At 49.1% G+C, this 120,212-nt stretch overlaps 2 protein-coding genes across 8 annotated transcripts; one reads left to right on the top strand and one right to left on the bottom strand.

Moving 5' to 3' along the window:
• Positions 1-13,097: 13,097 nt before the first annotated feature.
• On the bottom strand, positions 13,098-46,165 carry STAM (signal transducing adaptor molecule). 3 transcript variants are annotated; one of them, XM_069959544.1, is made up of 14 exons: positions 45,957-46,165; positions 37,297-37,381; positions 35,584-35,659; positions 33,909-34,004; positions 33,323-33,469; positions 32,811-32,901; positions 31,974-32,160; positions 28,350-28,444; positions 25,754-25,842; positions 23,656-23,743; positions 21,486-21,540; positions 20,154-20,310; positions 19,916-20,055; positions 13,098-16,518 (listed from the first exon to the last, which is right to left on the bottom strand). In XM_069959544.1, the coding sequence occupies exons 1-14, from the start codon at positions 45,994-45,996 to the stop codon at positions 16,311-16,313; spliced, it is 1,554 nt and encodes a 517-aa protein (XP_069815645.1). In that variant the 5' UTR covers positions 45,997-46,165; the 3' UTR covers positions 13,098-16,310. The 3 variants fall into 3 exon arrangements, with proteins under 3 accessions (XP_069815645.1, XP_069815646.1, XP_069815647.1); XM_069959545.1 differs by having other exon boundaries at positions 45,961-46,164; XM_069959546.1 differs by having other exon boundaries at positions 16,435-16,518; positions 19,911-20,055.
• Positions 46,166-46,174: 9 nt separating this feature from the next.
• Positions 46,175-101,619, top strand: HACD1 (3-hydroxyacyl-CoA dehydratase 1). Of its 5 annotated transcripts, XM_069959549.1 has the most exons (9): positions 46,221-46,246; positions 52,170-52,269; positions 52,684-52,826; positions 79,443-79,560; positions 86,812-86,830; positions 87,405-87,493; positions 92,888-93,009; positions 95,865-96,043; positions 99,898-101,619. In XM_069959549.1, exons 4-9 carry the CDS (start codon positions 79,465-79,467, stop codon positions 99,978-99,980), a joined length of 588 nt encoding a protein of 195 aa, XP_069815650.1. In that variant the 5' UTR covers positions 46,221-46,246; positions 52,170-52,269; positions 52,684-52,826; positions 79,443-79,464; the 3' UTR covers positions 99,981-101,619. The 5 variants fall into 5 exon arrangements, with proteins under 5 accessions (XP_069815651.1, XP_069815650.1, XP_069815649.1 ...); XM_069959550.1 differs by lacking the exon at positions 52,170-52,269 and having other exon boundaries at positions 46,175-46,246; XM_069959548.1 differs by lacking the exons at positions 46,221-46,246; positions 52,170-52,269 and adding an exon at positions 49,751-49,947.
• The last annotated feature ends 18,593 nt before the right edge of the window (positions 101,620-120,212 follow it).

Raw genomic sequence — 120,212 nt, 5'->3', positions numbered from 1 at the left:
GGGGCGTGGCTTGATGCGCAGCAGGAGCAGTCGCATGGCGGAGGACTCTCGCATTGAACCTGTGAAACACTGATATCCTGCGACATACCAGTATATTCTGGCACCGGAGGCCATAAGGAAGACTTGGAAGACCAGATTCCGCCCGATCCAGAGACTGTACTGGGCTGGAGAGGCTCCGTGATTTTGCTCGAGAGAACTCCCAAGATGGCGCCGAGAGATCAGCGCGCCATGAGGAGACTGCACAGCAGCTGATCGCCTCGGAGCTGCCGCCATCCTCAAGCACGGAGGAGGACGCCAAACCCACTTTGAGGCAAGTGACTGAACAGGTACTGCAAGCCATTACCTCCTGCAAGATGGCCTTTACGGGCAAACTAGAGGAGGTAAAGATAGATGTCGGGCTGCTCCGCCAAGACATGCAGAACCTGAGAGGCCGTGTGACGCAGGTTGAAGACAGGGTGTCCACCCAAGAAGATACCACGGCACCGGTGATTAACACTGTCTCAGCCCTAGAATCACAGCTGGAGTTATGCAAACAGAAAAATGATGGAATAACGTCCGCATTATCGGATTACCAGAAAGAGCGAAAGGTCAGTCGCCCGCCATGTTTGTTGAGCGCTGTTTTAAAGAACTGTTCCCTACTGCAGCATTCTCCATGGCATTCACTGTAGAGAGAGCCCACAGGGTGCCGGCTCGCCCTCCTCCACCGGGCAGCCCGCCTAGACCATTATTGGCACGTATACTTAACTGCAAGGATGGAGACTTGATCCTGCGTCTTGCACGGAAGAAGGGAGACATAGCATTTGAAAATGGAGATGTGTCAGCCTCAGAGTTATGCCGGGCTAGAGTAGAAGGACCTTGTTCGGCGCTGAACGGTACTTAGTTCAAACAGGTATATTGAAGAGATGATTTATTGTCTCAGAAACAACGCGTTTTGAGGTTTAGTACCTCTTTATCAAGTTAAGAGACATATGTCTCTTTTAACTTGATAAAGAGGTACTACACCTCGAAACGCGTTGTTTCTGAGACAATAAATCATCTCTTCAATATACCTGTTTGAACCAAGTACCGTTCAGCGCCGAACAAGGTCCTTCTACTCTAGCCCGGCATAACTCTGAGGCTGTGACACATCTCCATTCTCTGGCATTGGGATCTCGTGGCTCAGGATCCTCGACAGCAAACTCTGGGACTGGCTGCTGCGGTTACTCCGTCTGTCTTCGTTGATAAGCGCTACTAGGTGTTGTACTCTTTGTACAACACAAAAAGGTGAGCATAACCATATGTGCTCCCCCTTCCCACCGAGTATTGATGTTATTACCCTATGGCGCCTCTCTCCTCCTCTTAGCCTGCTTCATAGCATTTGAAAATGTCAAGGTCTCTCTGTTTCCCGACTTCGTGGCCGATTTACAGAAGCAAAGAGCCACGTTTACAGGGGTAAAGGCTAGGCTGAGAGATTTGGGAGTGGCTTAGTCCATGGCATACCCAGCATGACTCCGCGTCGTGTATGGGGACTGTGCCATCTTTTTTTTACTAATCCTGCTGACGCCGAGGACTGGGTCTGCAGACAGCAATGGAGGACCCTGCCGAGGGAGTAAGGGACCCCCTCCATGTACCCTGCAAGGATGCGACCTGGTCTGCAGCAAAGGCTTCCCTCCGCGGATATATGTGTGAACTGCCCATCAGCACACCCAGATGCACCAGACTCCCTTGCCCATCCTGTACTGTCTTCCCCCTTCCCTTTCCCTCCCGTGTCTCCTCCATCCGACTCACCCCATGGCCACCATGAGAACCCTGCAGACTCATAGTTGTATCCTTCATAAGTAGAAATCACAGGCTCTACCCCGTTAACAGAGCCGCTCTTAATGTTCTTCTGATTGATGTTTGCACTGAGTTCCAGTGTGAAGTCATCAAGGTGCATGTCCGTTTTCACAACATTGTGTTCTGTTTCTTCATGTTCATGTTTTTTTTTTTCTTTGTTTTGTGTGCTGCCGCGCTGATGCCTCAAACCTTGGTCTTATCCTATATGTATATGCCTTGACACCATGGCTTACCCAGTAATTCTCTCATGGAATGTGAGGGGGATGGGTTCTCCTAAGAAAAGAACTCTAATATTTTCCCACATCAAACTATATAATCCAATGATAGTATGCCTACAGGAGACACACCTGATACCGGAACGTTATAAATTGCTGAATAAATCCTTGGTTCAATGGCAGGCCCATACATCACGCACCTCCTACTCTAGAGGTGTTTTGCTTCTGATACACCTATCACTTGCATGGGAACATGTCAACTCTTATATTTGTCCATACCTATATTGACAATATCCCCTATGTCCTACTAGCATTATACAGTCCCCCTTGGATGTAATACACCAAGCTGTAGTATTTGCTGCTGGCTACCTAAGTGCTAGATGCATTTACTTCGGGGACTTTAATATTGCACCAAACCCCAGTTTAGACAGACTCATGCAATCGCAACAACCTCAGGCCTCACAGGCTCTGGCTTCATGCTTTTCCTCCCTATCCCAACTGATGCAGGAAATAGGTTGGCTTGATGTTTCCAGAGGCCAGAACCCCCTCAGACAGCTGTTCTCTTGTTACTCGGTGGGACGAGGGACGCTCTCCAGAATTGATCTGGTCTACTGTAATCCTATAGCCTACCCCTTTATACAAGATGTTACATACCAGGTCTGAGCAATCTCCGACCACTCCCCGGTCATTATCCCATGCAATGCGACTCACTTCCCGCAGATGGAAAGTGCATCCATTTTGCCTCTAGGTGTTGGGAGCCAAGTTGACCGTGTAACGGATCAGTTGGGGGAGTTCCTGACTCCCCACCGAGATTCTAATGATGTCTTAAATGTATGGGATACTCTGAAATCTTTTCTCAGAGGGTGTCTTCGATCCTCCATATCTTATGTTAAAAGGAACACGACCCTTAGGGAGCGTGAACTGGCTCAGGAGTGCTCTGACCTGGAAGCAGCATACACCAGAGATCCTTCTGATGCCAATAGGAATAGATGGTTGATTAGGGGACGGGACTATATGCAACACCTAAATGAGAAAATGCATAGGAAAATGTTTTTCACCAAACAATTCTACTTTGAAAACGGTAACCAATCAAGCCAACTGTTGGCCCACTGAGTACACCAGAACACGTGCACCTCCTATACTGAAAATTAAATCGGAGATGGACATCATTTTATCCGACCCCACTCAAATAGCTGACAGATTTTCTGACTTCTATATGGATCTGTATTCCTCATGAGTGGACTATACTGACTAGCAGTTGGGCACATATCTAGATGGTATTACATTACCCACACTCTCTGAGGACGACAGAGAAATGTGAGATGCAGAGTTAACGGTAGAGGAAGTGTCGGAGGCGGATGGTCCTGGGAGACAGAGGACAGGCTTGGAATGTATGCTGCTGATCTAGTGCTCTTTATGACTTAGCCCCAGTATACTCTGCCCTGATATATTTCTCTGATAGATCTATACAGCCACTATTCCGGTGTCCGGATAAACTAGGACAAATCCATATTTTTGCCCTTTTTACAAAACCCTTGGCCTTCACATTTCTGCGGATTAAGGGCCGTAAATCACTTTAAGTATCTGGGGATCTACATATACAGAGATGCATCCCAAGATCTCCCGGGCAATGTTCTGCCCTTATTGCCCTACATACGGGACAAATTTTAAAACATGGAGTACCTTGCCGTTGAATGTTCCAGGGAGAATTAATCTCATTAAACTCATTATCCTACCAAAGTGTCTGTATATTCTGCAACACTCTGCCGTCCCAGTTCCCATGACGTTCTTCTATTCTATTTCAGCTATGCTGCCCTCCTTTATTTGGGGTTCTGCGAGGACCAAATTGAAACTCTTTACATTAGAGATCCAAGGATGACGCCGGGTATGCACTACCCGACTTTCATCTATACTCTCTGGAGGGGCAATTGAAACAGCTGAGGCCGTGGGTGATGGCTGACACCTTACCGAATAGTGAATATCACCTTGCCCATTACCTAGGATGGTCCACGCGCTGCCCTTTATTAGAACCATCATATGGCTCCCGATTCCTAAACTAGCTAGGCAAGTTTGGTCAGCAGCTAGACTCATACATGACTTTACCGACTATAATGTCTGACATACCACTATGGGGGAACTATGGACTAACTGCAGAGCTGGACATGGGATTTTGGCAGGGGTGTGGGGTGATGACTATTGGACATCTATTCTCCCAAAACGTGTTTAAGACATCCACCCAGATGCAGTCAGACTTTCAGGTACCAAGGGTATCTTTCTATAAGTACCTATAACTGCAACATGCCATCAATAGCCAATTCCCAAACCCTTGGAGGCTTATATCAGATTACCCCTTGATAGGGGTCATTAAATCTCAGGGTCCTAGAGGGCTAGTGTCCATCTTGTACACACATCTTTTTGCTGAAACCTACTGGAAGGCCCACATTCCCAACATGACGGACGATGATCGGAAAGAGGTAATGTAAAGCCAAAAATGACAAAAAAATGACCTGGAGTTTGCGCTCACCACCAAACAACGTAGTAGAAACCGATGTTCACATAAAACACGATTTATTCAGTCCAACAATAACGCGTTTCAGGGCTATGGTGCCCTTTCGTCAGATTCAGGACAATCTGAAACTGCACTTTACCACTTAATTTCTAATCAGCCAATCACATGGCGGCAACTCAGTGCATTTAGGCATGTAGACATGGTCAAGACAATCTCCTGCAGTTCAAACAGAGCATCAGTATGGGGAAGAAAGGTGATTTGAGGGCCTTTGAACGTGGCATGGTTGTTGGTGCCAGAAGGGCTGGTCTGAGTATTTCAGAAACTGCTGATCTACTGGGATTTTCACGCACAACCATCTCTAGGGTTTACAGAGAATGGTCCGAAAAAGAAAAAACATCCAGTGAGCGGCCGTTCTGTGGGCGGAAATGCCTTGTTGATGCCAGAGGTCAGAGGAGAATGGGCAGACTGGTTCCAGCTGATAGAAAGGCAACAGTGACTCAAATAGCCAACCGTTACAACCAAGGTAGGCAGAAGAGCATCTCTGAACGCACAGTACGGCCAACTTTGAGGCAGATGGGCTACAGCAGCAGAAGACCACACCGGGTGCCACTCCGCTCAGCTAAGAACAGGAAACTGATGCTACAATTTGCACAAGCTCATCGAAATTGGACAGTAGAAGATTGGAAAAACGTTGCCTGGTCTGATGAGTCTCGATTTCTGCTTGAACATGACAATGAGTTCACTGTACTCAAATGGCCTCCACAGTCACCAGATCTCAATCCAATAGAGCATCTTTGGGATGTGGTGGAACGGGAGATTCGCATCATGGATGTGCAGCCGACAAATCTGCGGCAACTGTGTGATGCCATCATGTCAATATGGACCAAAATCTTGAGGAAGCTTCCAGCACCTTGTTGTATCTATGCCACCAAGAATTGAGGCAGTTCTGAAGGCTAAAGGGGGTCCAACCCGTTACTAGCATGGTGTACCTAATAAAGTGGCCGATGAGTGTATATTAACGCACTAAGCAACAGACCGTGTCATTTCTCTTCCTGAATATTGTATGGTTTGTAATTCTTAAAGAATGCATGTGTAATAGCCCCTGCGCGGGCTTTAAATGCTATGACAAACATATTTGCAAAGATATGTTTATTTTCTCTGCACAATTTCACAATAAAACGAATTAAAAAAAAATATACATGGTCAGCAGGAGAGTCAGTGCAGTACCACGGATGAGATGAGGTATCATAGACAGGCGGACTCTGAGGCAGGTCAGGCAGAGTCTACAACGGGAAAGGCACGTGGTACAGAAGAAGGTCAGACAGAAAGCATAATCTGAAGAACAGGCGTGGGTCAGGATATATGGGAATACAGCAAACATACAGACCCATACAAGAAGCCAACAATGCTGGGCAGGTGAAGCTGGTGTGGCAGACGATAGGAGCAGGTGGAGACAAGCTGCCTCTATAAATCCAGAGCAGTCGGTCGTCTACGCACCTTAGTGGCCAGAGGTGGCACTGCAGCAGAAGGCAGAAGAAGACGCCGGAAGAAGTGAGCAGCCCCAGGACGAGCATGGAGTACAGCAGAGGAGCGGACAGAACGGCGCCACCGGTGAGTCTCGTTCTGCTGCGTTAATTACTCCCCATTCACGTCTTCTTCTCTTGGACCTGAGGCGGGTAAGAAGTTTCTTGAGAGTTTGGGTATAAATGTTCTCTTCAGATTCCCAAGATCTTTCTTCAGGTCTGTAATTCTTCTAGTCCACCAACAGGGGCGGATTAACTTTACCATAGGCCCCGGGCTGTTGACCAAGCTTGGGGCCCCACCACCCCACTGTAACTATGGCAGCACTAGCGCGGTGTTCATAGTACAGGATAGATAATGTCATAATGCCCTGATTTGTGCAAAATTTGCAGTAAAAAAATCTGCAATTTTTTGCAAATCATGGCAGAACTGTAGCTAGTAGACAATACACCACTGAAAGTATAAGTCTGTTTGGGTGGCCATGGGCCCCCCTGGAGCTCTGGGCCCCGGGCTACCGCCCGAAAAGGACCTATTATAATCCGCTACTGTCCACCAAGAAGTATCTCTTCCGTCGAAGTACCTTGCAATCCAGGATGTCTTTTACCTCGTACTCCGACTAGTGTCTGTGGAAATAGATGTGGATGGAGCGAAGTATTTGTTAAGAAGCTAAAATTATTATGTTAATTTGTTTTCCCTAAGACCCATTGGCATCACAACATATGGGGTAAATTCGCCCCTGCGAGCCCCTGGGACGAAGGAATATTTAATGAAAAAATAACAATTAAATTTTAATCCCCTCCTCCATGAGGTATAAATAGGCTCCACCTCCCCCTAGACCTCAGTCTAATTATAAAGAAACACAAAACACAGGGAGGGAGTCTTGTGATGCCAATGGGTCTTAGGGAAAACAAATTAACATAATAATTTTAGCATCCCTTACGTCCCATTGGCATCACAACATATGGGGAATTAGCAAGCATTATCCCCAATGGGCGGGTTATTTATTACGTCCGCATTAAGAACAGATCTTGCAAAGGTTGTTCTTGACAGTATCCAGCCTGAAATATCTCACAAAGGTAGTCAAAGACGACCAGGTAGCTGCCTGGCATATGTCCTCAAGTGGCACAGCGGCACGCTCTGCCCAAGTGGAGGCCACAGCTCTAGTAGAGTGAGCCCTGGTAAATTCTGGTGGATCCAGATCAGCAGAGGAGTAACATAAGGCAATGGAGTCACAGATCCATCTGGATATTGAAGGTTTTGCAAATAATCAATGTATTACAATACATATAAACCACTAGCCTGGCTAGAGTGATATCGGAAAGAGACACTAGGTGGCAGCAACACTTACTTTTAAGTATATAGAAGAGAGATCACAGCACTTTGCACTCAGATGTTTTCTATTAGATCCAAATGAGCCACAGAAAATCCTTCCAGAGGAAGACAGCCAGACCTAGAGGTAGCAACAGCTTACCTTCTGCCTTGAACACACAGCTAATCCGGCATGCAGAGAGCGCTCGCCGCTGCCGGCCTCCGAAAGTGACATGACGCCGACGCCGCAGTGCTGAGACGCACGCAGCGCCGATGCGTTCCACAGTCGAACGCGACTGGAAGAAAAGCCAGCGGCTCGGGTGACACGCAGAGTGCGTTCCAAGACGCACTAGGTAAGAAAAACTTAAAAGCTAAGACCTGCAGAAGCAAATATCAGGATACTACCTGGACACCAGCTCCAGCGGCATCCCAGCAATCATTACCTGGAGAGAAAACCTGAATGCAACAGGTAAACAAAGCATAAAAACGGAGGAGGGACAAAGTCCCCTAGGGCTAACAGCAACGAAGTAAAAAAAGACTGAGGTCTAGGGGGAGGTGGAGCCTATTTATACCTCATGGAGGAGGGGATTAAAATTTAATTGTTATTTTTTCATTAAATATTCCTTCGTCCCAGGGGCTCGCAGGGGCGAATTTACCCCATATGTTGTGATGCCAATGGGACGTAAGGGAATTGGGTTTGGGGAGAGACACATGGAAGGCATCCTAACACATTTGAGATTCGGAGAGAAGATGGAAGTTTCTTAAGGACCTCGAAGGGACCAGGGAATCAGAGAGCAAACCTATAAATGGTTATTCATTCAAATGTTCCTGGAAGGCAGCTGGAGAGGGCAGTGGAGGAAACCTTCACTTGACATCCACTTTCCTTTTAACATCGGCTATCACTTGCTTGAGGGAGGTCTCGGTCTGCTGCCAAAATTGTTGGAACCCCCTGAATGAAGAATTGGCGGCTGGAACCTTTGTGGACTGCAGGACTAAAAGCGGGAGACAAAGATGTTGCCCAAATAATGTAAAAAGGTGAAGCTCTAGAAAATTCCCTCGAATTAATGCTGTAACAGAAGAGAGGCTGCACCCTATCATCATGATGTGAAGAAACGAGATCACATGAGTAATTCTCGAAGGTCTGTTTCTCCAGTTTGACTTGCCCATTGCTCTGGTAACCAGAGGAGTAGCTCAGCTCAGTTGCTCTCCAGAACTGTACTCCGTGGTCAGAAGAAATGTGGGAAGACAGACCATGTAGGTAGAAGATACAAAAAGGTGGGCCAGATGGGTGGCAGATTGTAGTCCAGAAATAGAAACTAAGTGGGCCATCTTGGTAAAGCTGTCCATTTCAGCCCAGAGGCCTGGATAGTCTGTGAAAAAGTCCATGGTGATGTGCTGCCATAGAGATTCTGGGACTGGTAATGGCTGCAAGAGCCTGATGGGTTTGCCCCTAGGGACCTTGTTCCAGACACAGGCAGACACATAGTCCCGCACCACCTTGGCTGTGGTAAGCCACCAATAATTTTGGGTTACCAGTTTCTATGTCTTACAGACTCTAGAGTGACCGTCATGCTTGGAGCTGTGCCCCCAGACGAGGACCTGGCTATACTTGTCACATGGTACAGAAGTCCTCTAAGACAGGATATCTTTAATCAGAACTGAAGCCACCTTAACCAATGGACCAGGATCAACAATATACTGTTGTGCTCCTTCACCACTGTGGATCAGGGGAAGAAGCCAGAGGGCACCAGCTCTAATGTTCTTGTCAGCGGACCAAAAATGTTGCTTGAAGTTGAATCGGGCAAAGAAGAGCTCCCATCTGGCCAGGCAAGGGTTTAAGCGATGCGCAGTGTGCAGGTAAGTTAGGTTTTTGTGGTTGAAGTAAATGACCACAGGGTGTGGAGCCCCCTCCAGAGGTAACGACACTCTTCCAGGGCTCCCACAAACAGCTGGAGACATCAGGGTGATGCAGTACAGGTGCTGCCACAATATGCATCTTCAGCAATTTGCAAAGCCAGGCAACCCTTGGATGAAGCCTCTGGGGATGTGGCCAGTTCAGGACAGCAGATTGTTCCTGGAACCATCAGGAGCCCTGCATCCAAGACTATAAAGCCCACAAATGGTTGCCGGGATCTTCTTAAAGTCACATTTCTCGAGCTTGGTGTACAGTCTATTCCCCTGTAGCCGCTGCAAGACCTGACAGATATGTCTCTGATGCCAGGTGATATCCGGGGAGTAGAACAAGATGTCATCTAGGTATATCACCATGGGACTAAAATATTGCTGGGGCTTCTATCGCAGGTGCACTGTTACGGGTTTCAGCTGTAATTCTGATGCATCGGGGAATGCACTGTGGTGGGACCAGGGGGTGGTATGGCAACATATTGGGGTGATTTGGGGGTCTACATTGTGGTGGTTTTGTGCTGCCCTTATGTGGTGACTGGGGGGGAGGTCTGCAAGGTGTTGAATGCAGACCAGCAGGTGTTGTGGTACCACTGGGGCACTTGTCACATGGCTGGGGGTATGCTTGCTTCCTAGGATCCCAATACATGCCGAGAAAAGCTGAGGGGGTTGGTATGGAGCATAAAAGTAAAAAAGTTCTAAACATTTTGCTTGTCAGTGTATCATCACCAGAATCATCTAATAATAAGAGGAGTCTCAGCTGTTCTTACTCCATTGTGTATACGGGATGCCTAGGTTTCTGTACAGATTACGTCTCATTTGGAGTGTCCACGGTGTGGGGAGGAGGATGCTCATATTGTTCACTTGATGTGGAGCTGTAGGGAGTTGAAGAAGTTCTGGCGGGATGTTTGAGCTCTCAGTGGGAGGGTGTTCGGTGTTACTATCTCGCTTGATCCTCTAATGGGTTTTATGGGAGTGAAGACATCCGATAAGGAACCCTCGAGAGTAGAGCTGGCCATCTGTAGCATATCAAGCAAGGGAACTAATTGCAAGGCACTGGATTCAGGCTGTGGGGCCGACTACTGTTGAGTTGATGGCCAGGCTGAATGAGATTATTTGACTGAAGAAAGGGGTCTATGAGACACGTAAGACTTAGACAATATGGGGCCCTGGATAGATACCCCCGGGCTCCTATCTCGCTTGCTTCTCAGGTCTTCAATGGAGTCCGTTTTGCTATTGGTAAATCAGGGGGACAGAAGGATCAGAGGTAGTAGCTGGGGAGCGCGGGGTAGCAGGTGGTGGTGGACAGGAAAAATGTGAGGGAAATGCTTTGCTCCCTGGCGTATTCCACGATTTTGATACTTACCTTTCTGAGGAAATGATTCTTAATACAAAAACCAAGCAAACTTTGAATCTTGGACGTTGTTGGCTGCTTCTTCTTTTTCTAAATCAGGAGGTTATGTATGAGTGTATCCTCTATAAGCTGATGGTGTACCCTCCGCTTGTGGTACCAGCCAGGCAGGCCATTCTATATGGGGGTCAGGCTATTCTATATGGGGGGGCAGGCTGTTCTATATGGGGGGCAGGTTATTTTATATGGGGGGCAGGTTATTTTATATGGGCATATTACAAAGTGGGGGTGACTTTTTTTTATATAGGAATGTTACAAAGCAGGGGGGAGCTATTTCATAAAAGGTTATTACAAAGTGGGGGATGGGGGTTGATTGGGGATGTTACAAGGGGGGGCCTTTATATGGGGATGTTACATGGGGGGGACCTTTATATGGGGATCTTACAGGGGGGGAGGGCCTTTATATGGGGATGTTACATGGGGGGGGGGTTTATATGGGGATGTTACAGGGGGGGGCTTTATATGGGGATGTTACAGGGGGGAGGGCCTTTATATGGGGATGTTACATGAGGGGGGGGCTTTATATGGGGATGTTACGGGGGGGGGGGAGGGCCTTTATATGGGGATGTTACGGGGGGGGAGGGCCTTTATATGGGGATGTTACATGGGGGGGCTTTATATGGGGATGTTACAGGGGGGAGGGGCTTTATATGGGGATGTTACAGGGGGGAGGGCCTTTATATGGGGATGTTACATGGGGGGGGGCTTTATATAGGGATGTTACGGGGGGGGGAGGGCCTTTATATGGGGAAGTTACATGGGGGGGCTTTATATGGGGATGTTACAGGGGGGAGGGGCTTTATATGGGGATGTTACAGGGGGGGAGGGCCTTTATATGGGGATGTTACATGGGGGGGGCTTTATATGGGGATGTTACAGGGGGGGGCCTTTATATGGGGATATTACAGGGGGGACTACTATTTGGATGCAGAAACTGCTTATATGGGGGCACAGAGGGAGCAAGGTCACTGTGTAAAGCAATACTCTTGGGGAGTTTTTATATAGATGTGTGTGATACTGGAGTGAGGAACCTAAAATCTTTGTCTAGTAGATTGCAGAGAGGAGTTACGGCCGTAGAAGTCTTCATGACGGCCGAACAAGAACTTCAGCAAAAACAGCAAATGCAATCCATGCAGAGAAGACGCCTCCTGTGAGTAGGTGGATGTAATTGCACTATAATCACTATTTATAATCAGTATTTTTATTACCAGCTGAAGTGTCACAGTGACAGCCGCAGCCGGCCATGTATGTCAGTCAGAGGTGGAGTCATGGCTCGGCTCCGCCTCTGTGACACTTCCACTGGTAATGAAATGGAGAATTATAAAAGTTTACATTGGACTAAGGGTCCCTTATACTATATCTCCCCACACACCTTTCTACAGCTCTGTACTTGTACATAATTCATTGCAGATTTGATGCTGCTGAAATACATAAATACAAAAATATGCAGCATCAAATCCACAGTACATTATATTTTATCTTTATGCGTTGATGGTGGGGTTCACATATTTAAGTAAGTAATGAGGAACTTGGTCAATTACAGCAGAATTGGCTACAGCATGTATAGTACTCTGCTATCCATATTATATTGGAAGGATATGCTATGTGGGCTGCTGAGATCTGAGTGCCAGTCCGGCCCTGGTGGCCCCTCAAGCTGTGTGTGCCTCCTAATGATGGTTGGCAGGTGATCGGTATTAAGCGGTTATTCAGCCTTACACAACTGTCTATATTCTGTAGGGTTGGCTCGATTTAGACTGTGTGCCAAACAGCATTGCTGTATTCTGTCTTATAATAGATCCTGAGTGGAAGACCCCCTCCCCCCTTTATAATCTCTATATACCATAACAGACCTATAGACAGGGGCTGGTTTATGAGACAACCTCTTTAAATCTAAGTCCTCTAATGATGACTCTGTTGATCCTTCCCCAGTCCACACAGCAAAGCTAGTGAACTGCACCAGATAACTTCAGTGGGATCTGTTACTGAGTGTGCCAGTGTTCCGGCCTCCTCCCTCCCCCACCCCTCCGTCATTGAGTGATGTATGGGGCTCAGTGCTGGAGGCATGCAGTGCGGGGAGGAGTGCTGCACGTTCTGCTCGGCCACATCTCTAGGACATCTCTGCTCTCCACTTAGTCAGATGATCCGGTGACAGGAGACGCCCTCGGCTCTCAGCCGCGCAGGGTTTGTCTGGATTTATTTGTCCTTATAATATTTCGCCAACAATTTTTTGAGTTTTAATATTAGAATATGATTTTTTATGAAGAGAACGGCCGTGGAAATAATTATCAATTACTTCTGGCTGTTCTGCGTTGACTTCAATGCAGTTTTCAATGGAATAACGGCCACTGTCCGTACCTTGTGTGAACACAACCTTCTAGAAAATTATAGGACAACCAATGAAATAAATCAGAGGATGTTCGCTCTTTCAGATATTCTGGTTTATTTTAGAACATTTAAAAAAAAATACAGTTTCAAAAAGCAATTTGCAACATATAATACCGAACGGGGAACAAGATGGCGAAGGTGTGAGAGGTGGTCATGCGCTGCCCGTTACATCACCAGCTGTTATAATGGGAGATCGGCCATCCAATAGGGTATCATTACTTAGGATTGCTGGAGAGGCCGTTCTTTCCACCATATGTGGGACATTATGGTCGCCGTCATTTTATAACGTGAATCTACAATCCTTGAGCTGCAACGTCCTTCAGCGAGAGGAATGGTTCTTATAAGGAGCGGCACTGCTGTACATACTGCACGGCTAAAGGACATTACATAAGAGGAAAACCCTAAAAATACTCAGTCATACTCATCAGAAATATATAATAGCATAAAACTCCCTGCCCACCCCCCCTCTCCCATTATTCATCTGTGTGCATTGCAACTAAATGGAACCTGATTAAAGGGGTACACATGATTAAAAAGTTTTTTCCCAGTAATAACCCTTGGTCTATAGACAGTTTCTGGTATTGCACTTGTGTAGGGTTCACCTGTAATACCAGACCGAAGCATGCTGAAGCTGGAGACATCTTCACCTCTCGCCTAACAATGCCGATCGTCCTATATAGCGCTGTATTATGAAGGAGCGTACACAGAACAAGAGCAGCTGGATGCAGCCCATAACCATGGATTAGGAAAGTCTCAGGGTATGTTCCAGCACAATGCAGGCTTCAAGTCAATGGCTCCCTCACCCTTCCTATCCCCGCAGTGTCCTCTAGTCCATCCCAGCTCTGCTGCATCCATACATATCACTGTATGAGTCATGTGACCTCGGATCTCACACTCTTTTTTTATAGAAGCACTGCCAGGCTGAAACACACCCTCACCCTCCCTATCCCCACGGTGTCCTATATTCCATCCCAGCTCTGCTGCATCCATACATTTCACTGTATGAGTCATGTGACCTCGGATCTCACACACTCTCTTTATAGAAGCACTGCCAGGCTGTAACACACCCTCACCCTCCCTTTCCCCGCAGTGTCCTCTATTCCATCCCAGCTCTGCTGAGAGGCTGTAAGTATACAGATAGGGGCTGTATAATCATCAGCAGTAACTGTAATGGGAGCCTCTATCTCCTTCTCCCCCCGTGGAAAGCTTTCGTGGTACGGCTCATGCAGCTGTATCACACAGAAGGTTCTGTTGGCTAAGATGGTGAGCACAGACACACATGTATTTTCCAGGGGGGTCATTATGAGGTCACATGACCTAACCGAAAGAGATTCTAGACAGAAAGGAACAGCTAGATGAGGTAATAATGGCAGACATGTGGCAGTGTGCCTTCAAATGTTTCCATAGGTTGATGGACTCTTAAAATCCTGCAGTGAATCCATTACTTGTTATAGCTCTTCATGGAGTCGCGTTCCGTCACTTCTGTTCTATAGGACCATATTATAAGCCAGTGCTGTCCGCCATGTGTCATGTGATCTAGCATCGCATCCCGGTCTCCTTTATATACAGAAACAACGTGGTGGAACCGTAACATGACACCCACCAGAGCCCACCACCTTATACTGGGGGTCTCCACAGCCCACCACCTTATACTGGGGGTCTCCACAGCCCACCACCTTATACTGGGGGTCTCCAGACCCAACCACCTTATACTGGAGTCTGCTGGGGGTCTTTTCTCCCATCATCAGCCATACACATTACATGCTCATCCAGTTCAGGTTTGGCCTACACCTATGTAACGTGTATGGGGAGCTTGAAGAGATTGTCCAGACTTAAAGGAGTTTTCCAAGTTAATCTCCCCACCTATAATAGTGGAATATCTGAAATTCCTGCTGCAGAACAGGACTGATGTGAGTGCCGCCCCGCCTGCCACCATACTATACACAGAGCGCACCCGCCTGCTGACCCCGTACTATACACAGAGCACACCCGCCCGCCACTGTACTATACACAGAGTGTACCTGCCTGCCACAGAGTGCACCTGCCCGCCACCGTACTATACACAGAGCGCACCCACCTGCTGACCCTGTACTATACACAGAGTGTACCTGCCTGCCACAGAGCGCACCTGCCCGCCAATGTACTATACACAGAGCGTACCTACCTGCCACAGAGCGCACCCGCCCGTCACTGTACTATACACAGTGCACACCCGCCTGCCGCCACAGAGCGCACCCGCCCGCCACTGTACTATACACAGCGCACACCCGCCTGCCGCCACAGAGCGCACCCGCCCGCCAACGTACTATACACAGAGCACACCCGCCTGCCACCCTGCCACAGAGCACACCCGCCCGCCCACGTACTATTCACAGAGCACACACAGCAGGACGCTCAGCGAGGAGCTAGACATTTTAATAAAAAATAAATTACAAAGTCAGGCAGGGTTGTTCAACAGTAAAAAAAAAATTTACAAAATAAAAATTGGAAAACCCCTTTAAATAAACATGGCAGTTCACTTCACACAGCGCCTCTCCTGTCCTCAGGTTGGGTGCGGTATTCGGTTCTACCAAAGAGCATGATGACGGGGATGGGGGATGGGGGCTGTTTTAACAAGAAAGTAGCTGTGATTTCTCTAATCGTGGATAATCCCTTTAATAATATGTCACCTGGCTTATCGGAGGTCCTGAGCGGCAACAGAGAGAAGCTGGGGGCATCACTCATGGAGGCCGCCTTACTGATCACACAACTCTGCTAAAAATGGTTAAAAACAGGAAATAAAAACAAAAAGCAATAATATTAGAGGAGGATAATGCAACGATTCTCAGCATAACCGGCGGCTAATGGGTCCGCCGCGTCACCGAGCCCGGACCGGCGATACCAGATCCACAGAACCAGCCACTCAACGAGACAAAGAATCGGGAGGAAAAAGTCATCGCTAAGCGGATTCAGGATGTCGGTAATCCGATGTGTCAGTCGGGAGGTGATGAAGGGCGCGGTCCTAGGGGCTATCATCTATAAGACAATGCTGTTCTATACCGCCATTACGTGCCGCTATATGGTCACCATGAAGAAAACACCTCCACGTCACTATTCACCCATCACGGATAAGAGGCGTCTGCGAGATTCGCTCTCTGTAGTGTATTATACAAAGGGTTAAACCTAAACCTCGGCTTCCCCAATGGTCGGCTAATAGTGAAGGTATAAGGCAGGGAGTGGTGACATGACGCTGTTATAGAGGGGCTTAGAGCAGGGCCTTCTGGGAGTAGCTGTGTGCTTGGTCTTGGCTGGCGGGGGAGGGGGGCAGGGTGGTGGAGGGGGGCGGGTAGTTGGGGACTTGGGACATGTTGGTACCAGTCTGATAAATAGTGAGGTCTATGGCAGCCGCAGGGTTCGCTGTGTATCCTGCAGCCGGGCCGACATACGAGCTTCCTGCCGCCGATCCTGCCGGCCTGAAAGACAAAGGTGGAGATGGAGGTTACATCACGGCCGCGTCCAAGATGGAGACAACAAAGAAGGAAGAGAACAGAAGCTTCCAGAACCCCCATACCCCCCCGGGAGTCATCTAATAATAACACCATGATAATAGTAATAGTAAGAATAATTATAATAATATGTAATAATAATACTGATGGAGATAATAATAATAGTAGTAACAATAATGATATTAATATGTAATAGTAATAATACGGATGATAATAATAGTAACAATAATAATTATATGTAATAATACTGATGGTGATAATAGTAACAATAATAATAGTGATACTACTGATAGTAACAATAATATTAATAATACTGATGGTAACAATAATACTGATAGTATTATTATTGTTACCATCAGTATTATTATTGTTACCATCAGTATTATTATTGTTACCATCAGTATTATTATTATTATTATTATTATTATTACCATCAGTATTATTATTATTATTATTATTATTACCATCAGTATTATTATTATTATTACCATCAGTATTATTATTATTATTACCATCAGTATTATTATTATTATTATTATTACCATCAGTATTATTATTATTATTACCATCAGTATTATTATTATTATTATTATTATTACCATCAGTATTATTATTATTATTACCATCAGTATTATTATTATTATTACCATCAGTATTATTATTATTATTATTATTACCATCAGTATTATTATTATTATTACCATCAGTATTATTATTATTGTTACCATCAGTATTATTATTATTGTTACCATCAGTATTATTATTATTGTTACCATCAGTATTATTATTATTATTATTATTATTACCATCAGTATTATTATTATTATTACCATCAGTATTATTATTATTACCATCAGTATTATTATTATTATTATTATTATTACCATCAGTATTATTATTATTATTACCATCAGTATTATTATTATTATTACCATCAGTATTATTATTATTATTACCATCAGTATTATTATTATTATTACCATCAGTATTATTATTATTATTACCATCAGTATTATTATTATTATTACCATCAGTATTATTATTATTATTACCATCAGTATTATTATTATTATTACCATCAGTATTATTATTATTATTACCATCAGTATTATTATTATTATTATTATTATTACCATCAGTATTATTATTATTATTACCATCAGTATTATTAATAATACTAATACTGATGGTAACAATAATAATAATACTGATGGTAACAACAACAATAATGATAATAATACTGATGGTAACAATAATAATACTGATGTAACAATAATGATAATACTGATGGTAACAATAATAATACTGATGGTAACAATAATGATAATACTGATGGTAACAATGATAATAATAATAATACTGATGGTAACAATAATAATAATACTGATGGTAACAATGATAATAATACTGATGGTAACAATGATAATAATAATAATACTGATGGTAACAATAATAATAATACTGATGGTAACAATAATAATAATACTGATGGTAACAATACTGATGGTAACAATAATAATACTGATGGTAACAATAATAATACTGATGGTAACAATAATGATAATACTGATGGTAACAATAATAATACTGATGGTAACAATAATGATAATACTGATGGTAACAATGATAATAATAATAATACTGATGGTAACAATAATAATAGAGAGAATAATAACTAGAGAGGAGGGAATCTACAGTAGGAATGAATTCTTTTCGGGATTCTGATCATGGGGCTGCGGCTCTGATGTCCGTGCTGCTCTCCAGGTGCTGGGAGAAGACGGATCCAGTTTTTCAGCACCCGGAGAGCAGCACGGACATCAGAGCCGCAGCCCCATGAGCAGAATCCCGAAATAAATCATTTATTCCTACTGTAGATTCCCTCCTCTTTAGTTATTATTATTGTCAGTAATATTATTATTGTTACTATTACTACCATTATTATCACCATCAGTAGTATTATTCTCAGTATTATTATTATGATTGTTACTATTATCACCATCAGTATTATTACTACTACATATTATTATTGTTACTATCAGTAATATTATCATTATTATATAATAATATCACCATCAGTAGTAGTAGTATTATTATAATGATGATGATTGTTACTATTACTAGTATTATCACCATCAGCAGTATTATTACTACTACATATTATTATTATTGTTACCACCGTAATACCAAGTCATTGGTTCCTGATCATTATTGTAGTCGTCCATATACTCTATACTGATCCTAGTGAGCGATGTGTCCGTAGTCAGCTCATTTAAGAGAGACGTGTCCTGATCCGCAGCAAAGGTATATGTAGTTATATACACCCCCTATAGGGTATACACACCATGTGATAGTTATATACACCCCCTATAGGGTATACACACCATGTGATAGTTATATACACTCCCTATAGGGTATACACACCATGTGATAGTTATATACACCCCCTATAGGGTATACACACCATGTGATAGTTATATACACCCCCTATAGGGTATACACACCATGTGATAGTTATATACACCCCCTATAGGGTATACACACCATGTGATAGTTATATACACCCCCCTATAAGGTATACACACCATGTGATAGTTATATACACCCCCTATAGGGTATACACACCATGTGATAGTTATATACACCCCCTATAGGGTATACACACCATGTGATAGTTATATACACCCCCTATAGGGTATACACACCATGTGATAGTTATATACACTCCCTATAGGGTATACACACCATGTGATAGTTATATACACCCCCTATAGGGTATACACACCATGTGATAGTTATATACACCCCCTATAGGGTATACACACCATGTGATAGTTATATACACCCCCCTATAAGGTATACACACCATGTGATAGTTATATACACCCCCTATAGGGTATACACACCATGTGATAGTTATATACACCCCCTATAGGGTATACACACCATGTGATAGTTATATACACCCCCCTATAAGGTATACACACCATGTGATAGTTATATACACCCCCTATAGGGTATACACACCATGTGATAGTTATATACACCCCCTATAGGGTATACACACCATGTGATAGTTATATACACCCCCCCCTATAAGGTATACACACCATGTGATAGTTATATACACCCCCTATAGGGTATACACACCATGTGATAGTTATATACACCCCCTATAGGGTATACACACCATGTGATAGTTATATACACCCCCCTATAAGGTATACACACCATGTGATAGTTATATACACCCCCTATAGGGTATACACACCATGTGATAGTTATATACACCCCCTATAGGGTATAATCTCTGGCAGAGACTGATATAATTGATCACACTGTATATAGAGGAATCTATTCACGTTACTTATATGAAGCTTGCGGTGACTGGTTGGGGAGGTCGGAGGTTGTCGGCAGCTGTTCTGGAGGGACGGGGTAGGTGTGGACGGGGCCCATCGTATTCCCGCTGACTAGATAGGCCGCGTTCGGATGTTGTCCTTGATACGTCTACAAACGGAGAGGTGGAAACGGAAGGAAAGCATGAGATACTGCTGAGGGCTCCCGTCCTGAGGGATCAGCGGTATACACTATATACAGGACAGTACCGGCGGCTGTGGAGCGCCCCCCGCTGGCGGCAGGTAGTACTGCTGGTTCTGCAGCTTGGCGTACATTGAGTACATGGGGTCCTCGTTCATCAGCTTGGTGTATAAGGAGAGCGCCTCCATCACCTTCACATTCAACTCAGAGAGTTCTGAGTGTTTCCTGGAACGAACAGAGGGGAACAGAGCGGCTGTATATACTGCAGTGTGTTATGCGGCTGTATATACTGCAGTTATGTGGCTGTATATAGTGCAGTGTGTTATGCGGCTGTATATACGGAGCGACTGTATATACCGCAGTGTGTTATGCGGCTGTATATAGTGCAGTGTGTTATGCGGCTGTATATACCGAGCGGCTGTATATACCGCAGTGTGTTATGCAGCTGTATATATAGTGCAGTGTGTTATGCGGCTGTATATATAGTGCAGTGTGTTATGCGGCTGTATAGTGCAGTGTGTTATGCGGCTGTATATATAGTGCAGTGTGTTATGCGGCTGTATATTTACTGCTCTGTGTTATGCGGCTGTATACATAGTGCAGAGTGTTATGCAGCTGTATATATCGAGCGGCTGTATATACCGCAGTGTGTTATGTGGCTGTATATAGTGCAGTGTGTTATGCAGCTGTATATAGTGCAGTGTGTTATGCGGCTGTATATAGTGCAGTGTGTTATGCGGCTGTATATAGTGCAGTGTGTTATGCGGCTGTATATAGTGCAGTGTGTTATGTGGCTGTATATAGTGCAGTGTGATATACGGCTGTATATAGTGCAGTGTGTTATGCGGTTGTATATACTGCAGTGTGTTATGCGGCTGTATATACTGCAGTGTTATGCGGCTGTATATACTGCAGTGTGTTATGCGGCTGTATATATAGTGCAGTGTGTTATGTAAATGTATATACTGCAGTGTGTTATGCGGCTGTATATACTGAAGTGTGTTATGTAAATAAATATACTGCAGTGTGTTATGCGGCTGTATATACTGCAGTATGTTATGCGGCTGTATATACTGCAGTTATGTGGCTGTATATACTGCAGTGTGTTGTGTGGCTGTATATACTGCAGTCTGTTATGCGGCTGTAAAGTGCAGTGTGTTATGTGGCTGTATATAGTGCAGTGTGTTATGCGGTTGTATATAGTGGAGTGTGTTATGCGGCTGTATATAGTGCAGTGTGTTATGTGGTTGTATATAGTGCAGTGTGTTATGCGGCTGTATATATACTGCAGTGTGTTATGCGGCTGTATATATAGTGGTGTGTTATGCGGCTGTATATATAGTGCAGTGTGTTATGCGGCTGTATATACTGCAGTGTGTTATGCGGCTGTATATACCCACCTGTCAATGTCCTCCAGCTTCTCATCGATCATCGGCCCCATCTGGTGACAGGCAGCTGCCGGATGGACAAGACAAGTGATTTGTAACTTATAGACGCAGCTGATCCCGGGAGCGCGGCCATCACCACAGATACGCATTACAGCACCATTCCATCTACTGGGGAATACGGACATCCTGGGGGAGGGGCTTCCCTGCTTAAAGCGTAACTGTCATGTTTTTTTTTATTGCAGAAATCAGTAGTATAAGCGATTTTAAGAAACTCTGTAATAGGTTTCATCAGCCAAAAAAGCCTCCTTCTGTCCCCAAGAAGCAATCTCCCAGCCTCCCCCCCCCTGACTTCTTATCTGTGCATTATCAGGCAAACACGTCTTCATTACAGAGAAGCCAGTGAAGACGGGCTCTGCTCTCTCCATTGTAAGACTATGAAGGGGGGAGGGGCTGAGGGAGATGAGGGAGCAGGAAGAGGTGACATGAAGGTCAGCTGTTTGTAGACTCTCTGGGCACCTAAACTGCAGGATTCTGGGATCAGAAAGGTCAGTGCTTATCTATGAACTTACTGAGAGAAGATTGCAGGGTGTTGTGCTGTGCAGGACTGCTCCGTGCTCACTCACTCCTAACAGCCCCTCCCCTCTCCATAGCCACATAATGGAAACAGAAATCCTGCTTCTTCTGATGTGAGGGGGGAGGCTGGGAGATTGCTTTTTCACTACAGAAGGAAACTCTTTTAGTACATAAAACCTATTACAGAGTTTCTTAAAATCGCTTGTACTGTTGATATTTAATGACAGTTACACTTTAACCCCTTAACGACATCGGGCGTAAATTTACGCCCTGATGCCGGTAAGGGAGTTCAGAGCGGGGCCGCGCGGCGGCCCCGCTCTGAACCGCACCGGTCCCGGGTGCTGCGTGTAGCCCGGGACCGTAGGTATTAGCGGGCACGGTCCGATCGCCGTGCCCGCTAATACAGTAATCGGATGCAGCTGTCAAAGTTGACAGCTGCATCCGATTACCGGACGCAGCTTCATCCCTGGTGTCTAGTGGCGAGATCGCTCCTCCGGGATGTTATCCCGGAGGAGCGATCTCCGTGTGTGCTGCCGGCCGGGGACCGCTCCAAGATGGCGCTGTCCCCGGCTCGGCACTCGTTTACTTCCGGCTGCAGCAGCCTATCTCATGGATCTCTGCAGCATATCTATGCTGCAGAGATCTCAATGAGAGATCAAAGCACTTATACTAGAAGTCCCCCAGGGGGAATAACCCTAACCCCAGGGGGGAATAACCCTAACCCCAGGGAGGCTTCTAGTATAAGTGTAAAAGTTAAAAAAAAAATGTCATTAATAGTAAAAAGCCCCCTCCCCTAATAAAAGTCTGAATCACCCCCCTTTTCCCAGGTTATAAATAAAAGTAAATAAATAAATAAACATGTTTGCTATCGCCGTGTGCGTAATCGCCCGAACTATTAATTAATCACATTCCTGATCTCGCACGGTAAACGGCGTCAGCGCAAAAAAATCCCAAAGTGCAAAATTGAGCATTTTTGGTCGCATCAAATCCAGAAAAATTGTAATAAAAAGCGATCAAAAAGTCGTATATGCGCAATCAAGGTACCGATAGAAAGAACACATCATGGCGCAAAAAATGACACCTGGCACAGCCCCATAGACCAAAGGATAAAAGCGCTATAAGCCGGGAATGGAGCGGTTTTAAGTGACGTATATTTGTTGACAATGGTTTAAATTTTTTACAGGCCATCCGATACAATATCAGTTATACATGTTATATATCGTTGTAATCATAACGACTTGAGGAACATATATAACAAGTCAGTTTTACCCCAGGGCGAATGGCGTAAAAACACATTTCCCCCAAATAAAAGAAATGCGTTTTTTTTTTCAATTTCACCACACTTTGAATTTTTTTCTGGTTTCGCAGTGACTTTATGCAAAAATTCAGCCTGTAATTGCAAAGTACAATCAGTGACGCAAAAAATAAGGGCTCATGTGGGTCTCTAGGTGGAAAAATGCAAGTGCTATGTAAGGCCTTATATACACAAGGAGGAAAAACCGAAAACGTAAAAACGAAAATGGGCCATGTCCTTAAAGGGTTAAAGGGGTGATTAGAGAAAGCACAGCCCCTTCCTCCTGTGTGCGGTGCAATACCCCCCATCACTCACCTTCCAGATGGATCAGGTCAGCGGCGTCCGGTAACCCGTCCGTGGGATCAGCGCTCTGTAACATCTGCAGCAACTGATCCATTTTTTCCTGTAACATAAAACATAGGAATTATGGCAAATCTGCAAATCCAAAGAGGTCGGTATCCAAACCTGAGGCCCCTCCCTTCAGAGAGTAGTAGGGGGCGACATCACCTCTAATAAGGGGCATTTACTTACTGTACCTGTCCTTATAACGTCCACCATCTAACACCAGTACATGTGATATAAAGCACCTGAATATATAGGTATATAGCAGTCAGGAGACTGGGCCTGGATACAGTAAGTATAGCTGGTATATAGCAGTCAGGAGACTGGACCTGGATACAGTAAGTATAGCTGTTATATAGCAGTCAGGAGACTGGACCTGGATACAGTAAGTATAGCTCGTATAGAGCAGGAGACTGGGCCTGGATACAGTAAGTTTAGCTGTTATATAGCAGGAGACTGGACCTGGATACAGTAAGTATAGCTGTTATATAGCAGGAGACTGGACCTGGATACAGTAAGTACAGCTGTTATATAGCAGGAGACTGGACCTGGATACAGTAAGTATAGCTGTTATATAGCAGGAGACTGGACCTGGATACAGTAAGTATAGCTGTTATATAGCAGGAGACTGGACCTGGATACAGTAAGTTTAGCTGTTATATAGCAGGAGACTGGACCTGGATACAGTAAGTATAGCTGGTATATAGCAGTCAGGAGACTGGGCCTGGATACAGTAAGTATAGCTCGTATAGGGAAGGAGACTGGGCCTGGATACAGTAAGTATAGCTGGTATATAGCAGGAGACTGGACCTGGATACAGTAAGTATAGCTGTTATATAGCAGCCTTCAGGAGACTGGACCTGGATACAGTAAGTACAGCTGTTATATAGCAAGAGACTGGACCTGGATACAGTAAGTATAGCTGGTATACAGCAGAAGACTGGACCTGGATACAGTAAGTATAGCTGTTATATAGCTGCCTTCAGGAGACTGGACCTGGATACAGTAAGTACAGCTGTTATATAGGAGCCTTCAGGAGACTGGACCTGGATACAGTAAGTACAGCTGTTATATAGGAGCCTTCAGGAGACTGGACCTGGATACAGTAAGTATAGCTGGTATATAGCAGGAGACTGGACCTGGATACAGTTAGCATAGCTGGTATATAGCAGGAGACTGGACCTGGATACAGTAAGTATAGCTGGTATATAGCAGGAGACTGGACCTGGATACAGTAAGTATAGCTGCTATATAGCTGCCTTCAGGAGATTGGGCCTGAATACAGTAAGTATAGCTGGTATATAGCAGCCTTCAGGAGACTGGACTTGGATACAGTTAGTATAGCTGGTATATAGCAGGAGACTGGACCTGGATACAGTAAATATAGCTGGTATATAGCAGGAGACTGGACCTGGATACAGTAAGTATAGTTGTTATATAGCTGGCATATAGCAGGAGAATGGACCTGGATACAGTAAGTATAGCTGTTATATAGCTGCCTTCAGGAGACTGGACCTGGATACAGTAAGTATTGCTGTTGTATAGCAGGATAATGGACCTGGATACAGTAAGTATAGCTGTTATATAGCTGCCTTCAGGAGACTGGACCTGGATACAGTAAGTATAGCTGCCTTCAGGAGACTGGACCTGAATACAGTAAGTATAGCTGTTATATGGCTGCCTCCATGAGACTGGACTGGGATACAGTAAGTATAGCTGTTATATAGCAGCCTTCAGGAGACTGGACCTGGATACAGTAAGTATAGCTGGTATATAGCAGCCTTCAGGAGACTGGACCTGGATACAGTAAGTATAGCTGGTATATAGCTGCCTTCAGGAGACTGGACCTGGATACAGTAAGTATAGCTGGTATATAGCAGGAGACTGGACCTGGATACAGTTAGCATAGCTGGTATATAGCAGGAGACTGGACCTGGATACAGTAAGTACAGCTGGTATATAGCAGGAGACTGGACCTGGATACAGTAAGTACAGCTGTTATGCGCAGTATGTGCTGTGTAATGGTGTATGATGTATGTGCAGTGTCCTGGTGTATGATATATAATCTCACCTCATCAATATATACAGGTTCCGGCTCTGGTTCTATGGTCTCCACTTGGACTTCATCACTAAATTGCACCGTCTTCTTCTCTGTCTTCACTGTAAGATGTAAAGAAAGAAAATATCTTTATATCAGCTTCATATACTGCAATGTATATCCTATAGCAGATGAGGGATATATATATACTGCAATGTATATCCTATACCAGAACAGGGGTATATACTGCAATGTATATCCTATACCAGACCAGGGGTATATATATTGCAATGTATATCCTATAGCAGACCAGGGGTATATACTGTATACTGCAATGTATATCCTATACCAGACCAGGGGTATATATATTGCAATGTATATCCTATAGCAGACCAGGGGTATATACTGTATACTGCAATGTATATCCTATACCAGACCAGGGGTATATATATTGCAATGTATATCCTATAGCAGACCAGGGGTATATACTGTATACTGCAATGTATATCCTATACCAGACCAGGGGTATATATACTACAATGTATATCCTATAGCCGACGAGGGATATATATACTACAATGTATATCCTATAGCAGACGAGGGATATATATACTACAATGTATATCCTATACCGGACCAGGGGTATATATATTGCAATGTATATCCTATAGCAGACGAGGGATATATATACTACAATGTATATCCTATACCAGACCAGGTATACAGTATATATACTGCAATGTATATCCTATACAAGACTAGGGATATCAGATATCAAGGAGACCTGGGCAGATCACATGACTATACACCAATCAGATACTACTGCAGGTAGGAGAGCTGGGCAGATCACATGACTATACACCAATCAGATACTACTGCAGGTAGGAGAGCTGAGCAGATCACATGACTATACACCAATCAGATACTACTGCAGGTAGGAGAGCTGAGCAGATCACATGACTATACACCAATCAGATACTACTGCAGGGAGGAGAGCTGGGCAGATCACATGACTATACACCAATCAGATACTACTGCAGGTAGGAGAGCTGAGCAGATCACATGACTATACAAAAATCAGATATCATGGCAGGCAGGAGGGCTGGGCAGATCACATGACTATACACCAATCAGATATCATGGCAGGCAGGAGGGCTGGGCAGATCACATGACTATATACCAATCAGATATCATGGCAGGGAGGAGGGCTGAGCAGATCACATGACTATACAAAAATCAGATATCATGGCAGGCAGGAGGGCTGGGCAGATCACATGACTATATACCAATCAGATATCATGGCAGGCAGGAGGGCTGGGCAGATCACATGACTATACACCAATCAGATATCATGGCAGGCAGGAGGGCTGGGCAGATCACATGACTATACACCAATCAGATACTACTGCAGGTAGGAGAGCTGAGCAGATCACATGACTATACACCAATCAGATATCATGGCAGGCAGGAGGGCTGGGCAGATCACATGACTATATACCAATCAGATATCATGGCAGGCAGGAGAGCTGGGCAGATCACATGACTATACACCAATCAGATATCATGGCAGGGAGGAGAGCTGGGCAGATCACATGACTATACACCAATCAGATACTACTGCAGGTAGGAGGGCTGGGCAGATCACATGACTATACACCAATCAGATATCATGGCAGGGAGGAGAGCTGGGCAGATAACATGACTATACACCAATCAGATATCATGGCAGGCAGGAGGGCTGGGCAGATCACATGACTATATACCAATCAGATATCATGGCAGGCAGGAGGGCTGGGCAGATCACATGACTATACACCAATCAGATATCATGGCAGGGAGGAGGGCTGGGCAGATAACATGACTATACACCAATCAGATATCATGGCAGGCAGGAGAGCTGGGCAGGTCACATGACTATACACCAATCAGATATCATGGCAGGCAGGAGAGCTGGGCAGATCACATGACTATACACCAATCAGATACTACTGCAGGTAGGAGAGCTGGGCAGATCACATGACTATACACCAATCAGATATCATGGCAGGTAGGAGAGCTGGGCAGATCACATGACTATACACCAATCAGATACTACTGCAGGCAGGAGAGCTGGGCAGATCACATGACTATACACCAATCAGATACTACTGCAGCTAGGAGAGCTGGGCAGATCACATGACTATACACCAATCAGATATCATGTCAGGCAGGAGAGCTGGGCAGATCACATGACTATACACCAATCAGATACTACTGCAGGTAGGAGGGCTGGGCAGATCACATGACTATACACCAATCAGATATCATGGCAGGGAGGAGAGCTGGGCAGATAACATGACTATACACCAATCAGATATCATGGCAGGCAGGAGGGCTGGGCAGATCACATGACTATATACCAATCAGATATCATGGCAGGCAGGAGAGCTGGGCAGATCACATGACTATACACCAATCAGATACTACTGCAGGTAGGAGGGCTGGGCAGATCACATGACTATACACCAATCAGATATCATGGCAGGCAGGAGGGCTGGGCAGATCACATGACTATACACCAATCAGATACTACTGCAGGTAGGAGGGCTGGGCAGATCACATGACTATACACCAATCAGATACTACTTACTCATCTCCGGCTCCGCTGTCAGGTCAGCAGTCACAAAGTTTGAGGGGAATAATCCGACTCCTTCGCTCGTCTCTCCTTTCCACCAGTTTGGGTCACTGTAATAAACATGTACAAGGTAAATGTTTATAGAGACAAAGCAGAGGGTTTGACTGTCCAGGTCTATAAGCCATGTGACTGGCCGGAGCTCCATGCCATGTGACTGAGGATGAAGGATGTAACCTGCTGATATGTCCTATAGAGGGAGGGAAGCGGAGGATAAGCATGTCACCTGCTGATATGTCCTATAGAGGGGGGGCTGAGGATGAAGCATGTAACCTGCTGATATGTCCTATAGAGGGAGGGAAGCTGAGGATAAGCATGTATGTCCTATAGAGGGAGGGAAGCGGAGGATAAGCATGTCACCTGCTGATATGTCCTATAGAGGGGGGGCTGAGGATGAAGCATGTAACCTGCTGATATGTCCTATAGAGGGGGGGCTGAGGATGAAGCATGTAACCTGCTGATATGTCCTATAGAGGGGGTAGCTGAGGATGAAGCATGTAACCTGCTGATATGTCCTATAGAGGGGGGGGGAGCTGAGGATGAAGCATGTAACCTGCTGATATGTCCTTTGGAGAGGGGGGAGCTGAGGATGAAGCATGTAACCTACGGATATGTCCTATAGAGAGGGGGAGGGGAGCTGAGGATGAAGCATGTAACCTGCTGATATGTCCTATAGAGGGAGGGAAGCTGAGGATGAAGCATGTAACCTGCTGATATGTCCTATAGAGGGAGGGAAGCTGAGGATGAAGCATGTAACCTGCTGATATGTTCTATAGAGGGAGGGAAGCTGAGGATGAAGCATGTAACCTGCTGATATGTCCTATAGAGCACAGGGAGCTGAGGATGAAGCATGTAACCTGCTGATATGTCCTATAGAGGGGGGGGGGAGCTGAGGATGAAGCATGTAACCTGCTGATATGTCCTATAGAGCACGGGGAGCTGAGGATGAAGCATGTAACCTGCTGATATGTCCTATAGAGGGGGAGCTGAGGATGAAGCATGTAACCTGCTGATATCTCCTAAAGGGGGGGGGGAGCTGAGGATGAAGCATGTAACCTGCTGATATGTCCTATAGAGGGGGGAGCTGAGGATGAAGCATGTAACCTGCTGATATGTCCTATAGAGGGGGGGGGAGCTGAGGATGAAGCATGTAACCTGCTGATATGTCCTATAGAGGGGGGGAGCTGAGGATGAAGCATGTAACCTGCTGATATGTCCTATAGAAGGGGGGGGGATCTGAGGATGAAGCATGTAACCTGCTGATATGTCCTATAGAGCACAGGGAGCTGAGGATGAAGCATGTAACCTGCTGATATAACCTATAGAGGGGGGGGGGGCTGAGGATGAAGCATGTAACCTGCTGATATGTCCTATAGAAGGGGGGGGGGATCTGAGGATGAAGCATGTAACCTGCTGATATGTCCTATAGAGGGGGGAGGGGGAGCTGAGGATAAGGCATATAACCTGCTGATATGTCCTATAGAGGGGGGGGGGCTGAGGATGAAGCATGTAACCTGCTGATATGTCCTATAGAGGGGGGAGCTGAGGATGAAGCATGTAACCTGCTGATATGTCCTATAGAGGGGGGGGGGGAGCTGAAGATGAAGCATGTAACCTGCTGATATGTCCTATAGATGGGGGAGCTGAGGATGAAGAATGTAACCTGCTGATATGTCCTATAGAGGGGGGGAGCTGAGGATGAAGCATGTGACCTGCTGATATGTCCTATAGAGGAGGGAGCTGAGGATGAGGCATGTAACCTGCTGATAATTCCTATAGAGCACAGGGAGCTGAGGATGAAGCATGTAACCTGCTGATATGTCCTATAGAGGGGGGGAGCTGAGGATGAAGCATGTAACCTGCTGATATGTCCTATAGAGGGGGGGGAGGGGGGAGCTGAGGATGAGGCATGTAACCTGCTGATATGTCCTATGGGGGGGGGGAGCTGAGGATGAGGCATGTAACCTGCTGATATGTCCTATGGGGGGGGGGAGCTGAGGATGAGGCATGTAACCTGCTGATATGTCCTATGGGGGGGGAGCTGAGGATGAAGCATGTAACCTGCTGATATGTCCTATGGGGGGGGGAGCTGAGGATGAGGCATGTAACCTGCTGATATGTCCTATGGGGGGGGAGCTGAGGATGAAGCATGTAACCTGCTGATATGTCCTATGGGGGGGGGAGCTGAGGATGAGGCATGTAACCTGCTGATATGTCCTATAGAGGGGGGGGGCTGAGGATGAAGCATGTAACCTGCTGATATGTCCTATAGAGGGGGGGGGCTGAGGATGAAGCATGTAACCTGCTGATATGTCCTATAGAGCACGGAGAGCTGAGGATGAGGCATGTAACCTGCTGATATGTCCTATGGGGGGGGGAGCTGAGGATGAGGCATGTAACCTGCTGATATGTCCTATGGGGGGGGAGCTGAGGATGAAGCATGTAACCTGCTGATATGTCCTATGGGGGGGGGGAGCTGAGGATGAGGCATGTAACCTGCTGATATGTCCTATGGGGGGGGAGCTGAGGATGAGGCATGTAACCTGCTGATATGTCCTATGGGGGGGGGGAGCTGAGGATGAGGCATGTAACCTGCTGATATGTCCTATAGAGGGGGGGGGGGCTAAGGATGAGGCATGTAACCTGCTGATATGTCCTATGGGGGGGGGGGGGGCTGAGGATGAGGCATGTAACCTGCTGATATGTCCTAGGGGGGGGGGGCTGAGGATGAGGCATGTAACCTGCTGATATGTCCTATAGAGGGGGGGGGGCTGAGGATGAGGCATGTAACCTGCTGATATGTCCTATGGGGGGGGGAGCTGAGGATGAGGCATGTAACCTGCTGATATGTCCTATGGGGGGGGGAGCTGAGGATGAGGCATGTAACCTGCTGATATGTCCTATGGGGGGGGGGGGGAGCTGAGGATGAGGCATGTAACCTGCTGATATGTCCTATGGGGGGGGGAGCTGAGGATGAGGCATGTAACCTGCTGATATGTCCTATGGGGGGGAGCTGAGGATGAAGCATGTAACCTGCTGATATGTCCTATGGGGGGGGGGAGCTGAGGATGAGGCATGTAACCTGCTGATATGTCCTATGGGGGGGGGAGCTGAGGATGAGGCATGTAACCTGCTGATATGTCCTATAGAGGGGGGGGGGGTGAGGATGAGGCATGTAACCTGCTGATATGTCCTATGGGGGGGAGCTGAGGATGAAGCATGTAACCTGCTGATATGTCCTATGGGGGGGGGAGCTGAGGATGAGGCATGTAACCTGCTGATATGTCCTATGGGGGGGGGGAGCTGAGGATGAGGCATGTAACCTGCTGATATGTCCTATGGGGGGGGGAGCTGAGGATGAGGCATGTAACCTGCTGATATGTCCTATGGGGGGGGGAGCTGAGGATGAGGCATGTAACCTGCTGATATGTCCTATGGGGGGGGGAGCTGAGGATGAGGCATGTAACCTGCTGATATGTCCTATGGGGGGGGGAGCTGAGGATGAGGCATGTAACCTGCTGATATGTCCTATGGGGGGGGGAGCTGAGGATGAGGCATGTAACCTGCGCCCCCAGGACTCACCTGTCATCCAGGACTGTGACTATTTCTCCGGCTTTAAACGTCAGCTCATTGTCCTCAGCGGCTTCAAAGTCATAGATGGCCTGCACCTTCCGGCCCTCGGGCTTCTGGCTGGACAGGAAGCTTGTGCTGGGGTAGAGGCTGGACACTGCGCCCGGCTGCTTCTGTTCCTTTAGTGATAATTCAATTGCTGCAAAAGAAGAAGAGAAATACAATGAGAATGCCACAACCGCCGTGAGTGCCATCTCTGTCTAACTGAATGGCCCAGACATCCTACAGAAGATACGAAACGTGCGTTGGGGTTCCTTGCGTTTACATGATGGGTAAAGTGCAATAGGAGCATTTCTATATGGGATTGTTTAATAATTAGGAGTGGGTGATTGGCAGGATTATATATAAGAGATAGCAATACTTTATTACTTAAGATTACTTTGTTTCGTTGTCTGCATCTCTTAATAATATGTAACAGAGTCCGCCTGTCACATGGTAATGTATGAGCACAAGCACAGAGTCCGCCTGTCACATGGTAATGTATGAGCACAAGCACAGAGTCCGCCTGTCACATGGTAATGTATGAGCACAAGCACAGAGTCCGCCTGTCACATGGTAATGTATGAGCACAAGCACAGAGTCCGCCTGTCACATGGTAATGTATGAGCACAAGCACAGAGTCCGCCTGTCACATGGTAATGTATGAGCACAAGCACAGAGTCCGCCTGTCACATGGTAATGTATGAGCACAAGCACAGAGTCCGCCTGTCACATGGTAATGTATGAGCACAAGCACAGAGTCCGCCTGTCACATGGTAATGTATGAGCACAAGCACAGAGTCCACCTGCCTTTTGCGAGGTCTTCCTCCTCTTTCTTGGTAGCCACAGTCCCGGGGTCTTTAGTCACCAGGGCCGGGCTCGCTTTAGCTTGTTCTGCTGCCTAAAAAATAACATGACAATATGGATATATATGTGTGTAACAGTGTACAGCACACCAGTATGTCTGGGGCTTCCAACCCACAAATGCATCTCACATATAGAGGATTTCTATCTAACCGCAACAAATAGCCCAAGTCTCCGACAAAGTCCCAGGTACTCCGACAAAAATCTTTTTTCTTTCTAAATCAGCTGGTGTCAGAAAGTTTACTTCTGTGTAAAAATCTCTAGTCTCCCAGTACTTAGCTGCTGCATGTCCTGCAGGAAGTGGTGAATTCTCTCCAGTCTGACACAGTGCTCTCTGCTGCCACCTATGGGGAAATCCCCATAGAAAACCTATCCTGCTCTGGACAGTTCCTGACATGGACAGTGGTGGCAGCAGAGAGCACTCTCAGACTGGAGAAAATGTGAGTGGTATATTGTACCTGGGAGCCCACAGCAGGGAAGGTCACCCCCTGTTCCTTTAGATTCTTAATCATTGCCGATATCAGGCTCAGCTGCGGGTCGTTCTTGAACTCGTCGGCCCATTCTACCATCAGCGCCTTTAACTTCTCGCAGACCTTTGGGTGTCCCTGTAATAGGAAAATCAAGGTAAAAATAAAAGCGTCCATGTAAGAGAGTGGGCGATTAAAGGGGGGCTCCCACCTGAGAGACAGTAGGGTCAGGATATCAGTATACAGGTCCTATTACACTAAGCCATTATCAGCCTTACTTAGCGGATTCCCGACCCTTCCGGCCGATAATGTAATAGGACATGCACCATGTCGGCTGATCCTGGGCGTATAACTTGCTGAAGGACCGTGACCTGTGCAGAGGCGCCTGCTGGCCATCACTGTGTAATAGGTGTGTGGCAGCCCACCCCCGCTGACACCAATGGGCAGCCCCAGAACTCTTCCATATCATGTAGATGAGCAGCCATTGGTCTCACCCTCCATTATAAGGGCCTGGACTACAATGACTACAGTCCCCATCATGCCAGAGCTTTGCTGCAGGGAGGAGGAGGACACTCACCTTGTTTAGAACACTGCTGACCTCACTGGCAAAGTCTCTGGAGCAAACCTCCAGGTGGAAGATCTTACCACAGTTAGACACACAAGCTCCGAGCAGCTGCAAAACAAGGAGGACAAAATAATAGGAATAGTTCTATGTTATGTGGTTATCCTAACATCATCAACATCATCATCATCATCATCATCATATCTGCCCCATCCTCCCATCTGTAGCAGTGAGGGGCCTGAGATCAGCAGCTCCTATGCCCAATCTGTGCAGCTAATAGCCAGGGTTTCTGTATCTATAGCTCCACCCGCTCCCCCCCCCCCCCCCCCCCCCCGCAATCCCCACCCCCCAGCTGTATCCCACTGGCTGTAATATATTATATATATATATATATATATATATATAAAAACAGTGGTACCTTGGTTTAAGAGTAACTTGGATTAAGAGCGTTTTGGTGTAAGAGCTCCCTGTACTGGGTGGGAGGTGAGAGGGGGAGGGGCATGGTCTGCATAGCGGGGTCTACAGCCCCCCTACTCTGACCCAGGAAGTCTCCCTCACCTTTCAAATCATAGCAGATCCACTTCAGGCTGGGGCTTACATCAGGGGACAGGACTGTGGAGGTAATCTCTCCATAGCTGTAACCCTTCTCTCCCCGGACAGAGAGTGCTGCATGTATGTGCCCACATCTGCCCTGCTCATTCCTTCCTGCTCCCTGCAGTCTCTGTCAGCCCTTGTGTTTCCCATCCTCTCCATTACGGTACAGTAACTTATAATATCACATATCCAGCTGCTGTGTTATCAGGGTTATACAGTTACTATACATTATATACCACATGCTGCTATACTGTACAGTAACTTATATATCACATATCCAGCGGCTGTGTTATCAGGGTTATACAGATACTATACATTATACACCACATGCTGATTGCTATACTGTACAGTAACTTATATATCACATATCCAGCTGCTGCAGTGTTATCAGGGTTATACAGTTACTATACATTATATACCACATGCTGCTATACTGTACAGTAACTTATATATCACATATCCAGCTGCTGTGTTATCAGGGTTATACAGTTACTATACATTATACACCACATGCTGCTATACTGTACAGTAACTTATATATCACATATCCAGCTGCTGTGTTATCAGGGTTATACAGTTACTATACATTATACACCACATGCTGCTATACTGTACAGTAACTTATATATCACATATCCAGCTGCTGTGTTATCAGGGTTATACAGTTACTATACATTATATACCACATGCTGCTATACTGTACAGTAACTTATACTCCTAATCCAAGGCTCCACTGTGTATATGTATATATGAAAATAAAAACAGCAGAATGGAGTGCACTCACAGAAAAGTTGTTCGGAGTGCCAGCAGTGGAGACTGGAACCACGTCTCCTATATAATAGCGTTCAAGAATCTGCAGCACGTCCATACGGTGAAAAAAACTTGTAGTATTTATTTCAGTTCAAACCATCAGCCAGTGCAACGTTTCTGTCTCAGTCTTGAGAAAAGTCTCGTGTTGAGAAAGAAACGTTGCTGATGTTTTGAACTGAAATAAATACCACAAGTTTTTTTTACCGTATGGACGTGCTGCAGATTCTTGAACGCTATATATTATATATAATGGAGGAGGGTGAGCTGGTTGCTCCGGGACACTTACTGTAAGGGCCTGCATGGCCACGTGAGGGTCTTTATGATTTACTCTCTTCATAATGGAGCGCAGACAGTCCTTCGGCCTGAAAGACACAATGACGCCATGAAATAATAGGGAATTTTTCAGAATAACAATGGTCTCATCTACGTTTTCTTCCATTGTCCCAAGTCAACATAGAGATGGAAGTATCGGCTGTGGACGGACCTGAATGTCCCCCGATATGTTTCATCACAACCTAAAGAGAGCACAAAACCATCGCCGTATCTGAACTTAACACGACCCGGGGGCGCCATACACATGGGGGGGATCAGGAGGGGCGCCATACACATGGGGGGGGATCAGGAGGGGCGCCATACACATGGGGGGGGATCAGGAGGGGCGCCATACACATGGGGGGGGGGGGTCAGGAGGGGCGCCATACACATGGGGGGGGGATCAGGAGGGGCGCCATACACATGGGGGGGGGGATCAGGAGGGGCGCCATACACATGGGGGGGGATCAGGAGGGGTGCCATACACATGGGGGGGGATCAGGAGGGGCGCCATACACATGGGGGGGGAGATCAGGAGGGGCGCCATACACATGGGGGGGGGGGGGGGGGTCAGGAGGGGCGCCATACACATGGGGGGGGGGGGGGAATCAGGAGGGGCGCCAAACACACGGGGGGGGGATCAGGAGGGGCACCATACACACGGGGGGGATCAGGAGGGGCGCCATACACATGGGGGGGAGATCAGGAGGGGCGCCATACACATGGGGGGGGATCAGGAGGGGCGCCATACACATGGGGGGGGAGATCAGGAGGGGCGCCATACACATGGGGGGGGGGGGGGGGTCAGGAGGGGCGCCATACACAGGGGGGGGGGGGGGGAATCAGGAGGGGCGCCAAACACACGGGGGGGGGATCAGGAGGGGCACCATACACACGGGGGGGATCAGGAGGGGCGCCATACACATGGGGGGGAGATCAGGAGGGGCGCCATACACATGGGGGGAGGGATCAGGAGGGGCGCCAAACACACTGGGGGAATCAGGAGGGGCGCCATACACACGGGGGGGGGGGATCAGGAGGGGCGCCATACACACGGGGGGGATCAGGAGGGGCACCATACACACGGGGGGGGATCAGGAGGGGCGCCATACACACGGGGGGGGGGATCAGGAGGGGCGCCATACACATCGGGGGGGAATCAGGAGGGGCGCCATACACATGGGGGGGATCAGGAGGGGCGCCATACACACGGGGGGGGGGGCAGGAGGGGTGCCATACACATCGGGGGGAATCAGGAGGGGCGCCATACACACGGGGGGGATCAGGAGGGGCGCTATACACATGGGGGAATCAGGAGGGGCGCCATACACATCGGGGGGAATCAGGAGGGGCGCCATACACATCGGGGGGAATCAGGAGGGGCGCTATACACATGTGGGAGCCAGGAGGGGCGCCATACACATGGGGGGAATTAGGAGGGGCGTCATACACACACACAGGCCCTCCCCCCATACACACACACAGGCCCCCCCATACACACAAACACACACAGGCCCCCCACCATACACACACACAGCCCCCCCCACCATACACACAGCCCCCCCCCCACCATACACACACATAGCCCCCCCCACCACCACATACACACACACACACACACAGCCCCCCCCCCCCCCATACACACACACAGCCCCCCCCCCCACCATACACACATAAATACACTTACCCGGTACGGGACTGCCCGACTTTATCACACAGGTCGAGGATGAGCCCCCAGTCCTCCGCTGTGTTAAGTTCACTTGTTGCTTTCTCTGTCATGAAGGAGAAAAGTAACGTTACCGATTCCCTTAGTGACCCCTCAGGCTCTTTCCCTATCCCTATAGCCGGAGCCCCAACCACCCAGGTAACGTGTATCCTATGGCTGTCAGGAGGTAACATGTATGCTATGGCTGTCAGGAGGTAACATGTGTACGCTATGGCTGTCAGGAGGTAACATGTGTACGCTATGGCTGTCAGGTGGTTACGTGTGTACCCTATGGCTGTCAGGAGGTAACATGTGTATGCTATGGCTGTCAGGAGGTAACGTGTACGCTATGGCTGTCAGGAGGTAACATGTGTCTCCTATGGCTGTCAGGAGGTAACATGTGTACGCTATGGCTGTCAGGAGGTTACGTGTGTACCCTATGGCTGTCAGGAGGTAACATGTGTACGCTATGGCTGTCAGGAGGTAACATGTGTCTCCTATGGCTGTCAGGAGGTAACATGTCTATGCTATGGCTGTCAGGAGGTAACATGTGTGACCTATGGCTGTCAGGAGGTAACATGTGTATCCTATGGCTGTCAGGAGGTAACATGTGTGACCTATGGCTGTCAGGAGGTAACATGTGTATGCTATGGCTGTCAGGAGGTAACATGTGTACGCTATGGCTGTCAGGAGGTAACATGTGTACGCTATGGCTGTCAGGAGGTAACATGTGTACGCTATGGCTGTCAGGAGGTAACGTGTACGCTATGGCTGTCAGGAGGTAACGTGTGTACGCTATGGCTGTCAGGAGGTGACGTGTGTACGCTATGGCTGTCAGGAGGTAACATGTGTTACCTATGGCTGTCAGGAGGTAACATGTGTACGCTATGGCTGTCAGGAGGTAACATGTGTATGCTATGGCTGTCAGGAGGTAACGTGTGTATGCTATGGCTGTCAGGAGGTAACATGTGTCTCCTATGGCTGTCAGGAGGTAACATGTGTACGCTATGGCTGTCAGGAGGTAACATGTGTCTCCTATGGCTGTCAGGAGGTGACATGTGTACGCTATGGCTGTCAGGAGGTAACATGTGTACGCTATGGCTGTCAGGAGGTAACATGTGTGACCTATGGCTGTCAGGAGGTAACGTGTACGCTATGGCTGTCAGGAGGTAACATGTGTACCCTATGGCTGTCAGGAGGTGACATGTGTATGCTATGGCTGTCAGGAGGTAACATGTGTGACCTATGGCTGTCAGGAGGTAACATGTGTATCCTATGGCTGTCAGGAGGTAACAGGCTAGAGGGAGGGAGGGAGGGGGACAGGCTAGAGGGAGGGAGGGGGACAGGCTAGACGGAGGGAGGGAGGGGGACAGGCTAGAGGGAGGGAGAGAGGGAGGGAGAGAGGGAGGGAGGGGGACAGGCTAGAGGGAGGGAGGGAGGGGGACAGGCTAGAGGGAGGGAGGGAGGGGGACAGGCTAGAGGGAGGGAGGGAGGGGACAGGCTAGAGGGAGGGAGGGGACAGGCTAGAGGGAGGGAGGGGAGGGGGACAGGCTAGAGGGAGGGAGGGAGGGGACAGGCTAGAGGGAGGGAGGGAGGGGACAGGCTAGAGGGAGGGAGGGAGGGAGGGGACAGGCGGTGGGGCGGGAGGGGACAGGCGGGAGGGAAGGGGACAGGCTTAGAGGGAGGGAGGGAGGGGACAGGCTAGAGGGAGGGAGGGAGGGGACAGGCTAGAGGGAGGGAGGGAGGGAGGGAGGGGACAGGCGAGAGGGAGGGAGGGAGGGAGGGGAGGGGGACAGGCTAGAGGGAGGGGAGGGAGGGAGGGAGGGGACAGGCTAGAGGGAGGGAGGGAGGGAGGGAGGGGACTAGGCTAGAGGGAGGGAGGGAGGGAGGGAGGGGACAGGCTAGAGGGAGGGAGGGAGGGAGGGAGGGGACAGGCTAGAGGGAGGGAGGGAGGGAGGGGACAGGCTAGAGGGAGGGAGGGAGGGGACAGGCTAGAGGGAGGGAGGGAGGGAGGGAGGGGACAGGCTAGAGGGAGGGAGGGAGGGAGGGAGGGAGGGGACAGGCTAGAGGGAGGGAGGGAGGGAGGGGACAGGCTAGAGGGAGGGAGGGAGGGAGGGGACAGGCTAGAGGGAGGGAGGGAGGGAGGGAGGGGACAGGCTAGAGGGAGGGAGGGAGGGGACAGGCTAGAGGGAGGGAGGGGACAGGCTAGAGGGAGGGAGGGGACAGGCTAGAGGGAGGGAGGGGGACAGGCTAGAGGGAGGGAGGGAGGGGGGACAGGCTAGCTAGAGGGAGGGAGGGATGGGGACAGGCTAGAGGGAGGGAGGGAAGGGGACAGGCTAGAGGGAGGGAGGGAGGGAGGGGACAGGCTAGAGGGAGGGAGGGAGGGGACAGGCTAGAGGGAGGGAGGGAGGGAGGGGACAGGCTAGAGGGAGGGAGGGAGGGAGGGGACAGGCTAGAGGGAGGGAGGGAGGGAGGGGACAGGCTAGAGGGAGGGGACAGGCTAGAGGGAGGGAGGGAGGGGACAGGCTAGAGGGAGGGAGGGGACAGGCTAGAGGGAGGGAGGGGACAGGCTAGAGGGAGGGAGGGAGGGAGGGGACAGGCTAGAGGGAGGGAGGGAGGGAGGGGACAGGCTAGAGGGAGGGAGGGAGGGAGGGGACAGGCTAGAGGGAGGGAGGGAGGGAGGGAGGGGACAGGCTAGAGGGAGGGAGGGAGGGAGGGAGGGGACAGGCTAGAGGGAGGGAGGGAGGGAGGGAGGGGACAGGCTAGAGGGAGGGAGGGAGGGAGGGGACAGGCTAGAGGGAGGGAGGGAGGGAGGGGACAGGCTAGAGGGAGGGAGGGAGGGAGGGAGGGGACAGGCTAGAGGGAGGGAGGGAGGGAGGGAGGGGACAGGCTAGAGGGAGGGAGGGGACAGGCTAGAGGGAGGGAGGGAGGGAGGGGACAGGCTAGAGGGAGGGAGGGGACAGGCTAGAGGGAGGGAGGGAGGGGACAGGCTAGAGGGAGGGAGGGGACAGGCTAGAGGGAGGGAGGGAGGGGACAGGCTAGAGGGAGGGAGGGAGGGAGGGGACAGGCTAGAGGGAGGGAGGGAGGGGACAGGCTAGAGGGAGGGAGGGAGGGGACAGGCTAGAGGGAGGGAGGGAGGGAGGGGACAGGCTAGAGGGAGGGAGGGAGGGGACAGGCTAGAGGGAGGGAGGGAGGGAGGGGACAGGCTAGAGGGAGGGAGGGGACAGGCTAGAGGGAGGGAGGGAGGGAGGGGACAGGCTAGAGGGAGGGAGGGAGGGAGGGGACAGGCTAGAGGGAGGGAGGGAGGGGACAGGCTAGAGGGAGGGAGGGAGGGGACAGGCTAGAGGGAGGGAGGGAGGGGACAGGCTAGAGGGAGGGAGGGAGGGGACAGGCTAGAGGGAGGGAGGGAGGGGACAGGCTAGAGGGAGGGAGGGAGGGAGGGGACAGGCTAGAGGGAGGGAGGGAGGGAGGGGACAGGCTAGAGGGAGGGAGGGAGGGAGGGGACAGGCTAGAGGGAGGGAGGGAGGGAGGGGACAGGCTAGAGGGAGGGAGGGGACAGGCTAGAGGGAGGGAGGGAGGGGACAGGCTAGAGGGAGGGAGGGAGGGGACAGGCTAGAGGGAGGGAGGGAGGGAGGGGACAGGCTAGAGGGAGGGAGGGAGGGAGAGAGGGAACAGGCTAGAGGGAGGGAGGGAGGGGACAGGCTAGAGGGAGGGAGGGAGGGAGGGAGGGGACAGGCTAGAGGGAGGGAGGGAGGGGACAGGCTAGAGGGAGGGAGGGAGGGGACAGGCTAGAGGGAGGGAGGGAGGGGACAGGCTAGAGGGAGGGAGGGAGGGGACAGGCTAGAGGGAGGGAGGGAGGGGACAGGCTAGAGGGAGGGAGGAGGGAGGGGACAGGCTAGAGGGAGGGAGGGAGGGGACAGGCTAGAGGGAGGGAGGGAGGGGACAGGCTAGAGGGAGGGAGGAAGGGGACAGGCTAGAGGGAGGGAGGGAGGGAGGGGACAGGCTAGAGGGAGGGAGGGAGGGAGGGAGGGGACAGGCTAGAGGGAGGGAGGGGACAGGCTAGAGGGAGGGAGGGAGGGAGGGGACAGGCTAGAGGGAGGGAGGGAGGGAGGGGACAGGCTAGAGGGAGGGAGGGAGGGGACAGGCTGGAGGGAGGGAGGGAGGGAGGGGACAGGCTAGAGGGAGGGAGGGAGGGAGGGGACAGGCTAGAGGGAGGGAGGGAGGGGACAGGCTAGAGGGAGGGAGGGAGGGAGGGGACAGGCTAGAGGGAGGGAGGGAGGGAGGGGACAGGCTAGAGGGAGGGAGGGAGGGAGGGGACAGGCTAGAGGGAGGGAGGGAGGGGGACAGGCTAGAGGGAGGGAGGGAGGGGGACAGGCTAGAGGGAGGGAGGGAGGGGGACAGGCTAGAGGGAGGGAGGGAGGGGGACAGGCTAGAGGGAGGGAGGGAGGGGACAGGCTGGAGGGAGGGAGGGAGGGGACAGGCTAGAGGGAGGGAGGGGACAGGCTAGAGGGAGGGAGGGGACAGGCTAGAGGGAGGGAGGGAGGGGACAGGCTAGAGGGAGGGAGGGAGGGGACAGGCTAGAGGGAGGGAGGGAGGGGACAGGCTAGAGGGAGGGAGGGAGGGAGGGAGGGGACAGGCTAGAGGGAGGGAGGGAGGGAGGGAGGGGACAGGCTAGAGGGAGGGAGGGAGGGAGGGGACAGGCTAGAGGGAGGGAGGGAGGGAGGGAGGGGACAGGCTAGAGGGAGGGAGGGAGGGAGGGGACAGGCTAGAGGGAGGGAGGGAGGGAGGGAGGGGACAGGCTAGAGGGAGGGAGGGAGGGAGGGGACAGGCTAGAGGGAGGGAGGGAGGGAGGGGACAGGCTAGAGGGAGGGAGGGAGGGAGGGGACAGGCTAGAGGGAGGGAGGGAGGGAGGGGACAGGCTAGAGGGAGGGAGGGAGGGGACAGGCTAGAGGGAGGGAGGGGACAGGCTAGAGGGAGGGAGGGGACAGGCTAGAGGGAGGGAGGGGACAGGCTAGAGGGAGGGAGGGAGGGGACAGGCTAGAGGGAGGGAGGGAGGGGACAGGCTAGAGGGAGGGAGGGAGGGGACAGGCTAGAGGGAGGGAGGGAGGGGACAGGCTAGAGGGAGGGAGGGAGGGGACAGGCTAGAGGGAGGGAGGGAGGGGACAGGCTAGAGGGAGGGAGGGAGGGAGGGGACAGGCTAGAGGGAGGGGACAGGCTAGAGGGAGGGAGGGAGGGGACAGGCTAGAGGGAGGGAGGGAGGGGACAGGCTAGAGGGAGGGAGGGAGGGGACAGGCTAGAGGGAGGGAGGGAGGGAGGGGACAGGCTAGAGGGAGGGAGGGAGGGGACAGGCTAGAGGGAGGGAGGGAGGGGACAGGCAAGAGGGAGGGAGGGAGGGGACAGGCTAGAGGGAGGGAGGGAGGGAGGGGACAGGCTAGAGGGAGGGAGGGAGGGAGGGGACAGGCTAGATGGGAGGGAGGGAGGGAGGGGACAGGCTAGAGGGAGGGAGGGAGGGAGGGGGACAGGCTAGAGGGAGGGAGGGAGGGGACAGGCTAGAGGGAGGGAGGGAGGGGACAGGCTAGAGGGAGGGAGGGAGGGGACAGGCTAGAGGGAGGGAGGGAGGGGACAGGCTAGAGGGAGGGAGGGAGGGAGAGAGGGAACAGGCTAGAGGTAGGGAGGGAGGGGACAGGCTAGAGGGAGGGAGGGAGGGAGGGGACAGGCTAGAGGGAGGGAGGGAGGGGACAGGCTAGAGGGAGGGAGGGAGGGGACAGGCTAGAGGGAGGGAGGGAGGGGACAGGCTAGAGGGAGGGAGGGAGGGGACAGGCTAGAGGGAGGGAGGGAGGGGACAGGCTAGAGGGAGGGAGGGAGGGAGGGAGGGAGGGGACAGGCTAGAGGGAGGGAGGTGAGGTGGACAGGCTAGAGGGAGGGAGGGAGGGGACAGGCTAGAGGGACTGGGATGGGAGGGGACAGGCTACTAGAGGGAGGGCGGGAGGGGGGACAGGCTAGAGGGAGGGAGGGAGGGGACAGCTAGAGGGAGGGGAGGGGAGGGGACAGGCTAGAGGAGGGAGGACTGGAGGGGACAGGCCTAGAGGGTAGGGGAGGAGGAGGGACCAGGCTAGAGGGGAGGGTAGGGTGGGACAGGCTAGGGGAGGGAGGGAGGGGTACAGGCTAGAGGGAGGGAGGGAGGGGAACAGGCTAGAGGGGAGGGAGGGAGGGGACAGGCTAGAGGGAGGGAGAGGGGACAGGCTAGAGGGAGGGGGGGACAGGCTAGAGGGAGGTAGGGAGGGCAGGGGACAGGCTAGAGGGAGGGAGGGAGGGGACAGGCTAGAGGGAGGGAGGAGGGGACAGGCTAGAGGGAGGGAGGGAGGGGACAGGCTAGAGGGAGGGAGGGAGGGAGGGACAGGCTAGAGGGAGGGAGGGAGGGGACAGGCTAGAGGGAGGGAGGGAGGGGACAGGCTAGAGGGAGGGAGGGGACAGGCTAGAGGGAGGGAGGGGACAGGCTAGAGGGAGGGAGGGAGGGAGGGGACAGGCTAGAGGGAGGGAGGGAGGGGACAGGCTAGAGGGAGGGAGGGAGGGGACAGGCTAGAGGGATGGAGGGAGGGGACAGGCTAGAGGGGAGGGAGGGAGGGGACAGGCTAGAGGGAGGGAGGGAGGGGACAGGCTAGAGGGAGGGAGGGAGGGACAGGCTAGAGGGAGGAGGGAGGGAGGGGACAGGCTAGAGGGAGGGAGGGGGACAGGCTAGAGGGAGGGAGGGAGGGAGGGGACAGGCTAGAGGGAGGGAGGGAGGGGACAGGCTCGAGGGAGGGAGGGAGGGAGGGGACAGGCGAGAGGGAGGGAGGGGACAGGGCTAGAGGGAGGGAGGGAGGGGACAGGCTAGAGGGAGGGAGGGAGGGAGGGGACAGGCTAGAGGGAGGGAGGGAGGGAGGGGACAGGCTAGAGGGAGGGAGGGAGGGAGGGGACAGGCTAGAGGGAGGGAGGGAGGGAGGGGACAGGCTAGAGGGAGGGAGGGAGGGAGGGGACAGGCTAGAGGGAGGGAGGGAGGGGACAGGCTAGAGGGAGGGAGGGGACAGGCTAGAGGGAGGGAGGGAGGGAGGGAGGGGACAGGCTAGAGCGAGGGAGGGAGGGGACAGGCTAGAGGGAGGGAGGGAGGGAGGGGACAGGCTAGAGGGAGGGAGGGAGGGAGGGGACAGGCTAGAGGGAGGGAGGGAGGGAGGGGACAGGCTAGAGGGAGGGAGGTAGGGGACAGGCTAGAGGGAGGGAGGGAGGGAGGGGGACAGGCTAGAGGGAGGGAGGGAGGGGACAGGCTAGAGGGAGGGGACAGGCTAGAGGGAGGGAGAGAGGGAGGGGACAGGCTAGAGGGAGGGAGGGAGGGAGGGGACAGGCTAGAGGGAGGGAGGGAGGGAGGGGACAGGCTAGAGGGAGGGAGGGAGGGAGGGAGGGGACAGGCTAGAGGGAGGGAGGGAGGGGACAGGCTAGAGGGAGGGAGGGAGGGGACAGGCTAGAGGGAGGGAGGGAGGGGACAGGCTAGAGGGAGGGAGGGAGGGGACAGGCTGGAGGGAGGGGACAGGCTAGAGGGAGGGAGGGAGGGGACAGGCTAGAGGGAGGGAGGGAGGGGGACAGGCTGGGGGGAGGGGAGGGAGGGGGACAGGCTGGGGGGAGGGGAGGGAGGGGGACAGGCGGGGGGGAGGGGAGGGAGGGGGACAGGCTGGGGGGAGGGGAGGGAGGGGGACAGGCTGGGGGGAGGGGAGGGAGGGGGACAGGCTGGAGGGAGGGGAGGGAGGGGGACAGGCTGGGGGAGGGGAGGGAGGAAGGAAGGGGGACAGGCTGGGGGGAGGGAGGGGGACAGGCTGGGGGGAGGGGGACAGGCTGGGAGGAGGGGAGGGGGACAGGCTGGGGGGAGGGGAGGGGGACAGGCTGGGGGGAGGGGAGGGGGACAGGCTGGGGGGAGGGGAGGGGGACAGGCTGGGGGGGGGGAGGGAGGGGACAGGCTGGGGGGAGGGGGGGACAGGCTGGGGGGACAGGCTGGGGACAGGGGACAGGCTGGGGGGAGGGGACAGGCTGGGGGGAGGGGACAGGGGACAGGCTGGGGGGAGGGGATAGGTTGGGGGGAGGGGGGGAGGGGACGGGGGGGGGGGAGGGGGGGAGGGGACAGGTTGGGGGGAGGGGACAGGTGTGGGGGAGGGGGGAGGGACAGGTGTGGGGGAGGGGGGAGGGACAGGTTGGGGGAGGGGACAGGTTGGGGGGAGGGGATAGGTTGGGGGGAGGGGGGGAGGGGACAGGTTGGGGGGAGGGGACAGGTTGGGGGGAGGGGACAGGTGTGGGGGAGGGGGGAGGGACAGGTTGGGGGAGGGGACAGGTTGGGGGGAGGGGGGAGGGGACCGGTTGGGGGAGGGGACAGGTTGGGGGGAGGGGGGAGGGGACAGGCTGGGGGGAGGGGGGAGGGGGGAGGGACAGGCTGGGGGGAGGGGACAGGTTGGGGGGAGGGGGGAGGGGACAGGTTGGGGGGAGGGGGGAGGGGACAGGGTGGGGGGAGGGGACAGGTTGGGGGGGGGGGGGGAGGGGACAGGTTGGGGGGAGGGGGGAGGGGACAGGCTGGGGGGAGCAGCTGCAGTGACACAAAGGCCGGGCTCTGGGTGGTCTCTTACCTACATCAGGATCAAATGGGTTGGATGTGAAGAGAGGCATGGCTGCGGCTGCGGCTGCGGCTCCCGGCTCCGCACTGCTGACTCTCGGCTCCTGCTCGCGGCTGTACCGGCCTCCTCTAGCATCAGCCCCGGAGAGGCCGCAGGACGCTGGATGAGGGGCCCTGGAGCTGAAGGACCTGCGATGATGTCACGGTCATGTGATGAGTCACATGATAGGAGGAGTCACCTGATGGGCGGAGTCCGGAGCCGGGCTGCGCTGTGTGAGGAGGCGCGTGTTCTGTGTGTGTGAGGTGCTGAGCTGTGAGGAGACTCTGTGCGCCAGGACATGTACTGGGGGGGGTCACACTGAGGCGGTGGTCTATCGGACATGTACTGGGAGGGTCACACTGAGGCGGTGGTCTATCGGACATGTACTGGGAGGGGTCACACTGAGGCGGTGGTCTATCGGACATGTACTGGGGGGGGGGTCACACTGAGGCGGTGGTCTCCAGGACATGTACTGGGGGGGGTCACACTGAGGCGGTGGTCTATCGGACATGTACTGGGAGGGGTCACACTGAGGCGGTGGTCTATCGGACATGTACTGGGGGGGGGGTCACACTGAGGCGGTGGTCTCCCGGACATGTACTGGGAGGGTCACACTGAGGCGGTGGTCTATCGGACATGTACTGGGAGGGTCACACTGAGGCGGTGGTCTATCGGACATGTACTGGGGGGGGGGTCTATCGGACATGTACTGGGAGGGTCACACTGAGGCGGTGGTCTATCGGACATGTACTGGGAGGGTCACACTGAGGCGGTGGTCTATCGGACATGTACTGGGAGGGTCACACTGAGGCGGTGGTCTATCGGACATGTACTGGGGGGGGGGTCACACTGAGGCGGTGGTCTATCGGACATGTACTGGGAGGGTCACACTGAGGCGGTGGTCTATCGGACATGTACTGGGGGGGTCACACTGAGGCGGTGGTCTATCGGACATGTACTGGGGGAGGGGGTCACACTGAGGCGGTGGTCTCCAGGACATGTACTGGGGGGGGGGTCACACTGAGGCGGTGGTCTATCGGACATGTACTGGGAGGGTCACACTGAGGCGGTGGTCTCCCGGACATGTACTGGGGGAGGGTCACACTGAGGCGGTGGTCTATCGGACATGTACTGGGAGGGTCACACTGAGGCGGTGGTCTATCGGACATGTACTGGGAGGGTCACACTGAGGCGGTGGTCTATCGGACATGTACTGGGGGAGGGGGTCACACTGAGGCGGTGGTCTATCGGACATGTACTGGGGGGGTCACACTGAGGCGGTGGTCTATCGCACATGTACTGGGGGGGGGGGGTCACACTGAGGCGGTGGTCTATCGCACATGTACTGGGAGGGTCACACTGAGGCGGTGGTCTATCGGACATGTACTGGGGGAGGGTCACACTGAGGCGGTGGTCTATCGGACATGTACTGGGGGGGAGGGTCACACTGAGGCGGTGGTCTCCCGGACATGTACTGGGGGGGGGGTCACACTGAGGCGGTGGTCTATCGGACACGTACTGGGGGGGGGGGGTCACACTGAGGCGGTGGTCTATCGGACATGTACTGGGAGGGTCACACTGAGGCGGTGGTCTATCGCACATGTACTGGGAGGGTCACACTGAGGCGGTGGTCTATCGGACATGTACTGGGAGGGTCACACTGAGGCGGTGGTCTATCGGACATGTACTGGGAGGGTCACACTGAGGCGGTGGTCTATCGGACATGTACTGGGGGGGGGTCACACTGAGGCGGTGGTCTATCGGACATGTACTGGGGGGGTCACACTGAGGCGGTGGTCTCCCGGACATGTACTGGGGGAGGGTCACACTGAGGCGGTGGTCTATCGGACATGTACTGGGAGGGGGGTCACACTGAGGCGGTGGTCTATCGGACATGTACTGGGGGGGGGTCACACTGAGGCGGTGGTCTCCCGGACATGTACTGGGGGAGGGTCACACTGAGGCGGTGGTCTATCGGACATGTACTGGGAGGGGGGTCACACTGAGGCGGTGGTCTATCGGACATGTACTGGGAGGGTCACACTGAGGCGGTGGTCTCCAGGACATGTACTGGGGGGGGGGGGTCACACTGAGGCGGTGGTCTATCGGACATGTACTGGGGGGGGGTCACACTGAGGCGGTGGTCTATCGGACATGTACTGGGGGGGGGGGTCACACTGAGGCGGTGGTCTATCGGACATGTACTGGGAGGGTCTTACTGAGGCGGTGGTCTCCAGGACATGTACTGGGGGGGGGGGGGTCACACTGAGGCGGTGGTCTATCGGACATGTACTGGGGGAGGGGGTCACACTGAGGCGGTGGTCTCCAGGACACGTACTGGGAGGGGGGGTCACACTGAGGCGGTGGTCTCCAGGACACGTACTGGGAGGGGGGGTCACACTGAGGCGGTGGTCTATCGGACATGTACTGGGAGGGTCACACTGAGGCGGTGGTCTATCGGACATGTACTGGGAGGGTCACACTGAGGCGGTGGTCTCCAGGACATGTACTGGGGGGGGGGTCACACTGAGGCGGTGGTCTATCGGACATGTACTGGGAGGGTCACACTGAGGCGGTGGTCTATCGGACATGTACTGGGAGGGTCACACTGAGGCGGTGGTCTCCAGGACATGTACTGGGGGGGGGGGGTCACACTGAGGCGGTGGTCTATCGGACATGTCCGGGGAGGGTCACACTGAGGCGGTGGTCTATCGGACATGTACTGGGAGGGTCACACTGAGGCGGTGGTCTCCAGGACATGTACTGGGGGGGGGTCACACTGAGGCGGTGGTCTATCGGACATGTACTGGGAGGGTCACACTGAGGCGGTGGTCTATCGGACATGTACTGGGAGGGTCACACTGAGGCGGTGGTCTATCGGACATGTACTGGGGGGGGGGGTCACACTGAGGCGCTGGTCTATCGCACATGTACTGGGGGGGGGGTCACACTGAGGCGGTGGTCTATCGGACATGTACTGGGAGGGGGGTCACACTGAGGCGGTGGTCTATCGGACATGTACTGGGAGGGTCACACTGAGGCGGTGGTCTATCGGACATGTACTGGGAGGGTCACACTGAGGCGGTGGTCTATCGGACATGTACTGGGAGGGGGGTCACACTGAGGCGGTGGTCTATCGGACATGTACTGGGAGGGTCACACTGAGGCGGTGGTCTATCGGACATGTACTGGGAGGGTCACACTGAGGCGGTGGTCTATCGGACATGTACTGGGGGGGGTCACACTGAGGCGGTGGTCTATCGGACATGTACTGGGAGGGGGGTCACACTGAGGCGGTGGTCTATTGGACATGTACTGGGAGGGTCACACTGAGGTGGTGGTCTATCGGACATGTACTGGGAGGGTCACACTGAGGCGGTGGTCTATCGGACATGTACTGGGGGGGGGTCACACTGAGGCGGTGGTCTATCGGACATGTACTGGGAGGGTCACACTGAGGCGGTGGTCTATCGGACATGTACTGGGAGGGTCACACTGAGGCGGTGGTCTATCGGACATGTACTGGGGGAGGGTCACACTGAGGCGGTGGTCTATCGGACATGTACTGGGAGGGGGGTCACACTGAGGCGGTGGTCTATCGGACATGTACTGGGAGGGTCACACTGAGGCGGTGGTCTATCGGACATGTACTGGGAGGGTCACACTGAGGCGGTGGTCTATCGAACATGTACTGGGAGGGTCACACTGAGGCGGTGGTCTATCGGACATGTACTGGGGGGGTCACACTGAGGCGGTGGTCTATCGGACATGTACTGGGAGGGTCACACTGAGGCGGTGGTCTATCGGACATGTACTGGGAGGGTCACACTGAGGCGGTGGTCTCCAGGACATGTACTGGGAGGGGGGTCACACTGAGGCGGTGGTCTATCGGACATGTACTGGGATTCCATCTCCTCCCTACAGAATTATCTGCTCCCTATTCAGCTAGTAGAAGAGATCTTTGGTAAATATGGTTGGGCGGTGAATGAAGAGAAATCTAATAAGGTTCCCTCTCAGAGTTGCCAATTTTGGGAGATTTGTCTTGACTCTCAGAAATCCTTCCTACCTGCTAATAAGATTTCATTGACCTCATTGATAACCCTAGTACCTCCTTTAGAGGGGGGGAGGGGGCAGTATCTTTCTAAGGGTACAAACACACACACCGTATACGCAGCAGATCTGCAGCAGACTTGGTGGTTCAGATTTGAGGCTGTGTTCAGTTAATTAGATCTAATCTGCTGCGTATCTGCTGCATATCGCAGCAGTAAATAAGCTGCGTATACAGTGTGTGTGTTTGTACCCTAAGGCTACGTTCACACAGAGCAAAAGGAGCGGATTACGCAAGGAAATATTTCCGCCTGAAATCAACTGACGCTGAATTCCGAGCAGAATATAAGCAGAATGCAAGCAGAATCCCTGCGTATTCTGCTAGGAAAGTGTTCAGCTCGTAATCAGCTCTTGACAAATTCAGCGCGGAATACTCGAGGAATCCGCGCTGAATCCGCATGCATTCAGCGCTGAAATTCAGCGAGTATTTGGTGAGTAAACTAGACTATACCAGAACATATACTAGAATCCTCCTCCCCCCCTTTTCCCCATTTCCGCGCTGATTCAGTGAGTAATTTCCGCTTGTATTACGCTTGTATTCCGCGCTGAATCCGCGCTGAATCCGCGCTGAAACAGAAAATCAGAGCCCCATTGATTTGTATAGGCTTCCGCTAGCGGAAGAATGAACATGTTCATTCTTCTGGCGGAAAGCGGATTAGTTCAGTGCGGAAATTCCACTGTGTGAACTGCAGAGTAGAATTTCCATTCAACACAATGGAAATTAGCTCTGCACCTATTTTAACGGCCGAAATTTCAGCGCTGATTCAGCGCAGAAATTCAGCTGCTTTTGCTCAGTGGGAACGAGCCCTTAAGGTAGAAGACTTAATCCTTATACCTTCCTTTTCTTTCTTTTTTTTTTTTCCCAGTTGTCATTTACACGGTTGACAACCCTTCTGTGCGCCATGTGCGGTGGTATGGCAGCTACATTGATGACCTCCTGATGGTCTGGAGTGGTCCGCTATCTGCCATACCACCATGGAACATGTTAATTCTAATAGCTGGGAACTCAAATTTACTCACCATTTTCACAAATCATGTTTCTGGATCTGCCGTTGAGAGGGATACTGGAACAACTTGTCAATACTAGAGATGAGCGAACCGGTTCGGGTTCGAGTCCATCCAAACCCGAACTTTCGGTATTTGATTAGCGGTGGCTGCTGAACTTGGATAAAGCCCTAAGGCTATGTGGGAATCATGGATATAGTCATTGGCTGTCTCCATGTTTTCCACACAACCTTAGAGCTTTATCCAAGTTGAGCAGCCACCACTAATCAAATACCGAACGTTCGGATGGACTCCAGCTGCTCCAGGGTCGCTCATCTCTAGTCACTACCAAGACGCATCGCAAGCAGGTCACGGGCAACACCACTCTCCACGCCTCCAGTTGTCGCCCTGCTCATACCATTCACTCCATCCCAGTGGGGAAGCTAGTGCGTATGAGGCCTGTCATATGGAGAGTGAAGCTGCCTGTGAAATACTCAGACACAGGGGCTATCCTAATCCAAGCACATTGTAGAGTTAGTAAACGCGTCAGCAATAAATCAGTGCAGAAATCATGTGCAAGTAAGCTCTGTTTGGTAACGAGATCTCGTGTCCAGTTTAAGCAAATAAAAAGTATCCTTCAGGAAAATGTATACATTCTGGGAGGAGATGCCACTCTTAATGAGATCTTAAAACCTGGCTGTAATGTGATATCAGAGCGGGCGCCAAACTATTCGTGACAGGGTTTCACCATCTATGCCAAAAATACACAAAAGGAAGGCGGGTGGTTATCCGGTAAGGGTGTTTTTAGATGTGGTGCTAATCTCTGTACCATGTGTAAATATGGCCAGTAAACAATTTACGGACAGTGAGCAAAGAAAAAGTTTTGAAATGAAACCCTTGTATAACGGTAACAGTACTTATGCAGTTTATGTTGTTTTCTGTACTCGCTATGTAGTCCGTACCGCTAGGAAGGTGAAAACCATGTCCTTAGAGCATCTGTATGATGTCCCTGATCAAGGCTCTCATTGTCCCTCTAGCCTAGCACTTTGCACACTGGTGCTGGCTCTGTGGGATCAGGACGAGTCTTTCTCATAGGTAGGGTTGCAGTGCCATCTAGTGGTGGACACCGGCATCATATGCATCTAGATAGAGAAGCCTGGTGGAGTTTCCAAATGCAATCCATGTACCCAGCTGAGTAAGTTTTTACATTACTAGATAGTAACATATGACTTTGCTGTCCTTTTATATGAACTGCTGTTTTGTATCTATTTTATTTTGTATACCTTGTTTTTAGGTGTGACTTTGTTGTTATTGCTTTGGAGTATTATGTAAATACCAGGATCAGCGTCATGATGCCATCTGATGGAAGTGGCTATAAAAAGATGGCCTCCTTGAATCCAAACTAGTCGTGATTAAGGGTGCCAAGGGTGTTGGTCTTATGGATTTCTAGAAAATACACCCTTTACATGGCTTGAAGCTCAATCACTGTTTCGAAGTGTCTCTCCATGTTTGTATACACAAGAACTAAGTGTGAACCGTGCAGAGCCAAAGGTGAATGTGAGCTGGCCTTTCCTTGCTTTATTGGTTTCCTTTTCTTCTGTCTCCACAGACTCTAAGATCCGTCTACTGGTGGTCGGCAGTGGCGTATATCAATCGGGGGCACGAGATCCCGAGATCTTATGAGGGTAGTTTACTTTCCGCTCTTTACCTGAATGCGGTGGACAACTCATGGGCTTCAAGAAAATAAATTAGGTAATTTTGGTTTTTCCCCTATAAAATGTGGCACTGGCTGTAATGAATAGGTCATCTTCCTTCACTTACCGAGCTGCATTGTCAGTGTCCTAATGTGGTGAATGGGGAGGGTTGTGCACAAGGTAATCTAGTGCAGGCTAGCTGGGCTGTGTAGTGCAGGATAGCTTGATGGTGTAGTGCAGGCTAGCTGGGTGTTATAGTGCAGGTTAGCTGGGCGTTGTAGTGCAGGATAGCTGGGCGTTATAGTGCAAGGTAACTTGGCTGTGTAGTGCAGGATATCTGGGTGTTGTAATGCAGGATAGCTGGGCGTTATAGTGCAGGTTAGCTAGGTGTTGTAATGCAGGACAGCTGGGCGTTATAGTGCAGAGTAGCTGGATGGTGTAGTGCAGGCTAGCTGGGCGTTATAGTGCTGGGTGGTGTAGTGCAGGGTAGCTGAGTGGTGTACTGCAGGATAGCTGGCTAATGTACTGCATGCTAGGTAGTGTAGTGCAGGCTAGCTGGGTGGTGTAGTTCAGGATAGCTGGTTGTTATAGTGCAGGGTAGCTAAGCGGTGTAGTGTACGATAGCTGGTTTTTGTAGTGCAGGCTAGCTGGATGGATGAACATCTTCCTAAATGTTCGTACAAATATGGCGCTAATTGTTCATGTTCGCCAATCACAAACAATTTGTTCGATGATCAGAAGGGTTATAACAATCATTTTCAAACTTGTGCAGGTACGCAGCAGCATAACAAACGCTCTGTACCTGATAATCTCTACACATGTGCAGAGCTCTAGACCAAAACGTTCGCTTTTACTATACGTTCATAATTTGTTTGTGACTGTTTGGCAAATGCGAAACGATCATAGGGGTCCCTGTTCTGGAGATCACAGAGGTCCCTGTTCTGGAGATAATAGGGGTCCCTGTTCTGGAGATCACAGAGGTCCCTGTTCTGGAGATCACAGAGGTCCCTGTTCTGGAGATCACAGAGGTCCCTGTTCTGGAGATCACAGAGGTCCCTGTTCTGGAGATCACAGAGGTCCCTGTTCTGGAGATCACAGAGGTCCCTGTTCTGGAGATCACAGAGGTCCCTGTTCTGGAGATCACAGAGGTCCCTGTTCTGGAGATCACAGAGGTCCCTGTTCTGGAGATCACAGAGGTCCCTGTTCTGGAGATCACAGAGGTCCCTGTTCTGGAGATCACAGAGGTCCCTGTTCTGGAGATCACAGAGGTCCCTGTTCTGGAGATCACAGAGGTCCCTGTTCTGGAGATCACAGAGGTCCCTGTTCTGGAGATCACAGAGGTCCCTGTTCTGGAGATCACAGAGGTCCCTGTTCTGGAGATCACAGAGGTCCCTGTTCTGGAGATCACAGAGGTCCCTGTTCTGGAGATCACAGAGGTCCCTGTTCTGGAGATCACAGAGGTCCCTGTTCTGGAGATCACAGAGGTCCCTGTTCTGGAGATCACAGAGGTCCCTGTTCTGGAGATCACAGAGGTCCCTGTTCTGGAGATCACAGAGGTCCCTGTTCTGGAGATCACAGAGGTCCCTGTTCTGGAGATCACAGAGGTCCCTGTTCTGGAGATCACAGAGGTCCCTGTTCTGGAGATCACAGAGGTCCCTGTTCTGGAGATCACAGAGGTCCCTGTTCTGGAGATCACAGAGGTCCCTGTTCTGGAGATCACAGAGGTCCCTGTTCTGGAGATCACAGAGGTCCCTGTTCTGGAGATCACAGAGGTCCCTGTTCTGGAGATCACAGAGGTCCCCGTTCTGGAGATCACAGAGGTCCCCGTTCTGGAGATCACAGAGGTCCCCGTTCTGGAGATCACAGAGGTCCCCGTTCTGGAGATCACAGAGGTCCCCGTTCTGGAGATCACAGAGGTCCCCGTTCTGGAGATCACAGAGGTCCCCGTTCTGGAGATCACAGAGGTCCCCGTTCTGGAGATCACAGAGGTCCCCGTTCTGGAGATCACAGAGGTCCCTCTCAGACCACCTTCAATCGATTACTTATTCCCAATCCTGAGGATGCGGCATAACTTCACCTTGTGGAACAACCACTCTCAGGGTCCAATCACACGTACGGGATCTGCAGCAGATTTCTTGCAGTGTTCCATTCATATCTGCAGCACATCCTGTGTGTGTGAATGGATCCTTAAAGTATTTTTCTGGTCCAGCATTGCCGTTACTCCAGGCTGTCTAGTGGAAGCTCTGCCATGATGTCCCATCACTCCTCAGGATAAAGCCGAGCCCACGTGAAGCCTGAGGCCAGCAAATGGCTATAGTATTCCAGGCACAGTGTATGGTCATCAGGTCAAGTCTAAACCCGGAACAGGTGGTGGAGTAGGTTTTTTATGCCTTTTCTTGCCTCTTTTTAAAAGGGTTACCCCATAAGATAAGCTGTGGTATCCCACCACAGGTGTTACTAGTTTTTACACCCCTCGCAAAAGCCTGTACTTTAAGTAAAAGTGGTAATAAAGTAGTACCTAAGTTTTCCCACTAGATGTCGCTAGTATGTATATCTTGTACCTAAGTATTGCACAGCTGTGGTACTCAAGGGGTTATTGTTGTTTGTGATTTGTGCACCAATGAGAGCTCTTTTCTCTTCTCTGCCTATCTCTGTTCTTCTTCTTTTTTTACTCTCTTCTCCACCACTCACAGCAGGTATTACATGCCCTGTAGGAAGCTGTCACATGGGGAGAGGAAGTGTAGTCACACACTTAGTCAGTCTTAGTCTGGTTCCTGTACAGAGAGGACACAATCCAGAACGGTCCCTACAGCAGTCACGTTGGGCCCTGGCTTATGCCAGGGCCCCTGTTAGAGGACAATCCAGTGTAGTCTGAAGCATGATAGTGGACAGACACATAGGGGAAGCATAGACACTCTTTTCTTGAAAGCAGCACTTATACACACTATGCAGTGCTAAACATTCATAGAGGGCGGAAGTCAGAGATCATCCTAGCCCGCGCCGTGAACAAGTCTAAAGGTGCAGGACAGTTTCCTGAAGCAAGAGGAACTGATCCGGATAGAGCAGAGTTGCTAGAAGCCTATGTACTCTATTTCGCTGCACGGGTGTAACCAGGAAACCTTGGCCACTCTGCTCAACCCAGGTAACAAGGTCTTTGGCTTGTGTTACCCTCATAGGACGGGTCACCCGACACTGGGGGGCAATAGGTGGTGCTAAGACAAGAAGTCAAAACAAGGGCACAAGTATTCTCTCTACTCTCAAGTATTCTAATTATTCTACTTCTAAAGTTTCGGCAGAGCACAGTACTACATTGGCTTGGGACTCTCTCGACATCCTCCTCTCTACTTTTCTGAACTTTCTATAATTCTCCACACGCAACCAAGTCAGCACGGCTACACGTCTACCTCTCAAGCTCTAAGCATAAGTCTTGTCAGTCAAGTCCAAAGTATATTGTCAAGTCAGAAGTCTACTGTGTATCACTGTATACTCCTGTACCAAGTATTCCTAAAGTAAAGAAGACTGTTTTTGCAATCCATTTTTTTCATAATTTTTTTGCATTGACTTTTTGATCCGTTTTTTCTATTGACTTCCATTATAAAAATCGAATCAAAACAGATCGTTTTTTTTTAAGGACACAAAAGTAGTGTCAACACTACTTTTGTATCCATCCCAAAAAACTGATCCGTTTTGATTTTTTTTTTTTTTTTTTTTTATAATGGAAGTCAGTGGAAAAAAGGATGCACACAGATGAAAAAACTGATTGCAAAAACGCAGTGTGAACCTAGCCTAACAGGACTCAGTGATTATTACTCTAACACCGACACAGTAATTGCACCTTCCTTGAGTCATCTCCCCTTTCTGTGGGTGGTGGTACCGATAGTCCGGGGGGGAGTCACAACTCCATTCTGGACCACCGTGATAAGTACCTAAGGGACCCCCTCACAGCCCGGCACCGACCACAGGGGAAAGGGTATAGCTCGCCACTCTAAACTAAAAGCAGGTTGAGCTATACTCCGACCACCCACCACAGGAGTGGCGTCACACAGTACTATCTGGCCTCATAGCAGTGCACCACAAAGTGATATCTCTCTAATCGGGGGAGATCCAACTGCTGGGACCCCCAACCATCCCTGAAACAGAGGACAATGGTCCCCTAAACGGAGCAACAGCACTCATTGTCCACGCTCCATCCGTTCTCTATGGTCGGTGCTCCATCCGTTCTCCATGGTCGGTGCTCCATCCGTTCTCCATGGTCGGTGCTCCATCCGTTCTCCATGGTCGGTGCTCCATCCGTTCTCCATGGTCGGTGCTCCATCCGTTCTCTATGCTCGGTGCTCCATCCGTTCTCCATGGTCGGTGCTCCATCCGTTCTCCATGGTCGGTGCTCCATCCGTTCTCCATGGTCGGTGCTCCATCCGTTCTCCATGGTCGGTGCTCCATCCGTTCTCCATGGTCGGTGCTCCATCCGTTCTCCATGGTCGGTGCTCCATCCGTTCTCCATGGTCGGTGCTCCATCCGTTCTCCATGGTCGGTGCTCCATCCGTTCTCCATGGTCGGTGCTCCATCCGTTCTCTATGGTCGGTGCTCCATCCGTTCTCCATGGTCGGTGCTCCATCCGTTCTCCATGGTCGGTGCTCCATCCGTTCTCTATGGTCGGTGCTCCATCCGTTCTCCATGGTCGGTGCTCCATCCGTTCTCCATGGTCGGTGCTCCATCCGTTCTCCATGGTCGGTGCTCCATCCGTTCTCTATGGTCGGTGCTCCATCCATTCTCTATGGTCGGTGCTCCATCCGTTCTCCATGGTCGGTGCTCCATCCGTTCTCTATGGTCGGTGCTCCATCCGTTCTCTATGGTCGGTGCTCCATCCGTTCTCTATGGTCGGTGCTCCATCCGTTCTCTATGGTCGGTGCTCCATCCGTTCTCTATGGTCGGTGCTCCATCCGTTCTCTATGGTCGGTGTTCCATCCGTTCTCCATGGTCGGTGCTCCATCCGTTCTCTATGGTCGGTGCTCCCTCCGTTCTCTATATTATTTCTATGCCAGAAATTATTATCATAGATAATAAATGTATATAACCCCTTTACTTTGTCACCTGTATATACAATAGAGCTGCTTGTTGTATGGGTATTATATACACAATAGAGCTGCTTGCTGTCAGGATATATATATAATTAGAGCTACTTGCTGTCAGTGTATATATATATAATAGAGCTGCTTGCTGTCAGGGTATACATATATAATAGAGCTGCTTGCTGTCAGGGAATACATATATAATAGAGCTGCTTGCTGTCAGGGTGTAAATATATACATATAGAGCTGCTTGCTGTCGGGGTATATATATATAATAGAGCTGCTTGCTGTCAGGGTATATATATATATATATTAGAGCTGCTTGCTGTCAGGGTATATATATATATATATATATTAGAGCTGCTTGCTGTCAGGGTATATATATATATATATATATATATTAGAGCTGCTTGCTGTCAGGGTATACATATGTAATAGAGCTGCTTGCTGTCAGGGTATACATATGTAATAGAGCTGCTTGCTGTCAGAGTGTATATATACATATATATTAGAGCTGTGGGGTGGCTCCTCCCTTGGGCTCTATTATTGGCGACTCCTTGTGCCTCCTGTGAGCGGGAGCTCAGCCCCAGCTGTCAGCTCTGCTCCCACTCCAGTGTGTGCCGGGAAGCCATGGCGTCCAGCGAGGATGAGGGATCTGTAGAGGAGAAGGAAATTTCCAGGAGAAAGCCCATCGGAGCTGTGGCCACAGCATGGCTGACCTTCTACAACATAGCCATGACGGCCGGGTAGGTAGCACCTCCTGCACCACTGCCCTCATTCATCCAGCCGCAGTGTAGAAGGACCAGGGGAGGACTGTGTTATAGAGAGTTCTTCTAATAGGTTCTTACAGGGCTGAGGTCTGCTAGGACTTAATTCTGGACGGTAATGATGAGCAACGGCCGGCACTTTGCTGCACTTCACCCCGGCTGCATTTCCTAATAGGGTCCATGAGAGCAGCTGCGTCCACCTAGTGCCGGTCCCTGAGGATAAGTATAGCCTGGGAGGCGGGGAAAGTGCTGCCCTCCGCACATTTCACTGTAACAGAAGCACCGAAGCCTCAACCTAACCCACTTCTACCATCTCAGGGGATTAAAGGGGTACTCCAGGGGAAAAGGAGGAGATTGCGGGGGTCCGACCTCTGTCCCCCCCACCGATCCCTCAATGTAACCCACTTCTACCATCTCAGGGGATTAAAGGGGTACTCCAGGGGAAAAGGAGGAGATTGCGGGGGTCCGACCTCTGTCCCTCAGTGTAACCCACTTCTACCATCTCAGGGGAATAAAGGGGTTCTCCAGGGGAAAAGGAGGAGATTGCGGGGGGTCCGACCTCTGTCCCCCCCACCGATCCCTCAATGTAACCCACTTCTACCATCTCAGGGGATTAAAGGGGTACTCCAGGGGAAAAGGAGGAGATTGCGGGGGGTCCGACCTCTGTCCCCCCCACCGATCCCTCAATGTAACCCACTTCTACCATCTCAGGGGATTAAAGGGGTACTCCAGGGGAAAAGGAGGAGATTGCGGGGGTCCGACCTCTGTCCCCCCCACCGATCCCTCAATGTAACCCACTTCTACCATCTCGGGAATAAAGGGGTACTCCAGGGGAAAAGGAGATTGCGGGGGTCCGACTTCTGTCCCCCCCACCAATCCCTCAATTTAACCCACTTCTACCATCTCAGGGGAATAAAGGGGTACTCCAGGGGAAAAGGAAGAGATTGCGGGGGTCCGACCACTGTCCACCCCACCGATCCCTCAATGTAACCCACTTCTACCATCTCAGGGGATTAAAGGGGTACTCCAGGGGAAAAGGAGATTGCGGGGGTCCGACCTCTATCCCCCCCACCGATCCCTCAATGTAACCCACTTCTACCATCTCAGGGGATTAAAGGGGTACTCCAGGGGAAAAGGAGATTGCGGGGGTCCGACTTCTGTCCCCCCCACCGATCCCTCAATTTAACCCACTTCTACCATCTCAGGGGAATAAAGGGGTACTCCAGGGGAAAAGGAGGAGATTGCGGGGGTCCGACCACTGTCCACCCCACCGATCCCTCAATGTAACCCACTTCTACCATCTCAGGGGATTAAAGGGGTACTCCAGGGGAAAAGGAGATTGCGGGGGTCCGACCTCTGTCCCCCCACCGATCCCTCAATGTAACCCACTTCTACCATCTCAGGGGATTAAAGGGGTACTCCAGGGGAAAAGGAGGAGATTGCAGGGGTCCGACCCCTGTCCCCCCCCCAATCCCTCAGTGTAACCCACTTCTACCATCTCGGGGGATTAAAGGGGTACTCCAGGGGAAAAGGAGGAGATTGCAGGGGTCCGACCATGGTCCCCCCCACCGATCCCTCAATGTAACATACTTCTACCATCGCAGGGGATTAAAGGGGTACTCCAGGGGAAAAGGAGGAGATTGCGGGGGTCCGACCTCCGTATCAGGCCCGGCTGGCTGTTATGAATACGGCCCCAGGTACAGTGCCTGACCCACGACTCTAGTCATTCCTATGGAGCAATGGCGCCCTCTTCTGGCGTACTCAGCTCCCTGGCGCCTCCATAGGAAGGAATAGTCGCAGATCACCTGCTGTAAATGGGGCTCTATACATAACAGAGCCGGTGGGGCCCGATATGGAGATAGGCCAGGGGTACAGAGGGCGACCCCCACAATCTCCTACTTTTCCTCTATCCTGTGGTTAGGAGAAAAGTTCATTTTTCCTGGAATACCCCTTTAATGCGGAAGGAAGGGGCTTTAGACTCTGCTTACTGGCGGCCATCACTTCTACATTTAGGTTTTCTTTGTGACCTAGACTTTAGTGGGTGGTAAGAAGATGGTGTGGCTGTCGTGTGGAACGCCTTCATAGAAGAAGGGTTGCAATTTACTTCTGTGTAAAAATCTCCAGTCTTCCAGGACTTATCAGCTGCTGTATGTCCTACAGGAAGTGGTTTTTTTTTCTCCAGTCTTCCAGTCTGACACAGTGCTCTCTGCTGCCACCTCTGTCCATGTCAGGAACTGTCCAGAGCAGGAGAGGTTTTCTATGGGGATTTGCTGCTGCTCTGGACAGTTCCTGACATGGACAGAGGTGACAGCAGAGAGCACTGTGTCAGACTGGAGAGAATACACCACTTCCTGTAGGACATACAGCAGCTGATAAGTACTGGAAGACGAGATTTTTTTTTTTTTAAATAAGGTAAATTGCACATCTACATACCTTTCTGACTGCAGGTGGTTTAAAAGAAAAACAGTAGCTGGATTTTCCCTTTAATTTGGCATCTAATAACCCTAAGGTCTGATCTCGGCCCAGTAGAGTCCTGAGAGTATGGAGTCTCCAACACAATAGTGGCCTCCAGGCCCAGCAGAAGAGACCGCCCCAGCATGGAGTCTCATACTATGAGGGTCTTGTTCTGTCCTGTCTGTGCAGCAGTCACCTGTCATAGTCTGTATGGGGGGAGGATGGACCCTGACAGTCATCTCCTGGGGTGGGCCCGATGCTCCCGAGGTCTAGGATTGTGTTATGACCCCCGAGTGACCTCATATGGTAGTATGCAGTGGTTTCCATTCATTCGGCCTGGGTGGCCACGGACATGTATATATATGACATATCCACCCCGCTGTGTGAGATTGTAGGGAATCACCCACTGGACTCCCCGTGATCTCCATGCAGTGTCGGACTGGGGTACCTGGGGCCACCAGAGGAAATTATCATGGGGGCCCACCAATAAAGAACCACTGAGAAATGACACTTCAGGCAGTGTTAGTGCAGGTTCTGAGCTGGGGGCCCATCGGAGGATTCTCTGGTCCTCTGGTGGGCCAGTCTGACACTGTTTCCATGGAGTAGCCATTTGGCGCGTTCCCCACCACTCAATAGCAGGGAGGATGAGGGGGCCCATTCTGCACATAGCGGGGAGGATGAGGGGGCCCATTCTGCACATAGCGGGGAGGAAGAGGGGGCCCATTCTGCACATAGCGGGGAGGAGGAGGGGGCCCATTCTGCACATAGCGGGGAGGAGGAGGGGGCCCATTCTGCACATAGCGGGGAGGAGGAGGGGGCCCATTCTGCACATAGCGGGGAGGAGAAGGGCCCATTCTGCACATAGCGGGGAGGATGAGGAGGGGGCCCATTCTGCACATAGCGGGGAGGATGAGGGGGCCCATTCTGCACATAGCGGGGAGGAGGAGGGGGCCCATTCTGCACATAGCGGGGAGGAGGAGGGGGCCCATTCTGCACATAGCGGGGAGGAGGAGGGGGCCCATTCTGCACATAGCGGGGAGGAGGAGGGGGCCCATTCTGCACATAGCGGGGAGGAGAAGGGCCCATTCTGCACATAGCGGGGAGGAGGAGGAGGGGGCCCATTCTGCACATAGCGGGGAGGAGGAGGAGGGGGCCCATTCTGCACATAGCGGGGAGGATGAGGGGGCCCATTCTGCACATAGCAGGGAGGAGAAGGGCCCATTCTGCACATAGCGGGGAGGAGGAGGGGGCCCATTCTGCACATAGCGGGGAGGAGGAGGGGGCCCATTCTGCACATAGCGGGGAGGAGGAGGGGGCCCATTCTGCACATAGCGGGGAGGAGGAGGGGGCCCATTCTGCACATAGCGGGGAGGAGGAGGGGGCCCATTCTGCACATAGCGGGGAGGAGGAGGGGGCCCATTCTGCACATAGCGGGGAGGAGGAGGGGGCCCATTCTGCACATAGCGGGGAGGAGGAGGGGGCCCATTCTGCACATAGCGGGGAGGAGGAGGGGGCCCATTCTGCACATAGCGGGGAGGAGGAGGGGGCCCATTCTGCACATAGCGGGGAGGAGGAGGGGGCCCATTCTGCACATAGCGGGGAGGAGGAGGGGGCCCATTCTGCACATAGCGGGGAGGAGGAGGGGGCCCATTCTGCACATAGCGGGGAGGAGGAGGGGGCCCATTCTGCACATAGCGGGGAGGAGGAGGGGGCCCATTCTGCACATAGCGGGGAGGAGGAGGGGGCCCATTCTGCACATAGCGGGGAGGAGGAGGAGGAGGGGGCCCATTCTGCACATAGCGGGGAGGAGGAGGAGGAGGGGGCCCATTCTGCACATAGCGGGGAGGAGGAGGAGGAGGGGGCCCATTCTGCACATAGCAGGGAGGAGAAGGGCCCATTCTGCACATAGCGGGGAGGAGGAGGAGGGGGCCCATTCTGCACATAGCGGGGAGGAGGAGGAGGGGGCCCATTCTGCACATAGCAGGGAGGAGGAGGGGGCCCATTTTGCACATAGCGGGGAGGAGGAGGGGGCCCATTCTGCACATAGCGGGGAGGAGGAGGAGGGGGCCCATTTTGCACATAGCGGGGAGGAGGAGGGGGCCCATTCTGCACATAGCGGGGAGGAGGAGGAGGGGGCCCATTTTGCACATAGCGGGGAGGAGGAGGGGGCCCATTCTGCACATAGCAGGGAGGAGGAGGGGGCCCATTCTGCACATAGCGGGGAGAAGGGGGTCCTTCGGAAGTAGTGTATATAGCATAGTGTGGCCAGATACATTGGTTATTATGACCCTCAGAGACTCTATCGGGTGGTGTGTTGTCTATCCTTGTAGACACTATTGGGAGTTGTGTAGATAGCAGAGTGCTGCTGGATACATTGGTTATTATATCCTTGTAGACTCTATCGGGAGTTGTGTAGATTGGAGTTGTTGCCACAGGCAAAATACCTTAATTTGCCCAATAGTTAAAACGTAACTTTTATTTGAAATGCCTTAAAATGAACCACCAGTGTGCAACATTTATTTACAGTGCTCTAATTAATAGGTGTCCAGTTGGCAACTACTCATGGGTTGTGTGTAATATAGGTGTGACTGAGCTAGTATACTTGCAACAGTAGCTTTGTTGTTCCCTGGGGTTAGATTCACCGCCAGGTATATATACTGTAAATCGGCTTGAATGAGTGCCGATGTCTACTGTAAATACAAGGTACTTATTTCTGGTGTGTTGTGACCTGTGGTAACTCCGTAGCGGTAAGCACTTTTGAAAAACCAGTGTACACCCACATTAGGTATAAGGCATACCGCCCAGTTAAACAGTGGGTGTTATGGTTCCGTCTATGAGTCTATCCGGATGTCCGGGGAGAATCACTATTACCGATGTGTAGTGACTCTGCGGTGTCTCCGCAATATATGAGACTGGTATCACGTCAGTATAGACGGTCAGTATGTGCGGGAGGTAGTACCGTTAAAGCTATCGCTCAGTCTGGGTGCAATCACCTTATTGGCAAGCCTATCCCAATGCATGGGAACATCGGCCCATTTGGTTGCAACGGTCAGTCGCCCCTGGTGAATAGCCTGGGTCTATCCCTGTACTTTTATAAGCTCAGTCTATTGCTGTGATAGTAGCTTGTTTGAAATAGTTAGCATGGATCGCCTAATCTAAAACTGCCGGGCCATTCCTCCTGACTAGTTTCGTCAGATCCCTGACGTTATTGGCAATGGTGGGTGGCCGGACAGTTGGCTCTTTTAAACCCTTCTCTCAGGACATCACCCGTGGTCAGATGATGGACAACCAATTGTGTGATGTGTTTTGGTCAGTTTCATGATTGATGCGGTGGCGGGCATTGTCATTGGTTGGTTGAGGATGTTGTTCAAAACTGAAGTGGCGGGTAACCCTCCTTTGGTACCGCCTGTGGGAGTTGTGTAGATAGGTAGATAGCAGAGTGCTGCCGGATACATTGGTTATTATGACCCTCAGAGACTCTATCTGGAGTTGTGTAGATAGCAGAGTGCGGCCGGATACATTGGTTATTTTAACCCGCAGAGGCTCTATCTGGAGTTGTGTAGATAGCAGAGTGCGGCCGGATACATTGGTTATTATATCCTTGTAGACTCTATCGGGAGTTGTGTAGATAGCAGAGTGCGGCCGGATACATTGGTTATTATATCCTTGTAGACTCTATCGGAAGTTGTGTAGATAGCAGAGTGCTGCCGGATACATTGGTTATTATGACCCTCAGAGGCTCTATCTGGAGTTGTGTAGATAGCAGAGTGCGGCCGGATACATTGGTTATTATATCCTTGTAGACGCTATCGGAAGTTGTGTAGATAGCAGAGTGCGGCCGGATACACGTTTACACATGTTTGTGTAACTCAGGAAAATAACTGTTTATTCATCTCCCATTAACCTCTATAGTAGTTATACAAACTGCACTAGGCTGTTTATGGCTTCCTGACCAGACACAACCTGTATGGGACCAGGAAGTCCTCGGTCTCAGGAATGAATAACACATGGTTATTGGGAATGCTGTGACCTTTAGGCACTTTTGGTCCTTGGGTCTATAGTTAGTAACTTCATGGAGGACGGCTTTGTTGGTAAATAGCCATGCTTGCCTCCTGGGCACCTTCCTAAGCTTCAGTCGACGTAGTCTGCAAATATGTGGGTCAGAAGGAGATGGACTCGTTGTTGGGCGAGCTGTCCTCATCCGGCTATAGAATGAATGGGTAACCATCAAACACCTGGAGGGGCTGCTACCTTGTTAGTATCTCCCCACTATGGTAATTGTGACCGCCTGGTGATCCTGGACCTGGAAGCCCAATCTGCTATCTCCTGTCACAGAAACGTAGCGTGATACCCGGCACTGCCTCAGCACAGCCGGGGTTCCCTCTACTGAGAAGGGACTTCAAAGGGCTGTAGAAAGAACAAAGCAGCGGCAGTATATAGATGCAGTAGACAGATGTCCTGGTAATATACAGTACATAGATGTAGTAGACAGATGTCCTGGTAATCTACAGTATATAGATGTAGTAGATGGATGTCCTGGTAAGGTACAGTATATAGATGCAGTAGATAGATGTCCTGGTAATCTACAGTATATAGATGTAGTAGACAGATGTCCTGGTAATCTACAGTATATAGATGTAGTAGATAGTTGTCCTGGTAAGGTGCAGTATATAGATGCAGTAAATAATGTCCTAGTAAGGTACAGTATATAGATGTAGTAGATGTCCTGGTAAGGTACAGTATATAGATGTAGTAGACAGATGTCCTGGTAATCTACAGTATATAGATGTAGTAGATAGTTGTCCTGGTAAGGTGCAGTATATAGATGCAGTAAATAGATGTCCTGGTAAGGTGCAGTAAATAGATGTCCTGGTAAGGTACAGTATATAGATGTAGTAGATGTCCTGGTAAGGTACAGTATATAGATGTAGTAGATGTCCTGGTTAGGTACAGTATATAGATGTAGTAGACGGATGTCCTGGTAATCTACAGTATATAGATGCAGTAGATAGATGTCCAGGTAAGGTACAGTATATAGATGTAGTAGATGTCCTGGTAAGGTACAGTATAGAGATGCAGTAGATAGATGTCCTAGTAAGGCACAGTATATAGATATGTGTCCTAGTAAGGTACAGTATAGAGATGCAGTAGATAGATGTCCTGGTAAGGTACAGTATAGAGATGCAGTAGATAGATGTCCTGGTAAGGTACAGTATAGAGATGCAGTAGATAGATGTCCTAGTAAGGTACAGTATAGAGATGCAGTAGATAGATGTCCTGGTAATGTACAGTATATAGATGCAGTAGATGTCCTGGTAAGGTACAGTATATAGATATAGTAGATAGGTGTCCTGGTAAGGTACATTATATAGATGTAGTAGATAGATGTCCTGGTAAGGCAAAGTATATAGATAGGTGTCCTAGTAAGGTACATTATATAGATGTAGTAGATAGATGTCCTGGTTAGGTACAGTATATAGATGTAGTAGATAGATGTCCTGGTTAGGTACAGTATATAGATGTAGTAGATAGATATCTTGGTTAGGTATTGTATATAGATGTAGTAGATAGATGTCCTGATAATCTACAGTATAAAGATGTAGTGTGTGTGATATATATATATATAGTCACAAAAGGAAGAGCTTTGTGAAAGGTGTGTGATTGGCTGCTGTAGGAGCTGAGCTGTGATTGGCTGCTGTAGGAGCTGAGCTGTGATTGGCTGCTGTAGGAGCTGAGCTGTGATTGGCTGCTGTAGGAGCTGAGCTGTGATTGGCTGCTGTAGGAGCTAAGCTGTGATTGGTTGCTGTGAGAGCTGAGCTGTGATTGGCTGCTGTAGGAGCTGAGCTGTGATTGGTTGCTGTGAGAGCTGAGCTGTGATTGGTTGCTGTGAGAGCTGAGCTGTGATTGGCTGCTGTGGGAGCTGAGCTGTGATTGGCTGCTGTGGGCGCTGTAGGAGCTGAGCTGTGATTGGCTGCTGTAGGAGCTGAGCTGTCCCGGAACGGCCCCAAGGGGCCCGCATTATATGTGGCCCCAGCGAAAAAACAATAAACCAGTAACTCACCTGTCCGCCGGCCCCAGCAGCTCCTCTCCTGGTAGAGCGCGCACTCCCATCATCCTCCGGGGCGGGCAGCGGGATATACAGACACTGACTGTACCGGAAGTGACCTGCAGCCTCCATCATGAATCACTTCCGGTACAGTCAGTGTCTCTGTACCCCGCTGCCCGCCCTGGAGGATGACGGGAGTGCGCGCTCTGCCGGGAGAGGAGCTGCTGGGACCGGCGGACAGGTGAGTTACTGGTTTATTGTTTTTTCCCGCTGGGGCCACACTAATGGGGGTATTGGCTACTATGTGGGGCACTATATGGGGGATTGGCTACTATGTGGGGCACTATATGGGGGATTGGCTACTATGTGGGGCACTATATGGGGGATTGGCTACTATGTGGGGCACTATATGGGGATTGGCTACTATGTGGGGCATATATGGGGGATTGGATACTATGTGGGGCACTATGTGGGGATTGGCTACTATGTGGGGCACTATATGGGGGATTGGCTACTATGTGGGGCATATATGGGGGATTGGATACTATGTGGGGCACTATGTGGGGATTGGCTACTATGTGGGCACAATATGGGGGATTGGCTACTATGTGGGGCACTATATGGGGGGATTGGCTACTATGTGGGGCACTATATGGGGGATTGGCTACTATGTGGGGCACTATATTGGGGCATTGGCTACTATGTGGGGCACTATATGGGGGCATTGGCTACTATGTGGGGCACTATATGGGGGCATTGGCTACTATGTGGGGCTCTATATGGGGCATTGGCTACTATGTGGGGCACTATATGGGGGCATTAGATACTATGTGGGGCACTATGTGGGGGATTGGACACTATGTGGGGCACTATATGGGGACATTGGATACTATGTGGGGCACTATTGGGGGATTGGACACTATGTGGGGGATTGGACACTATGTGGGGCACTATGTGGGGGATTGGACACTATGTGGGGCACTATATGGGGATTGGACACTGTGGGGGATTGGACACTATGTGGGGGATTGGATACTATGTGGGCACTATTGGGGGATTGGATACTATGTGTGGCACTATTGGGGGGATTGGATACTATGTGTGGCACTATTGGGGGGATTGGATACTATGTGTGGCACTATTGGGGGGATTGGATACTATGTGTGGCACTATTGGGGGGATTGGATACTGTATAGGGCATTTTTGGCGGGATTGGATACTGTATAGGGCACTATTCAGTCAGCAGCATGTGGTGACTGTAGGGGAGTGGCTATTGAGGGTTGCTATGGGGGCGTGGCTATGGAGGGTCGCTATGGGGGCGTGGCTATGGAGGGTCGCTATGGGGGCGTGGCTATGGAGGGTCGCTATGAGGGCGTGGCTAAGGGGACCATGGCGCACATGTCCCTCTTTGCTCTTTGCAAAAGTTGGGAGGTATGCGTATATGTGGTGGCCGGCACTGGGTGAGGTAACCTGCCGTATAGTTATAGTGTATATACAGTATATGTGGTGGCCGGTATTAGGCCGGCACTGGGTGAGGTAACCTGCTGTATAGTTATAGTGTATATACAGTATATGTGGTGGCCGGTATTAGGCCGGCACTGGGTGAGGTTACCTGCCGTATAGTTATAGTGTATATACAGTATATGTGGTGGCCGGCACTGGGTGAGGTAACCTGCCGTATAGTTATAGTGTATATACAGTATATGTGGTGGCCGGTATTAGGCCGGCACTGGGTGAGGTAACCTGCTGTATAGTTATAGTGTATATACAGTATATGTGGTGGCCGGCACTGGGTGAGGTAACCTGCTGTATAGTTATAGTGTATATACAGTATATGTGGTGGCCGGCACTGGGTGAGGTAACCTGCCGTATAGTTATAGTGTATATACAGTATATGTGGTGGCCGGTATTAGGCCGGCACTGGGTGAGGTAACCTGCTGTATAGTTATAGTGTATATACAGTATATGTGGTGGCCGGCACTGGGTGAGGTAACCTGCTGTATAGTTATAGTGTATATACAGTATATGTGGTGGCCGGCACTGGGTGAGGTAACCTGCCGTATAGTTATAGTGTATATACAGTATATGTGGTGGCCGGCACTGGGTGAGGTAACCTGCCGTATAGTTATAGTGTATATACAGTATATGTGGTGGCCGGTATTAGGCCGGCACTGGGTGAGGTAACCTGCGTATAGTTATAGTGTATATACAGTATATGTGGTGGCCGGTATTAGGCCGGCACTGGGTGAGGTAACCTGCGTATAGTTATAGTGTATATACAGTATATGTGGTGGCCGGCACTGGGTGAGGTAACCTGCTGTATAGTTATAGTGTATATACAGTATATGTGGTGGCCGGCACTGGGTGAGGTAACCTGCTGTATAGTTATAGTGTATATACAGTATATGTGGTGTCCGGCACTGGGTGAGGTAACCTGCTGTATAGTTATAGTGTATATACAGTATTAGGCTGGCACTGGGTGTGCTGGCTGGGGGGTACGCGCCGCAGGTTGGGGGGGTACGCTATCACTCAGCAGTGTCCCGGCACTTCTGCCAGCGGCGGCTCTGATCTTCCTCCCTCCAGCAGCAGCAGCTCTGCACACTGGTGATGCTGCTGGGAAAAAGGAGTGAAGTGAGAGCAGTTCCTATCAGCCGGCGACCACGCGGTGTGCTGGCAGTGACATCCCCCGGACCCCACTCAGCTCGTGATAGGATGACGACTCCCCTTCCCTCCTGGACCCCACTCTGCGGATAGCGGCAGCCCGCCCTCCCCCTGGCTTGGGTCCCGGGATGGAGGACGACGGTGCTATGCTTGGTGATTGTGTGGTATACAGTATATTTGTACGGTATCAGGGATATGTGTGGTATACGGTATATTTATATGGTATCAGGGATATGTGTGGTATACAGTATATTTATATGGTATCAGGGATATGTGTGGTATACGGTAACAGGGATATGTGTGGTATACAGTAACAGGGATATGTGTGGTATACAGTAACAGGGATATGTGTGGTATATGGTATCAGGGATATGTGTGGTATACAATAACAGGGATGTGTGTGGTATACAGTAACAGGGATGTGTGGTATACAGTAACAGGGATATGTGTGGTATACGGTAACAGGGATATGTGTGGTATACAGTAACAGGGATGTGTGTGGTATACAGTAACAGGGATATGTGTGGTATACGGTAACAGGGATATGTGTGGTATACAGTAACAGGGATATGTGTGGTATACGGTAACAGGGATATGTGCGGTATACAGTAACAGGGATGTGTGTGGTATACGGTAACAGGGATGTGTGTGGTATACAGTAACAGGGATGTGTGTGGTATACAGTAACAGGGGTATGTGTGGTATACAGTAACAGGGATATGTGTGGTATATGGTAACAGGGATATGTGTGGTATACAGTAACAGGGATGTGTGGTATACGGTAACAGGGATGTGTGTGGTATACGGTAACGGTATTGTATGGTATACAGTAACAGGGGTATGTGTGGTATATGGTATCAGGGATATGTGTGGTATACGGTAACAGGGATATGTGTGGTATACAGTAACAGGGATATGTGTGGTATACAGTAACAGGGATATGTGTGGTATACAGTAACAGGGATATGTGTGGTATATGGTAACAGGGATATGTGCGGTATATGGTATCAGGGATATGTGTGGTATACAGTAACATGGGTGTGTGTGGTATACAGTAACAGGGATGTGTGTGGTATACAGTAACAGGGATATGTGTGGTATACGGTAACAGGGATATGTGTGGTATACGGTAACAGGGATATGTGTGGTATACGGTAACAGGGATATGTGTGGTATACGGTAACAGGGATATGTGTGGTATACGGTAACAGGGATATGTGTGGTATACGGTAACAGGGATATGTGTGGTATACGGTAACAGGGATATGTGTGGTATACGGTAACAGGGGTATGTATGGTATACAGTAACAGGGGTATGTGCGGTATAAGGTATCAGGGATATGTGCGGTATACGGTAACAGGGATATGTGTGGTATACGGTAACAGGGATATGTGTGGTATACGGTAACAGGGATGTGTGTGGTATACGGTAACAGGGATGTGTGTGGTATACGGTAACAGGGATGTGTGTGGTATACGGTAACAGGGATGTGTGTGGTATACGGTAACAGGGATGTGTGTGGTATACGGTAACAGGGATATGTATCTGCTGGAGCCATTAGAGACAGTAACGACAAGTGTTGTTTCATTCTTAAAGGAGAAGTTTACTTGAAACCTTAGAGACCCGGGTGGTTGTGTATACAGCTGTACTATACCGCCATTGTGTGCAGTGTGTTCATGGAGGCAGCTGTGTAAAGTAACAGCTGTGTCCTCCACCATGGGCTGTGGTGGTTACTAGAGGATTCCCAGGATATATAAAGGGAAAACCCAAGGCTGTGGCCTCCGCTATATGACGCTGATAATACATGCGGCCTATTACACCGGCCGATCGGGAGGAGCGAGGTGTCATGTCAGCGCTCGCCTGCTGATAGTGGCAGTCTGCTGCCTCCAATTACACGCAGCGACAGCCAGCTGCCTGCCCGTATCGGTGTGATAACGACATGGTGCATAGCGACTAATCATTGCCTTTTAACACTGGCTATTACTCCAAGCCATTATCGTCTGTAATAGGGTGAGTGTGCGATCAATCCTAGGACTGCCCCATGTATTACACAATAAGGAGATGCCGCTGATCTGTGGGGAGAGGGTTCAATATACACACATGTGTATAAGGAGAGAGTGGAGTCGGCAGCAGGGGGTCCCGCTATAGTGACAGCTCTGTGAGACTTCCTGCTGATAAGCTGTAATCTGGGGGGAGTATACATATATATACAGAGGGGAGATCTGTGCTGATGGTATTATATGAGCAGCAGTCACATCACAGTTCTGCCCTACGCTTCAGGTATATATTGGCAGGATGCTGATGTGTATATACTGTATACATGGCCTGGAAATAACCCACAGACTAATCACCTGAATGGAGTGAACTAGCGACACTGTTTGGGGCATTTCTTGTACGTATACATGTATTTTCCCTGACTGAAAAGCATGGTGGTCTGCTGAGCCCAGCAACGTAAGCCTGTGTCTGCGGGTGTCCTCCTGTGTGGGCTGCCTCCTTCTGTTTCTGCCGCCACCTCCTGTCTCTGCCGCCTCCTCCTCCTCCTGTTCCCGCTGCCTCCTCCTGTCTCTGCCGCCATCTCCTCCTCCTGTCTCTGCCGCCATCTCCTCCTCCTGTCTCTGCCGCCTTCTCCTCCTGTTCCTGCTGCCTCCTGTTTGGGCCTCCTCCTGTCTCTGCCGCCTTCTCCTCCTCCTGTCTCTGCCGCCATCTCCTCCTCCTGTCTCTGCCGCCTTCTCCTGTGTGGGCCTCCTTCTGTTTCTGCCGCCACCTCCTCCTCCTGTTCCCGCTGCCTCCTGTTTGGGCCTCCTCCGGTTTCGGCCGCCATCTCCTCCTCCTGTCTCTGCCGCCATCTCCTCCTCCTGTCTCTGCCGCCATCTCCTCCTCCTGTCTCTGCCGCCATCTCCTCCTCCTGTCTCTGCCACCATCTCCTCCTCCTGTCTCTGCCGCCATCTCCTCCTCCTGTCTCTGCCGCCATCTCCTCCTCCTGTTTCTGTTGCCTCCTCCTCCTGTTCCTGCTGCCTCCAGTTTGTGCCTCCTCCTGTTTCTGCCGCCATCTCCTCCTCCTGTCTCTGCCGCCTCCTCCTCCTGTTCCCACTGCCCCCTGTTTGTGCCGCCTCCTGTTTCTGCCGCCACCTCCTCCTCCTGTCTCTGCCGCCTCCTCCTTCTGTTCCCACTGCCTCCTGTGTGGGCCTCCTCCTGTTTCTGCCACCACCTCCTCCTCCTCCTGTCTCTGCCGCCATCTCCTCCTCCTGTCTCTGCCGCCATCTCCTCCTCCTGTTTCTGCCGCCATCTCCTCCTCCTCCTGTCTCTGTTGCCTCCTCCTCCTGTTCCTGCTGCCTCCAGTTTGTGCCTCCTCCTGTTTCTGCCGCCACCTCCTCCTCCTGTCTCTGCCGCCTCCTTCTCCTGTTCCCGCTGCCTCCTGTGTGGGCCTCCTCCTGTTTCTGCCGCCACCTCCTCCTCCTGTCTCTGCCGCCTCCTCCTCCTGTTCCCGCTGCCTCCTGTGTGGGCCTCCTCCTGTTTCTGCCACCACCTCCTCCTCCTCCTGTCTCTGCCGCCACCTCCTCCTCCTGCCGCCATCTCCTCCTCCTGTCTCTGCCGCCTCCTCCTCCTGTTCCCGCTGCCTCCTGTGTGGGCCTCCTCCTGTTTCTGCCGCCACCTCCTCCTCCTCCTGTCTCTGCCGCCTCCTCCTCCTGTTCCCGCTGCCTCCTGTGTGGGCCTCCTCCTGTTTCTGCCGCCACCTCTTCCTCCTCCTGTCTCTGCCGCCTCCTTCTGTTCCCGCTGCCTCCTGTGTGGGCCTCCTCCTGTTTCTGCCGCCACCTCCTCCTCCTGTCTCTGCCGCCTCCTCCTCCTGTTCCCGCTGCCTCCTGTGTGGGCCTCCTCCTGTTTCTGCCGCCACCTCCTCCTCCTGTCTCTGCCGCCTCCTCTTCCTGTTACCGCTGCCCCCTGTTTGTGCCTCCTCCTGTTTCACCTCCTCCTCCTCCTGTCTCTTCCGCCTCCTCCTCCTGTTCCCGCTGCCTCCTGTGTGGGCCTCCTCCTGTTTCTGCCACCACCTCCTCCTCCTCCTGTCTCTTCCGCCTCCTCCTCCTGTTCCCGCTGCCTCCTTTTGTACCTGTTATCACATACTGAGAGGCACAGGATCCACCTGCCAGGAGACCTTGGTCTATCACTACGGCAGATCACTGTACATATAGGCCGAAATGTCAGAACTGCTTAGTGTCACGTGTCCCAGTGTTAAGGCCGAATACCACGGCCCGACTCCTCATTCTCTGCTCGCTGCTGCCGCAAGAGGGTGATTCCGGGGAGGGCCGGTGGGGGCTGCCCGGGTGATCGCTGATTGTCTGGGCAGCCCATAGGTTAGAGCGGCGGTCTGCTGCCGCCGCTACCATTGCACGGAGCACCGGCAGCAGATCGCTGCTATATAAGTTGTTTGTCTTTCAACATGTTGAAAGACAAACGACTTCAACGATCAGCCAACATAATAAATGACACGAATTAATGACACTATTCCAAGACACGAATATCGGCCGTAATGGCCGAATACGGCCAACAATGGCCTGGTATACAAGCCAGACGTCCATCTATAGGGAAGCTCTGACCTCACTCCGCCGCTTCCATAGACTTTTATGGTGCAGAGCTAGGAGGCCTCTACAGGAGACCACGTGGGTAATTCTATGAATAGGTCTTCATCAGGGAACATCACACCGGCCCTGGGACTATGGTGATTGTGGGGGGAGGGGGTTACAATGTGCGGTAGTCGGACCCCTCTGGCCAGCTGCATATGTCCAGTGTGTGCTGAGAAAACACAATACATGAAGTGTGAACAGAGCCTTGTATGACGTCTACAATCCCTTATAGGAATCCACTGAAACTAATCTGAAAATGCTCCACCACCACCATAAAGCTTCGACTGGCCAGGCATGATGGGAATTGTAGTTTTTCTACAGCTGGAGGAGGAAGGTTCCCATCCCTGCCATCCAGGGTCCAGCACCTACAGGATCTACACACAGTAAACAGACTGAGAAGCCAATGGGTTATTTTCAGACCGAGGTCCTTGAAGGTGAAGCCAAAGCATTGGAGACTGGCAGGAATGTCTCCGGCAGAGAAGGATCCTTGGGTCATGGAGACGTCGGGGGAAGCTGAGGGTGAAAGGCCGCACCGAGATCCAACAAGAAAGGTCTCGATATTGGGGGCTTCCCTATACTAACCTTTGACCTTCAGATATTTTTAGCACAGGGAACTATTTTTTCCCCTGCATTATAGGATGGAGAAGTCGTCCTGCAGGGTTAATGGTAAACACCATGTTCATTGTTTCTTAAAGAAACACTTACATGTATATATGGGCTGGACTGATATATATACAGCTGGATATACAAAACTGAAGCCCTGATGGTGTTCCTCACTCCGCTCCCTGTTTTATTACCTGGACTGACATATATTCAGCCGTAGGAAGTACTAGCAGGTACAAAACTGAAGCCCGATGGTGTTCCTCACTCCCCTCCCTGCTTAATACCTGGACTGACATATATTCAGCCGTTGGAAGTACTAGCAGGTACAAAACTGAAGCCCTGATGGTGTTCCTCACTCCCCTCCCTGCTTAATACCTGGACTGACATATATTGAGCTGGAGGAAGTACTAGCAGGTACGAAACTGAAGCCCCGATGGTGTTCCTCACTCCCCTCCCTGCTTAATACCTGGACTGACATATTTTGAGCCGGAGGAAGTACTAGCAAGTACAAAACTGAAGCCCTGATGGTGTTCCTCACTCCCCTCCCTGCTTAATACCTGGACTGACATATATTGAGCCGGAGGAAGTACTAGCAGGTACGAAACTGAAGCCCCGATGGTGTTCCTCAATCCCCTCCCTGCTTAATACCTGGACTGACATATATTGAGCTGGAGGAAGTACTAGCAGGTACGAAACTGAAGCCCCGATGGTGTTCTTCACTCCCCTCCCTGCTTAATACCTGCACTGACATATATTCAGCCGGAGGAAGTACTAGCAGGTACGAAACTGAAGCCTTCCATGGCGTTCGTCACTCCCCTCCCTGCCTTATTACCTGGACTAAAACCTCAATAAGGCACAAATGTGAGATGTTAGGTGAGTGCCACCATCTGTTTTGCTGCTTGGTATCACACAGGATGATGTCGTCCAATAATCTTCCCTATTAATAGGACCCTGAGAGAACCTACACAGGACATAAACAGAGCAGCAGAGGGCCCGGCCGGGTAATGACACCGACCTACATCACCTATTAACCATAGGATAAATCTATATATCACACAGTGATCACATAGGAAGGCTCAGCTATCAGCCTGCCCGGCAATCCTATGTCTGCTGACAGCACATAGGGGTTAGCATAGGGGGTCGGACACAGGTGCCAAAATCACCTGCTAATATGGTGTGCTAGGCCTTTGGGACCGGATATTGATGGTTGTTGGCTCCTACAAGGGTCAAACTAAACCCTCCTGTGAGTTGTGGGGCCGAGTGTGAGAGAGAAGAAGAGATAGAATAGAAGAGGACAAGTACCTGAGATTGGTCAAACAGTTTAACCCTTCCACTCCTTCAGCTGTGCAATAGGTCAAGCAGAACAGTAGGGACACCTAGTGGGGAAAACACAATACTACATCTCCCACTTGTGTGAACCTGAGGGAGTGACTTCACTATGCTGTAATGTAATGGACGGGCTGCATTACTGTATATTATGACAGCTTTATCCTTCACTATGCTGTAATGTAATGGACGGGCTGCATTACTGTATATTATGACAGCTTTATCCTTCACTATGCTGTAATGTACTGGACGGGCTGCATTACTGTATATTATGACAGCTTTATCCTTCACTATGCCGCAATGTACTGGACGGGCTGCATTACTGTATAATAGCTTTATCCTTCACTATGCCGCAATGTACTGGACGGGCTGCATTACTGTATAATAGCTTCATCCTTCACTATGCCGCAATGTACTGGACGGGCTGCATTACTGTATAATAGCTTCATCATTCACTATGCCGCAATGTACTGGACGGGCTGCATTACTGTATAATAGCTTTATCCTTCACTATGCCGCAATGTACTGGACGGGCTGCATTACTGTATAATAGCTTTATCCTTCACTATGCCGCAATGTACTGGACGGGCTGCATTACTGTATAATAGCTTTATCCTTCACTATGCCGCAATGTACTGGACGGGCTGCATTACTGTATAATAGCTTTATCCTTCACTATGCCGCAATGTACTGGACAGGCTGCATTACTGTATATTATGACTGCTTTATCCTTCACTATGCCGCAATGTACTAGACGGGCTGCATTACTGTATATTATGACAGCTTTATCCTTCACTATGCCGCAATGTACTGGACGGGCTGCATTACTGTATATTATGACAGCTTTATCCTTCACTATGCCGCAATGTACTGGACGGGCTGCATTACTGTATATTAGCTTCATCCTTCACTAAACTGCAATGTACTGGACGGGCTGCATTACTGTATAATAGCTTCATCCTTCACTATTCCGCAATGTACTGGACGGGCTGCATTACTGTATAATAGCTTTATCCTTCACTATGCCGCAGTGTACTGGACGGGCTGCATTACTGAAAATCAAAGGTAATATCTTTCAATGGGTAATAAGGCAACGGGTGATCTGGAGGGACGGTTGTAAAGGACAAGACATACTGATATGTCTACTAATGCTTCTTATATGGCCTCCCTCTAGTCTCTATGGTCTCTCTGGTTGATATGGGGAGTTCCTGTAGTCTCTATGGTCTCTGGTTATTATGGGGAGTTCCTGTAGTCTTGGTGGTCTCTCTGGTTGTTATGGGGAGTTCCTTTAGTCTCTATGGTCTCTGGTTGTTATGGGGATTTCATCTAGTCTCTATGGTCTCTGGTTGTTATGGGGAGTTTCTCTAGTCTCTATGCTCTCTCTGGTTGTTATGGGGAGTTTCTCTAGTCTCTATGGTCTCTGTTTGTTAAGCGGAGTTCCTCTAGTCTTTATGGTCTCTCTGTGGTTGTTACTCTTGTCGAGAGAGTCCCAACCCAAAGTAGTACTGTGCTCTGCCGGAACTTTAGAAGTATAATAAGTAGAATACTTGATAGTAGAGAGAATACTTGTGCATGTTTTTCGACTTCTTGGTCTTTGCACCACCTATTGCCCACCAGTGTCTAGTGACCCGTCCTAGAGGGTGACACAAGTCCCAGACCTTGTTACCTGGGTTAAAGTGACTGTACCACCAGGCCCAGGCTGAAGCACTGGAGGCGGGCCGACCCACCCTTAGTGTGAAGAAACCCTAGCCCCTCCATGACGTGACTCCATTAGAATCAATGAAACCCTATAATAGAGGGGCTAGGGTTTCCTCCCACTAAGGGTGGGTCAGCCTACTTCCAGTGCTTTAGCCTGGGCCTGGTGGTACAGTCACTTTTAACCAGAGTAATCAGAATTTTGTGGTTACACCCGCGCTGCAAGATAGAGTACGTAGGCTTCTAGCAACTTTGCTCTGCTCTATCTGGATTAGTTCCTCTTTTTTCAGGATACTGTCTTGCAACTTTAGACATGTTCACTGCGTGGGCTGGGATGATCTGGGAGCTGGGATGTCCTCTCTGATAGTGTTTAGCACTGCATACTGTGTACAAGTACTACCTTCAATAAATTGGTGTCTGTTCCCTTGTGCGTCTGTCCTGTACCACACCTCAGACTACACTGGACTTATCCTCTAACAGGGGACCTGGCATAAGCCAGGGCCCACTTTGACTGCTGTAGGGACTGTTTTGGCTTGTGTCCTTCCTCTACAGAAACCAGAGTAAGGCTCACCAAGTGTGTGTGTCTACACTTCCTCTCCCCATGTGATAACTTCCTACAGTATATATAGCATGTGCTGTGAGTGGGTGAGTGCAAGAGGAGAAAGGAGATAGGTAAAGAAGAGAAAGAGCTCTTATTGGTGCACAAATCACAGGAACAATAACCCTTAGTTACCTACAGCTGTGCAATACTTGAGCATACAATATACATACTAGCTACATCTAGTGGCAAAACTTAGGTACTACATCACCACTACTACTTTGGAGTACAGGCTTTTGCGAGGGGTGTAAAGACAAGTAACACCTGTGGTGGGACACCTCACATGAGACAAGTTCAATTACCTTTATAAAGAAGCCAATGTCACACTCCGCCCCCTGAGGACTCGCACTGTATATAAGTTTACCACGTTTGCCTATAATGTTCCTTAAACAACTTAGGACCTGAGGACCTGTAGCCAATCCCCAATAATGAGATAGCTGGGGGGTCCTGATCACACACCTCTTTACACTCTCTTGATACACCCTTCCGTCCCTGAGATATGACTATTTTCCTTAATAGTCAGATGGGCGTGTCCTTAATGTGATACAGGAGTGAGGGGTGTGTATGCCTTATACATACCCCCTGACAGTGTAATCACATCACCTGATAGTCACTCCATTTATAAAACATCACGCCCATCTGACTATTAACTGAATCTTGGGAATGGAAGGACGTATTAAGAAACCGTAAAGAGGTGTGTGACCGGGCCAGCCTATGCTGTATAATGGTACTAACAGATAACTTGTGGAGGTTTGACCACAGATCCCCTTTAATAGGATGACCCTTTCTGTAATCCTGTAATGCCATGTAAGCATTGGAAATGTCCTGTTTGCAGGTGGTTGGTTCTTGCCATAGCGATGTGTCGCTTCTATATGGATAAAGGAACACCCAAAGGCCTCTACAAGAGTGTTCAGAAGACTCTCAAATTTTTCCAGACGTTTGCTTTACTTGAGGTAAATTATCCTTTTTTTTTATATAAGGTGTGTGTATATATATATATATATATATATATATATATATATATATATATATATATATATATATATAAAATCCAAATTGTAATCCAAATCCACTCTTAAACCAAAGCAAATGTCCCCATAAGAAATCACTGATCTGCAGACAATTGGTTCCACACCCCAAATATACTGATTATTATTCTGAATAACATGTAGAAGAGATGAAATAATGAGAAGCAGCTGGATCTGTGATATATAAGTTACTGTACAGTATAGCAGCATGTGGTATATAATGTATAGTAACTGTATAACCCTGATAACACAGCAGTTGGATATGTGATATATAAGTTACTGTACAGTATAGCAATCAGCATGTGGTATATAATGTATAGTAACTGTATAACCCTGATAACACAGCAGCTGGATATGTGATATATAAGTTACTGTACAGTATAGCAGCATGTGGTATATAATGTATAGTAACTGTATAACCCTGATAACACAGCAGCTGGATATGTGATATATAAGTTACTGTACAGTATAGCAATCAGCATGTGGTGTATAATGTATAGTAACTGTATAACCCTGATAACACAGCAGCTGGATATGTGATATATAAGTTACTGTACAGTATAGCAACATGTGGTGTATAATGTATAGTAACTGTATAACCCTGATAACACAGCAGCTGGATATGTGATATATAAGTTACTGTACAGTATAGCAGCATATGGTGTATAATGTATAGTAACTGTATAACCCTGATAACACTGCAGCAGCTGGATATCTATATAATAAAAATGAAAGTCTGTCTGTCTGTCTGTCCTCTATAGACTTCAAAACGCCTGAACCGTTTGACCCCAAATTTGGCACACAGATACATTGGGTGCCCGGGAAGTTTTTAGCGAAAGTCCCGTCCCCGCCAGATGTACAGGAGGGGAGGGGGAGGGGAAAGAGAGGCGCCCTATAGAGATGAATGGGAAAATCTCCTCACTGCAAACACAGGTGATATAATTAGCTGCAGCAGACACGGCAGTTGGAGCCTTAGCAACCAATAGGATTACTGCTTTCATTTTCACAGGGAGCAATGGTTGCTAGGGAAGCTGCCTCACAACATCCACAGTAATAACTGGTAGGCCCCCTACTCCAACTATACAGTACAGGTATACAGGACCCCCTACTCCATCTATACAGTACATGTATACAGGACCCCCTACTCCATCTATACAGTACATGTATATACAGGACCCCCTACTCCATCTATACAGTACATGTATATACAGGGCCCCCTACTCCATCTATACAGTACATGTATACAGGACCCCCTACTCCATCTATACAGTACATGTATATACAGGAGCCCCTACTCCATCTATACAGTACATGTATATACAGGACCCCCTACTCCATCTATACAGTACATGTATACAGGACCCCCTACTCCATCTATACAGTACATGTATACAGGGACCCCTACTCCATCTATACAGTACATGTATATACAGGACCCCCTACTCCATCTATACAGTACATGTATACAGGACCCCCTACTCCACCTATACAGTACATGTATATACAGGGCCCCCTACTCCATCTATACAGTACATGTATATACAGGAGCCCCTACTCCATCTATACAGTACATGTATATAAAGGACCCCTATTCCATCTATACAGTACATGTATACAGGACTCCCTACTCCATCTATACTGTACATGTATACAGGGCTCCCTACTCCATCTATACAGTACATGTATATACAGGGCCCCCTACTCCATCTATACAGTACATGTATATACAGGGCCCCCTACTCCATCTATACAGTACATGTATATACAGGGCACCCTACGTCATCTATACAGTACATGTATATACAGGGCACCCTACGTCATCTATACAGTACATGTATATACAGGGCACCCTACTCCATCCATACAGTACATGTATATACAGGACCCCCTACTCCATCTATACAGTACATGTATACAGGACCCCCTACTCCATCTATACGGTACATGTTTACAGGGCCCCCTACTCCATCTATACAGTACATGTATACAGGGCCCCCTACTCCATCTATACAGTACATGTATACAGGGCCCCCTACTCCATCTATACAGTACATGTATACAGGACCCCCTACTCCATCTATACAGTACATGTATATACAGGGCCCCCTACTCCATCTATACAGTACATGTATATACAGGACCCCCTACTCCATCTATACAGTACATGTATATACAGGACCCCCTACTCCATCTATACTGTACATGTATATACAGGGCACTACAGGTATACCAAACTGTGACTGGGTAACATTGCCACACCAGACCTGACCAATACCACCAAACTGTGACTGGGTAACACCGCCACACCAGACCTGACCAATACCGCCATACTGTGACTGGATAACACCATCATATCAGACCTGACCAATACCGCCATACTGTGACTGGATAACACCGCTATACCAGACCTGACCAATATCACCATACTGTGACTGGATAACACTGCCATACCAGACCTGACCAATACCACTATACTGTGACTGGATAACACTGCCATACCACACCTGACCAATACCGCCATGCTGTGACTGGATAACACCACTATACCAGACCTGACCAATACCGCCACACTGTGACTGGAGAACACCGCCACACCAGACCTGACCAATACCGCCATACTGTGACTGGATAACACCGCTATACCAGACCTGACCAATACCGCCATACTGTGACTGGATAACACTGCCATACCAGACCTGACCAATACCGCCATACTGTGACTGGATAACACCGCTATACAAGACCTGATCAAAGATTTTCTAGCAAGTCTGAACGGGAGGGTACTGCCCCTCTGCAAGGTGCTACCCTACGCACCAGACCATGGGTGCCTAATGGTAAATACGACCCTGCAGTTATACAAGACACTACAGGTATACAGGACCCCAAAACTATACACTACAAGTGCACGGGACCTCCACCAACTATATACTACAGGTATACAGGACCCCAAACTTTACACTACAGGTATACAGGTCCCCAAAACTATACACTACAGGTATACAGGACCTCCACCAACTATATACTACAGGTATACAGGACCCCAAACTATACACTACAGGTATACAGGACCCCAAAACTATACACTACAGGTATACGGGAACTCCACCAACTATATACTACAGGTATATAGGACCCAAAACTATACACTACAGGTATACAGGACCTCAAAACTATACACTACAGGTATACAGGACCTACACCAACTCTGTACTACAGGTATACAGCACCTTCACCAAATCTTTACTACAGGTATACAGGACCCCAAAGCTTTATACTACAGGTATACAGGAACTCCACCAACTATATACTACAGGTATACAGGACCCTAAACTATACACTACAGGTATACAGGACCCCAAAGCTATATACTACAGGTATACAGGAACTCCACCAACTATATACTACAGGTATATAGGACCCCAAACTATACACTACAGGTATACAGGACCTCCACCAACTCTATACTACACTTATACAGGACCCTCAAACTATGCACTACAGGTATACAGGACCCCCGAACTATATACTACAGGTATACAAGACCTCCACCAATTATACACTACAGGTATCCAGGACCCTTAAACTATAAACTACAGGTATACAGGACCTCCACCAACTATACATTACAGGTATAGAGCACCAACTATATACTACAGGTATACAGGACCCCCGAACTATACAGTACAGGTATACAGGACCTTCACAAACTGTACACTGCAGGTGTACAGGACCTCCCTCAACTATACACTATAGGTATACAGCCCCCCCAACTATGCACTACAGATATGCGAGACCCCTGAAAACTATACATTGTGGGTATACAGAAACCCCCCAACTATGCACTACAGGTATACACTAATTCCACTGATTAACTTAGATGAAACAATACCTTTAGCTTGGCCTCCTGGGCACCTTAGAACAAATCTAATTAACGCACTGACACTTTATACCCGGGCAGCGCCGGGTACATTTTCTAGTGTGATATATAAGTTACTGTACAGTATAGCAATCCGCATGTGGTGTATAATGTTTAGTAAGTGCATAACCCTGATAACACAGCAGCTGGATATGTGATATAAAAGTTACTGTACAGTATAGCAGCATGTGGTATATAAGGTATAGTAACTGTATAACCCTGATAACACAGCAGCTGGATCTGTGATATATAAGTTACTGTACAGTATAGCAGCATGTGGTATATACTGTATAGTAACTGTATAACCCTGATAACACAGCAGCTGGATATGTGATATATAAGTTACTGTACAGTATAGCAGCATGTGGTGTATAATGTATAGTAACTGTATAACCCTGATAACACAGCAGTTGGATATGTGATATATAAGTTACTGTACAGTATAGCAATCAGCATGTGGTATATAATGTATAGTAACTGTATAACCCTGATAACACAGCAGCTGGATATGTGATATATAAGTTACTGTACAGTATAGCAGCATGTGGTGTATAATGTATAGTAACTGTATAACCCTGATAACACAGCAGCTGGATATGTGATATATAAGTTACTGTGCAGTATAGCAGCATGTGGTGTATAATGTATAGTAACTGTATAACCCTGATAACACAGCAGCAGCTGGATATGTGATATATAAGTTACTGTACAGTATAGCAATCAGCATGTGGTGTATAATGTATAGTATCTGTATAACCCTGATAACACAGCAGCAGCTGGATATGTGATAAGTTACTGTACAGTATAGCAGCATGTGGTAAATAGTGTATAGTAACTGTATAACCCTGATAACACAGCAGCAGCTGGATATGTAATATATAAGTTACTGTACAGTATAGCAGCATGTGGTATATAATGTATAGTAACTGTATAACCCTGATAACACAGCAGCTGGATATGTGATATATAAGTTACTGTACAGTATAGCAGCATGTGGTGTATAATGTATAGTAACTGTATAACCCTGATAACACAGCAGCTGGATATGTGATATATAAGTTACTGTACAGTATAGCAGCATGTGGTATATAATGTATAGTAACTGTATAACCCTGATAACACAGCAGCTGGATATGTGATATATAAGTTACTGTACAGTATAGCAGCATGTGGTATATAATGTATAGTAACTGTATAACCCTGATAACACAGCAGCTGGATATGTGATATATAAGTTACTGTACAGTATAGCAATCAGCATGTGGTGTATAATGTATAGTAACTGTATAACCCTGATAACACAGCAGCAGTTTGTAGATACAAGATGGAGCTGCAGGTTCCCATAATGCTGTAGTGTAGTACAACAGGCTACAAAAGCAAAGCAGAGCTGCTGTCAGAGGTCTGTGTGGTCACATGACAGCAATGGGGAGGGGTGGTGTGTTTAGCATGGACCAATCAGGAAGTGAGAATCACAGAGCTGTGCAGGAGGACAGTGACAGAAACTTTATATAGCAGTTTGAATGGCTGGATGGAGTGTGAGTGCAGGCACATTATAGCAGCAGTGTGAATGGCTGAGTGTAAGTGCAGGCACATTATAGCAGCAGTGTGTATAGCTGAGTGTGAGTGCAGGCACATTTTTAGCAGCAGTGTGTATAGCTGAGTGTGAGTGCAGGCACATTTTTAGCAGCAGTGTGTATAGCTGAGTGTGAGTGCAGGCACATTATAGCAGGAATGGAGAGGATGGGAAACACAAGGGCTGACATATCTGCTGTGCAAAACGCTCTTAATCTAAGTTTCTCTTAAAAAGGAAGTAACACCAGGTACATCCTCTTTAATCTGAACCGATCTCATCCGTTTTTCGGACTGCGGCCTGGTTCCTGTGCCCGGCGCCGTTCTATGCACCGGACCCGGACGGCGCTCTAGCACTGGAGGTAGGCCGGCCCACCCCCAGTGGGAGGGAACTCCCTCCCCAGTATCACACGGCTCCCTTAGAATGAATGGATCCGTGTCATAGAGGGGAGGGAATTCTCTCCCACTGGGGGCGGCTCGGCCGGCCTCCAGTGCTTGAGCATCGGCTGGTTCCGGTGCATAGAACGGCGCCGTGCACGGGAACCGGGCCGCGGTCCGAAAAACCGACCGCGGCACCTGCTTCCCCGTGGCGCCGCTGTTCGATCCGTCGGTTCAGATTACAGAGGATGTACCTGGTGGTAAATCCTCTTTAAACCCTTTTTTATAGCTACAAGATCCTGGTGGTATCTATAGAAACTTTAGTCCATTCAGCCTATAAGGCGTTTGTGAGGTCTGAGCCTGACACTCTCCATTCCAATTCATCCCAATAGGTGTTGGATGGGGTAGAGGTCAGGGCTCGGGTCTTCCACACCAGACTCCCCCCTCCTCCCTCCATGCCACTATGGACCTCACTGCTCACACTGGGGTACAGTCACCCCCTACCCCAAATTGTTCTCACTATAGATTGCAGTAGGCAGTATTTGGCAAGGTGTCCCACTGTATAGATGGGGGGCGAGGTGTCCCACTGTATAGATGGGGGGCGAGGTGTCCCACTGTATAGATGGGGGGCGAGGTGTCCCACTGTATAGATGGGGGGCGAGGTGTCCCACTGTATAGATGGGGGGCGAGGTGTCCCACTGTATAGATGGGGGGCGAGGTGTCCCACTGTATAGACGGGGGGCGAGGTGTCCCACTGTATAGATGGGGGGCGAGGTGTCCCACTGTATAGATGGGGGGCGAGGTGTCCCACTGTATAGATGGGGGGCGAGGTGTCCCACTGTATAGATGGGGGGCGAGGTGTCCCACTGTATAGATGGGGGGCGAGGTGTCCCACTGTATAGACGGGGGGCGAGGTGTCCCACTGTATAGATGGGGGGCGAGGTGTCCCACTGTATAGATGGGGGGCGAGGTGTCCCACTGTATAGATGGGGGGCGAGGTGTCCCACTGTATAGATGGGGGGCGAGGTGTCCCACTGTATAGATGGGGGGCGAGGTGTCCCACTGTATAGATGGGGGGCGAGGTGTCCCACTGTATCGATGGGGCGCGAGGTGTCCCACTGTATCGATGGGGGGGGGGGGCGCGAGGTGTCCCACTGCATAGATGGGGGGGGCGAGATGCCACACTGTATAGATGGGAGGGGGTAATCTGTCTATATAGTATATACTGTATATATTATTCAGATTTTTGTGTGTTTTGCCTCTTTGTGTAGATTTTTGTATATAACCTATTATTATGTTGTTCTCTATTTCAGTTGGTTCACTGCGCACTTGGTGAGTTTTTACATTTACATAATGATATAACTAATAATAGTAATATATACTGTATAATAATGTATATCACTATATGACATCTCTATATATACCAATAGACGGGGGGAGGATTATATACATTGGGCCCCATTCACACCATGTTCTGCTGCCTGTTGGAATACTGTCAGAACGTGTATCATGGCAGAGACTGGGGATGGCAGAGACCTCCAATCCTCCAGCTGAAGCTCTGGCCGTCCAGGCATGATGGGAGTTGTAGTTTTGCACCAGCTGGAATGTGTGTGGACTGTGTGTGTGGACTCTGGGTGTGTGTGTGTGTGGACTCTGGGTGTGCGTGTGTGGACTGTGTGTGTGTGTGTGGACTCTGGGTGTGTGTGTGTGTGTGTGGACTCTGGGTGTGCGTGTGTGGACTGTGTGTGTGTGTGTGGACTCTGGGGTGTGGGTGTGTGTGTGTGGACTCTGTGTGTGTGTGTGGACTCTGGGGTGTGTGTGTGTGGGGGAGTGGAGTGTATATAGTATGGGTGGAGTTTCCTGAGTGAGTGGCAGATAACGGACTCTCTTCTTCTTCTCTCCGCAGGTATTGTGCGCACTTCGGTGCTAGTAACTGGGGTCCAAGTCAGTTCCAGAATCTTCATGGTCTGGTTCATTACTAACAGCATTAAGCAGGTGGGGGCGCTATCACATTGTTCTCTGTAATTCACCAGTTATTAAGTGCCATGGAGGTCTTCCTGCATCGCTGTCTCCTCTACTCCAGGGGATTTACCTTCTAGCACTTTCCACAACCCTGGATCTGCTCTCTACTGTTTGGACCCATTGGATCAGAGTTACTAAGACTGCCTTAGCAGAGACAGCATTAGTAAATCTGTCCATAACATTTAATTGCTGGGCCCCCGGGAAACAAGAGACGGTGGTCCCAGGTGTTTATTATGAATGTGAGGGGCCATCACTGGGCCGGTACATCCTGCAGAAAGTATCACCCACCGCTCCATCTGTACAATCACCCCACGATACTGGAGGTTACAGGTGGCGGCAGCGGTCAGACCCTTCTTCCTCTGACACCTATCTCCTATCCTGCTATTTTTACTCAGAATACCCCTTTAGTCCCGCCCCCAGGACCACTTCAGGACCCCTCCTCCGGGTGGAGTTTGCCTTCATAGGTATATGCTGCCAAAACCGGGGGAATATAAGCAAATATATATATATGTGTATGACTCCCAACCAGGATTATCCAGGGTAACCATCCAAAATGGCGGCCCCCAAAATAGCTGTTTCTGGAATGTTTTGGGGCCAATAGAACAAGGCATGGCTTAAAGGGAGCCGGTCATTGACCCAGTGCTCTGCAGGCTGGCGGCATTTTCAGAATAACAGACTTTAAAGGGGGTCTCCAGGATAAGAAAAGACAAAACAGCGCCCCCTGTCCTTAGGTTGTGTGTGGTATTACAATTACTCTCCATTTGCTTCAATGTAACTCATCTGCAATACCGCACACAACCTGAGGACAAGAGAGGCGCTGTTTAATGTTTTTCTAAGCCTGGAGGACCCCTTTAATCCCCAGCAGCCACACTATCTGCTGCCAGTCAGGGCCCAGGTGATGGGTGCTGTGGGTGATGAATGCTGCTGCTCCCATCAATCATACTGATATTAGTCCCTCCACTAATTCCTGTCCGTCTACCCTGTGACTTACCTGTCCGGAGCTCTGGGTCTTACCTAGTATGCCGGATATGGCGCTGGGCAGCAGATATGTGCAGATGAGGCACCTGGAGAGATGGTGATCATTCTCTGGGCTGCTGGGCTGGCGGCCATGTGTCTCTCTGCTCACCGCTGCTCACAAGCTGTAACAGATCTGCCCCAGCCTCATCCTCCATTTATATCAGGCGGCACTAGCGTCATCTACAGCAGCACTTCTCCCCTCCACTCCTCATGGCACCAACAGGGCATGTGCTGGGGAGCCCCTGAGAAGTATCACAGGTGATATATAATTATACCCATCAGGTAGTATCACAGGTGATATATCATTATACCCATCAGGTAGTATCACAGGTGATATCATTATACCCATCAGGTAGTATCACAGGTGATATCATTATACCCATCAGGTAGTATCACAGGTGATATATAATTATACCCATCAGGTAGTATCACAGGTGATATATCATTATACCCATCAGGTAGTATCACAGGTGATATCATTATACCCATCAGGTAGTATCACAGGTGATATCATTATACACATCAGATAGTATCACAGGTGATATATAATTATACCCATCAGATAGTATCACAGGTGATATCATTATACCAATCAGGTAGTATTACAGGTGATGTATAATTATACTCATCAGGTAGTATCACAGGTGATATATAATTATACCCATCAGATAGTATCACAGGTGATATATAATTATACCCATCAGATAGTATCACAGGTGATATATCATTATACTCATCAGGTAGTATCACAGGTGATATCATTATACCCATCAGGTAGTATCACAGGTGATATATCATTATACTCATCAGGTAGTATCACAGGTGATATCATTATACCCATCAGATAGTATCACAGGTGATATATAATTATACCCATCAGATAGTATGACAGGTGATTTATCATTATACTCATCAGGTAGTATCACAGGTGATTTATCATTATACTCATCAGGTAGTATCACAGGTGATTTATCATTATACCCATCAGATAGTATGACAGGTGATTTATCATTATACTCATCAGGTAGTATCACAGGTGATATCATTATACCCATCAGGTAGTATCACAGGTGATATATCATTATACTAATCAGGTAGTATCACAGGTGATATCACTATACTAATCAGGTAGTATCACAGGTGATATCATTATACCCACCAGGTAGTATCACAGGTGATGTCATTATACTCATCAGGTAGTATCACAGGTGATATCACTATACCAATCAGGTAGTATCACAGGTGATATATAATTATACCCATCAGATAGTATCACAGGTGATACATCATTATACCCATCAGGTAGTATCACAGGTGATGTCATTATACTCATCAGGTAGTATCACAGGTGATATCATTATACCTATCAAGTAGTATCACAGGTGATATATCATTATACCCATCAGGTAGAATCACAGGTGATATCATTATACCCATCAGGTAGTATCACAGGTGATGTATAATTATACCCATCAGGTAATATCACAGGTGATATATAATTATACCCATCAGGTAGTATCACAGGTGATGTATAATTATACCCATCAGGTAATATCACAGGTGATATATAATTATACCCATCAGGTAGTATCACAGGTGATGTATAATTATACCCATCAGGTAATATCACAGGTGATATATAATTATACCCATCCGGTAGTATCACAGGTGATATCATTATACACATCAGGTAGTATCACAGGTGATATATATAATTATACCCATCAGGTAGTATCACAGGTGATATCATTAAACCAATGAGGTAGTATCACAGGTGATATATAATTATACCCATCAGGTAGTATCACAGGTGATATATATAATTATACCTATGAGGTAGTATCACAGGTGATATATAATTATACCCATCAGGTAGTATCACAGATGATATATTATTGTAGGTTATACTATACTATAGGGTGTAATATACCAGGAGGAGTAATATAGGATGTCATACACCAGGAGGAATAAGCAGGTATTGGTCCAGCGCTGCACACCTGATGGCAAATATGTGACCGCAGCCTAAAATATCAACAAAATAGTAAACTAAAGGGATTATCCAGCCCTACAAAACATGGCCACTTTTCCCCTACTGTTGTCTCCAGATCAGGTGCGGTTTGCAATTAAGCTCCATTTACTTCAATGGAACTGAGTTTCAAAACCACACCCTGGAGACAACAGTAAAGGGAAAGTGGCCATGTTTTTGTAGCACTGGATAACCCCTTAATCCTGCAGATGGTGCCGTGTACTGCACAGTTACTATATTTCCACTAGAGGGCAGTATTACCAAACAGGAGAAATAGACCACTATTGACGCCCTGTGTATTATTACTCCTGTATAGAGGACTCCCTGTGTATTATTACTCCTGTAGAGAGGACACTGTGTATTATTACTCCTGTATAGAGGACGCTGTGTATTATTACTCCTGTATAGAGGACGCTGTGTATTATTACTCCTGTATAGAGGACGCTGTGTATTATTACTCCTGTATGGAGGACTCGCTGTGTATTATTACTCCTGTATGGAGGACTCCCTGTGTATTACTACTCCTGTATAGAGGACTCCCTGTGTATTACTACTCCTGTATAGAGGACTCCCTGTGTATTATTACTCCTGTATAGAGGACGCTGTGTATTATTACTCCTGTATAGAGGAAGCTGTGTATTATTACTCCTGTATAGAGGACTCCCTGTGTATTATTACTCCTGTATAGAGGACTCCCTGTGTATTATTACTCCTGTATAGAGGATTCCCTGTGTATTATTACTCCTGTATAGAGGACGCTGTGTATTATTACTCCTGTATAGAGGACGCTGTGTATTATTACTCCTGTATAGAGGACGCTGTGTATTATTACTCCTGTATAGGACTCCCTGTGTATTATTACTCCTGTATAGAGGACTCCCTGTGTATTATTACTCCTGTATAGAGGACACTGTGTATTATTACTCCTGTATAGAGGACGCCCTGTGTATTATTACTCCTGTATAGAGGACTCCCTGTGTATTACTCCTGTATAGAGGACTCCCTGTGTATTATTACTCCTGTATGGAGGATGCCCTGTGTATTATTACTCCTGTATAGAGGACGCTGTGTATTATTACTCCTGTATAGAGGACGCTGTGTATTATTACTCCTGTATAGAGGACGCTGTGTATTATTACTCCTGTATAGAGGATTCCCTGTGTATTATTACTCCTGTATAGAGGACACTGTGTATTATTACTCCTGTATAGAGGACGCTGTGTATTATTACTCCTGTATAGAGGACACTGTGTATTATTACTCCTGTATAGAGGACGCTGTGTATTATTACTCCTGTATAGAGGACACCCTGTGTATTATTACTCCTGTATAGAGGACTCCCTGTGTATTATTACTCCTGTATAGAGGACTCCCTGTGTATTATTACTCCTGTGTAGAGGACACTGTGTATTATTACTCCTGTATAGAGGACACTGTGTATTATTACTCCTGTATAGAGGACGCTGTGTATTATTACTCCTGTATAGAGGACACCCTGTGTATTATTACTCCTGTATAGAGGACGCTGTGTATTATTACTCCTGTATAGAGGACGCTGTGTATTATTACTCCTGTATAGAGGACACTGTGTATTATTACTCCTGTATAGAGGAAGCCCTGTGTATTATTACTCCTGTATAGAGGACGCTGTGTATTATTACTCCTGTATAGAGGACGCTGTGTATTATTACTCCTGTATAGAGGACGCCCTGTGTATTATTACTCCTGTATAGAGGACACTGTGTATTATTACTCCTGTATAGAGGACGCCCTGTGTATTATCACTCCTGTATAGAGGACGCCCTGTGTATTATCACTCCTGTATAGAGGACGCCCTGTGTATTATTACTCCTGTATGGAGGACGCCCTGTGTATTATTACTCCTGTATAGAGGACGCCCTGTGTATTATTACTCCTGTATAGAGGACGCCCTGTGTATTATTACTCCTGTATGGAGGACGCCCTGTGTATTATTACTCCTGTATGGAGGACACTGTGTATTATTACTCCTGTATAGAGGACGCCCTGTGTATTATTACTCCTGTATAGAGGACACTGTGTATTATTACTCCTGTATAGAGGACGCTGTGTATTATTACTCCTGTATAGAGGATTCCCTGTGTATTATTACTCCTGTATGGAGGATGCTGTGTATTATTACTGATGACTACGTCTTTCTCTGTATTATTACTGATGACTCTACGTGTTTCTCTCTGTATTATTACTGATGACTCTACGTGTTTCTCTCTGTATTATTACTGATGACTCTACGTGTTTCTCTCTGTATTATTACTGATGACTCGTTTTTCTCGATTCTTCCTCAGATCCAGAATGAACAGAGCGTCCTCCTCTTCCTGGTGGTGTGGACTGTGACTGAGATAACTCGATATTCCTACTACACATTTAACCTTCTCCATCACTTGCCGTACTTCATTAAATGGGCCAGGTGGGCGGTGTGCGCGGCGTTCCTTCTCGGATGAGGACAGATTGCTGAGCTTGGACGCTTCACTGAGATTTTATCTTGTTTTATTAGTACAGGACAGATTGTAGAAATCACACAGTCCCGTCCTGACATATTGGTCGCTTTATTCTCCATGGCACCAGATTGCATTTCCCTGTGTTTATAAATCTATTAGGCATCGCGCCCAGCAGCCATTTTGTTGTGGTGGTTTTTTTAACATTTTGTATAAAAATAATTATTTTTGGCCGGGACAGATTTAAAGGATCCTGTGATATTACAAATGTGCGTCCGATCTGCCACCACATGGTGTAGGACGTAGAGCTGGAGGAGCTGAGCAGATTCATATAAAGATTTGTGGGAAAAGTTCCAGGATAACTTATTTCATATCAATCTCTGCCCGTTCTGGGCTTGTTGGTCATGTGGGCGGTACTGCTCAGTGATTGACAGCTCTCTACATCTATGTGGAATCTTTTCCTATCAAACTATATATATAATTCCGCTCAGCTCCAGCAGCTCTATGACTTGCCACCTGCAAAATAAATGACGTTTTCAGTGACTGGTTTCCTTTAAAGAGTCAGTCGTCTCTTTTTTTTTTTGCAGAAATGAATAGTCTAGGCGATTTTACGAAACTTTGTAATTGGCTTTATTAGCCAAATCTGCCATTATCTGCATTAAAAAAGCCTTTTCCCAGGTCCCCCCTCCATCCCTCCTCTTTTCCATCCACTGCAAAAAATCAGGAAATTGTAACTTTTTGCATGGAGAGGGATGGGGGGAGTAGGGAATTAGCCGACAGCAGAAAGCAGATAACAGAGGATTACAGGCACAGAGCTGGGTGACAGCTGTAATCAGAGCTCAGAGAGGTCAGTGTTGACTGTCAGAGGAGATAGAGGGTGAGGTATTTGTAGATTAACTCTTTGTTGTTCTGTTTTGTTCTTTTCTTTAGCTCTCTCCATAGGAGAACAATGAAGACAGGGGGAGAGCTTCAAACTGCTTTTTCATGATAAAAATGCATTTTTCAGCTACCCAATGACAAAGTTTCTTAAAATCGCCAGGACTATTGATTTCTGCAAAAAATAAAAAAAATTCACGACAGTGACACTTTAAGGAAAAGTATGGAGCTATTATAGTGGTCACTTTGGGTAAGGAGCCTCCAGGTTAGGTAACGACCAGGGATGAGAGAGCTTACAGTACTATCACAGCGCACGGCTCAGCTTCTCAGCCTCAGCTCATCTCTAACTAGGACTTATCCTCCATGATCCAACAATCGGAAGGAATCCTAGATATTAGTCAGTCAGAAGTGACACTAAAGTCACAACTTTGCATCAAACAGGTGTGTGTGTGTACAGGTGTGTTTGTGTGTGTACAGGGGTGTGTGCAGGTGTCTATGTGTGTACGTGTGTGTGTGTGTGTGTGTACAGGTGTTTGTGTGTGCAGGGGTGTGTGTGGGTGTGTGTAGGCGTGTATGTGTGTACAGGTGTGTATGTGTACAGATGTGTGCGTGTGTATGTATGTGTTTGTGTGTACAGGTGTGTGCAGGTGTCTGTGTGTGCAGGTGTGTACGTGTGTGTGTGTGTGTATGCAGGTGTGTATGTGTGTGCAGGTGTCTGTGTGTGCAGGTGTGTACAGGTGTGTTTGTGTGTGCAGGGGTGTGTGTGGGTGTGTGTAGGCGTGTATGTGTGTACAGATGTTTGTGTGTACAGATGTGTGTGTGTGTGTGTGTATGTGTGTACAGGTGTGTGTGTACAGGTGTGTGTGTATGTGCAGGTGTGTGTGTGAGTACAGATGTGTATGTGTGCGCAGGTGTGTATTGTGTGTGTGTGTCGGGGTTCTTCCTACTGTAATGTAGAGTGCCTGGACCCCTCTTCCCTCCCCCTCCTCCCCCCATCCCCTATAGTGTGTGTGTGTGTCGGGGTTCTTCCTCCTGTGATGTAGAGTGCCTGGACCCCTCTTCCCTCCCCCTCCTCCCCCCATCCCCTATAGTGTGTGTGTGTGTGTGTGTCGGGGTTCTTCCTCCTGTGATGTAGAGTGCCTGGACCCCTCTTCCCTCCCCCTCCTCCCCCCATCCCCTATAGTGTGTGTGTGTGTGTGTGTGTCGGGGTTCTTCCTCCTGTGATGTAGTGTGCCTGGACCCCTCTTCCCCCCATCCCCTATAGTGTGTGTGTGTGCCGGGGTTCTTCCTCCTGTAATGTAGAGTGCCTGGACCCCTCTTCCCTCCCCCTCTTCCCCCCATCCCCTATAGTGTGTGTGTGTGTCGGGGTTCTTCCTCCTGTGATGTAGAGTGCCTGGACCCCTCTTCCCTCCCCCTCCTCCCCCCATCCCCTATAGTGTGTGTGTGTGTGTGTGTGTCGGGGTTCTTCCTCCTGTGATGTAGTGTGCCTGGACCCCTCTTCCCCCCATCCCCTATAGTGTGTGTGTGTGCCGGGGTTCTTCCTCCTGTAATGTAGAGTGCCTGGACCCCTCTTCCCTCCCCCTCTTCCCCCCATCCCCTATAGTGTGTGTGTGTGTGTCGGGGTTCTTCCTCCTGTGATGTAGTGTGCCTGGACCCCTCTTCCCTCCCCCTCCTCCCCCCATCCCCTATAGTGTGTGTGTGTGTGTCGGGGTTCTTCCTCCTGTGATGTAGTGTGCCTGGACCCCTCTTCCCTCCCCCTCTTCCCCCTATCCATGGACCAATGTTCGCCTATAATTGGGAGTGAAATGACTGTGGAGCAGTGAGTGAGGGGCTCCCTGCGCTGCGATGCTCTGCGATGCTCTGCGTGTGTCCCGGCTCCATGTTGGGCCTCTTCTCTCTTCTGGAGGACGGATCATCTGTAACACTCTCTCTCCTCTCTTTCCCCCGGCAGGTATAACTTATTTATTGTCTTGTATCCTCTCGGGGTCGCTGGGGAACTCCTGACTATTTATGCGGCTTTACCGTATGTGCGGAAGAGCGGGATGTATTCCCTCAGACTCCCCAACAAATACAACGTCTCCTTCGACTACTACTACTTCCTCATCGCGGTCATGTGTTTCTATGTACCACGTAAGTCTCTCCACAAGTCATAGTATTATTATAGTATTATTATAGTATGTTTTATCATCTATTCGTATACAGTATTATACATAAGTGTTTCTAAATATTATTTATTAACAGTTTATTATAGTCCCTTATTAACGGTTGAGAGGTGGTACCTGTCCAGGAGACACAAGGAGAGAGCAATATACTGGCTGAAGGCAATAGCTGCTGGGGCAATGACATAGGCTGTGTATAGAGAGGAGAGCTGATACAAGGCAGTCTGCTGGGAGAATATGTAGGCTGTGTATAGAGAGGAGAGCAGATACAAGGCAGTCTGCTGGGGCAATGACATAGGCTGTGTATAGAGAGGAGAGCTGATATAATGCAGTCTGCTGGAAGAATGTGTAGGCTGAATATAGAGAGGACAGCAGATACAAGGCAGTCTGCTGGGGGAATGATATAGGCTGTGTATAGAGAGGAGAGCAGATACAAGGCAGTCTGCTGGAGGAATGATATAGGCTGAATATAGAGAGGAGAGCAGATACAAGGCAGTCTGCTGGGGGAATGATATAGGCTGTGTATAGAGAGGAGAGCAGATACAAGGCAGTCTGCTGGGGGTATGATATAGGCTGTGTATAGAGAGGAGAGCAGATACAAGGCAGTCTGCTGGAGGAATGATATAGGCTGTGTATAGAGAGAAGATACAATGCAGTCTGCTGGGAGAATGTGTAGGCTGTGTAAAGAGAGAAGAGCAGATACAAGACAGTCTGCTGGAGAGAATGATATAGGCTCTGTGTGAGTATAGAGAGATAACAGCGCTCACACAGTACATTGAAAAGTAAGCAAAATTCTTAATAAAGACCTATAGAGAAAATAGCTTTCAACTATAATAAGTACAAAGAAAGAATTAGAAAAGCTTTTCAACAATCCATAAGATTAACCCCAAACAAACACCCACAAGACTTAATTAATCTGTAAACAACAATCAGCAAGACCAAACCGGGTACTACACCTACAGTAGCCATATAACCAGGTATAACACCTACAGTAGCCATATAACCGGGTACTACACCTACAGTAGCCATATAACCGGGTACTACACCTACAGTAGCCATATAACCGGGTACTACACCTACAGTAGCCATATAACCGGGTACTACACCTACAGTAGCCATATAACCAGGTATAACACCTACAGTAGCCATATAACCGGGTACTACACCTACAGTAGCCATATAACCGGGTACTACACCTACAGTAGCCATATAACCAGGTATAACACCTACAGTAGCCATATAACCGGGTACTACACCTACAGTAGCCATATAACCGGGTACTACACCTACAGTAGCCATATAACCGGGTACTACACCTACAGTAGCCATATAACCGGGTACTACACCTACAGTAGCCATATAACCGAGTACTACACCTACAGTAGCCATGTAACCGGGTATAACACCTACAGTAGCCATATAACCGGGTACTACACCTACAGTAGCCATATAACCGGGTACTACACCTACAGTAGCCATATAACCGGGTACTACACCTACAGTAGCCATATAACCGGGTACTACACCTACAATAGCCATATAACCGGGTACTACACCTACAGTAGCCATATAACCGGGTACTACACCTACAGTAGCCATATAACCGGGTACTACACCTACAGTAGCCATGTAACCGGGTATAACACCTACAGTAGCCATGTAACGAGGTATAATACCTAAAGTAGCCATATAACCAGGTATAATACCTACAGTAGCCATGTAACCGGGTACTACACCTACAGTAGCCATATAACCGGGTACTACACCTACAGTAGCCATATAACCAGGTATAACACCTACAGTAGCCATATAACCAGGTATAATACCTACAGTAGCCATGTAACCGGGTACTACACCTACAGTAGCCATATAACCGGGTACTACACCTACAGTAGCCATATAACCGGGTACTACACCTACAGTAGCCATGTAACCGGGTACTACACCTACAGTAGCCATATAACCGGGTACTACACCTACAGTAGCCATATAACCGGGTACTACACCTACAGTAGCCATGTAACCGGGTACTACACCTACAGTAGCCATATAACCGGGTACTACACCTACAGTAGACATGTAACCGGGTATAACACCTACAGTAGCCATATAACCGGGTATAATACCTACAGTAGCCATATAACCGGGTACTACACCTACAGTAGCCATGTAACGAGGTATAATACCTAAAGTAGCCATATAACCAGGTATAATACCTACAGTAGTCATATAACCGAGTACTACACCTACAGTAGCCATATAACCGGGTACTACACCTACAGTAGCCATATAACCGGGTACTACACCTACAGTAGCCATATAACCGGGTACTACACCTACAGTAGCCATATAACCAGGTATAATACCTACAGTAGCCATATAACCGGGTACTACACCTACAGTAGCCATATAACCAGGTATAATACCTACAGTAGTCATATAACCGAGTACTACACCTACAGTAGCCATATAACCGGGTACTACACCTACAGTAGCCATATAACCGGGTACTACACCTACAGTAGCCATATAACCGGGTACTACACCTACAGTAGCCATATAACCGGGTACTACACCTACAGTAGCCATGTAACCAGGTACTACACCTACAGTAGCCATATAACTGGGTACTACACCTACAGTAGCCATGTAACCAGGTATAATACCTACAGTAGCCATATAACCGGGTACTACACCTACAGTAGCCATGTAACGAGGTATAATACCTAAAGTAGCCATATAACCAGGTATAATACCTACAGTAGTCATATAACCGAGTACTACACCTACAGTAGCCATGTAATCGGGTACTACACCTACAGTAGCCATATAACCAGGTATAACACCTACAGTAGCCATATAACCGGGTACTACACCTACAGTAGCCATGTAACCGGGTACTACACCTACAGTAGCCATATAACCGGGTACTACACCTACAGTAGCCATATAACCGGGTACTACACCTACAGTAGCCATGTAACCGGGTACTACACCTACAGTAGCCATATAACCGGGTACTACACCTACAGTAGCCATGTAACCGGGTACTACACCTACAGTAGCCATATAACCAGGTATAATACCTACAGTAGCCATGTAACCGGGTACTACACCTACAGTAGCCATATAACCAGGTATAACACCTACAGTAGCCATATAACCAGGTATAACACCTACAGTAGCCATATAACCGGGTACTACACCTACAGTAGCCATATAACCGGGTACTACACCTACAGTAGCCATGTAACCGGGTACTACACCTACAGTAGCCATATAACCAGGTACAACACTTACAGTAGCCATATAACCGGGTACTACATCTACAGTAGCCATATAACCAGGTATAACACCTACAGTAGCCATATAACCGGGTACTACACCTACAGTAGCCATATAACCGGGTACTACATCTACAGTAGCCATATAACCAGGAACTGCCGAGGAAGCCATACTTACCCTCTCCACATCCTCCTGGGAATCTCCATTAGAGTGCGGCTTCCCCGGCTCTGGCTGGACCCCTCTTCCTGATGGCGGTCGGTGTCCTCCCACCTTAGCTGGTGATTGGCTAATGGGTGTGCAGGACTCTATTACACAGTCACAGCAGGGAGCGCCGTTTCGCCCGGCAGGGAGGGGGAAAGGTGCGAGCACTGAATGTCATATAGGTGGGATACGTGCTTAAAGGGACCATAAACAAGGGAATGTGGCTTCATGAAGACATCATGAAGTCTGTTATCATGGAGACACATAGGCCTGCTTAGGACATGTTTAGTCTATTGCAGTGAATTCTCATATGTTCTTCAGTATCTTGTTTCCTCTTAGTGTTTCCTCAGCTTTACTTTCACATGCTGCGCCAAAGAAGAAAAGTTCTGCACGGAGAAGTCTTTGTTGAAAAGGACGATTAACCCCAAGATGCCCAGGACTCTTCTCCACCAGCAGCAGTCTGTGACTTCTCCACCAGCAGCAGTCTGTGACTTCTCCACCAGCAGCAGCAGTCTGTGACTTCTCCACCAGCAGCAGCAGTCTGTGACTTCTCCACCAGCAGCAGCAGTCTGTGACTTCTCCACCAGCAGCAGTCTGTGACTTCTCCACCAGCCGCAGTCTGTGACTTCTCCACCAGCAGCAGTCTGTGACTTCTTCACCAGCAGCAGCAGTCTGTGACTTCTCCACCAGCAGCAGCAGTCTGTGACTTCTCCACCAGCAGCAGCAGTCTGTGACTTCTCCACCAGCAGCAGCAGTCTGTGACTTCTCCACCAGCAGCAGCAGTCTGTGACTTCTCCACCAGCAGCAGCAGTCTGTGACTTCTCCACCAGCAGCAGCAGTCTGTGACTTCTCCACCAGCAGCAGCACTCTGTGACTTCTCCACCAGCAGCAGCAGTCTGTGACTTCTCCACCAGCAGCAGCAGTCTGTGACTTCTCCACCACCAGCAGCTGTCTGTGACTTCTCCACCAGCAGCAGCAGCAGTCTGTGACTGTCAGCTAGGGGTCCTGGTTACCCACATCAGTCTTCCACATTCGGTCCGGCACCCTGCGACACTGACTCGCACCTCACGACCACACGAGGGGCCATTGTCATCGTGTTATAGAAAGGAAACACAAAAAAAGTGAAACGGCAAAGATTTTGATTGTATTATATTTTTGTACTGTATATCTATACTGACCACATTTCACTCCCCCCCTATAGCCGGCACTGTCATATGGCCACACTAGCCACACACCGTATCATACACTCATCAGCCATTGCATTAAAACCACTGCCCTAATAGTGTCTAGGTCCTTGTGCCACTGAAACAGCTCCGACCCCCTCAAGGACAGAGCTCCACAATGGTGTCCAGCATTAACATTTTCAGCAGTTTGCTCTACAGCAGCTCTTCTACGGGATCAGACCAGACGGCTAGTCTGCGGCCCCCATACATATCAAAGACCCTGACCCAAGGAACACCAGACGAGAGCGGCCGCTCTGAAGATGATGGGACCCCGCCATCAGGACATCATGGTTGCCCAGATCCTTAGAGTGTCCATACACCTTAGACTAAAGTTGGCATTGGGTGCGTTCAATTGACTGTCTAGGGTGTAAAGTGTCCTCCCCGTTCCCCACCACCAGAAAAGGTTTAGACATGTTGGATCCTTGGAGAGATAAGCCACCACCAGAGCTGTGTGGATACGGTTTACCCCCATAGAGCACACAAGACCGTCCATGCGTATGAAGTCGGAGGAGATGTCTCTCGGCCAACTGAAGGTTCAACAACCGCCCAACCACTTTAAGCTTCCTGCTCCCTATCCTTCCCTGACAGGCGCCATTCTCCCCATGTTATTTACCTGTTATAGTGTCATGGCTGATCGGTGTGGACTCGGTGACATAACTTGAAGCCCCCGGGCCCTCCCATGTGTCATTTATAACACTGGTGTCTTCTCATAGTGGGAGATGGCCCATTGGGGACCAGGGCCCTGGGGCGACCGCTACCTCTCTACTTGCTACAACCTGTAACCTCTATACGAGTTATGGAAAACAAAAGGGTCTGGTATTAAAATCCCATTCTGATATTTTAAGCTGCCGTCTTAATTGTCTTTTTATCACAGAAGGTAGAAATGGCCGCATGTTTCTGGATAAACCCTTTAAGGGAAATGACAAATTATTGTTATCATCCTTATTGTATGGAGCCAAGACCCAGCAGTCCTAGACGTCTATGGGACCTCTGATACCTCCCTATACCGCCGGTCCCATAGGAAGACATGGTGAGTATCTTCTGCAGCAGACGTTGCGGATTTGGTCACAGTTTTTCCATTTGAATAAAAAATAAAATAAGATTTAATAAAATAAAAAAGTAAAGTCAAGTACAACCTTCAGTTTTGTTTCAGATCTAGAATATCCAGAGAAATATTTACCTACTGCCACTTGAAGGCGCTTACTGCATAGTGATATATACGGCCAATACTGAACTCTAGAATAAACCCATATGCAGGGAGCGCCCCCTATGGAACGCTTCTCACAGATATACATGGAGAGAGCACAGATGCCACGGCCCAGGGTGCTGGGACTGACGTTGGGTCTGCTGGTGGGTTTGGTGTTTTGGAGGCTACTTGTCACGGTGGCCAGAAGCAGTAATACCCCCCCTCCCCCGGACACACGGCAATCGGACCTTGGCTAGGATTAAGGTGAGGTGCGAGGTGTAGCAGCAGAGATGACAGAATCCCACTTTAAACAACTTTCAAACTTTATTTCAAAAATAGTCACAAACAGTGCTCAGGTGCAAAAATAATCAGCGATAATACTCCCAACAGGTAGATGGGTGAGTTAAAGGGGAACTCCAGGTAAAGGTAAAAAAAATTAACCTGCTGCAGAAGCATAAAGCATTACTTACCTATCTATCGCAGTTTTGAAACTACCAAAAATCCATTTGTTTTTGGGTCATTGTGTTCTGTATTGTGTTTCTGTACTTCCTGGTTGAGCAGTTGTACACAGTACTACAGGTTCCAGAATGCATTGCTTTCCCTCAGCTATTTATCACTGTCCCCCACCCTGCCCATCCCCTGCACAAATCTGTAGCAGAACATTTAGGCTGTGTTCACACATTGCAGTTTCATTGTGCAACTGAATTATTTGCAGTACTTTATCATTTCATTGTGTCCCCCCCCCCCCCACAGCACGCTGTATTCTCTACCTGTAACACCACACAGCACTGTATTCTCTACCTGTAACACCACACAGCACTGTATTCTCTACCTGTTACACCACACAGCACGCTGTATTCTCTACCTGTAACACCACACAGCACTGTATTCTCTACCTGTAACATCACACAGTACACTGTATTCTCTACCTGTAACACCACACAGCACACTGTATTCTCTACCTGTAACATCACACAGCACGCTGTATTCTCTACCTGTAACACCACACAGCACTGTATTCTCTACCTGTAACACCACACAGCACCCTGTATTCTCTACCTGTAACACCACACAGCACACTGTATTCTCTACCTGTAACACCACACAGCACTGTATTCTCTACCTGTAACACCACACAGCACGCTGTATTCTCTACCTGTAACACCACACAGCACTGTACTCTCTACCTGTAACACCACACAGCACACTGTATTCTCTACCTGTAACACCACACAGCGCTGTATTCTCTACCTGTAACACCACACAGCGCTGTATTCTCTACCTGTAACACCACACAGCACTGTATTCTCTACCTGTAACACCACACAGCACTGTATTCTCTACCTGTTACACCACACAGCACTGTATTCTCTACCTGTAACACCACACAGCACCCTGTATTCTCTACCTGTAACACCACACAGTGCTATATTCTCTACCTGTTACACCACACAGCACGCTGTATTCTCTACCTGTAACACCACACAGCACGCTGTATTCTCTACCTGTAACACCACACAGCACGCTGTATTCTCTACCTGTAACACCACACAGCACTGTATTCTCTACCTGTAACACCACACAGCACACTGTATTCTCTACCTGTAACACCACACAGCGCTGTATTCTCTACCTGTAACACCACACAGCACACTGTATTCTCTACCTGTAACACCACACAGCACTGTATTCTCTACCTGTAACACCACACAGCACGCTGTATTCTCTACCTGTAACACCACACAGCACACTGTATTCTCTACCTGTAACACCACACAGCACCCTGTATTTTCTACCTGTAACACCACACAGCACACTGTATTCTCTACCTGTAACACCACACAGCACCCTGTATTTTCTACCTGTAACACCACACAGCACTGTATTCTCTACCTGTAACACCACACAGCACTGTATTCTCTACCTGTAACACCACACAGCACTGTATTCTCTACCTGTAACACCACACAGCACCCTGTATTCTCTACCTGTAACACCACACAGCACGCTGTATTCTCTACCTGTAACACCACACAGCACACTGTATTCTCTACCTGTAACACCACACAGCACCCTGTATTTTCTACCTGTAACACCACACAGCACACTGTATTCTCTACCTGTAACACCACACAGCACCCTGTATTTTCTACCTGTAACACCACACAGCACTGTATTCTCTACCTGTAACACCACACAGCACTGTATTCTCTACCTGTAACACCACACAGCACTGTATTCTCTACCTGTAACACCACACAGCACACTGTATTCTCTACCTGTAACACCACACAGCACTGTATTCTCTACCTGTAACACCACACAGCACGCTGTATTTTCTACCTGTAACACCACACAGCACTGTATTCTCTACCTGTAACACCACACAGCACGCTGTATTCTCTACCTGTAACACCACACAGCACCCTGTATTTTCTACCTGTAACACCACACAGCACTATATTCTCTACCTGTAACACCACACAGCACTGTATTCTCTACCTGTAACACCACACAGCACTGTATTCTCTACCTGTAACACAGCACGCTGTATTCTCTACCTGTAACACCACACAGCACTCTGTATTCTCTACCTGTAACACCACACAGCACGCTGTATTCTCTACCTGTAACACCACACAGCACGCTGTATTCTCTACCTGTAACACCACACAGCACCCTGTATTTTCTACCTGTAACACCACACAGCACTGTATTCTCTACCTGTAACACCACACAGCACCCTGTATTTTCTACCTGTAACACCACACTGTATTCTCTACCTGTAACACCACACAGCACTGTATTCTCTACCTGTAACACCACACAGCACTGTATTCTCTACCTGTAACACCACACAGCACACTGTATTCTCTACCTGTAACACCACACAGCACTGTATTCTCTACCTGTAACACCACACAGCACTGTATTCTCTACCTGTAACACCACACAGCGCGCTGTATTCTCTACCTGTAACACCACACAGCGCGCTGTATTCTCTACCTGTAACACCACACAGCACTGTATTCTCTACCTGTAACACCACACAGCACTGTATCATCTACCTGTAACACCACACTGTACTCTCTACCTGTAACACCACACAGCACGCTGTATTCTCTACCTGTAACACCACACAGCGCGCTGTATTCTCTACCTGTAACACCACACAGCATGCTGTATTCTCTACCTGTAACACCACACAGCACGCTGTATTCTCTACCTGTAACACCACACAGCACTGTATTCTCTACCTGTAACACCACACAGCACTGTATTCTCTACCTGTAACACCACACAGCGCGCTGTATTCTCTACCTGTAACACCACACAGCACACTGTATTCTCTACCTGTAACACCACACAGCACTGTATTCTCTACCTGTAACACCACACAGCACACTGTATCATCTACCTGTAACACCACACAGCACTGTATTCTCTACCTGTAACACCACACAGCACACTGTATTCTCTACCTGTAACACCACACAGCACGCTGTATTCTCTACCTGTAACACCGCACAGCACTGTATTCTCTACCTGTAACACCACACAGCACTGTATTCTCTACCTGTAACACCACACAGCACGCTGTATTCTCTACCTGTAACACCACACAGCACGCTGTATTCTCTACCTGTAACACCACACAGCAGTGTATTCTCTACCTGTAACACCACACAGCGCGCTGTATTCTCTACCTGTAACACCACACAGCACTGTATTCTCTACCTGTAACACCACACAGCACACTGTATTCTCTACCTGTAACACCACACAGCACGCTGTATTCTCTACCTGTGTGTGTGACCTGTGCCTGATACACCTGCGCTTCTTGAAGTGGAGGATTACATTCTGTTCCAACACCCCCGTCCCCTCCAAAACCTTAAACACCCCCGAACATCCTCTCCTTTTTTTCTTTAGCTTTTGCAGCATGATTTATGGGAAAATGAAAAGAATCCTCAGAGACGTCATCATGCGGAGCTGCGGTGATATCTACCTGGTGGAGAGAGAACAGGTTATATCCAGGAGGAGTCACAGAGGATCTGCAGTATTGATATCTTATTGGTAATAGAGAGATGGATCCTTCATGCTGATCCCACCCATCCCCCCATCCCTTGGTTTGCAGGGGGTTAATGTGATCCGGTTCTCTGCAGCGACGGCTCCGCGCACTATAACAAGTGTCTGTGGGACTGGAAGACATTGGCGCTTTCCCACACGTTATATAACTCCCATATGTTATTCACAACGATTTTATCCATCTCAAACTTTCAAACACAATTCTTTAGGATCAGAAGTGCAGAGGAGATTATATTATAGGTCTATACCCCTATATAATCCATAGGCCGGGGGGTCACTATACAGGGTGCAGAGGAGATTATATTATATATAGGTCTATACCCCTATATTATCCATAGGCCGGGGGGTCACTATACAGGGTGCAGAGAAGATTATATTATATATAGGTCTATACCCCTATATAATCCATAGGCCGGGGGGTCACTATACAGGGTGCAGAGGAGATATTATATATAGGTCTATACCCCTATATAATCCATAGGCCGGGGGGTCACTATACAGGGTGCAGAGGAGATTATATTATATATAGGTCTATACCCCTATATAATCCATAGGCCGGGGGGTCACTATACAGGGTGCAGAGGAGATTATATTATATATAGGTCTATACCCCTATATAATCCATAGGCTGGGGGGTCACTATACAGGGTGCAGAGGAGATATTATATATAGGTCTATACCCCTATATAATCCATAGGCTGGGGGGTCACTATACAGGGTGCAGAGGAGATTATATTATATATAGGTCTATACCCCTATATAATCCATAGGCCGGGGGGGTCACTATACATGGTGCAGAGGAGATTATATTATATATAGGTCTATACCCCTATATAATCCATAGGCCGGGGGGTCACTATACATGGTGCAGAGGAGATTATATTATATATAGGTCTATACCCCTATATAATCCATAGGACGGGGGGTCACTATACAGGGTGCAGAGGAGATTATATTATATATAGGTCTATACCCCTATATTATCCATAGGCCGGGGGGTCACTATACAGGGTGCAGAGGAGATTATATTATATTATAGGTCTATACCCCTATATTATCCATAGGCCGGGGGGTCACTATACAGGGTGCAGAGGAGATATTATATTATATATAGGTCTATACCCCTATATAATCCATAGGCCGGGGGGTCACTATACAGGGTGCAGAGGAGATTATATTATATATAGGTCTATACCCCTATATAATCCATAGGCTGGAGGGTCACTATACAGGGTGCAGAGGAGATTATATTATATATAGGTCTATACCCCTATATAATCCATAGGCCGGGGGGTCACTATACAGGGTGCAGAGGAGATTATATTATATTATAGGTCTATACCCCTATATAATCCATAGGCTGGGGGGTCACTATACAGGGTGCAGAGGAGATATTATATATAGGTCTATACCCCTATATAATCCATAGGCTGGGGGGTCACTATACAGGGTGCAGAGGAGATTATATTATATATAGGTCTATACCCCTATATAATCCATAGGCCGGGGGGTCACTATACAGGGTGCAGAGGAGATTATATATAGGTCTATACCCCTATATTATCCATAGGCCGGGGGGTCACTATACAGGGTGCAGAGGAGATTATATTATATATAGGTCTATACCCCTATATAATCCATAGGCCGGGGGGTCACTATACAGGGTGCAGAGGAGATTATATTATATTATAGGTCTATACCCCTATATAATCCATAGGCCGGGGGGGTCACTATACAGGGTGCAGAGGAGATATTATATATAGGTCTATACCCCTATATTATCCATAGGCCGGGGGGTCACTATACAGGGTGCAGAGGAGATTATATTATATATAGGTCTATACCCCTATATAATCCATAGGCCGGGGGGTCACTATACAGGGTGCAGAGGAGATTATATTATATATAGGTCTATACCCCTATATAATCCATAGGCCGGGGGGTCACTATACAGGGTGCAGAGGAGATTATATTATAGGTCTATACCCCTATATAATCCATAGGCCGGGGGGTCACTATACAGGGTGCAGAGGAGATTATATTATATATAGGTCTATACCCCTATATAATCCATAGGCCGGGGGGTCACTATACAGGGTGCAGAGGAGATTATATTATATATAGGTCTATACCCCTATATAATCCATAGGCTGGGGGGTCACTATACAGGGTGCAGAGGAGATTATATTATATATAGGTCTATACCCCTATATAATCCATAGGCTGGGGGGTCACTATACAGGGTGCAGAGGAGATTATATTATATATAGGTCTATACCCCTATATTATCCATAGGCTGGGGGGTCACTATACAGGGTGCAGAGGAGATTATATTATAGGTCTATACCCCTATATAATCCATAGGCCGGGGGGTCACTATACAGGGTGCAGAGGAGATTATATTATATATAGGTCTATACCCCTATATAATCCATAGGCCGGGGGGTCACTATACAGGGTGCAGAGGAGATTATATTATATATAGGTCTATACCCCTATATAATCCATAGGCCGGGGGGTCACTATACAGGGTGCAGAGGAGATTATATTATATATAGGTCTATACCCCTATATAATCCATAGGCCGGGGGGTCACTATACAGGGTGCAGAGGAGATTATATTATATATAGGTCTATACCCCTATATAATCCATAGGCCGGGGGGTCACTATACAGGGTGCAGAGGAGATAATATTATATATAGGTCTATACCCCTATATAATCCATAGGCCGGGGGGTCACTATACAGGGTGCAGAGGAGATATTATATATAGGTCTATACCCCTATATAATCCATAGGCCGGGGGGTCACTATACAGGGTGCAGAGGAGATTATATTATATATAGGTCTATACCCCTATATAATCCATAGGCCGGGGGGTCACTATACAGGGTGCAGAGGAGATAATATTATATATAGGTCTATACCCCTATATAATCCATAGGCCGGGGGGTCACTATACATGGTGCAGAGGAGATTATATTATATATAGGTCTATACCCCTATATAATCCATAGGCTGGGGGGTCACTATACAGGGTGCAGAGGAGATTATATTATAGGTCTATACCCCTATATAATCCATAGGCTGGGGGGTCACTTTACAGGGTGCAGAGGAAATTACACATATAGCACATATAGTATAGCTGACAGCCTACACATATAGCAGGGCCCCTGTACAGCTGACAGCCTACACATATAGCAGGGCCCCTGTACAGCTGACAGCCTACACATATAGCAGGGCTCATGTACAGCTGATAGCCTACACATATAGTAGGGCCCCTGTACAGCTGACAGCCTACACATATAGCAGGGCCCATATACAGCTGACAGCCTACACATATAGCAGGGCTCATGTACAGCTGATAGCCTACACATATAGTAGGGCCCCTGTACAGCTGACAGCCTACACATATAGCAGGGCCCATGTACAGCTGACAGCCTACACATATAGCAGGGCCCATGTACAGCTGACAGCCTACACATATAGCAGGGCCCATGTACAGATGACAGCCTACACATATAGCAGGGCCCATGTACAGCTGACAGCCTACACATATAGCAGGGCCCATGTACAGCTGACAGCCTACACATATAGCAGGACCCATGTACAGCTGACAGCCTACACATATAGCAGGGCCCATGTACAGCTGACAGCCTACACATATAGCAGGGCCCATGTACAGCTTACTGCCTACACATATATTGCATGGCCCCTGTACAGCTGACAGCCTACACATATAGCAGGGCCCCTGTACAGCTGACAGCCTACACATATAGCAGGGCCCCTGTACAGCTGACAGCCTACACATATAGCAGGGCCCCTGAAAGCTGACAGTCTGGTCCATTTATGCATCACCTGCTGAACTTCTATTCACCATGTCTTTTCCCAACAGGATTCCATTGTTGAAGCGTTGCTCCCCCACCGCTCTCTGCTCCTGTCCTCCACCCCCCGCTGCTCTCAGCTCCCGTCCTCCACCCCCCGCTGCTCTCAGCTCCCGTCCTCTGCCCCCGCCGCCCGTCCCCCACCACTCCCATCTTCCTCTCTGATTACACGGGTTTCACCAGTTTTCAGCTGAATGATCGTTTACAGAACTTCTTTGCTTTGTGACTTTTAAGTTAATGAGTTTGAGTTGTGAGTTTAGTGTCAGACACGGCAGCTTTTATTTCTGCAGATTCCGGATGAATCACTGGTGTAATGGCCGGGGTTACAATATCTCACCAATAATCCTGAGGCCTGATTTCTTAGGCCTCAGGATTAGTCGTCTCTTCAGGAACTTTCTGTTTCATGACTATTGGGTCATTGGGTAAAGATTTCTTTCTAGTTCTTTGTATGAGATGAGACTGAGTCTGTATAATCACTTGCTAATAGTATATGGCCGCAGCTCTGATTGTCTGATACAAAGCTCCAAAACTGCAGCACAACATTCTAGATCCTCGGAGTTACTCCTGCGTGGCGTTTAGGTTCAGCTTATATACAAAGATACAGATTGTGTATATATATATATATATATATATATATATATATATATATATATATATATACACACAGTGTTGGTACTGGGCTGAATGAATTAGCAGTATGCAGTAAGCTCCATAGCTCTCCCTAGTGGTGGCTGTGGTGAAAATCATTGTGTAGTTTTGCTGTGAAGAGTTTTAGAAACGTTTGTTCAGTGATGCTGTCCCATTCAAATGAATGATAAAGGCTTCTGGGCATGCTCAGTGACCTTTATAGAGGTCATTCTACAGCCTGAGTTGTAAACAGTAAATATTGTGGGGACCTCTATTAAATATATACTGGTGTCACTGGTCACTATGCTCCTGTCTATGTTATCTATATACTGGTGTCACCGGTCACTGTACTCCTGTGTTATCTATACACTGGTATAGTTGATGCTATGTCTGCGCACTCAAAGTAGGGGGTGCCAGTTTAGCGATTATCGTGAATACAGGAATGCCAACTGCACACCAATCGCCATCAATTTTTATATTTTTATTTTATGCACTTAAAACATTTGTGGTGTACCATTTCACTGGACGTTTCGGTCATTTACGACCTTTGTCTTTGGGATCTGTAGATGATAACAACACTCAATGCATATCAGTCAATCTCACAATTAGTAAAACAATAATATGTGTTACTGGTGTAAAGTATGGGAACAGCTCTTACTATATAAAACTTTGCAGAAAAGGGGACAATAACCCAAGGTGTGCGGCTAGTGTGTATGGGTGCTGGTGCGGAGGAAGAGATGACTGAGTCCCAGTGATAGAAAAATATGACAGCTTTACTGCACAGTCTCCTAGTAATACAATACACTTTGGTAAAATAGACAGATCTTTACAAAGACTTTATGGCTTCACTTGGTTTGTGCTTGAGGAGGTGCTGGAGAAGTGGAATAGAAGATTGGTACTTGCAGCGGTGCTTAGAAAGTTTAGAGTAGAGTAGAGGAGAAGAGTTTGTTGAGGGAATCCTAACCCAATGTAGCAATGTACTTTGCTTGAACTTGAGAGAATACTTGTAGAGTGAGCAGTTACTTGTACCCGTGTATAGACTTTTTCTGACCACCTTGTCCCTACAGTGTCAAGTGACCCGTCCTAATAGGATGATACAAGTCCCAGTAGTGGTTATCTGGGTGAAGCTAAGCTCCCGGGGGCGTCCCAGTTACCTGCTTTACGAGATAGGATACCTAGACCTTCCTTAGTAGCTTTGTCCTATCCAGGCTAGATCCTCTTGTGTCTCAGGATCCTGCCCTGCACTTTTAGACTGGTTCATGGCAGCGTGGGCTAGGAAACTGGCAGACTCTTCTCCCTTCTTAGTGTTTAGCACTGCATAGTAGATATAGTAGGAGTACTGAAAGAACTGGTTGTCTCTAGGTGCATCTGTATATACGTGTGTCTGACTAGACTCTCCGAACTAAACTTTGGTCCCGGACAAGGCAGAAGCTAGACCCTGGCTTGGCTACAACAGGGACGTTTACTCTGTGTGTTTCTGCCATGTGAATCCAACTAGAACTGAACTTACTTCCTTCAGCAAGTAACTACTTCTTACAGGGGTTAAATAATCTACCCTATGAGTGATGGAAAAGAGTGAAAGAAAGAGATAGGTCAGAAGTGGAAAGCACCTCCTCTTGGACAATAAGAACACACAATAAGTACACAGAAAACATTAACATTAACCCATTAGAACCTTCAGCTGTGCATTTATAAGAAGACAAAATACTGACATCTAGTGGTGAAACTATGGAATACTACCTTGATCACCACTTTGACCTGGAGTGAGAAGCTTTTACAACAGGTGCATAAGAGAAGAGAAAAGAACACCTGTGGTGGGATACCACATTAACACAGACAGAAGGACAGTATACAGTCTTTTAGTAGTACAATACACTTTGTCCGGGTGGGTCATTTACCACTCAGGACTACCATGACAGGAGCCCAAAGGACCCCTTACAACCCGACAGGACACCGACCATTTGGGGATTACAGTCAGTCACAACATAAAGCAGTTACCAACATCCCACCTGTGTGCTGGACTAGCACTGGCGTCACAACAATCACCATCACTGGCCGAGCTGTACAACAAAACCAACATAGCACACCACTCCTGTCTGTGTTATCTATATACTAGTGTCACTGTCTGTCACTGTCTGAGTAGAGTGGCACCAGTATATAGATAACACAGATAGTAGTACAGTGACACCAGCATATAGATAACACAGACAGGAGGACAGTGACACCAGTATATAGATAACAAAGACAGGAGGACAGTGACAGGTGACACCAGTATATACATAACACAGACAGGAGTACAGTGACCGGTGACACCAGTATATAGATAACAGACTAGAGCACCTGCCTGTGTTATCTATATACTGGTGTCACCGGTCACTATAGTCCTGTCTGTGTTCTCTATATACTGGTGTCACCTGTCACTGTACACTTGCCTGTTATCTATATACTGGTGTCACTGTACACCTGCCTGTTATCTATATACTGGTGTCCTTGTCCTCCTGTCTGTGTTATCTATATACTGCTGTCACTGTATTCCTGTCTGTGTTACCTATATACTAGTTTCACAGTACTCGTCTGTGTTATCTTTATACTGGCGTCGCCTGTCACTGAAGGTATCTTAGCCCACAGCATCCCTGGCATGTGCCCCCTATTTTTGTTAGGCATCTTAGCCCACACTATCCCTAGCATGTGCCCCCTGTCATTGTTAGGCATCTTAGCCCACACCATCCCTGGCATGTGCCCCCTGTCATTGTTAGGCATCTTAGCCCACACCATCCCTGGCATGTGCCCCCTATCATTGCTAGAAATCTTAGCACACAACATCCCTAGCATGTGCCCCCTATCATTGTTAGGCATCTTAGTCCACACCATCCCTAGCATGTGCCCTCTATCATTGCTAGGCATCTTAGCCCACACTATCCCTAGCATGTGCCCCCTGTCATTGTTAGGCATCTTAGCCCACACCATCCCTAGCATGTGCCCTCTATCATTGCTAGGCATCTTAGCCCACACCATCCCTAGCATGTGCCCCCTATCATTGTTAGGCATCTTAGCCCACACCATCCCTAGCATGTGCCCTCTATCATTGTTAGGCATCTTAGCCCACACCATCCCTAGCATGTGCCCCCTATCATTGCTAGAAATCTTAGCACACAACATCCCTAGCATGTGCCCCCTATCATTGTTAGGCATCTTAGCCCACACCATCCCTAGCATGTGCCCCCTATCATTGCTAGGCATCTTAGCCCACACCATCCTTAGCATGTGCACCCTATCATTGTTAGGCATCTTAGCCCACACCATCCCTGGCATGTGCCCCCTATCATTGCTAGGCATCTTAGCCCACACCATCCCTGGCATGTGCCCCCTATCATTGTTAGGCATCTTAGCCCACACCATCCCTGGCATGTGCCCCCTTTAATTGCTAGGAATCTTAGCACACAACATCCCTAGCACGTGCCCTCTATCATTGCTAGGAATCTTAGCACACAACATCCCTAGCATGTGCCCCCTGTCATTGCTAGGCATTTTAGCCCACACCATCCCTAGCATGTGCCCCCTGTCATTGCTAGGCATCTTAGCCCACACCATCCCTGGCATGTGCCCCCTGTCATTGTTAGGCATCTTAGCCCACACCATCCCTAGCATGTGCCCCCTATCATTGCTAGACATCTTAGCACACAACATCCCTAGCATGTGCCCCCTGTCATTGTTAGGCATCTTAGCCCACACCATCCCTGGCATGTGCCCCCTGTCATTGTTAGGCATCTTAGCCCACACCATCCCTGGCATGTGCCCCCTGTCATTGTTAGGCATCTTAGCACACAACATCCCTAGCATGTGCCCCCTATCATTGTTAGGCATCTTAGCCCACACCATCCCTGGCATGTGCCCCCTATCATTGTTAGGCATCTTAGTCCACACCATCCCTGGCATGTGCCCCCTATCATTGTTAGGCATCTTAGTCCACACCATCCCTAGCAACCTTCTCCGACCAGTTGACAGCTGAGTGATGAACTCTCCCCATTGTCGGTCAGTGTAATGGAGTCTGGTGACAACGATAAAGACCGAGGCCGATGGGTGCCACTTGTAGAAGAAAGAAGTTATTTATACACCACAAGCATATAATATGTATAAAGATGACAGAGAAATCGGAACAGTCTCTCAAATAGCAAAATGTCTGTTAAAGGAAGCCGACAGTCTCTTATACCAGCAAGGACAGGGGGGTGGGGGGGAGTAAAGACACATTATGCCTCTCCTCCCCCTCGGTCCTTGCACCTTATTGCGCACACATTGTCTCTGGTAATAACACCACGGAGCATGTGGTGGAGACTGGCACCGTCCACCATCTCAAGACGCCAATATGACCGCCCAATCCTGGCTACATCTTCACTATGTTAAAGAGCAAATTATGCAAAATACAATAAGAAATGTAGCAGTAAAGCTGCCCGAGTAAATCGATTCACTTGGCAAGTCCATAAAGCAGCATGTAATGTGCCTGGAAGAGCAGAGCCGACACTGCACAATAAGCCGACAATGGAAGGAACAGCTTAGTTCTTATTGAGGATGATGGCGCAATCCTGGCTGCCGCTCCTTTATGTTCATGCAGACCGGAATCTGCTCGGCTTCTTCTCCAAATCCCCCATCCTTATTATATTCATGTGATAATTCACTACGGACGCTGAAATTCTGTGTATACAGTCATGGCCAAAAGTTTTGAGAATGATACAAATATGAATTATTACAAAGTTTACTGCTTCAGTTTTTAAAATGGCGATTTTCATAAACTCCAGAATGTTATACAGAGGGATCAGCTTAACAGCAATTACTTGCAAAGTCAATATTTGCCTAGAAAATGAACTTTATTCCCCAAAACACATTTCCCCATCATTGCAGCCCGGCCTTACAAGGAGCAGCTAACATTGTTTCAGTGATCGCTCCAGTAACACAGGTGTGGGTGTTGATGAGAACAGGGCTGGAGATCAATCTGTCATGATTAAGTAAGAAAGACACCACTGGACACTCTAAAAGGAGGCTGGTGCTTGGCATCATTGTTTCTCTTCTGTTACCATGGTTATCTCTAAAGAAACCATGCACGTGCAGTCATCATTGCACTGCACAAAAATGGCCTAACAGGGAAGAGTATCGCAGCTAGAAAGATTGCACCTATCGCAATCTATCGCATCATCAAGAACTTCAAGGAGAGAGGTTCCATTGTTGCCAAAAAGGCTCCAGGGCGCCCAAGAAAGACCAGCAAGCGCCAGGACCGTCTCTTAGAAGTGTGGTCAGCTGCGGGACGGGGCTACCAGCAGTGCAGAGCTTGCTCAGGAATGGCAGCAGGCAGGTGTGAGGGCATCTGCACTGTGCACTGTGAGACTGCGGAGACTCTTGGAGCAAGGCCTGGTCTCACGGAGGGCAGCAAAGAAGCCACTTCTCTCCAGAAAAACATCAGGGACAGACTGATATTCTGCAAAAGGTCCAGGGAGTGGACTGCTGAGGACTGGGGGAAAGGTCCAGGGAGCGGACTGCTGAGGACTGGGGGAAAGGTCCAGGGAGTGGACTGCTGAGGACTGGGGGAAAGGTCCAGGGAGTGGACTGCTGAGGACTGGGGGAAAGGTCCAGGGAGTGGACTGCTGAGGACTGGGGGAAAGGTCCAGGGAGTGGACTGCTGAGGACTGGGGGAAAGGTCCAGGGAGTAGACTGCTGAGGACTGGGGGAAAGGTCCAGGGAGTGGACTGCTGAGGACTGGGGGAAAGGTCCAGGGAGAGGACTGCTGAGGACTGGGGGAAAGGTCCAGGTAGTGGACTGCTGAGGACTGGGGGAAAGGTCCAGGGAGTGGACTGCTGAGGACTGGGGGAAAGGTCCAGGGAGTGGACTGCTGAGGACTGGGGGAAAGGTCCAGGGAGTGGACTGCTGAGGACTGGGGGAAAGGTCCAGGGAGTGGACTGCTGAGGACTGGGGGAAAGGTCCAGGGAGAGGACTGCTGAGGACTGGGGGAAAGGTCCAGGGAGTGGACTGCTGAGGACTGGGGGAAAGGTCCAGGCAGTGGACTGCTGAGGACTGGGGGAAAGGTCCAGGGAGTGGACTGCTGAGGACTGGGGGAAAGGTCCAGGCAGTGGACTGCTGAGGACTGGGGGAAAGGTCCAGGGAGTGGACTGCTGAGGACTGGGGGAAAGGTCCAGGAAGTGGACTGCTGAGGACTGGGGGAAAGGTCCAGGGAGTGGACTGCTGAGGACTGGGGGAAAGGTCCAGGCAGTGGACTGCTGAGGACTGGGGGAAAGGTCCAGGGAGTGGACTGCTGAGGACTTGGGGAAAGGTCCAGGGAGTGGACTGCTGAGGACTGGGGGAAAGGTCCAGGGAGGGGACTTCTGAGGACTGGGGGAAAGTCATTGTCCCTGATGAATCCCCTTTCCCATTGTTTGGGACATCTGGAAAACAGCTTATTGGGAGAAGACGAGGTGAGCGCTACCACCAGTCTTGTCTCATGCCAACTGTAACCGGCATCCTAAAACCATTCATGTGTGGGGTAGCTTCTCAGCCAAGGGAATCAGCTCTCACAGTCTTGCCTAATAACACGGCCATGAATAAAGAATGGGACCAGAATGTCCTCCAAGAGCAACTTCTCCCAACCGTCCAAGAGCAGTTTGGCCACCAACAATGCCTTTTCCAGCATGATGGAGCACCTGGCCATAAAGCAAAGCTGATAACTAAATGGCTCAGAAAAGAAAACATAGAGATTTGGGTCCATGGCCTGGAAACTCCCCAGATCTTAATCCCATTGAGAACTTGTGGTCACTCATCAAGAGACGGGTGGACAAACAAAAACCAACAAATTCTGACAAAATGCAAGCATTGATTGTGCAAGAATGGACGGCTATCAGTCAGGATTTGGTCCAGAAGTTGTGTGAGAGCAGCCGGGGAGAATTGCAGAGGTCCTGAAGAAGAAGCCGCAACACTGCAAATATTATAGACTTGCTGCAGTAACTCATCTACCTGTCAGTATAAGCTATGATTGCAATTCTATTTCTGTGTTACTGCTCCTGTGACAAGTAGCCTCCAAAACACCAGAACCCACCAGTAGGCCCAATATCAGTCCCAGCACCCCGGGCCACGGCATTACCACACCACAAGGGAGAGTACAGGTCCCAGTACAGCAATGCTAAACCAGTGACCAGCATCAGAGACAGCCGCAAGGACACGAGCAGCATCAGAGACAGCTGCAAGGATCAGAGACAGCCACAAGGATCAGAGACAGCCGCAAGGACACGAGCAGCATCAGAGACAGCCGCAAGGATAAGACACAGCCACCACAAGGATCAAAGACAGCCACAAGGACACTAACAGCATTAGAGACAGCTGCAAGGATCAGAGACAGCTGCAAGGATCAGAGACAGCCGCAAGGACACGAGCAGCATAAGAGACAGCCACAAGGACACTAACAGCATTAGAGACAGCTGCAAGGATCAGAGACAGCCGCAAGGATCAGAGACAGCCGCAAGGACACGAGCAGCATAAGAGACAGCTGCAAGGACATAAGCAGCATTAGAGACAGCCACAAGAATCAGAGACAGCCGCAAGAATCAAAGACAGCCGCTAACAGCATAAGAGACAGCAGCAAGGACACTAAAAGCATAAGAGACAGCCACAAGGACACAAGCAGCATCAGAGACAGCCACAAGAATCAGAGACAGCCACAAGAATCAGAGACAGCCGCAAGGACTGGAGCTAGTAAAGTATCACATCCATTAACCCCTTAACGTCCATGGGTGTACATTTATGCCCCCACTGCCTGGGCCTTAACACGTAAATGTACACCCTGCCGGGCGGCGTTTTGGTGTATGGGAACGGAGCAGCGTTTCTGCAGGGTCACAATCACACTGCCTGACTGCCGGAGGTCTAATCCTTACCTCAATGCAGTCCGATCTTCTGATAGAGTCTGCCACAGGCCACAGGCAGATTACACTGATCAGTGCTATGGCCACAGGCAGGCTCTATCAGAAGATGGCAGATTACACTGATCAGTGCTATGGCCACAGGCAGGCTCTATCAGAAGATGGCAGATTACACTGATCAGTGCTATGGCCACAGGCAGGCTCTATCAGAAGAATACAGATAACACTGATCAGTGCTATGCTATGGTCACAGGCAGGCTCTATCAGAAGAATACAGATTACACTGATCCCAGCTATGCTATGGTCACAGGCAGGCTGTATCAGAAGAATACAGATAACACTGATCAGTGCTATGGCCACAGGCGGGCTCTATCAGAACATCACAGATAACACTGATCAGTGCTATGGTCACAGGCAGGCTCTATCAGAAGATGGCAGATTATACTGATCAGTGCTATGCTATGGTCACAGGCAGGCTCTATCAGAAGATGGCAGATTACACTGATCCATGCTATGCTATGGCCACAGGCAGGCTCTATCAGAAGATGGTAGATTACACTGATCCCTGCTATGCTATGGCCACAGGCAGGCTGTATCAGAAGATGGCAGATTACACTGATCCCTGCTATGCTATGGCCACAGGCAGGCTGTATCAGAAGATGGCAGATTACACTGATCCCTGCTATGCTATGGCCACAGGCAGACTCTATCAGAAGATGGCAGATTATACTGATCAGTGCTATGGTCACAGGCAGGCTGTATCAGAAGAATACAGATAACACTGATCAGTGCTATGCTATGGCCACAGGCAGGCTCTATCAGAAGATGGCAGATTACACTGATCAGTGCTATGCTATGGTCACAGGCAGGCTCTATCAGAACATCACAGATAACACTGATCAGTGCTATGGTCACAGGCAGGCTCTATCAGAACATCACAGATAACACTGATCAGTGCTATGCTATGGTCACAGGCAGGCTCTATCAGAAGATGGCAGATTACACTGATCAGTGCTATGCTATGGTCACAGGCAGGCTCTATCAGAAGTTGGCAGATTACACTGATCCCTGCTATGCTATGGCCACAGGCAGGCTGTATCAGAAGATGGCAGATTACACTGATCCCTGTTATGCTATGGCCACAGGCAGACTCTATCAGAAGATGGCAGATTACACTGATCCCTGCTATGCTATGGCCACAGGCAGGCTGTATCAGAAGATGGCAGATTACACTGATCCCTGTTATGCTATGGCCACAGGCAGGCTGTATCAGAAGATGGCAGATTATACTGATCAGTGCTATGGTCACAGGCAGGCTGTATCAGAAGTTGGCAGATTACACTGATCAGTGCTATGCTATGGTCACAGGCAGGCTCTATCAGAAGATGGCAGATTACACTGATCCATGCTATGCTATGGTCACAGGCAGGCTGTATCAGAAGATGGCAGATTACACTGATCCCTGCTATGCTATGGCCACAGGCAGGCTCTATCAGAAGATGGTAGATTACACTGATCCCTGCTATGCTATGGCCACAGGCAGACTCTATCAGAAGATGGCAGATTATACTGATCAGTGCTATGGTCACAGGCAGGCTGTATCAGAAGAATACAGATAACACTGATCAGTGCTATGCTATGGCCACAGGCAGGCTCTATCAGAAGATGGCAGATTACACTGATCAGTGCTATGCTATGGTCACAGGCAGGCTCTATCAGAAGATGGCAGATTACACTGATCAGTGCTATGCTATG

The sequence above is a fragment of the Dendropsophus ebraccatus genome, chromosome 2, assembly GCF_027789765.1.
Source record: "Dendropsophus ebraccatus isolate aDenEbr1 chromosome 2, aDenEbr1.pat, whole genome shotgun sequence".
NCBI classification, from domain to species: domain Eukaryota; kingdom Metazoa; phylum Chordata; class Amphibia; order Anura; family Hylidae; genus Dendropsophus; species Dendropsophus ebraccatus.
This window is presented reverse-complemented; position numbering and strand designations above follow the sequence as displayed.

Excerpts from the sequence above, each read along its gene's own strand:
- STAM (XM_069959544.1), bottom strand. The coding sequence starts at position 45,996 with ATGCCTCTCTTCACATCCAACCCATTTGATCCTGATGTAG. Across the intron at positions 34,005-35,583 it reads TGGCCATGCAGGCCCTTACA|CTGCTCGGAGCTTGTGTGTC; the intron begins GTAAGTGTCCCG and ends CTTGTTTTGCAG. Across the intron at positions 23,744-25,753 it reads AACCTGTATATATTGATGAG|GAAAAAATGGATCAGTTGCT; the intron begins GTGAGATTATAT and ends TTTATGTTACAG.
- HACD1 (XM_069959547.1), top strand. The coding sequence starts at position 58,468 with ATGGCGTCCAGCGAGGATGAGGGATCTGTAGAGGAGAAGGAAATTTCC. Across the intron at positions 87,494-92,887 it reads TTACTAACAGCATTAAGCAG|ATCCAGAATGAACAGAGCGT; the intron begins GTGGGGGCGCTA and ends ATTCTTCCTCAG. Across the intron at positions 93,010-95,864 it reads TACTTCATTAAATGGGCCAG|GTATAACTTATTTATTGTCT; the intron begins GTGGGCGGTGTG and ends TTCCCCCGGCAG.